This window comes from Hibiscus syriacus, unplaced genomic scaffold (genome assembly GCF_006381635.1).
Source record: "Hibiscus syriacus cultivar Baekdansim isolate YM2019G1 unplaced genomic scaffold, ASM638163v2 tig00110339_pilon, whole genome shotgun sequence".
Classification (NCBI taxonomy): domain Eukaryota; kingdom Viridiplantae; phylum Streptophyta; class Magnoliopsida; order Malvales; family Malvaceae; genus Hibiscus; species Hibiscus syriacus.
The window spans coordinates 1,024,316-1,168,494 of NW_024062692.1; the positions used below are offsets into that span (position 1 = coordinate 1,024,316).

A 144,179-nucleotide genomic window follows, 5' to 3' on the forward strand; every position below is an offset into this window, starting at 1 on the left:
TCTCAGTTAACAGATTAACGTTAAACTTAGACGATTGTTAATTTTTTAACAGAAAAAGGCGAGTTTAAAACATATAAATAGTCAAATGATTATTTTATAACTTTTAATAGTCAGAGAACTCAAAAAAATAACACATTATAGTCAAGGGACCATTTATATATTTTACCCTAAATAATTAGCACGTAAAATCATTGTTATTAACCACAAAACGTCATCAGTACAGATTCATGATCATACAGTCCTTTACCTCCAATGAGATAAATTCCAAGAATTTTTCTGGCTTAATTAGAATCCTCCAAATCACTATTGTCGTTTTACATCTAATGACTTCTTGAGATAGTTTCGTTTAACCAAATTAATAGCATGACACTTGTACCACCTTCGACCCGGTCTAGTCGAGAACCGGATCAACAATGTCACATTGACTGAAAGAAACCAATAACAATAGCTTTATTAATCCTAATTAAGTGAACCAAACAGGATTCTAAAGAACCTCGAATCTTTTAATTGCTATATCAAGGAACAGAAGGAAAATGAACAATATTCTTTTAAACCCAACCAAAAACCATCTAATCTAAATCACTTGACAATAAAGGGGAAACCCAAACTACTTAACAAATCTGAAATATAATCTATTATAGCTAAACGCAAATTTCAGACTAGTCAAAGATCATATACATGTAGCAGACTAGCACAGGGAAGTACCGTGACAGAGGATATGGTTTTAGCTCATAATCGTGTAATTTGCTGTCTTTCAATCTAAATTTATGCTGGGACTCGGTATTTAAACCCTGCTGCTTCCCCTTCTGCCGCGTCCGGAGAATCCTGATAAAGGTCCCTTCTTCTGCATAAAGAAAGAGAGGAATTAGAGGGGTTGTATTGTACAAGAGGATACAATAACTAACAGAGATTGTTTTCTTACACTGTCTCCAGTCTTTACCATGAATGCGGGTTTCGGCTTTGATTGCCTTCTCATAAAAGCTCTTTGAAACTCTTTCTTTTTCTCTTCAGCCTTCATTTTGGTGAGACTAGGCCTGTATATGATCACAGTCCGACCAATTTGACCGACGACGATTGAACCAGTTGCTTGCTCAAGTTGGCTCACCACAACCTCTAGCTCTCCGGGACAAGTCCGGTGAATTTTGATCTGTTAATGAAATTTGAAGTTGAAACACAGATATGCCAAATATTTCTCAACTCAAAAGATGAAATAAGAAAGAAATCACACTGCATCTTCACCAACAGCAGCTTCAATCTCAAACATTGGAGATTCATATAAACTTCAATTCCCAATAAACATAAAAATCAAGCTGGAATTTTCTGCTTACACACACAGATTCTCTATTCAAATGGAGATGTAACGGTGACAAGCAGTTCTAACTTCTAACCTGATAATTTTAAACCAACTTGAATATAATAGGAAAATTAACTACACTGTAATACACTACCCATAGCTGAGAATGCATCAAATTACATGAATCTATAACTTCAAAGCAAATACAACCACATATTAAATTGGACATCAAATTACAAAGAGAATTAGGAAATTTATCATGATAATTCAAAGAATATCCAGTGTCAAAAGCTAAAGGACTTAAACCCTAAACAGCATAATTAAAAAAAATGAAAGATGGTACCTTTAGAAGTTCATTGGCTTCAAGGGTCTCGAGAAAAGAGGAAATGACATTATCAGTAACACCAGATTTTCCCACCAGTTGACACTTCAATTTCTTCCCTAAACCATGTGCATACGAAGCCAGCTCTTTCTTCTCCTTAATAGTCAGATTCGGCAGTTTCACATTCTTAGCCTGGGTAATTCCTCCGACCACCTCCAAACCCAAATTTACAGGGCGACCTTCTTCGCCATCTTCAATCCTAACATCATCTTCGTCATCATTACGACCATGTTCTTCGACTTCATATTCAAAGTCTTCTTCTTCTTCTTCTTCTTCTTCTTCTTCTTCTTCTTCTTTGTGTAGCAAGGATAAAGGGTAGGTGTCATTTTGGTTTGAAATTGAGGAATAGGTGATAGAAGAAGATGAGCGGATTTGAGGGGAGAGAGGAGTATAAAGAATAAGAGCGAATGGGTTTTGAATAACAGGGATTTTATTGTGGATTCTCGAGATTGAGATGCAGAGGGGGTTCGGCATGAAACCGAGTGTTGCCGCCATTACTGGCACTGCAATGGGTCTTCTCGACACAAGATATTTTTGAATAAAGTTCGATGATGATAACATCAATCCAGAATCGGTAAACAAGCTCAATTTGAAGTGGTAGGATAAGCCTGCCTAGGTGTTTGGTTTAATGGTGTGATTCTCAATTAAGTTTTATAAGCTCCTCCCGTGTTTGATTCAGCAGTCCTCCATGACCAAAATAGAGGGGAAGTTTTATGGGTAAAGTATTAGTATGATGATTTAATTATTATTTTTATTTTGATTATATTTTTAAAATTTTATTAATTAGTTTATTTAATTATTTAAGTGTATCGATCAGCGATATGTCGTTAACATTTAATGAAACTACTGATATGATCATTAATAAAAATGATATATTTATATATTTAATCTTTAATAATTATATATTCTATTAATTTATTCTAATTTTATTTTAATTTAATAAATTAAATCTCTAATAAGATGGTAATCGCGTATCACCATTTAGTTAAGAGCAAATTATAAAGGAGGTTGGGAGGACTAAATCTGATTCTAATGAACGGAATGCAAACGTCTAGTTACTAAACCAACCTTAACATTTATGACATGTTTTACATAATAATATGTGTATGTTATATTGTAGTTAATACCATAAAATAAGAAATAAATGGTCAAGGAGAGATTTAAATATAGGCTACAAAGAGAATTTGGGAGTACCAAACTACAAAAAGAAATATTATATTTGATTAATAAAGATTTCATATATATATTTTAAGTATTAATTTATACAAGATTAAAAAACATAAATTTTATATTTGTATATTTTTAAATTAAATTAAATATTTATTTTTCATATTTATAATTCAATGATTATATAAATAATCTTAAAATGAGTCTTTCAATTTAATTAATAATTTTATTTTAAAAAATATATGAATCATTTATATTTTAATTATTTTTTTATTAAATTCTGAAAATGTATATTCTTAAAAAGTATACATTCTAATAAAATATGAATTAAAATGTATAATTATTTGTACATTCTATTATTTACTAAAAATAAAAAATAATAATAGGGTAAAGGATTAGTGATTTTGGTATTAAGGATTTATTAAAGATTAAAGTTTAAGGATATAAGGGACAATTTCGTATTACTTTTGAAAATTATAGTTTAAAATTTAACTATTTGAGATTGTCTTTAAAAATGATTTTAGAAAGATAAAACATCCACTTTAGATATTATATTATAGATTAAGAAAAAGAAGAAGAAGAAATCCCCAAAGAAAAGTCCCCGAAGAAAATGCCACGGGAGTATAACTGGAATATACCAGAATTACTTCAGATACCGGAAGAAGAGTTGGTAAAGATAGCAGTTGATTGTTACACAAAAAATTATTCGTATCAAGAAAGATGATTGTTTTGATACAAAGGAAGACTTGAAGATAGCTTTGTATACGAAATGTGTGGAATATGGCTATCAACTAAAAGTTAACAAATCAAGCAAAGATCGTTTCGAAACAAGGTGTATAATTGACAAAAACTGTATGTGGCGTATGATTGCAAAGAGGATAAAAGATTGCGAAATGTTTCAAGTTAGGACTTTTATTGATAAACATACATGTTCAAGAACTCAAGTTTTTCCTCACCATAGACAGGCAAACAAAAAGGTGTTGGGTGGTTTTCTGGCTGAGTTAATGTTTTTGAATGGAAGGGTATATCGGGGACATGAAATTATGACTGACATGAATGCTCGGTTCAAGATTAGTATCTCATATTCTCAAGCTTAGAGAGCCAAATGTTATGCCTTGGAATTGTTGAGGGGGTCGCCAGAAGCATCGTTTGCCCAACTGTCGGCTTATTGTCACAATTTAAAGCTGAAAAAGTATGGGTCGGTAACTCATATCAAAACAGATAGAGATGGACGCTTTGAGTTGCTGTTTATCGCCATTGGTGTTGCGGTTAGTAAATCAATATAATTTTGTTGACTCATTTTTGTTAGTTACATGCATTTCACATTTAAATGATTATATTTCTTGTGTATATGATTTTGTAGATTCGTTCGTTTATTAATTGCATGCGCCCAGTTATTATAGTTGACGGAGCACATTTAAAAGGTCGATACCTTGGAGTAAACTTATTAGCAGTAGCCATGGATGCTAACAATGGGATACTGCCAATAGCTTACGGGGTTGGCAAATCTGAAACCTCTGATTCATAGACATGGTTTATGGGGCATCTTAGGGATTGCATAGGTCCTATTATCAATCTGATAATCATATCCGATAGGGCAAACTCAATTGATAATGCTGTTAGAAGGTGTTTCCCATATGCTTTTCATAGACTTTGTGGTGTTCATTTGTATAGAAATCTAAAATCAAGGTCTACTGGTATAAAAATCACAAATGGACATACTGGAAGGCTGTAAAAGCTTATCGGGAAGTGAATTTTAATAAGCATATAAACTGTTTAAGACGTGTTTTACCTCAGTGTGCTCAAACACTAGAAGATGTCTGGTTTGAAAGATGGTCAAGAGTACATCAACTTGGAGCAAGATATGGTTTCATGACGTCTAATAGTGCAGAATCAATCAACGCTCTAAGTCGTCATTCCCGGAAATTACCCATTACTATGTTAATGGAGTTTTTTCGAGCATCTATTCAACAGTGGTACTACAAGAAAAGAAACCATGCAGGTATTATTTCTTTAAATTCGTAACTTATCATATATTTTACTAAGTATTATTTATTTAAATTTACAGGAACATTGGAACATCGTGTTACACCATGGACAGAAAAAAAGATAACCAAACGTGTTGTGAAGTCAACGTCATGGAGAGTTGAACCATGTTCAAACACTTTGTTTGAAGTACTGGATAATAACTTAAATGGGCTTGTCAATCTAAATGCAAAGACGTATAGTTGTATGAAATGGCAAACATCTGGTTATCCGTGTGGCCATGTTATAAAAGTTTCTCTTCATCTAAACCAAGATGATTCAAGCGCATACGCTATGGATTTCTACACTACAGAAGTATATCGACAGACTTATGGCGAGATTGTCTACCCTATTCCACATCTTTCTGAGTGGGACATACCAGATGACTTACAAACAGTTTTTCCACCAGCCATAGACAGAAGGCTACCTGGCCAACCAAAAAGTCACGATCGTATACCGTCTAAGGGTGAAGAGAAGAAGAGATCGACATGTAGTCGGTGCAAGGAAAGTGGTCATACAAGGTTGACATGTGGATCACCAGTGCCATCACAATCATCTTTTCCTCTACCAAAATATGGATCCTCATCAAAATCCCAATCACAACCGGCTTCACCTTTTGGGACTGTTAACTTAGGTGATTTTTAAATGCAAACGTTGTATTATGTGTATATTATGTGTGAACTTTTAACATTTTCAGTTAGGCATGTATTAGTAACTTGAGTTTGAACATTACTATGATAAGTTCAGTTGTTATCACTTATTAGACATTCATTTGACTATCGCAACGCGAAAATCGCAACGCGAAAATCGCAACGCGAATATGACTATCGCAACATGGAAATGACTATCGCAATGCGGAATTAACTATCGTAACGCGGAAATGACTATCACAACGAGAGAATCGCAATGCGAAATGAAAATCGCAACGCGAAATGAAAATCGTAACGAGTGAATCGCAATGCGAAAATGAAAATCGCAACGCGAAATTAGTTTCTTGTTGCGATTTTCATTTTCGCATTGCGATTCACTCGTTGTGATTTTCATTTCGCATTGCGATTGTCTCGTTGCGATAGTCATTTCCGCGTTGCGATAGTCTGTTTTGCATTCAACATAATGCAGATTGAAATCAACAAATCAACTATTACATTTCAATCAATTAAACAAGCACAAATATTATGTACACATCAATTAAACAAATCAACATTTACAAATCATCTTTTACAAATCAATTAAACAATCAAAAAATAATAATGAAATCAACTTTTGCACCCATACATCCATTTCACGCAGCTCACTTCAGGATTAACCTGCAGAAACCAAACATTGAATCAACAACACTCTCTACACATCTAAAATCTACAAACATCAAATTATTGAATTCTAGCTACTTAACCAAACATTTTCAAACCAAAAAGAGTAAATATGTTTAACAACACTTGCATTTGACTTACAAATTGTTTATGGACACTTTCATAACGCGGATGCAGGTAGGAAGCGTCTCGTATATATCGCTCTAGCCATAAAATGTCGAAACCACAAGCCTACTGCACCTCTATCTCTATCGGTGGGAGGTAGAAAATGTTTACTTCCTGTCGTCAAAGGCTCCAAGCATATGCATACGAGAGGACCACAATCCCCTCTGGCTTCCTTCATTTGTTGTGGCGTGGTCTCGTCTTTGATAACTGTAACATTGAACTTCTTTGGCTTCTTGTTTCCAGACTTAGTCCAATAATCAATTGCATCTAAGAATTTAGCCAAATGAGAGATCCATCCCTTAATCATATCTCTCAAATCAGACAATGATATGTAATTTATCATGCTGTCATATACTATTGTCTTTAGGGATGGGAGCTGAAGCTCGACGAGAAGCCAATGAGTACGGTCCAAAACAGGGATAAACACCTGCATCGAAATGTAATAATTCAAATTGCACACTTATTTATGAACACCTTTAAAATATTTAAACAAATATACTAACCTTATCGACCTCCCACCATGCAGGATAAAGTTTAGCTTGTCCATTAGCCAACACATATGATTCATGTCGTTGATTCTTCAAGTGAACTACATGAAAAGACGTCGGCATAATTGTATATCGTGTTTTTTAATATTTTTCTTCAATTTCCTTACAATTAGAAGACGTGTCACCCATGCATCAATATGCTGTTTTACAAAAAAAGACATATATTAGTGAATTACATAAATTTTAAAAAAAATTAATCAAACTTAACTATAAGAAATATAAGACTTACCCCCCATCGAAATAGCCGTTGTCTTTAACCCCTAATAATACACCCCACCAAGACCGTTGAATCAACAAATGCATATCATCGTTGAGTTTATATATGTCAGCGTAACACCCTTGGCTCCGCTCATGTAGATAAAAATCAACTGCGGTCTTAGCCCAAAGGGTATTATCCAGAATTGTTTCCGGTAGTTGTTTCCTCTCCACTTCATCTGCCGGAATGGTACTGGCCGGTAACTTATACGAAAGCCAACAGTCATCCATCATGTCCGACACATGAGGGGGCTTCTCAATAATTCAATATATTACGCCGTGTGAATCGGGCTCTAGAATGTTAGGAGGGACCTCTTCAATGATGACAGTGGCCTCTTGAACGGTGGGAGGGGACTCTTGAACGATAGGGGAGGCCTCTTGAACGATGACAGGTGAGTCGGGCTTTTTCTTACGGATTCTTCGCACTATTGGGGTGAACGGAGACGTAATGGCACGTGCACGCCGTCTGATGCGTGAACTCCGTCTTGCAAGAAAAACCCGACGTAGATCATCCACCTTAGCGGGCCGCTAAAAATAAATTAATACATAAATCAGTAAATAAACAGACATGATATTAAACGGTGAGAACAAAGACAAATATATTTCAAACTTGCACGGTATTCACCCAAGTCATTATTATATCATTGTTCACAAAATGCATCAGATAACATTCCAGAAGTAAGCACTTATATAAACATTTAAAAGGACAACATATAGGTTTAGTGCACGTTCAATGTCAACATAAAGAGTAGTAGTTTATTCTTGAAACTTAAATTTTCAACACTGTGAAGTTAGTATTTGTCTTTTGGTTGAAGTAATGCAATTCATTCAAGTTTCAATTTGCAGAAGAATAGAATCTGAAACTTAAAATCGCAACGCGAAAATGACTATCGCAATGCGAATTTGACTATCGCAACGAGAGAATCACAATGCGAAATGAAAATCGCAACGCGATTATAGTTTCGCGTTGCGATTTTGGTTTCGCGTTGCGATAGTCATTTTTCACGTTGCGATTTTAAGTTTCGTGTTGCGAAAGTAAACTATTTCTTCTTCTGCAAATTGAAACTTGAATGGATTGCATTACTTCAACCAAAAGACAAAACAAAGACAAATACTAACTTCAGAGTATTAAAGAATACACAGTTTAGCAGAATTAGTAGCAACCAAACAAATTTACTTTCAACCAAAAGACAAAACAAAGATAAATACTAACTTCACAGTGTTAAAGAATACACAGTTTAGCAGAATTGGCAGCAATCGAACAAATTTACTTTCAACTAAAAGTCAAAACAAAGACAAATACTAACTTCACAGTGTTAAAGAATACACAGTTTAGCAGAATTGATAGCAACCGAATAAATTTACTTCAACCAAAAGACAAAACAAAAGACAAATACTAACTTCACAGTGTTAAAGAATAAACAGTTTAGCAGTATTGGCAGCAACCGAATAAATTTACTAAGCAATCTAAGTGAAATTACGAGTAAATTTATCATCAAGTTAAATATGGAAAATCTTAAACTTACCTCGTTGCGTAGAGTATGAACCTCATTCTGCAACGATACTACCATCTCACGTAGAGCGGCAACCTCACCACGTAAAGTAGACACCTCCACACGCCATGCACCATCATTATCGCGTAGAGTACCGATCTCCTCACGCAAGGCATTGACCTCATCACGTAACTCCCTTGACTCATCCCGTGGAGGTGGAGAACAGGGAGATAGAAGTCGTGGCATCTTTGTCGGTCGCCTATCATGAGGTGATGGTGGAGAAGAGGCTCGATGATGTGACGGGATAGGTGATGACTCTTGTTGTAGAGGTGTATAGTCGGGTCGATCAGGTGATGGCTCTGGGTGAGGTGATGGCTCTCGAAGTGGAGGAAGTGGAGGGTGCTCATCATTCGTGCCATTAAAAAAACGCTGACTAGCTTGCCACCAATCAGTGGCAAGCTCAGCCTCCGTGGGTGTCAATCTCTGTAATGGAGTGTTGGCCTCCTAAAAATATAAAAACTCAAACAAAGTTAAACGTCTACTATTAATAACTTGTTTATATATGATAGTATTTGTGTTAACTTACATTATTTATTTTCGCATATGGTATTAAGTCTTCCCAATCCAACAGACGTTTCATCTTCCAGGAAATAGCCCTAGGAATATCATTTGAAGTTTTTAATGCATATGTCCGCATGCTGGGGAAAGCCTCGAATATCCAAATCTACAAACAATATAATAACAAACATTAGTAATTGTTAAATAATTAATTATAATTTTGAAAACATTATATAGAAATTCTTGCCTCTCTGCCTAAAAAGCCGGCATACAAAAGTACTAGAAGGCATACTCGGACACCATCGACGTCATTCATCCGAGTAAAACCATCTTTCTTATTAAACAATTTCTTCAGGTCGTCGACGTATAAGTTCAGCTTCTCTATTGACTCATCAGGAAAAACTCGGGATAACCATGATGGGCGGGTGATATGACGAGTGTACCGGCCTACATCATCGTGTCTGAATTGTAGACCAGTGATTAAGCAGAACTCCTTCCGCCCAAAACAAGTATACGTCGGTGGAAAATGAAACCATATCTCTTCCTCACCACGTTATATACTGTTGGGTAGATCGCTAGTCATGGTCTGAAGCCACAAATGGGTCAAATTAGCATCTCCACCCGGATGTTGTACTCTCAGCCATGGCCCGAAGTAGGTTTCCTCAAACAATTTTCTTTGTGCAGGTGAAAGCTTCGAAGCAATTGTAGTGTCTAGGCTAACTTTATTCCTTAAGTCAATGAAGCCGAAAAATATTTCTACAAAAACAATAAACATACCAAGTTAGATATACCAAAAACTACACTGTGAAGATATACCAAAAACAATAAACATAAAGAGTAGTAGTTTATTCTTGAAACTAAAATTTGCAACACTGTTTTGTCTTTTGGTTGAAATAAAAATCGCAACGAGAGAATGACTATCGCAATGCGGAAATGACTATCGCAACGAGAGAATCGCAACGCGAAATGAAAATCGCAATGCGATTTTGGTTTCGCGTTACGATTTTCATTTCGCGTTGCGATTCTCTCGTTGCGATAGTCATTTTCGTGTTGCGATTTTTCATTTTCATGTTGCGATTTTAAGTTTAGAAACTATTCTTCTTCTGCAAATTGAAACTTCAATGGATTGCATTACTTCAACCAAAAGACAAAACAAAGACAAATACTAACTTCACAGGGTTAAAGACTAAACAATTTAGCAGTATTGGCAACAATCGAATGAATTTAATAAGAAATCTAAGTGAAATGGTTAATCTATTATTGAAATTACCAGTAAACTTATCATCAATTTCAATATGAAAAACCTAAAATAATGCAAAAATTTCAAAATAAAAATAATTAAAAAAACTAACCCTCGGAGGTTGATTTTCCATTTCTAAATGATTGTGAGGGATTTCTGACCGTGAATGGTTGTGAGGGATTTCGCTGGAGATGGGGACGGAAATCTTCGGAGATGGGGACGAATTTCGCCGTAGAGAATGAGAGATGGAGATGGGACTGAGTTGTGATTTTAGGTTTTAGGTTATGAGTTGCGATTACGGGATATACAGTGTTCCGATAATTAATATTCGTGTTTGGAATTTGAAAATAAAATACGCGTAGCGATTCTAATGGCGCTTTAAAAATCGCGTTGCGATTTACGGATACGCGTTGCGATTTTACGTATTGTCGTTGCGATTTACAGATACGCATTACGATTTACGTATTCTCGTTGCGATTTATAGATACGCATTGCGATTTACGTATTCTCGTTGCGATTTACGGATACGCATTGTGATTTTACGTATTGTCGTTGCGATTTACGGATACTCGTTGCGATAGTCAGAATCGCGTTGCGATTTATATGTTCGCGTTGCGATTTTGGAAAATCGCAATGCGAATTTGTACTATCGCATTGCGATTCTGGGAACTGATTTGCGATTCTGGAGATCGCGTTGCGATTTTTATTTCGCATTGCGATTTTGTTGGTCATTTTGGCAAATCCAAAAAAAGTTGGTTAAAATCGTATATTATAAGGCATTTTTGGTCACTGAGGTGATTTTCTCTATTTTTAATACTATACTATAATAATATTAATATTAATATTATTATTATAATAATATATAATATTGTTATATTCTTATTTTAATAAAATAAATTATTAATAAAAGTTATAATATTATTAAATTATTAATAATGAATAATATTATTTATGCATTTAATATTAATACAATAGTCTAATAATATTTTAATAAAAATCCTTAAAATATATTTATTAATAATTTTAAAAGTATAATATTATTAATTTAATAAATATTTAATATAATTTATAATATTTTTATTTTAATAGAATATACTAATCTTAATATCTTATTTATAAATTATAGGAATAGTATTTTAATAATAATATTGGCATAAACAATATTAAATAAATATTTTCTAATATTTTCTAGAAAATGTTTTTCTAAAGGATGTAATTCATTTAACGGAAAATATTTTCCGAAAAACGTTTTCAGTAAAACAATATACCCTAAATCAATTTATGTTAGAGAGCAATATTTTCATAGAAAGGAATTCCATGTGGTGCGGGTAGTGCAACTAGCTTTACCCCTAACATTTTGGCGTCATATAACAACGAAGAAAGTGAGGAATAGAGGAGAGACGATGATGGATCATTGGTGGAGGAGAATGTGTGTGTAAAGGAAGATAGATAAATGGAATAACTGATGCAATACAACATTGGGCCATGCACCCATTGCAAGCGGGTGAAGGCTGAGTTACCCGAATTTTCTGTAACATCGTCAATACCGGGTTATTGACTAAATTATAAAACTTCAGAATTTGGTGATTAAAGTAGAATAATTGAATAGTTCAAAGACTTATTGGGAAATATTTTATGAAGAATTGTTAGTAATTATGAAATGAATTAAAGGGAAAAATGGTCAATTGACTTAGAAATGAATTAAAAATAGGATATGATAAGGATATATACACGTGAGAATTGTGGGAGAGGAAAACAAAGTTTTCTAGAGAATTCTCCATCTTTCTTTATCTCTATCGTGAACCACGGTAGCAAAGGTGAGTTTTCTGGTTAGTTGATTATTTGTTGACTTTAAGTGTGGATTTTGATCCTTAGGTGATACTTAAGCTTAAGGAAAGCTTAAGTTGTTTTAAAATCAAAAGAGGAAGAAGCTATGAAAGATTAAAGAAAAGAGGTTTTTAAATGAATTTCTAAAAAATAGTTGATAAAGGAATTTTGAGATGGAATTTGACTTGTCATCAACTTAATTAGGAGACATGAAGTGATAGGATTGAATTTAGAACATATTGAGAAATTGGTATGATTTTTTATTTTCATATGGAGAAAGGAATTTTGAGGTTAAAGATGTATTGAATGAGTAGAAATTGGTTTGAGTATGCGTACTTGAGTTAATAATATGAAAGTGAATAAAACATGAAGTATTGAAGTTGAAAATAGTGAATTTTCGTGCTTAAACAAAGATTTCTGGGCAAGTGTATTGGTACACATTCCACAGGTACCGATACACTCTCGAACGAAAAATAATTGAATGCAATAAGTGTATTGATACACATGCAGTGTATCGATACCCCCTTAAGATGAAAACTTTCGAATGTAATTTATGTACCGATACATAGGTAATGTATCGATACACATGTTAAGGAATATATCGATACACTATATGGTGTATCGATACCTACCCTAAATAAGAGATGAAAGTAGTCTTTCTCTTAGTCTAAGAAATGGAAGATTATGATATATCAATTAGAATTCTAATATGTATCAATGTATGACTATGTAGATATAGAACGTAATCATGTTCCGGAACAATCGAAGAATTAGGATTGAATCAAAGCAAGCAAGGCCAACTTGAGTGCATAATATAGGTATAATTTAATGGAAATAAGACTTACGATAAGTCTATTTCCTAGGTTAATTTCATAGTATAATAGTTATGAACATGCATACATTATAGTCTTTATTAAATATGCATAAGTCATATATGTTTACATATGATTCATTACATGTTATATGACTCATATTAATATATTCAAATACTTGCGTTATAGAATATGAGATGGATGGTTATATGCATATGTGAAATGTGATAGAAGAAAAGATATATGAGATTTCAATGGAAATGATATAAGTACATGTTTATATGAAGTAAAATATTAATGCCCATGTTATGTTATATGAGAGCTCTAGATATAGTTGGCATGCCAAGAGTTGAGGGTTTTATAGGCCCTTCGGGACATGCTCATAGGTCCTTCGGGACAAGTCTCATATGCCACTCCGTGGGACTTATACAAGCTGTGGTGACAGCAAATGTGCACAACCTCTATGTACTCGAATACCTTAAGTTCTCAGTATATACATGGGCCTATAAATAATATAAAAAGTGTGTATTGCATTATAAGTTATAGTATTGTTTATACTGAATCATACAAAAAGAGATGGAATTCTGAATATAATGTGTCATGCTTATATTCATAAGAAATGCATTATTATAAGTTTATGCCTCACTAAGTCTATGACTTAGCGTGTAAGTGGTTTATACGTAGGTACAGAAAAGCAAGAAAATCAATCTTAGGAGCAGCAGAGCACCATACCACAACTTGAAAATCAAATCAGAAGCACCTTATAAAGTATGTTGGGTTATGTGATATATGTGTTGGCATGTAAATAGAGTCATATAGTGCTTAAGCTCTGATCAAGTTTGTAATGTTTTGAACTTAACGATGTAAATATAGTTTTTGTGTTAATAATTGTTTAAATTTACTATGGTTTTTATGAATGTACGAGCTTTAAAAAGTTAATGTGACACATCGGATTCGTATTTGGGTCGAGTACATGTTGGGGGTGTTATATTTAATGGTATCAGAGCAACAGTTTAGTCGATTCTTGGCATAAACTGAAGTCCATAGTGTCTTAAAAAATGTATATATTAACATAGAAGTAAGAACTTCTAATATGATAAGAGTAATGAGTATGTTGTTTAGCTAATAGAGACATTTGGTTATATCTTATTAGATGCCCGGATAATATAGCTCCCGAAGTGAAGCGAGAGATGAGAGGCTAGCCGAAAGTAGTAATTCACATGTCCTGGCTAGGCAAGGTAAAGAGCAGACACCTTCTGAAATGTTTGTACAAGACCAAGACGTCTTCTTCAGGACGTTGGACGCAATCTTTACGCATTTCCAATCTACTGCCTCCTCAACACAGAGGATGAATGTTGCAAAGGAGCTGAAGGGATTAGGAGCTCCTGAGTTCAAAGGTGAAGCTGAGGAGGGTCCTGTTGCTGTATACCTTTGGCTCAACGATGTGAAGATCATGTTAGAGGGACTCCACTGTTCTGATATGGAGAAGTTAGACGGAGTGTACTCCTTGTTTCGTGGGCAAGCGAGAATTTGGTGGACAAATATAACTTTGAGGATGACCAATGATCAAGTGACATGGTCTCTGTTCCTCGAAGAGTTTAGGCACAAATATATATGAGATCAATTTATCAAGCAAATGAAGTAAGAATTCCTGAACTTGAAGCAAATGAATCACACGGTGTATGATTATGAGTGTGAATTTAACAAATTGAGTCGTTTTTCGTCTGAATTATTACCTACAGAGAAGGACGCGTGCGAATGGTTTGTGGAGGGCTTGTGCCGAGGTTGAAGGAAATATTGATTGTACTGAATTTGTCCTCATTCCAAGAAGTAGTAAACCGTTCCAAAGCTCTAGAAAGAGTTCATAGTGAACAGTTTGGGGAACAGAGAGCCCAACTATTTAAAAGAACCGAAACTTCATCAAGTTCTGCACCACCTAAGAGAGGAAGAGATTCTGGTTTTCAATTTCAGACGAAGTCAGATTCGGTGGCATCATCTGCTAGAGGATCAAATTAGGCAAGAGCTAGAAAGACTCAATTTGTAGGGTTTGGTGATGGGCAAGCACAGCAGAGTCAAGTTAGGCAGTGTCAGATTTGTGGAAGAAACCATAGCGGAATATGCATAGTTAAAACATGAGCTTGTTTCTGATGTGGGGAAACAAGACATTTTATGAGAAACAGTCACTTAGGGGTCAAAGCATCTATTCCACTAGAGAGATCTGCTTCAATGTCCCATAGGGGGCGAGGTAGAGGTAGAAGTCAACCTGGATCCTCTACTCAACAGGAAGTTCGCTCCACTGCTCGAGTATATAACCTCAAAATCAATGAAGACCGGGATAATCCATAGATAATAGCAGGCATTTTTCTACTGTTTGATAGACCTGTTATGGTATTGATTGATCCGGGGTCTACATATTCATACATTAGTAGCAAGTTAGTAAAAGAATTGAATATATCATTAGAAGCTACTAGCAATGAGGTGATAGTGTCGAATCCATTAGGGCATAGTGCTCATGTGAATTTGGTAAGTCAAGGGTGTCCCATATAGGTTCAGATAATTGAATTCCCTGCTAATATGATGGAATTACATTTCGACGGATTTGAAGTAATAATGGGAATTGATTGGTTATATCGTTACTATGCTAACGTTGATTGTAGACTGAAAAGAGTAACGTTGAGAAGTCCTAAAGAGGTAGAAGTCATTGTATTCAGTGAAGGATGGAATCCATTGGCAAATATAATCTCAGTGATGTCGGCAAAGAAGTTACTGCTACAGGGATGTTAGGGGTTCATTGCTAATATGCTGGATGTTAGAGTCAAAGAGAAGGGGATTGAAGAAATTCCCATAGTTAGAGAGTTTTCCGATGTATTTCCTACCGAATTGCTAGGGTTACCTCCAGACAGAGAGGTAGAATTTCAAATTGAAATAATGCCTGGAACTGCGCCTATTGCCATGACACCATATAGAATGGCTCTAAAAGAGTTACAAGAGTTGAAGATACAATTACAGGAATTGTTGGACAAAGGATTTATAAGACCAAGTGTCTCGCCATGGGGAGCTCTAGTATTATTCGTTAAAAAGAATGATGGGTTAATGCGTCTCTACATCGACTACATGCAGCTTAATAAAGTAACCATTAAAAATAAGTATTCTCTCCCTAGGATCGATATTTATTTGACCAATTGAAAGGAGCTTCGGTATTCTCTAAGATTGACTTATGATCTGGATATCATCAGTTGAAGGTTCAGGAAAAAGATATTCCAAAGACAGTATTTAGAACAAGGTATGGCCATTATGAATTTATTGTGATGCCTTTCGGAGTTACAAATACACCGGCTGCCTTTATGGATCTAATGAATAGAATATTCCAACTTTATCTGGATTCCCAGTGGTTTTCATCGATGACATATTGGTGTATTAAAAAATGAAAGAAGATCATAGTGCACACTTGAGAACAATTTTGCAAATTCTTAGAGACAAGAAGTTATATGCCAATCTATCCAAATGTGAGTTTTGGTTGAATGAAGTAATATTCCTCGGACATGTGATTTCTGAGGAAGGAATTCGAGTAGATCCTCAAAAAGTAAAAGCTATTCTTGAATGGGAGGTTCCCAAGAATGTATATGAAGTTTGAAGTTTTATGGGACTTACGTGTTATTATCGAAGGTTCGTTAAGAATTTTTCGATGATCACTTTACCCTTAACTAAGCTAATGAGAAAATGGGTGACATTTATGTGGACTCATGAATGTCAAGAAAGTTTTGACATGTTGAAAAAGATTTTGACAGAAGCTCCAGTGTTAGTCCAACCTGAGTCTGGCAAGAACTTCGTAGTGTATAATGATGCGTCCCATAATGGTTTGGGATGTGTATTAATGCAAGAAGACAAGATGATGGCCTATGCTTCAAGGAAATTAAAGTCACATGAGAAGAATTATCCGACACATGATCTGGAGATGGCGGCGGTAGTGTTCGCTCTTAAGATCTGGCGTCACTACTTATATGGTGAACGATGCTACTTGTATACGGATCATAAGAGTCTGAAGTATCTGATGACTCAGAAGGAGTTAAATTTAAGGCAAAGAAGATGGGTGGAATTTATAAAAAATTATGATGTAGTAATCGATTTCCATCCTGGAAAAGCAAATGTAGTGGCAGATGCTTTAAGCCGAAAGACGTTTGCAGCCTTACGAGCCCTGGATGCTAAGTTATCATTGAATGATGATGGTGCGTTATGTGTAGAATTATTCTTTCGACCATCATGGATAGATAGAGTCAAAGAATAACAAGCTAGAGATGAAAATTGTTCAAAGAAATTACAGCAAGTGAGAAACGAAGAGCTTACTGATTATGAGATAAAAGTTTATGGAAATTTATACTATCGATGGAGATTAGTAATTCCGGATAATGATGAATTGAAGAATCACTGTAGTCCATTAACGATGCATCCCGGAGGAAACAAAATGTATATGGATCTCAAAAGTCGATATTGGTGGCCTGGAATGAAGATGAATATTACGGAATTTGTATCCAAATGCTTAACTTGTTAGCAAGTCAAAGCTGAACACCAAGTTACATCATGATTGTTGCAACCCATATCTATTCCTCAGTGGAAATAGGAGAACGTAACAATGGATTTTGTAACGGGGTTACCTTTAACTCCGAACAAAAGAGATTCAATCTGGGTGATTATAGACAGATTGACTAAGTCAGCTCATTTCATCCCGATGCGAACTGATTTCTCCATGGATAAATATGCCGAGTTGTATATAAGAGAAATTATACGTTTACATGGTTTATGTGTTTCTATAATTTCTGATCGAGACCCTCGATTTACTTCAAGATTCTGGAAGACCTTACATGGAGCATTAGGCACTCGACTAAACTTTAGCACAACGTTTTATCCTAAGACAAATGGACAGTCTGAACGAACTATACAAATCTTAGAGGATATGTTGAGAGCATATGTTATCGAATTCAAGGGATCGTGGGAAAAGTACTTTCCACATGCTAAATTTGCGTACAACAATAGTTACCAGTCAAGTATCAAAATGGCTCCCTATGAGGCTTTATACGGGAGAAAGTGTCGTACGCCTTTGAACTGATACGAGCTCAAAGATAGAGAATTCCTCGGTCCTAAGTTGATTCAAAAAGTGGAAGAAAAGGTCCAAGTAATTCAGAGTAACCTCAAAGCTACAACAGATAGATAGAAATCATATACAGACCTGAAGAGGAAAGAAATTGAATTCCAAGTCGGAGATAAAATGTTTTTAAATGTGTCTCCATAGAAGAAGGTGTTGAGATTTGGTCGGAAAGGAAAGTTAAGTTCTCGATTTATTAGACCATATGAGATTGTAAAAAGAGTAGGACCAGTGGCATACAAATAGCTTTGCCACCGGAAATGGAGAAGATTCATAATGTTTTCCATGTTTCCATGCTCCGAAGATATAGGTCTGATCCCTCTCATATAGTTACTCCAGAGGAAATAGAGGTTCAAACTGATTTAACTTATATGGAAGAACCGGTCCAAATCTTAGCTCATGAGGTTAAGCAATTAAGGAACAAAACTATTCCATTGGTTAAAGTCTTTGCACAATGAAAATTCGAGGACGAATTTTCTTAAGGGGAGATTTGTAACATCCTCAATACCGGGTTAGTGACTAAATTGTAAAACTTCAGAATTTGGTGATTAAAGTAGAATAATTGAATAGTTCAAAGACTTATTGGGAAATATTTTATGAAGAATTGTTAGTAATTATGAAATGAATTAAAGGGAAAAATGGTCAATTGACTTAGAAATGAATTAAAAAAATGAGATATGATAAAGATATATACATGTGAGAATTGCGGGAGAGGAAAACAAAGTTTTCTAGAGAATTCTCCATCTTTCTTTCTCTCCATCGTGAACCAAGGTAGCAAATGTGAGTTTTCTGGTTAATTGATTATTTGTTGACTTTAAGTGTGGATTTTGATCCTTAGGTGATACTTAAGCTTAAAGAAAGCTTAAGTTGTCTTAAAATCAAAAAAGGAAGAAGTTATGAAAGATTAAGGATAAGAGGTTTCTAAATGAATTTTTGAAAAAGAGTTGATAAAAGAATTTTGAGATGGAATTTGACGTGTCATCAACTTAATTAGGAGACATGAAGTGATAGGATTGAATTTAGAACATATTGAGAAATTGGTATGATTTTTTATTTCCATATGGAGAAAGGAATTTTGAGGTTAAGGATGTATTGAATGAGTATAAATTGGTTTAAGTATGTGTACTTGAGTTAATAATATGAAAGTGAATGAAACATGGAGTATTGAAGTTGAAAAGAGTGAATTTTCGTGCTTAAACAAAGATTTATGGGCAAGTGTATCGGTACACATTCCACAGGTATCGATACACTCTCGAATGAAAAATCATCGAATGCAATAAGTGTATCGATACACATACAGTGTATCGATACCCCCTTAAGATAAAAACTTTCGAATGTAATTTGTGTACCGATACATAGGCAGTGTATCGATACACATGTTAAGGAATGTATTGATACGCTATATGGTGTACCGATACCTACCTTAAATAAGAGATGAAAGTAGCCTTTCTCTTAGTATAAGAAATGGAAGATTAGAATATATCAATTAGAATGTTAATATGTATCAATGTATGACTATGTAGATATAGAACATAATCCTGTTCTGGAACAATCGAAGAATTAGAATTGAATCAAGGCAAACAATACCAAGGTGAGTGCATAATATAGGTATAATTTAATGGAAATAAGACATGTGATAAGTCTATTTCCTATGTTAATTTCATAGTATAATAGTTATGAACATGCATACATTATAGTCTTTATTAAATATGCATAAGTCATATATGTTTACATATGATTCATTACATGTTATATGACTCATATGAATATATTCAAATACTTGCGTTATAGAATATGAGATGGATGGTTATATGCAGATGTGAAATGTGATAGAAGAAAGGATATATGAGATTTCAATGGAAATGACATAAGTACATGTTTATATGAAGTAAAATATTAATGCCCATGTTATGTTATATGAAAGCTCTAGGTATAGTTGGCATGCCAAGAGTCGAGGGTTTCATAGGTCCTTCAGGACATACTCATAGGTCCTTCGGGACAAATCTCATATGCCACTCAGTGTGACTTATACGAGCTATGGTGACAGCAAATGTGCACAACCTCTATGTACTCGAATACCTTAAGTTCTCAGTATATACATGGGCCTATAAATAATATAAAAAGTGTGTATTGCATTATATGTTATAATATTGTTTATACTGAATCATACAAAATGAGATGGAATTCTGAATATTATATTGCATGCTCATATTCATAAGAAATGCATTATTATAAGTTTATGTCTCACTAAGTCTATGACTTAGCGTGTAAGTCGTTTACACGTAGGTACAGAAAAGCAAGAAGATCAGTTTTAGGAGCAGCAGAACAACATACCACAACTTGAAAATCAGATCAGAAACACCTTATACAGTATGTTGGGTTATGTGATATATGTGTTGACATGTAAATAGAGTCGTATAGTACATAAGCTCTGATCTAGTTTGTAATGTTTTGAACTTGACGATGTAAATATAGTTTTTGTGTTAATAAAAGTTTAAATTTACTATGGTTTTTATGAATGTACGAGCTTTGAAAAGTCAATGTGACACCTCAGATTCGTATCCGGGTCGGGTACGGGTTGGGGGTGTTACATTTTCGATCAGATTTCAAAGCTGAAGAAGGGGAACCATTATACGATCCCCATCATTGCCATTGGAGAGAGGGCATGAAACACGAAATGCACAAAGGTCTAGAGACGAGTCAGGTAGTGAGAGCAGGATGAGTTCATTGTTAGATGAACTCAACAGACCCGACAATAGTGTTCACTGTTGGGAGTATGAAGAACATGGTCATGTTGTAGTGCATGATGCGACTAGTTTTGCAGTTTCCTTGTGACTTTCATTTTCTTTCAATACTTAGGGTTTTGCAAGCCCTACTTTCATAAGATATTTCAACAACTTTATGGTATATTATAAACAATAAATTGAAAAAAAAATTATTGGATAGACCCAGCTCATCACGTCATTCGTGGTCTCAACCAATAATATCCACCCATCTCATTTTTTCTAAGATGAATATTCACTTCTTTCTTACATGTAAATAAGGAGTGTGTAGTTATTTGAAAAATATTTTGAGATTGATGGATCATATTGGTTGGGACCACATATGACATGATGAGTCGAGTCCATGTAATAATTTCTCTATAAATCGTTACTCTATTGGGGACACTTAATTGAAAGTTTACAAAAGGCTAGTTTGACATTGTTTTTGAAAATTGCTGTAGAAAATTGATGTGAAAAAATTATTTTAAAAGTAATTTTGAGAAATTGAGTTTAAAATTTTAGTGTTTGGTATTGATGTAAAAAAAGTACTTTTGAGAAGATAAAACGTCTCTTTCATACGTGATATTATAAATTAAAAATAACTAATGTTAAAATCACTAACAATTTTTTTAATATTACAATAAAAATCACTAATGTTAGTTTAATTTTTTAATAAAATAAATAAAATAATTTTAATTAATAAATTAACATTTTTTAAAAAAGTGATTAAATTAAAATTTATTTTTGGATAGCAAACGGAAAAAAAGGTAAAAAAAAGGAATGAAAAGATATAAGTATACTACCAATAAGGGTTGGTTTAAGTTGCAAGCAGTTTGATATCGCTTACGTAAAATCTCGAATTCGAATATGTGTATACAGAAAATCTCTGTTGATAGACTCACCTATCAAAACCAGGTGTACTACGCTGGACGATCTGTATTAATCAAAGCGAAGCCTTAGAAAGAAAGGCACAAGTATACTAAAGAAAAAAAAAGATATAAGCATTCAAACGATATTATCTTTAAAAATATTGAAAAATACAAAGATATTTACTGTAAATCTGATCATCTTCATACGATTTGGACTTTAAAACCGTAATAATATTGTCACAGTCTCTATTCAGTTCACCTAATTAAAAAAAATAGATTTGATTCATTAAATTATTCAAATTTAGCATAATTTTATTGGTAACTATTAGACTTCTTACATCTTATATATCTTTTAAAATATTAATATGATTTCAATTAACTTTTAACTAAACTACATGTTTAGTACTTAAATTATTATTTTTGTTCTATTTTGATACTTAAATTTTATTTTTTAAAATCATACATGATGTTTAGTGTAGGTTTCAATTTGATATATCACCGTTAAAAAATTAATAGAACTATTGACGTGATATTTTTAATTTTTTCAATGATGACGTGACATTAGCTTATGGTGACACGTTAACATCACTGCTACGTATTTAATGGAAGGGTACCAAAATGAAACATAAACTAAACACTATATGTAACTTTGGAAAAATCAGGTACTAAAACAGAACAAAAATAATAGTTTACGAACGAGACTTATAGTTTACTCTTTAAATTTGTGTAAGATATCTATTTTCTAAAGAGAAAATAACCTCAATGACCAAAAATCCCATATAATATACGATTTTAACCAACTTTTTCCGGATTTGCCAAAATGACCAACAAAATCGCAATGCGATCGCTAATTTGCAACGCGATCTCCATTATCGCAAATCAGTTTCCAGATTCGCAACGCGATTATGACAACCGCAATGCGATACTGACTATCGCAATGCAATTTTCCTAATTCGCATTGCGATTTAACGTATTCACGTTGCGATTTTCATAATTCGCAATGCGAATACGTAAATCGCAACGCTATTAAGTAAATCGCAATGCGAATTAGGAAAATCGCAATGCGAATACGTAAATCGCAATGCGAATCTTACTATCGCAATGCGATTTACATAGCGCCATTCGTATTAACGCGTATTTTTTTTTTCAAATTCCAAACACGAATTTTTTCTTAATATATCAGAAACTGAACCGTCCACAGTAATCGCAACTCATAACCTCAAACCTAAAATCACAACACTCAGTCCCATCTCCATCTCTCACTGTCTACGGCGAAATCCGTCCCCATCTCCGAAGATTTCCGTCCCCATCGCTGGCGAAATCCATCACAACCATTCACGGTCAAAAATCCCTCACAATCATTCAGAAATGGAAAATCAACTTCTGAGGGTTAGTTTTTTTTATTTTTATTTTGAATTTTTTACATTATTTTAGGTTTTTCATATTGAGATTGATGATAAGTTTACTGGTAATTTCAATAATAGATTAACCATTTCACTTAGATTTCTTATTAAATTCATTCGATTGCTGCCAATACTGCTAAACTGTTTAGCCTGTGAAGTTATTATTTGTTTTTGTTTTGTCTTTTGGTTGAAGTAATGCAGAAGAAGAATAGTTTCAAGAATGAAAATCGCAACGCGAAAATAACTATCGCAACGAGAGAATCGCAACGCGAAACCAAAATCGCATTGCGATTTTCATTTCGCGTTGCGATTCTCTCGTTGCGATTTTCATTTCGCGTTGCGATTCTCTCGTTGCGATTTTCATTTCGCGTTGCGATTCTCTCGTTGCGATAGTCATTTCGCGTTGCGATTCTCTCGTTGCGATAGTCATTTCCGCGTTGCGATTTTCATTATCTCGTTGCGATTTTCATTTCAACCAAAAGACAAAACAGTGTTGCAAATTTTAGTTTCAAGAATAAACTACTATTTATGTTTATTGTTTTTGGTATATCTTCACAGTGTAGTTTTTGGTATATCTAACTTGGTATGTTTATTGTTTTTGTAGAAATTTTTTTCGGCTTCATTGACATTAAGGAATAAAGTTAGCCTAGCCACTACAATTGCTTCGAAGCTTTCACCTGCACAAAGAAAATTGTTTGAGGAAACCTGCTTCGGGCCATGGCTGAGAGTACAGCATCCGGGTGGAGATGCTAATTTGACCCATTTGTGGCTTCAGACCATGACTAGCGATCTACCCAACAGTATACAACGTGGTGAGGAAGAGATATGGTTTCATTTTCCACCGGCGTATACTTGTTTTGGGTGGAAGGAGTTCTGCTTAATCACTGGTCTACGATTCGGACACGATGATTTAGGCCTGTACACTCGTCATATCACCCGCCCATCATGGTTATCCAGGGTTTTTCCTGATGAGTCAATAGAGAAGCCGAACTTACACGTCGACGACATGAAGAAATTTTTTAATAAGAAAGATGGTTTTACTCGGATGAATAACGTCGATGTTGTCCGAGTATGCCTTCTACTACTTTTGTATGCCGGCTTTTTAGGCAGAGAGGCCAGACAACCTATTCCTCAGGAGCTAATATTATTGGTAGAGGACCTAAATGCATGGAATCTGTTTCCGTGGGGTATGTATATATGGAAAGCTACCTGGACTAAGTTGTCGTCTGCCTTTGATGACCGCAAAAGTTTGCGGGGCGATGGGTCGAAATACACTTTGTCAGGCTTTGTTTGGGCCTTTAAAGTAAGAATTTCTATATAATGTTTTTAAAATTATAATTAATTATTTAACAATTACTAATGTTTGTTATTAAATTGTTTGTAGATTTGGATATTCTAGGCTTTCCCTAGCATGCGGACATATGCATTAAAAACCTCAAATGATATTCCTAGGGCTATTTCCTGAAAGAGGAAACGTCTGTTGGATTGGGAAGACTTAATACCATATGCGACAATAAATAATGTAAGTTAACACAAATACTATCATATATAAACAAGTTATTAATAGTAGACGTTTAACTTTGTTTGAGTTTTTATATTTTTAGGAGGCCAACATTCCATTAATGAGACTGACACCCACGGAGGCTGAGCTTGCCACTGATTGGTGGCAAGTTAGTCAGCGTTTTCTTGATGGCACGAATGATGAGCAGCCTCCACTTCCTCCACTTCGAGAGCCATCACCTATCCCATCATATCATCGAGCTTCTTCTCCACCATCACCTCATGATAGGCGACCGAAAAATATGCCACGACTTCTATCTCCCTGTTCTCCACCTCCACGGGATGAGTCAAGGGAGTTACGTGATGAGGTCAATGCCTTGCGTGAGGAGATCGGTACTCTACGCGATAATGATGGTGCATGGCGTGTGGAGGTGTCTACTTTACGTGGTGAGGTTGTCGCTCTACGTGAGATGGTAGTATCGTTACAGAATGAGGTTCATACTCTACGCAACGAGGTAAGTTTAAGATTTTCCATATTTAACTTGATGATAAATTTACTCGTAATTTCACTTAAATTAACCATTTCACTTAGATTGCTTAGTAAATTTATTCGGTTGCTGCCAATAATGATAAACTGTTTATTAACACTGTGAAGTTAGTATTTGTCTTTTTGTTTTATCTTTTGGTTGAAGTAAATTTATTCGGTTGCTGCCAATTCTGCTAAACTGTGTATTCTTTAACACTGTGAAGTTAGTATTTGTCTTTGTTTTGTCTTTTGGTTGAAAGTTTAAAATATATTTGTCTTTGTTTTCACTGTTTAAATATCATGTCTGTTTATTTACTGATATTTGTATTTAATTATTTAGCGGACCGATAAGGTGGATGCTTTACGTCGAGTTTTTCTTGCACGATAGAGTTCACGCATCAGACGGCGTGCACGTGCTATTAAGTCTCCGTACACCCCCAATAATGCGAAGACACCGCAAGAAGAAGCCCGACTCGCCTGTCATCCCTCAAGAGTCCACTCCTATCGTTGAAGAGGCCCCTATCATTCCTCGAGAGTCCCCTCCCACCGTTCAAGAGGCCACTGTCATCGTTGAAGAGGTCCCTCCCACCATTCAAGAGCCCGATTCACATGGCGTCATATGTAGGATTCTTGAGAAACCCTCTGACGTGCCGGACATGATGGATTCAAGTTGGCTTTCGTATGATTTACTGGCCAGTACCATACCGGTATCTGAAGTGGAGAGGAAACAACTACCAGACACAATTCTGGGTAACACCCTTTGGGCTAAGACCGCAGTTGATTTTTATCTACATGAGCGGAGCCAGGGGTGTTTCACTGACATATGCAAGCTCAACGATGATATCTATTTGTTGCTTGATCGGTCTTGGTGGGGCGTATTATTAGGGGTCGAAGACAATGGCTATTTCGATGGAGGGGTAAGTCTTATATCTTTCTTATATTTTAATTTGATTATTTTTTTTAAATTTATGTAAGTTACTAATATATGTCTTTTTTGTAAAACAGCATATCGATGCGTGGGTGTCACATCTTCTAATAATTAGGAAACTTAAGGAAAATAAAAGAAATACACGATATCCAATTATGCCGACGTCTTTTAACGCCGTTCACTTGAAGAATCAACGAGATGAATCATTTGCGTTGGGCAATGGACAAGCTAAACTTTATCCTGCATGGTGGGAGGTCGATAAGGTTAGTGTTTATTTTAGATTGAGTTTAAAGGTATTCATAAATAAGTGTGCAAATGAATGAATTATTACTTATGATTGCAGGTGTTTATCCCTGTTTTGGAACGTAAACATTGGCTTCTCGTCGAGCTTCAGATCCCATCCCTTAAGGCAATAGTATATGACAGCATGATAAATTACATATCATTGGCTGATTTAAGAGATATTATTAAGGGATGGAGCTCTCATTTGGCTAAATTCTTGGATGCGATAAATTATTGGACTCGTTCTGGAAACAAGAAGCCAAAGAAGCTCAATATTACAGTTAGCAGAGACGAGACCGCACCACAACAAACGAAAGGACCCAGAGGGGATTGTGGTCCTCTCGTATGCTTGGCGTTGGACCGTTTGATCACAGGAAGTATAAAGTATCTACCTCCCATCGATAGAGATAGAGCTGCAGTAGGCTTGTGGTTTCGGCATTATATGGCTAGATCGATATATACGAGACGCTGTCTACCTGCATCCGCGTTATAAAAATGTCCATAAACAATTGGTATGTTTATAGGCTTGTGGTTTGAAAATGTTTGGTTAAGTACCTAGAATTCAATAATTTGCTGTTTGTAGGTTTTAGATGTGTAGAAAGTGTTGTTTGAGCAAATGTTTTGTTTATGCAGGTTAATCTCAGAAGTGAGCTGCGTGAAAATGATGTATGGCTGCAAAAGTTGATTCAATAGTAGATGAGGAAATAAGAATTATTGCTTATTTTTTGATTGTTTAATTGATTTGTAAAAGGTGATTTGTAAAAGTTGATTTGTTTAATTGATGTTAACATAATTCTTATTTGTGCTTGTTTAATTGATTGAAATGTAATGGTTGATTTTGCTGATTTCAATCTGCATTATGTTGAAGGCAAAAATTACTATCGCAATGCGAAATGAAAATCGCAACGATATAATCGCAATGCGAAATGAAAATCGCAACGAGAGAATCGCAATGCGAAATGAAAATCGCAACGACAAAATCGTAACGCGAAACTAAAATCGCAACACGAAACTAAATTCGCGTTGCGATTTTCATTTCGCATTGCGATTATCTCGTTGCAATTTTCATTTCGCATTGCGATAGTAATTTCCGCGTTGTGATAGACATTAAGATGATTGCGAATGTCATTTCCGTGTTGCGATAGTCAAACTCAAGTTACTAATACATGCCTAACTGAAAATGTTAAAGGTTCACACATAAAATCTACATAATACAACGTTTGCATTTAAAAATCACCTAAGTTAACAGTCCCAAAAGGTGAAGCCAGTTGTGATTGGGATTTTAAAGATGATTGCGATTTTGATTGCCTTTTTCTTGACACCATATGAGATTTGGATTTTGATGATGATCCATATTTTGGTAGAGGAAAAGATGATTGTGATGGCACTGGTGATCCACATGTCAACCTTGTATGACTACTTTCCTTGCACCGACTAAATGTCGATCTCTTCTTCTCTTCACCCTTAGACGGTATACGATCGTGACTTTTTGGTCGGCCAGGTAGCCTTCTGTCCATGGCTGGTGGAAAAACTGTTTGTAAGTCATCTGGTATGTCTCACTCAGAAGGATGTGGAATAGGGTAGACAATCTCGGCATAAGTCTGTCGATATACTTCTGTAGTGTAGCAATCCATAGCGTATGTGCTTGAATCATCTTGGTTTAGATGAAGAGCAACTTTTATAACATGGCCACACGGATAACCAGATGTTTGCCATTTCATACAACTACACGTCCTTGCATTTAGATCGACAAGCCCATTTAAGTTATTATCCAATACTTCAAACAAAGTGTTTGAACATGGTTCAACTCTCCATGACGTTGACTTCACAACACGTTTTGTTATCTTTTTTTCAGTCTATGGTGTAACACGATGTTCCAATGTTCCTGTAAATTTAAATAAATAATACTTAGTAAAATATATGATAAGTTACGAATTCAAAGAAATAATACATGTATGGTTTCTTTTCTTGTAGTACCACTGTTGAATAGAGGCTCGAAAAAACTCCATTAACATAGTAATGGGCAATTTCCGGGAATGACGACTTAGAGCGTTGATTGATTCTGCACTATTAGACGTCATGAAACCATATCTTACTCCAAGTTGATGTACTCTTGACCCTCTTTGTAATCATACTCCACGTACAGTTTTTGTCAATCATACACCTTGTTTCGAAACGATCTTTGCTTGATTTGTTAACTTTTAGTTTGATAGCCATCTTCCACATATTTCGTATACAAAACTATCTTCAAGTCTTCCTTTGTATCAAAACAATCATCTTTCTTGATACGAATAATTTTTGTGTAACAATCAACTGCTTTCTTTACCAACTCTTCTTCCGGTATATGAAGTAATTCTGGTATATTCCAGTTATACTCCCGTGACATTTTCTTTTCTTCGGGTTGCGAAAGTCAGTATCGCGAAAGTCAGTATTGAGTTGCGAAATTAAGTATCGAGTTGCGAAAGTCAGTATCGCGTTGCGATTTTGTATTATCGTGTTGCGATAGTCAGTATCGCGTTGCGATTTTCCAAATTCGCATTGCGATTTTCCAAATTCGCATTTCGAATTGGGAAAATCGCAACGCGAAATTGGAAAATCGCATTGCGATAGTCATAATCGCGTTGCGAATCTGAAAACTGATTTGCGATAATGGAGATCGCGTTGCGAATTAGCGATCACATTGCGATTTTGTTGGTCATTTTAACAAATCTGAAAAAATTTGATTAAAATCGTATATTTATATGAAATTTTTGGTTACTGAAGTTATTTTCTCTTTTCTAAAACCTAATATCAACATTTTCCAGCATGTTTCTGGGTTAACCCATTGTTTCTCCTTTGTCCGATCCAAGAAAGAAATAATGGGATGACCATGTTTCCACTTTAGCCTAAAAAGGGCCCATTTTGCCCAAACCACAGTTCGATAGCCCTTTACTGTACGTGACGTGACTTGGCGTGAATGTCACAGCCAATCCTCCGCGCTTCAATTTCATTGAACGAGAAGAAGATATGGTTGAAGGCAGCTCAAAGCTTGAACGGTCACTAGCGCCTCTGCTCTGCCACCATCTTCCTCACGCCTAAGAATGGCTTCAATAGTCACTCTTCCACGCCCAACCCCTTCTTTTTACTATCCAAAATATCATCAGGTCTCCTTTTCTTTCATTTTCCTTCTTTGAGTGCTTCAGTTTTCCTTTTAAGAGCAGTTTAGAACTTGCCCATGGTGTTAATTTTATCATTCCCCCCTAATCTAATTCTATGAAACAGGTGTTTCATGACTCTGTAATTCAAAGTTCATTTCTTAAAAGTTGGAGCCCTGTGTTTTCCAGAAAGGAGAGGTTCGAGACCTTTACTTCAACAACTTCCATAGACTGGAGGAGGAGGAGGTAAAAGAATTACCAAGTATTTGCCATTTAAAAGAAATCCAGTTTCATATTAAAATATGAAAAACAGTGTTTTTTTTTCTGGATGACTGCAATTTGCTCTAATTGCTAACGTTATAGTTTTCTTGTATATTGATGGTTAGTGTTTTGAATTCTAATAAAACAGGAGAACTTTGATCTGTGCAGTCAACCAAGATGCTGAGAAAGCTTTCAAAAAGACTGTCGAAGTGGATAGACTCATTGATATGTTGAGGGAGGCAAATCCGACCGAAGTAAGCTTTCCTTTTCTTGTAAACAATCTCTATTTTCAAGTTCATGTATGTAAGTGGAGACTCTATTATGGCTATTAAGCTAAATTCATGCATGGAGAATGAATTTTTCATATTTGATCCTTTAAGGACCAATGGTTTTTCTGGCAAGTGTGCTTATTTTCTGAAATGTTTAGGGGTTGTGAACAAAGACCGTCATGGCACGATCGGCCTAGTCTGCCTAATAAGTTTGGGTGTAATTTGAGCTGGGAATAGCTACCTATTATTAGTTATTTATTAGGAAATGGAAATGGTTGGCTTGAAGTAGTTTGGTCTTCGTATCGTATGCACTGAATTCTCACTTTGTTCTGCTTTTTGATCTATTTCACCATTGCTTATATGGAAGTACTTGTACTTGATATGCAGATTGTATGTTCTTGATTCTGCTTACTACTTTTGTTTTCTTTTAACATTGCTTTTGCTGGCTTTCTCAGCTTCAGAAACTTGTTGTTGAAAATATCCTGGCGTTCAATGAGAGCTTCTGGATACGACTTGCTGCAAGAAGCGACACCTGCAAATCCGATGATGATAAAGCACGGTTTTAGAGTTGTTTAATTCTAATGTTTCAATAGCACTTGCGTGGTTTGACCTCATTATAGTCCACAGATTTTGTAATTCTTATGTTGCTGTTGTTTTCCCCTCATGCAGAAAGATTATGAGGAATTGGCTACTGCTGTAATGAGTATAGTGGATCGCATTGTCCATAAGACCCATGTACCTCTCTCACTGATATAAATGGGAAAAAATGATTTCTGGTAACCTCTGTTCCTTTTGTCACTCTATTGCTAATTTATACGTTTTCCTTTTTTTGGCAGGAAAAGATTGATTCAGCAACTGATGTTCTCAAGGAGATCTTGAAACCTGTAGTTGACGAGGAGGAAGAAACTCCATGGCCCCCAAAGATCCTGAGGCTCTTAAACAAATGGAGAAAGTATAATAGAAAATTTCATCAATCTGTTTTTGAAGTTTTTATGGATGATTTACTTCTGTATCTAAGATGCTTAAATAATTTTCTCATGGTTTTGAAGGTTTTTACTGCTTAGATGCGAATTGTTAATCTGTTGTCATACACTCATTATAGGATCGGTCTTTTAATTGGTTCATCTAAGCATTCTTTTTCTCACTATTGTCAGAAAATAATTCAAATGGACCAAGATGGACAACTAGATGAAGGCTTCCTAGCAGAAGTCAGCGCACAATTACGACAAGTGAGTACAGTTTGCAGCTTATATCATTTCGTTTTATCGGTAGTAGAAAACCTTTCTGCTTGTAGCTTAAGATTCTTCTCGATTCTGGCCCAGTGAAAGAACTTGTCACAGATAATTACATGTCTATATTTGAACTCACACTGTTCTACTCGGAAGTTTCAATGGTACATATGGTTATAAAACTTCCATTACAATACCGTTGAGGTTCACCTGACCTCATTATGTCTACTTAAAATAGTAAGATATATTTTAGTAATTCGCAGGCAAAAGAGGATGCGGATAAGCCAGGCCTCGAGGCTATGTTGCAGAAGGTTCTGCAACTCTATGCCTCTACAGTTCTTTCCAAACGTAGTTATGCGAAGAAAGGTAATAGTCACGTATATTTTCATCAAGTTTATGTGCACCGCCCTTTTTTCACGAAACCATACATGAACTTCTAGTTTCTTGATTATGAATCATTAAGCTATATATATTTTTGGTACAGGGAATGAAGTGGTGAAAGCCGAGCATTTTCTTGAAACTGTGATAAAAGGTTTCATTATCTTCTATAGCATCGTTCAACTGATAACATGATCTTTTTCATATTTTTGGATGGACTGTTAAACTGTTATTCATTCTTTTCATATTAATCTGCAGCTCCTGAGCAAGAGTGGAACAAGCTTCTGATTGATGGATTAACTATTGGTAAAGGAGAAATTTCAACAGAAGATTTTTATGCTGTAATCAAGAAACGGATCGAGCGGACTTTAATCCGAACTGTAAGAGATACCCCTTTTCATTTTCTTTCTATTGGTTGTATATATTCACTCTTTTTGCCCTTTACATCCCATTAATCTTTCTCTCTCTTGCTCAGGAGGGAGGTTCTTACCAGCAACGGATTCTAACTGAATATTTAAAAGGCATCGAAGCGAGAACAGAGGAGATTGTCCAGTTTCTTCGGAGCAATGCAACATAGGTGTTTTTCGACATGCAAAGTTTGTCGAAAATATGCTTCGGTTAAAGAAGAAATGAAAGTTTACAGATTTGGAGACATGAAATGTACATCTTTGTGAAGTGAACAATTTTATTGTGCAACACTGGTTTCTATTCCAGAAGCTGACCTATTATGGAGTAAATGGACAGCTCCTGCCAATTTTGTTGTCCTCTATTGTTGCCCTTCCCCGATGACCCTAATTTCGTTTCAAATTCGATTTATTTATATATATATATATATATTAAGCTAAAAAAATCATGTTGCTGGCTGAATTGCTGTAATTATTGGGTAATCTGTAATGTTATGGACTGATCTATAAACACTTGATCTGATACTGACTTGTTTACACTTTTATGATGTTTTTCATATTTTCCTTTTTATAATTGCAGAATTTATTACCCAAAAACCAATGTCATTCTGTAACTAACAATTTACAAACCCCATTCCATACAGCTAGCACTGCTAAGCTGACTTATCCTGTCATCCCTCGTACCAGTCACTCTCAGCTTTATCATCTCTTTCAAGCGCCCCACAACCTCCAACTCCATCGTAGCGATCCCCTGGAAAAGGCGACGGTTCTGTTCCTTCCAAACCAAAGTAATAACAACATTCCACGCTAAACGGTAAATGAAAGCCATCATTGACTTCCCCCTGGTGTTATCGCACGCCCAACTGAGCTCTTGGCACCACCACAAGACCGGCCTAACCAAGCTGTAAGCTTGCAAAATACTGCTTCAAACACCTGTAGAATATGAACATTCAAAGAATAAACGGCCACGCATCTCAATCGCGTAACTCAAAATACAAGAAGACTCGACATTCAAACTAAACGAAAACAATCAAGATCTCGTAGGGAGCCTATCAAAGACCGTCATCCAAGAGATTACAGAGTTTTTTGGGATTTGACCCGAATGCCACACCAGTTTGTCCCTCAACACCCTCTCACCGCGTGGCCGAATGACATCCCAAATTTGTGCAACCATGACCGATGGCTCAACCAACAAGTCTACTATCGAACAGCCTTCTCTCCTAGCCGGAGCAAAGTAGCCCACACCTAACCACCTTTCGAGGAGCTCTTAACATGCCAAAAGGAACTATCCTCCTGCACATAGCAATAAAGCCACGCAATCCAAATCGAACCATCATTGATCAAGTTCCTCCTAATCAAGTGAAGGAGGCACGCTTGGTTCCAACTTCGTATGCCTTTTAACCCCAGACCCTATCCCATTTAGGTCGACAAATCGACGACCAACTCACACAGACACCCTTCATTAGATTGTCCTCACCTTTCAAAGAAAAAAAATGAACACAAAGCTGATTAATCGTATCAATAACAACATCAAATAGCACTAGTTGTCGACTTTAGAACGCCTGGATGCCAAAAAAGACAGACTGGATAAGATGGCGTCTCTCCACATAGGACATTTTCCTCGCCTTCCGCCCCTGAAATCTATGAGCAATGTTGTCAACCAAAGGGGCACATTCACGAACAAATAATTTCCTAGCCAGTAAGGGATCACCTAAATAAAGCACAGGCAGACTACCACTCCTCATGCCTGTAATCACCCGAGCTAACTCCAACTCAGCCGCATCCATACCAGAAGATAAAATCTTAGTCTTCTTTGGGTTCAATCTCAAACCCGAGAACTCGTAAAACCTTCAACAAGACACTCCACACTCCTACCATCGAATTATAATCCTCCCTCGCAAAGACAAGCGGATCATCAACGAAACAAAGATTGGTAAGCCCCAACCTGTGACATTTTGGATGAAAATGAAAGATTTCACAAGTTGCAACTTTGTCAAGCAACCACGAAAACACATTCATCGCAAGAACAGAAAGATATGACGAGGGAGAATTGCCCTATCTCACTCCTCGAGCCTCCTTAAAAACATCCTCCAAACCTTCATTTAACGCACCGAAAATCTCAAATTTTTAAACAAATATTTGGCCTGTATTTAATTTGAAAAGAATAGTATTCTACTTTCATCTTTGATATATAGTTTAGTCTTTTTTTTCTCCTCACAACATTGATAAATATGAGATTCGATTAGAATAAAAATGTAGTAGAATATTATTTTTTACTAATGGAAAAACTTATTAACACCTTATGATATACTTAAGATTCTTATGATAAGTACAAATATAACACTTATCTTCATATAGACGGTGACATCAAATTGTCAATGCAAATATTTTGGATTCAACAAAATTTAATGCACATATTTTGGTTTAAACAGATTTGACTAAACATAAAATATATTAATCTATATATAAATTCAACTTGAATCCAATTTGATCCAACATATGAACACCTCTAAATAGAACTCATTCATTAAAAAAATATAAATATCTAATAAAATTCAAAATTAATTTGTAATTATAATTATACTAGAAGAAGAATTAATTTAAACCAATCCATGCATACACATCTTGCAGACGCAGCTGCTTGAACTCGAATCCTTTAAAGAGAACAATATTCTTTTTTAACACTGAAATCACTCAAAGGGTTCTATGTATAAAAAATTTACATGCCAGATTTGGGACCGATTCTCATGTCGGGCATTTCACTTCTGCATTAGAAACTGCAGCCATAGTCTAAACTAGCATTTCGTGTTAATAATTTGATCTCTACACTGTATATATTGTGCAAGAAAGAATAAGTGAAAAAACATGGAAAAATTCAGGATAGATTCATTTAAGAATGACTTGGGATAATTGCAGTGGCACCAAATAAGAATACTTGCTTGCTCTGTACGTCGGGAAATTTACACATTAAGAGAAGCTTCAAACAAGTTCTCTTTTGTACACCACAGCAAAGTAGTTATGCAAAGTGGAAAACATGACCTAGTCATGTGCTGCTGAATGAAAAAACATTTTACAATTTCATGTTATGTGTGCATGTTTCTGAAAAGATGAGTAATCATCTTATCATCTCCTCTAAAACATCTAGGAACCTGTATCAGAAACCCGATATGTTGTAGAGCTAAGACTATCAATCTCCCTATCACTGGGACACCATTATCAAGTACAAGCACTTCAAGCTTCGAGGTTCCAACACAAGGATGTGGTTTTCAAAATCCTTGCAAGTATCCACCGGTTTTGACCGAAAGTAGGGTGAATTGTTCATAATCTTCTAGTCAGAATAATTTTTTCGAACATATCCTCTCTTTAATTAACTAAAAATCAAGAGAGCAGGGTTCAAACAAGAAATTAGGCTCAAACCCCACCAAGCAAAACCAAATCTATACATAGAATCAAACCTGGAAAGATGTTATGACAACTTTACATAAATAATATCCTCATCATGGTCATCACTATAACACCCCCAATCCGTACCCGACCCCGATACGAGTCCGAAGTGTCACATTGGCTTTTCAAATCGTTTTTCTTTACAAAATAGCTGACAATCCAAGTTTACATTAAAAACTGAATAACTTATATTGAATACAATCATATAGTTTTACAAAACTGATCAGAGTGTATTCTACTAAATCTTTTTTTACATGCCAACTAAAATCAATATTATAAAATACATATGATTCAATTCTTTTCTGATCTGATTCTTGGAAAGGAGAAGCTGACATGTCTTGCCTGTCTTCGATCCCTTTTCATCTTCTTGGAACCTACGTGTGAAACACTCACACGCTACGTCATGGACTTAGCGAGGCATAATAAAACGTATACTGGAAACTTAATTACTTAACAATACAAACATTTTATATCATCATGTCATACCACTCATATAATATTACATATAACAAAATGAATACATACACATATATTATCATTATCATCATCAATAATCTTATCATTCCTATTAATCTTATTTCTCATATAATCTTATACTTATCAAGAAACACACTTTATTTATACTATGTCTTTTAATAGCCCATGTACACTTCTGAGAACTAAAGATATATGAGTACATAGAGGTTGTGCACATATGCTGTCACCACAGCTCGTATAAATTTCTCACTAGGCGCACATAGAATTTTGTCCCGAAGGACCACATATATGTCCCGAAAGAACACTCCTTAAGGATCACATATATATTCCAAAGGACCAAATATGTGTCCCGAAAAACCACATATATGTTCCAAAGGATTACATATATATCCCGAAAGACCACATATAACCCTCGACTCTTGGCATGCCAACTATACCCCTAGCTCTCTTATCACGTAACATGGGCATTATCATTTATGATAGTTCATATCACTTATTTCACCTAAACATATTCACACACATATGTAATCACGTAGCTCATGTCACATATTCACATATTCATATCACATAGGCATGTAATCTCATACAATCACTTAGGTCATTGTTATATAACACATATCAAGTGGGTTCATATCACGTAACATGTAATACATACAAGGCATATTCACACAGTACAAATCATAATCGTTATTCTACTCATGCAATCATATATTAAAATATCGGAAACCGACTTGTCACAAGACTAATTTCCATCAAATCATATTTCATACTAGTATGCACTCACCTGGGCCTCACTAGCCAATTCGAATACTTATGACTCTTGTACATTCTTATAGCTTCGAATTCCCTTAGGTTGACTTTGATCGATATCTACACAAATATATGACTTATATGAATATCGGAGTTCGAATTGCTTATAACCAATCAATATAACTTAAGCTGAAAGAAACACTTAACATTTCATACTCAATAGTATTCATACTCCCAATACAGTACCGATACTAATCTTCTATGGTATCAATACCCCTCCTTGGTACCGATACCATTTTGACATTTTGTTTTTGTAACTTGATAATGGTATCGATACTAGACACTTGGTATTGATACCCTCTTCAACCAGTACCGATATCACACTTTAGGTATTGATACTTCCTAAAGATTTCATCCAATTTTATTATATGGTATCGATAATGTTCCTTTAGTATCGATACCCCAAGCTCAATGTCTACTCATTTTTCTTTGAAGTATTGGTACTGGATGAACAATACTGATACCACATGCCCAGAACATCCTTCTTTAACCCGAGAATTTACCAAAGCTTACTTAAACCTCTTATTTTGCACTCTTTTCATACCATTAACCATAACTATACTTACTCATACCATGTTATATCCATATAACACACCATCATCTTCAATATCTCATTATAATTCTTGAAACCAAGAATCTTACTAAATTTCAAGATGTTCTGAATTCACTTCTATTACTTATAACTTCTTAATTAGACCATTGACAAATCAAATATGACTTCTAAATTCGTTTACTCCTTCTTTTCCAACAATTCACTCAAAAACTCATTTTACTTAATCTCTCATAACTCATCCCTCTTTGAGTTTTAAGCAACCTTAATATTTCCTTAAGCTTTCTTAATACTCAAAGTATCAAAACCAACTTTAAAATGAAGGAAATAACCAACTTGAGACCAACTTACCTTTTACCAAGCACTCAAGGTGGAAGAAGAAGAAGAAGCAGAAGAAGCTAACTTCCAGAATTCTCTGATTTTTCCTTCTTCCCATCTACACGTGTAAATATATAACACCACTATAAGTTTTTAGTTATTTTATTTACAAATGACCATTACACCCTTCTATCTTTCCATCTTTACTAATCAATCCCACTTATATATTTTTTAATTAAATCCCTAAACTTTTAAATTTTTCGAAATCATACCTCAAAATTTCAAAACTTACATTTTAGTCACTAATCCATTTTTTGGGATGTTAAAAATCTCCCCCTTTAAGAGAACTTGTCCTCGAATTTTGACTGCACACATAGATGAGAATAATGTCTACACATATATTCTAGTGTTCTCATGTTGTTTCCTCTACTTTAGTCTTTCGTGATTACTGCTAATAGACTTACCTTTCTACTTCTTCAACTCTTCACCTACATTCGACCTTAATAATCCATATAATATCACTCATCATATAGATATGAACCTCAAATCTTTACCACTTAAGATCAGGAGTCGATTACTTTCTTTCGCCATTCTCTAAATGCCTTGCATCATAACCAAACCTTTACTCTTATAAAATCCTTATATAAATTACGATACACATAATCTTTTCATATTATTTTACGTATTTATCCATGTAATATTCACCTTTTTATCATAGAGGGTGCTAACTTATTCCATTTCCTCATACAAATCCAAATTTAGTCTCCAAAGAAATTCTGATACATACTTTATAACAACTCTTTCTCATTCCACTAAGAATTTAAAATTTTCCTACTTCAATATCAAACTTATCATCTACACCTCCATATATCCCTTATCATATTTGATCCTTTAAACTCCATCTTTTACTTTCCCCTATCCATTTATTTCTTCAAAATCAAAATCTTCTTGTAACGTAGGTCTTATCTTTTCCTTCTTGTTCACATACTCTTTCCATCTCACTTATACTTATCTCTGATTACCAATCTTTATCACATCTTCTTAACTTTGATAATCAACACTTCTTGCATAAAGCCATATTCGAATTACCATACACATATTATGTTTATATCATTTCAAACCTTCTACCACATCTTTAGCTTCCTTCAAATATATGAATTCTTATCTTCTTATCTACATCACATCTACATGCTCTAAATGCACAACTATACACAAATCCACACTATACTTGATTAGCTCAATCTGATATTTTCTTCAAATCTTTTAACTTTATTACACTTACTATCACATAACCTTGTTAATCAACACCAACTATTTCAATATAGGGTGCAAGTCCTCATCAAACCAATCATATACATTTTTTTCAGTCGGAATAACTCATCAACTATTTACTCAACTTATCAAACCCGTACTCTTACTCATACACGATGTAGTCCCCTTGGTTCAAATTAAAAAAATTCTCACTTCATTTGTCTTATAAACTGATCATCAATGTACTCATTCATGTACTCTTCTAAAGTAATACCCTCATCGCCTGATCTTTTAACATTCTCGTGATGACATTTATCCACTATATTCTAGCTTAACCGAGTAGCAAAGAAACTACTCCACTTCATAATAGTAGAGGTCATTTAACATTATTATAACACACTTTTAACATTCGAAAAATAATCCCTTGATTTTGTAAAGATATTCCATGAGGTGTATGCTCTTCATCCTGCCTGGCCAGGGCAAGTGAATTACTACCACCATCAGGTCTAACACCTCTCTCTTTACTTGTAACTCTCATAATCATATTTCTAATAATATATAACAATCCTATTCTATTAACAAGACAACACTCCTTACACTATCATATCATAAAATTTTCACTTTGTGTTGGCATGTACACATTTTAAATCTCATTTGACTTCGGTTTAAGCCTAGAATCGGCTAAACCTTAGCTCCGATACCATAAAATGTAACACCCTTAACCCGTACCCGACCAGGATACGAGTCCGAAGTGTGACATTAACTTTTCAAACCGTTTTCCTTTACAAAATAGCTGACAATTCAGGTTTACATTGAAAACTGAATAACTTATATTTAATACAATCATATAGTTTTACAAAACTGATCAGAGAGTAGAGTGTATTATACTAAATCTTTATTTACATTCCAACTAAAATCAATATTATAAAATACATATGATTATATTCTTTTCTGATCTGATTCTTGGAAAAGAGAAGTTGACATGTCTTGTTTGTCTTCGATCCCTTTTCATATTCTCAGAACCTATGTGTGAAACACTCACACGCTAAGTCTTTGACTTAGTGAGGCATAATAAAACGTATACTGGAAACTTAAGTACTTAACAATACAAAACATTTTTATATCATCATGTCATACCACTCATATAATATTACATATAACAAAATACATACATGCACATATTGTCGACACTGTTTTTCGCTCGGGCAAGGAAAAACTTAATACGACTTGGGGTTTTTTTTAAAAGGTTTTGAAATTTTGTTTGAGTCGCCATCGACTTTTTGGGTTAGGTAGGTCGAATACCCAAAAATTTTCTTTTAAAAGAGTTTTTAAGAAAACATCATTTTAAAAGATGCACCGATATAAGCGTAACCATAAATTCATTTTTAGTAAAAAGGATTCAGAAGTCGATTACATGTGGGGAAGGATAAACACCCCCACAACGCCCAAAATTGGCACCTATCGATTATAAATTGTCTCTAATAGTGGAAATCTAAGAACTCAAGTACACATTTAAATTACGATCCCATTATTCCAAATTCAACCATGCAATTTTTATTGAACGAAAAGGTCTAAGGAAAAATAAAAAAGATTCTCATATTTCCAATCGAAGAGAAAATAATCCCTAAAATACTTTAGGACGAATAATTCTCTTTCCGACTGAAATAAAAGGAATATAATAATTTTTCCAAAGAATTCCAAAAATAATTTTTATTCTACCAAAGAAAGAAATTAAGCCAATTTATCCAAATTATATGATTAGAAAAGATAAGGGATATTTAATTTTTTAAAAATATCGAGACTTAATCCCTAATAAAATTAGGCGAAATGTCTCGATAAGTTTAAATTAGTGAATATTTCATTTTCCCTTCAAAATTAATTAATTTTAAATGCAATCAAATTTTGTAGGTTTTTCTAATGGGGTATTTATTTATTTTAAAACATCAGAAAATGACATCTAGTTACTTTAAGACCATCTCTTCTTAATATTTTAAAATAAATATTACCCTTAATCCAATTATGTAATCGGTTGAGTTATGCTTATGAGGTTTTCAGGCGAGATAAAATGTCATGATTAAATACTAATGTCTAAATAAAATATAATTAAATTAAAATGGTAAATTAAAGCATTTAAAGGAAAATTATAAATATACTTATGGACTAAAAACAATTTTAAGGTATTTTAAATTTATTTTACTTAATAAAATTTATACATATATTTTGTAAACATGATATTTAACATAGAACATAATATTTATTATAAATGTACTGAGATGTAAAATATAACATTCATATACACAATACAATACATGTCGTATTATATAAATATATATAATAAAGTAATATATATAATAATGCACGTGAAATAAATATATAATACTTAAAACATACTTAATGGTGCAATATAACAATATACATGTGGATTCATTCGTAAATATAGTGACAAAAAATAAATGTATAGTAAAATTGAGATCATAAATATAAACAAAAGAAACATCAAGGCATGAAACAGGAAAATCAAATAATATGAGCCCCAAAATTGTAATAAAACATAAATATATAGGACTAAAATAAAAGGACATAAAAACAGTGACCAAGTTTAGTGAAATAACAAAGCAAATAATGACTAAACTGTAACAAAATGAACCATAATGTCAAATTCAGAAAAATAGTAAAATGAGGTACTGGGTGACCAAAACACTAAAACAAGGGAAAGATATAGGGAGCTAAAGGTGATTTACCCACTAACATTCGACCCAAAAGCTACATCTGCTAAAGAAAATGACCCAAGAAGGAATTTACCCATAAACTAGTGACCGAAATGACATGGAATTCCAAAGGTTATAGGTCTTATACGTAATAAACCTACTATTTAGTGACCTAAATGCAAAACACGCTAAAGGTTCAAGGACCTTAGCGTGGTTTGCCCAAAATCCAAAAATGAAAATACTTCTCCCACTTTTCTCTTCAATCTGCCCGATACTCCCCTAATCCCTAACCTTTTTTCCTCTCTTCCTCTTCACGCACATAGCGGTCAACCACTCTCAAGCCCCCATCAAACAACATCATCGACCACTGATTTAGTGGCCATTTCGCTCTAATCGCCGCCCGAAACGAAAGCGAGACTCCTTATTCCCCTCCTTCTTTACCTCCGAAAAAAAACACGAGAACCAAACAACGTCATAAATCAACGCCTTAACCACGCTCCGACCACCATCTATGGTGGTCGAGCATTCTAAATGACACTACACCAACCCTAAACTCTCTCATTATTTCATCTACTCCTAGAACTAAGCCAAACGAAAGAAAACCCTCTAAAAATGAGCCCAACAACTCGTGTTCCAGCCACCACGTCGCAAGGTAGTTTTTAACCCCTATCTCTATTTATTTTCTTTAAGCATAGAACTAGAATTGAACGAAAGAAGAAAGAAAGAAAAAAAGAAAAAACACACATTAGTACCTTAACAAAGTTTGATTGATAAAGAACTTGTAGAATTTCTTTTTGATTTCTTATAATTTTTTCTCTGTACATTATGCTTTTGTTTTTCGGGTTATACACACTGTACATCAAATCCCATAGAAAAGAAAATTTTTGGCTGATATCATTGCGTTCGGCGATGCCAGAGTAAGGTCACTGACATGGTGGCTGTCAGGGAAATGGCACATCCTTGACTGGAGCAGGGCATGGTAGGCACTGTTGGTAGCAAGGAGGTAAGGAACGGGGTATGGTGTTATCAAGAACCGGGTTTGGACCGGGTCGAGTCCTGAGTCGAATTCGGGTCTGGTCTACTGATTTTCTGGGCCTCAAGTTGGGCTGAAAATTGGTGATTACATATATATTATCATTATCATCATTAATAATCTTATCATTCCCAATAATCTCATTTATCATATAATCTTATACTTATAATTTATACAAAGCATATAATACATTGCATCAAGAAACATACATTTTATTTATATTATGTCTTTTAAAAGCCCATGTACACTTCTGAGGACTAAAGATATGTGAGAACATAGAGGATGTGCACATATGCTGTCACCACAGCTCGTATAAATTTCCCACTAGGCGCACATAGAATTTTATCCCGAAAGACCACATATATATCCCAAAGGACCACTCCTTAAGGATCACATATATATTCCAAATGACCAAATATGTGTCCCGAAGAACCTTATATATGTTCCAAAGGATTACATATATATCCCGAATGACCACATTGAACCCTCGACTCTTGGCATGCCTACTATACCCCTAGCTCTCTTATCACATAACATGGGCATTATCATTTATGATAGTTTATATCACTTATTTCACCTAAACATATTCACATGCATATGTAATCACATAGCTTATTTTCGCATAGCTCATGTCACATACTCACATATTCATATCACATAGGCATGTAATCTCATACAATCACTTAGGTTATTGTTATATAACACATATAAAGTGGGTTCATATCACGTAACATGTAATACATACAAGGCATATTCACACAGTATAAATCATAATCATTATTCTACTCATGTAGTCATATATTAAAATATCGGAAACCGACTTGTCGCAAGTCTAATTTCTATCAAATCATATTTCATACTAGTACGTACTCACCTGGGCCTCACTAGCCAATTCGAATACTTATGACTCTTGTACATTCTTATAGCTTCGAATCTTCTTGCCTTGACTTCGATCGATATCTACACGAATATACAACCTATATGAATATCGGAGTTCGAATTGCTTATAACCAATCAATATAACTTAAGCTGAAAGAAACATTTAACTTAACATTTCATACTCAATAGTATCGGTACTCCCAATACAGTACCGATACTACTCTTCTATGGTATCGATACCCCTCCTTGGTACCGATACCATTTTGACATTCTGTATTTGTAACTTGATAATGGTATCAATACTAGACACTTGGTATCGATACCCTCTTCAACCAGTACCGATACCACTCTTTAGGTATCGATATTTCCTAAAGATTTCATCTCATTTTATCATATGGTATCGATATTGTTCCTTCAATATCGATACCCCAAGCTCAATTTCTATTCATTTTGCTTTGAACGGTACTGGATGAACAGTACCGATATCCCATGCCCAGAACACCCTTCTTTAACCTGAAAATTTACCAAAACTTACTTAAACCTCTCATTTTGAACTCTTTTCATACCATTAACCTCAACTATACTTACTCATACCATGTTATATACATATAACACACCATCATCTTCAATATCTCATTATAATTCTTGAAACCAAGAATCTTACTAAATTTTCAATATTTTCTTAATTCAGTTCTATTACTTGTATCTTCTTAATTAGACCCTTGACAAGTCAAATATGACTTCTAAATTCATTTACTCCTTTTCTAATAATTCATTCAAAAACTCATTTTACTTAATCTCTCATAACTCATCCATCTTTGAGTTTTAAGCAACCTTAATCTTTCCTTATGCTTTCTTAATACTTCAAGTATCAAAACTAACTTTAAAATGAAGGAAATAACCAACTTGAAACCAACTTACCTTTTACCAAACACTCACGGTGGAAGAAGAAGAAGAAGCTAACTTCTAGAATTATCTGATTTTTCCTTCTTCCCATCTACACGTGTAAATACATAACATCAGTATAAGTTTTTAATTATTTTCTTGTCAAATGACCATTATACCCTTCTATCTTTTCATCTTTACTAATCAATCTCACTCATATAATTTTCAATTAAATCCCTGAACTTTTAAATTTTTCAAAATCAGACCTCAAAGTTTCAAACTTACATTTTAGTCACTAATCCGATTTTTAGGATGTTACAATCACCATCCCAATCTTTGTCATCTTGATCAGATGACTGAAATTCTTCTTCAAATTCATCTGCTGCAGTCTTATTCTCATCCTTTATTCTATCTAATATCGCAATTACCTATATGAATGATCAAATCAGTATGAGGACTCAACTGTGCCGATGCAATGATCAAAATTATAATGATGTAAAGCAATAGATTACAAACACTTACCCTTCTTCCTCTCTCTAGTGATTCATCTTCAATGAAGCAAATCTCAGGTGTAAGCCGCAACTTCATACTCTTTCCAAGCTCGCTTCTATCGTATTTCGCTTTTGATTTCAACCCGGAAAGCGCAATCTCTTTACCTCTCTCGTCACCGAAAACAGATACATATACTTTGACAACCTACTATCATGGAAAAAAATGGTTTGAATCATTAGATTTCAAAAATTGGTTTAAATAAATTCAAACAGCAATGAGCTGCGTATGGAGACTTCTTAGTTATACAAAATGAATCTCTAGCACTTCCTAAATGTATCCATCACGCCAATGACAATCAACCCTACAAAAATAAAGCAAAGAATAATCACTTACAACCCAAAATTGTTATTAGTTCTGCCTTCAATCCCAAGAACCATAAACTCAGCCATAAACAGGGATGCTGCTGAAAATTGTAAATTATTATATATATTAAATATTTTTTTGTGTTTTCTATTGATAATCTATTTTTATCCTAGAATTTTATAATCTCTCTTAAAGTTTTAGAAATTCATCTCTCTAACGTAAAATCCTGATTCCGTACCGGACGTAAACAAATTTAGAAACTTACAATGAAATGCCATTCAAGAGAAGAAAACCCATTTTTACCCACGGTTTGAAAAATCAAAAGCTTATATAGACCATAGATTTCTCTCTAAATGTCAGTAACATAGATATTTTTTTTCCTTTTTTACATGTATAGGCAAATGGATACCTGTAAATCAGCCGAAACTTCAACATCACTTATGGTAGTAAGAGAAGAGAGGTAGAGGTCGGCTCCCAAGGCGGTTTCAGGCAGGACAGCGTATTGCAACACTTTGCCGGTTAAGAGCATGTAGGAAAGCTCTCTCCTTATCTGTTTCGCTACCATCTTAACTTTCCTGGGATTGGCCATGCACTTTATGGTTGTGGGGTTGGTGCGGAGGTGAATATGAGCCGGTGGTTTTGGGATAGAGAAAGAACATGGTCTGAGATGGATGGTTGTGATTGGGAGGTGGAGGAGTACGTGGGGCATGGCTACTTTTGGTTACTCTTTCTTCTGGTTCTCGTAAGCACAATAGATTGGGGAAGGAAAAGAATGAAATGAAACATATCCTTTCCTTGTTGTATAAATATGATGGGTATTTTGGTTAATTTAATTGAACTTATGTTTTTTATAATATAAATGGATAAATATCTTGAAATTATTTTTTAATCTCAATTCATTTTAATATTTTTATTGCACTTACATAATTTTTTGAAATTGTATTTAGTTGAGGTGGTAGCTACCTTAACCTAATAAGTAGGGTTGTAAATAAGTGGGTCGATATTGAGTATTGTTGAGTCTAACTCGATTCGAAAGTTCATGAATTTAAAATTATAAAATTTGACACGAATTTAAAATAAAAAATTAAAACTCAACTCGAGTTTGAAATAATTTAAACTCAAAGAGCTTAAACCTTAATACATATAAATGTTTTGATTTAGTTTGATATATTGTTAATAAATTAAACATTATACTGCATTTTTTAGAAACAACAATATATAATTATTAAAATTATTTATAATTAGACTTTAAAAAATAATATCCAACAACATTTCTCTACAGAATGCCTACTCGACCACAATTCCGGCTGCTTTAGATCATCATTCCTTGGAGTGGTCCGCACGTTGGCGCAAACCATCTGCCAACTCTATTAAAGTTAATGTAGATGGAGCGTTCACCACTCTGGCTACTATTACTACCGGCCCGTTTCTGTAGATGCTAGGATTGTGGAAGCCTACGCCATCACTTCTAGTATTTTAATTGCATCGGAATTGTCTGCGTCCTCCCAGGTGGTAGTCGAAAGCGGTTCTGCGAACTTGGTTCGCCAATTAACGTCATGCTTCATCGATATTTCGGTGGAAAGCTTTTATCTTGTTGAAGCTCGTCGTCTTCCGGATGTTCATGACTATATCTCTGTTCGACATGTCCGCCGCACTGCTAATGTCGCCACCGGGCATCTTCTTCCAGATTTTCTTTCTATTTTTCTTATGATTGCCCAATTTGTATTGCGGATATTGTGACTTTTGATGCTGCTTTTAGCTACTATTATTATGCAGTAACTTTAAAAAAATAAAAGTTTAATATATTATTTAAAAATTAACATATAACTGTTTTGATTTAGTTTGATATAATAGGTGTAAATTCTTTTGTTTTCAAACGTAAATTGGGATTATTTTGATTATCTATTGAAGCGTGATCATGTTTAGTATGTAAATTAATCTTTTGGCTTCATGGTAAATACATATACGTTATAACTTTGCATGTTCATAGGTAAGTTATGTGCGTAATAAATGCAATAGTGCATGCTTTAAATGATGAATTAATAGTCAAGTTAAAAGGCCTAATGGTTATATTTGGTAAATACATAAACGAACTATAATGTTAGTTTGAATGGAAACTTTGGTATGTTTTAGGTCTAATTGGATGAACAAATCTTAATTTTCAACCCTAGCTCCGATTTTCTTGTATTTTTGCTTTCAGGCGGTATATGCTTGTACATCTGATGGGTTCTAAACAGCACTTCGCAGAAACTGGTCTTTTTCAATTAGTAAATGGGTAAACTACATAAATGGTCACCAAACTTTTAGGATGCTTGCATTTTGGTCATCCAACTTTTAAAACTTGCAATACAATCACAAAACTTTTTTTTCGTTTCCAATAAGGTCCCTTCCCATTAGTTTCACCTGATGTGGCACGTTACTGTTATTTTCCAGCTTAATAAAATAACCCTTTTAACCCATTTCAACACCCTAAAAAGTTATATTTCTCATTCTCTTATTTTCTTTGTTTGATCAACGATCGAAGCTACCAATTGAGACATCAACTGTAATCCCAACATGTTTTTGTGGAATGTCAGGTACCTTACGCACAACTTGGACGAATAATAATGTTGGAATGAGGTTCTTTGGGTGCGTTAACCATGGGCGTGTATTTATAAGAAATTGTAATTTTTTATTTGGTATGATCCCTCATTGAATCCATGCTCACGTATTGCTAAGTTGGCTTCACCAAGGAAGATGAGAGCCATGGAGAGGGGAAGAAGGTTTGAGTGAGTGATTTGGGTGGTTTTTTTGAGGGTTTTGTTGTAATTGATTATGTTGGGTTAAGAAATGAGTAATTTAGGATTTAAGGATTCTATTTTTTTTTACTAATGTTTACTGCTTCAAGTTCATTTTGGTAAGCAGAATTTTGAACATGAATTTGAAATTTGAGGATCAACATGTAATTTGAAGTATTTATGAACATGAATTATCAAACAAAAAGAATAAGATAAAGGGAAATTTGATTTTTAAGATTTTCAATCAATTTTAGATGAGGAAAAATTTTTAGGACGTTGAAATGAGTTAAAAAGATTATTTTATTGAAATAAAAAATAACAGTAATGTGCCATGTCTGATAAAACTAACAGGAGGTAACATCAAGAATCTTACTGAAAACGAACTAAAAGTTCGATGACTATATTGCAAGTTTTAAAAGTTGGGTGACCAAAATGCAAGTGCCATAAAAGTTTGGTGACCATTTATGTAAATTATCCTTAGTAAATTTACCTTCTATTAAAGAAATAAATAGCACACACTGTTCTTTTTGCCATTCATTTATTAGTACAGAGCTCAAAAGCCAAGGAAAAAAAATGAGACAACTCTGCAAAGTCTTAGAAGACGCATATCTCAGATACATTACAATGCCATCAGATGCCTTTGCCACAAAATCTATTTGAACTGGGAGTGAAAATCTCAAAATTTCCAGGACTACTGTAATTCACTGTCAGAGTGATTTGAACGGTTGATTCTGCCCATCTGTCAAGCTAATCTGTCGCCTGAGCTTAGCAATATGAGTTTGTACCTACACATTCCAGTTAAAATGTCAAAAACATTTGAATTTCTCAACATCTATACAAGATCATGGACGAAATAATTTTGAAAAGATGTTGGCGAACAAGTTTGAGGACAAACCAAATGCGATTATGGATACAATTCAAATTTCACAAATACGAAACTCATCCTAGGAAGTAAATATTATGCTTGCTTACCTGCTGACGAGCAGCTGCAAGTTGTAATAGCTCATCAGCTTCTGAGAAATTCAAGAACCACTGGCTTAGGGGATGGTCCTTAGTGTCACCTCTTTTCCTTTTACTTTCATCTTGTGGTACTGCAAGCAATTTAGAGGCACGCTAATGAAACATATGCATGACACAAAGTATTTCAAGCAAAAGGTATAGAAATAAACCTGGGGGTGGTAAAGTAAAACCAGCCGGTAATCTGGGGAAAGTTACAGCTGGATGATTCTGAACACGAGCTAGAAAACTCTCAGATGGTTCTGTGAATACGACCTCATCATAGGATTCCACGACAACTGGTTTCTTAGTTGACATGGGGCCAGATTCATCTTCTGGGTATAACTTCAAATGATGATATCTGGAGAATGCAATTTTACAATCAACATTTTGCCTTGCGGATTTGTAATTTTTGGTTTCACACCGATGGAGTAGAATATAAGTTACTTTGATCATGAGAGTTGTCAGTTAAAAACGGAATCAGTGAATCACAATCATTGTGATAAATTCCAGCAATCACAAAAAATCTTCAGAAGAGGGGATTGGGGGGAAGGTCAGAAAATCCTACATTTAATTGGTCAGAATCAGGACATTACATCTGCTGACTATTTAAGTGTTTCACTTTGAAGCCAGCAGGTTCTTTAACAGACTGAATACTGAAACAAAGAAAACAACAAATAAAGTATTTCATGAATTCATGAATCTCATGGTTAGATCTAACACAACGGAATTCGTTTATTTTCCTACAGTTGAATACCAACTAGGACACATTAATGATAGAGTGCAGTCTTTCTTGCCAACATGAAAGAAATGTGACGAGAATATGGACATTGGGAAGTACATCAAAATTAAAACAAGTAGAAGTCATTTCTTCTAGTGGGACATAATTGTAAGTTCTCAGCATCTTTAACAGTGTACTGATTGAACAATGACCTCAGTAAGACTAAACTTCTTCTAGTTCCGGAAAAAAAATTAAACTAAAAGCAGATTAACAGGAAAAGCAACTCACAGGTTCAAGGGCTTCTCACAAACATAGTTATGGAAGAAGAGTGTAATGGCAATCTCAAATTCACCCCACCCTGATTCCGTTAACTCAAATGGAGCCGACTCCACAATTCTTGTGGGGTTATTGAAACTGGAATGCAACTGAAAAACAGCCCGCTTTACCACCACACTAAGATCCTCATTTGTTGCCCCACGAACATATACAGTCCATTTATGAGATTGATACCTGAATGCATTTAAAACACAAACCAAACGTATATTGAAACCTGCAAATAACAAACCAAAGATGCAAATCGAAATTTCAGCAGTTTAAAATGCTTAGCAAATACTCACTCGCTTGCCTTTTTACCAAGCCAAAATGCAGCATTACCATATACGATAGGAACACTTATTTCAACATCTTTCATCTTCTTCTGCACAATAATCATACAAAAGAAAAACATTCCTGACAAAAGACTGCTGTTTCCCTTATAAAAACATAACTATAAAGACATAGTGTTATAGTGCAGCCAGGTTGAAAACTAAATTCCTTTTACAGGCAACATCATTTTGATTACTGAAAAAATGGGTAAATTTCCAAATTTGAAATGATGAAAAATTGCAGCTCCAAGGAACAGGTGAACACCAGTCAAATAGCTGAACACGGCAATTTGAAAAAATGGGTTCTAAAGAAACTTGTTTGAAATGAAAAAAGAATAGTTTTTTGTCTTGTTTGCAGATGTTATTTTGGTGATTCGAGGAATGGGTACAGTCCAAATTTCGATTGAGATTTCGAGGTTACCTTCTTTTCACTGTCTTCGGATTTGCCCATTTTGGAGCGCTGTTATTTGGGCGTGGGCAAGGAAATATCCGGCTGATCTGGATCTCGCTTTCCTCGATGACGAGGTATCTATCATATCATGATAGAAAATCAGGCTCAACCTTGTGGAGTGGAAGAAAATTAGGGCTTTTCTTTTCCCTTCATTACAGTGCCTGGTTTGCACACGGCACGGGACTGGAGGAATTGATCGCCTAGGAGAGGTTACAACAACACTCATGCTATAACCAATAGCAGAGCGGCGTGTAAAGGGACAAACAATGTAGAATGACCAAAAGACCCTTTTTAGTAGGGGTGTTCATAACCAGCTGAGATGTCATATATCCGGTTATTCGGATAATATATTTTTGAGAAAATAACCTAAGTGACAAAAAATGTTTTATAATATACGATTTTAACCAATTTTTTTGGGATTTGTCAAAATGACCAACAAAATCGCAATGCGATCGCTAATTCGCAACGCGATCTCAGGTATCACAAATCAGTTTCCAGATTCGCAACGAGAACTTCTACTATCACATTACGATTTACATATTCGCATTGCGATAGTCCAAGTTCGCGTTGTGATTTTCCAAATTCGTTGCGATAGTCTAAATTCGTGTTGCGATTTATTCCAAATTCATTGCGATAGTCCAAGTTCGCGTTGCGATAGTCTCCAAGTTCATTGCGATAGGCCAAAATCGCAATGACTGGTGGTATTGTATTTGTTTCTTAAGAATTTTCTTTAAAAAGATAGTATTCGTGCGGACGTGTCGAAGACACGTATTATCACGACAACGACCACGACCCAACCCGAGACGGACGGCGGCGGCGCGCGAGAGTCCCCCTTGTTCTCTATCACTCAACAAGGAAGTGGGAAAGCCAAGCCTTAAATATCATTCCCAATAGTGTTTCCAATACTATGTGAGATTGAGCATTACCAACACTTATTCTCAATACTAATGAATTAAATCTTTAATCAAATATATATCTCATAATTCATAACATTAGCATCATATATATCTATATTTGGTAACTGAAATAGTAGTAAGCATATACTAAAGAAGTTAATATTCTAATAAGAATCAAATATTACATAAATTTTATAATCACATCACGATTTCTAAAATAAGTCAAAATAATAATGTCTAAATGACACTATTAAAAAAAAAAACCTTAATATTTGACTATCTTTCAAGAATTTCTTAATTATAAATTCATCAAAATAAACTAGAACACGATACAAAAAACTAAAACCAACTACATGATTAACCAAATACTGAATTAAAATTTAATAAAATAAACAGTACATAACTGTAATAAAATTTCTTAACCGTGCAATCAATAATCAATACAAATATATATTGTATACTTTACGAAACCATAATCAATGAAACTAAATTTAATCAATAATAGAATTTTACCTTATTGTTTTACTGTTGCACTCATGAAACACCATAATAACAATTTGTACATTTATTTATCACCAAAGCACCAATAAATTATAACAACTATTATACTCATGAAACACCATAATTAACGCATAAGATAAATTCAAGTGTTGGGAACAAGTGTTGGTAATGCTCAATCCCACATAGTATTGGAAACACTATTGGGAATGGTATTTAAGGCTTGGCTTTTCCACTTCCTTGTTGAGTGATAGAGAACAAGGAGGACTCTAGTGCGCCGCCGCCGCCGTCATCCGTCTCGGGTCGGGTCGGGTCGTGGTCGTGGTCGTGGTCGTGGTAATACGTGTCTTCGACACGTCCGCGTGAATACTATCTTTTAGAGAAAATTCTTAAGAAACAAATACAATACCACCAGTCGCTGCGATTTTGGCCTATCGCAACGAACTTGGAGACTATCGCAACGAACTTGTAATAAATCGCAACGCGAACTTGGACTATCGCAACGAATTTGGAATAAATCGCAACGTGAATTTGGACTATCGCAATGAATTTGGAAAATCGCAACGCGAACTTGGACTATCGCAATGCGAATATGTAAATCGCAATGCGATAGTAGAAGTTCGTGTTGCGAATCTGGAAACTGATTTGCGATACCTGAGATCGCGTTGCGAATTAGCGATCGCATTGCGATTTTGTTGGTCATTTTGGCAAATCCCAAAAACGTTGGTTAAAATCATATATTATAAAGCATTTTTTGTCACTGAGGTTATTTTCTCTATAATTTTTAGCCGTGTCTTGACCGTGACTATTGGCTATTCGCTAATCGAGTACCTGCAAAATTTGGGTACTAATAAAATCGGATATTAGATACTCGGTTAAATATTTTTATTTTTAAAATTTATTTTTTTAGAAATAAATCACATAAGAAACAAATAAAAATTAAAAAAAAAATAGATAAAATAGATAAAAGATCATTGAAGCATTAATAAGTTTCTTGTTCCCTTACTAAAGTTTTAAAAGTAACGAAACGATCATTAATGATACAAAAACAAAAATACAACCCTCAATTGTTAAGTTCCGTCAAATGATTAACGATAGTCTAACATGACGAATGATGTGATATTTTTAATGAATTAATTTCACCAATAAAGTAATAACACGTGATATCATTTTATTAGTATGAAAAACTTAAAATAATGAAATCATCCTATACAAGCAGTGAGCTCCATAAAAAATTATAATAGTTTTCATATTTTCGTACTTTTTCACAACAAGAAGATAATATCATGTGTCATCATCTTATTGGTGAAAATTAATTCATTAAAAAAATACCACACATGTTAAACTGTCGTTAGTCATCTAATCTAACAACCTAACAACACTTAACGATTGAATGACCATTTTGTTATTTTTCGTAATATTAATGACCGTTTCATTACTTTTAAAATTTTAATAGAGAAACAACAAATTTTTTTTTTGATAAATCAAATTTTATTATCTAAAGAACAGTGTTCCGCTACAAAACAATCAATCAATTAATACAAAAGAATTATACACAGCTGTTACAATAGCAGAGATTGATTAAGTAATACCCTATGCATTACAAAGGTTAGAATTAATTCTATCAGCTCTATTAATATTTTTACCCTTAAGTTGGATTCGCACAGCTTCAATAATAACGTTGAGCAATTCATTTGTAGATCTATGACGGTATTTGAAGATTCTGTGATTCCTTTCCTCCCACAATGTGTAAATATAGGTTGTCTAAGAAAGCTTTAGAATTGTGGTGAGTAAGGATTTCCCTTTCCAAATTGAAGAAGTCCGATTAACCATTTCTTCCCAAGTTGAGGAAGTATTCTTCATACCATTAAGCGATAGGGGTGAGCTCCAAAGTCGAACAGCAAGAGTGCATTGGCAGAAAATATGGTTTCTTGATTCTTATTCTTCTCTGCAGTTAACACAGGTCCCATCTGTTGAAATTCTCATTTTGAGCAGCCGATCTCTAGTTGGTAATATGTTTAACAAAGACATCCAAGCAATCAAACTGAATTTAGGAATATGCATTGGAAACCAAATAAGATTATGCCAAGGAACTTTCTCCCTTTTGATACGGATAACCTCCCAAATATCTCTTAGTCCAAGAGAACTTGAAGAGGAGAAGATGCTGAGGGCAGTAAGACGCACAATGTTCAGTGATAATTTTTATAGTTTATCCTTAAATAAAATAGAGGCATAATGTCAAAATTAACCCACAATGTTTACTAAAATGGTCATTTTGCCCCTATACTATTTTTTGAAACATTTTGGCTCTCAACACTTCATTTTAGAACAAAAAGACCCCTAACATTTGACAGAATAATCACTTTGTCCCTTATTCTTTTTTTTGGGACATTTTAGCCCGCAACGTTTCATTTTAGGTTAAAAAAACTGCTATTTTGAAACGTTAATCGTGTGATATCTAATAGTTTTCATCTATAGAGGAAGTTTTTTATCCCAAAGTGAAACGTTGGGGGTTAAAATGCTAAAAAAAAGAAAGAACATGAGCCAAAAATACAATTTTGATAAACGTTGAGGGGCTATTTTTGGCATTATACCAATTAATTAAACAAAATTGGCTACAACAATACACATTTGGACTAGGAATTAAACGAACCACAAAAACTATGTGTTTCCTTCTCAGTTGCCTGCTCCATTCTATTACTGACTTGGATCCAACTAAACCCAGTATCTTTCTTTAATCCTCTCTGTTTCATCGTCTCTCTTAACTGCCCAATCTCATCCCACATTTCTAATCTAGCGTATAAATTTGATAGCTGAACATACACTCCAACATTCTTGGGGTCCAACTCAAGTGCCTTTCTAGCAGCAAATTGACCCAACACAACATTCCCATGATCACCGCAAGCACTAAGCAAAGCCACCCACAAGGAAATACCACAATTGTTGTGGTGCATCTCATTCACCACCTTCATCGCCTTCTCTACCTCACCAGCTCTGCATAGTAAATCAACCACACAACTGTAGTGCTCCGGACTGGGAATCAACTTATGAACGCGGCTCATGCGGTCGAAATACTCGAAACCTAGTCGTACTTGACCGGTGTGACGACAAGCTGAGATGACCGTCACAAATGCAACCTCATCTGGCTGAATCCCTCCTTCAACATCTCTTTGAATAGCGAAATCACTTCTTTGAAATGTCCATTTCTTCCATACACGCCGAGCATTGATGTCCAGAGAACAACATCCCTTCTTTTCTCCCCTCCCAATCTCATCCCTTCCAAATTGAAAATTTGGAAAGCTTTCATCACTAAACCACATTTTCCATACATCTCAACCAATGAACTTTGCAAAAACACATCGTCCACCAAGTTATAAACTTTACGGATCAAATGTCCGTGCACCTGCCTCCCCAAATCAATGGCCGAAAGACCTGTACATGCACGAAACATAGCCGATAATGTGAAATGATCATAATCCAAATTCAATCCAGGCATCTTCCTAACAAGTACAAGTCCCTCAGCCCACAACTTTGCCTCACAGAACCCCGATAACAAAGCATTCGCGCAAACAGAGTTCTTCAGAGGAATTTCATCGAACAGCACAGCTGCATCAGCAATGTGTGACGATTTTGCATATAAATCTATAAGGGCACTGCCTACAAAAACACTCGAAATCCAACCTGATTTCACCACGTGGGAATGAATTTGTTTACCAAATTCAACTTTCCTCAACGAGGACGAAGCTGTTATTGAACTACACAAAGCATAAGTATCCGTAGAAATGCCATTGAAGTGCATAAAAGAAAAGGTTTTTAGCGCCAAAAACGCAAACCCATTTTTTGAAAAATCAGATATTATCATATTAAAGGGCAATGGGTTTTGGGGGTTAATGGATTTGAGGTAATTGATCAAGATTTCAAGGCTGGATTTTCTGTCAAAACAGGTGGCATAAGTGAGAAGAAGTTGGCTTCGGATATAGGGAGAGATAAAAAGCAAGCCTTTTTTAAGCAATTCACCATGGAAAATTTTGGTGGCTACCAGATTCTTTGTTTGAGAACAATTTTGCAAGGATTTGATTATGGAGTCGAAGCTCATTATACTGGAAGAAGAAAAGCTTTTGGAGCCTTCCAAAAGCATAGTCTTCTTCCCAAAGGGTAGTTTACCCATACAATCGATTGTAACGATAACATTGTCTCTCGATAAAACATAAAAATTAATATGATTTTTGAATTATTTTTACATTTAAGGTGGATTTTAAATTTTGAAAAAAATAGTAGTATTTTTTACTAACGATTTTCGACTAACGATTTTCATCGTTAATTAGTAAAGTACTAACGTAGTGATCAACGATGACTGATGACGTGACAAATGTATTACATTAATTTTTTTTGATTTAGTTCGAAGATTAAAATTGATTTTTTAAGTTTATGATTAGTTGCAAAATCTTAAATTAGATACAAAACGCTTCTTCAATCTCTTATTTCAACATTCTATGAACATGATATCATCGTTGAGCATTTTTCTTCAATTAAGACTTTCATCATTCGATTTTGTCAGTGGTTCATCAAGAATCTCAATTTTAGATTGACCGAGAGAATCATTCTCTTCTTTTTTAATACTCTTATTCTTCATATTATTTTTGTTCTAATTCTTGCTTTGATCGCGTTCAATTTTACTTATTATTGATTGTTATGTTGTTGTGGATGTCAAGGGTGTCAGTGTTTATTTGGTTGTTGAAATATAGAGAAAAGATAATTTTTTTGAGAAATGAAGGATTTTTTTTGGCTTGTTTTGTCTCTCAAATGGTGATGAACAAAGATAAATTATAAATTTTGAATTTAATAAATTGGTAGGTATTGAAAGATTGAGGTACTAAATTATAAAATATTTAAAATTTGATATTTAATCCTACTTAAAAAAAAATCGGATGATCAAATTATATTTTTCATAACTAATGAATTCAACAACAAAAAATCCAATAATTAGAAGATTATTTCTTTATTTTAACGTTGAATTTACTAGTAGTCGAATGACTATTTGAATTGTTTCTCCTAAAAATGATAAATAATGTTGGGATTTTTGGAAGCTTGATTCGACAACCGGAACGGTTTGCAAAGAGGGAGTAAGGAGATTGAAAGATAGAAAATTGCACAACGATTTAGAGTGGTTCTACTTTCTAAACCAAAGTCTACGTCCACTACCTTAGCTCCTCATCAAAGATTTTCCAACAAATTCACTAATTTGTTCTTTCTTTTGAGGACAAACAGATAACCTTACAACTCCCTAGTTTTTCCGGGCTAAACTAGAATCTTTCCCTAGCTTTTACACAGGATAAGCTAGAACCTTTCCTCTTTACAAAATGATAAAATAAGTAAACAAGAAAACCTCTCTAAGGTAGGTGTTTACAAGATTGAGCTCACAAGAACAAAATATTTACAAGAGAAAGATGAAATAAGATTGAAAAACTCTTCTCTTGTGTTTGATTGATTGGATAGTTGTTCTCTTTATTCTTCAAGTGTCCTTAGCTTGTATTTATAGCTTGGAATGTGTTTGATGTTGTATATAGCCGTTGGGGATGTTTTGGAGCTGTTTGGGGATGATTTTTCTACTAAAAAAGGCTGCCCATAACATGGTGCATCGGTGCACTATCATGGTGCATCGATACCCCTTCATTAAATTCAAATAAACTAGTCGTTGCAGCTTTCGTGCATTGGATGCACAGCAGGATGCATCGATGCACAACCTTGATGCATCGATGCACAGAAGGATGCATCGATGCACTAATTGCATTCGGTGTTTGAGTGCATGGATGCACTGCATGGTGCATCGATGCACTAGTGCAGGTGCATGGATGCACTGCAGGGGTGCATGGATGCACTTTGACACCCTTTAGCATTTTGGTTCAAATCCAATTTAATGGACTTTGAATTATTTTTGAAACCTTTTAAAACTTTGAATAAATTCAATTAAGTCCAAAAACATTTTGTAAATTCAATTCAAGTCCAAAAACCATTTTGCCTTAAATTGTTATATCAAAACATAGTTCAACAATCTCCCCCTTTTTGATATAACAAAACATTTGAAAAATTGTTTTTGGCAAAACTCCCCCTTAATAAATTGTTTAATGAAAAAGATATCAATTTAGAAATATATGAAAATGTTAAGCTCCCCCTTTTTCATTTAGAAATTGAAATTTTCAAACCAAACTTCTCCCCCTTTTTGTTATATAAAAAATAATTCGATCTTTGAAGTTCAAAATAACTTTGGAGAGTAAGTGGTAAATTTGACATTTAAAAATCATTTGAAAAATCAAAACTCCCCCTCAATAAATGCATTCCAAACAAAATTAAGCTTTTAGGATCATGACACTTAAACAAAATTGAATTTCAACAAAGAATAACAAACATGTTAGTAATACATGAAATTCAATATATCCAAGTCTAAAATACTTTATGCAATATTAATTATTAAAATTAAGTGCATATGCATAAAGTTTTCCAAAAATGTTATGCATTTGAAAATTTTGATATCAATTGTTTAAATCACATGCATAAACATTTAAATTTAGGTCAAAAAAATTAAAATTTGTAAAATCAAAATTTTTGAAAAATTGATATCAATTGTTAGAGAGATATCATTTGCATTAAAACCAATTTTGACCAAAATTTTATTATGAGGAACTAAAATAAAAAATCATTAAAAATATAAAATGTTCATCATAACCATTTTTTTTAAACATACATGAGATTAAAAACAATGCATAATCATTTAAAATCAAAACTCATACATGCATAAATCCTATGAGCAACCAAATAACTAAAATTAAAAACATTAAGCTTAGAGGTTATCCATTCCTTTTCATGTGTGGCTAGAGCATCTTGAATATCATCATCTTCATCACCGTTGCTCCCACACACCTACAAGAGACATTCATTTCGATTTTGGTATCCAAATTGCTTTGGATCCTTGGACGTTAGTTTCAATGCCCCTTGTTCCCTTAGGAACCCATACTTGTCTAATTTTAAAATGTTTTTCTTTCTTAAAGAACAAGTATGTTCCAAATGACCATAAAAATGACAATGTGAGCATTTTGCCATTTTTAAACATAATAGGTTATTTTTAGAAATTAATTTTTTTCTTTTGTTAAGCCTTCAAGCTTAACTCCTAACTCAAAATTTTCTTTTTCTAAATAATTTATTTTGATTTTTGAAAGCTCTAAATTATTTTTCAAAATTTCATTTTGATTTTCAAAATCAAGTTTTGCTTTCAAAATCAAATTATTTTTAATTTTGAGTTTTGAAATTAATTTCTTATATTTGGAATTCATGGTCTCAAATCCCAAATACAACCTATTATAAGCATATTGTAACTCATCAAAAGTAAATGAATTAAATTCATTTGAGTTAGAAGATACCTCGAATTCTTCTTGAGTAGTCATGAGGCATAGGTTGACTACTTCATCTTCATCATTGGAATCATCTTCATCACTCCAAGATGCAACAAATGCCTTCTTCCCCTTTTTCTTTAGAAGAGGGCATTCATACTTGACATGCCACTTTCTTTGACAATTGAAACATATCGAGGGACTCTTCTTCTTGGTTGATTCATGTTTCACTTCCTTGGAAATCATGAATCTCTTGAGTTCCTTCAAGAGCTTGACCATCTCTTCTTCTTGTTCATCATTGTCTTCATCCACCTCATCACTTGAATCTTGATAGCTTTCATTGGTGGATTTGAAGGCAATGCCTACCTCATTCTTCTTCTTGTTTTTCTTTTCTTCCCTTTCTTCATCTTCCTTCATCATCATCTCATGAGTGAGAAAGGAACCAATTAGCTCATCGAGAGTGAGAGACTTTAAGTTTCTTGCTTCGATAATGGCCGTCTTCTTCGATTGCCACTCCTTTGGAAGAGAGTAGATCATCTTCCTCACAAGCTTCTCATTAGAGATTAATTCTCCATATCCCTTGAGACCGTTGACCATCACAGAAAATCTATCACTCATAGCTTTGATGTCTTCATCGAGTTTCATCTTGAAGTTCTCGTAGCTATGGTTGAGAAGACTTTTCTTTGATTCCCTTACTTCGTCGGTTCCTTCATGAGTGACTTGGAGCTTATCCCAAATCTCTTTGGCACTAGAACAAGATGAGATTCTTCCATATTCATTTGGGCCTAAAGCACATAATAGAATATGTATAGCCTTAGAGTTAAGCTGGAAATTTTTATGCTATTCTCTACTCCAATCGTTGTACTTGCCGGGTGGAGAGGAGTAATCGTCCATGATTGAGTTCCAAGCTCCTAGATTGTAGGATTGAATAAAAGTACATCATCTTATTCTTCCAATGTGCATAATTTGCTCCATTGAAGAAAGGTGACTTGTTGACCGGTTGTGAATCCATAATGGGATATTCTTCAAGATAATAAGCACCAGAGGAAAAAGTCATTTCTTTGTCGGTTGCGTCGAAAATTGGTAGAGCTTCTTCGAGGACCGTCTCAAGGTGGTTAAACCTTCTTAACATCTTAGGCTCTGATGCCAATTGTTGGGATTTTCGGAAGCTTGATTCGACAGCCGGAACGGTTTACAAAGAGGGGTCGGAATGGTTTTTGAGTTTAGGGAGTGAGGAGATTGAAAGATAGAAAATTGCACAGCGATTTAGAGTGGTTCGACTTTCTAAACCAAAGTCTACGTCCACTACCTTAGCTCCTCACCAAGGATTTTCCAACAAATTCACTAATTTGTTCTTTCTTTTGAGGACAAAGAGATAACCTTACAACTCCCTAGTTTTTCCGGGCTAAACTAGAACCTTTCCCTAGCTTTTACACGGGATAAACTAGAACCTTTCCCCTTTACAAAAGGATAAAATAAGTAAACAAGAAAACCTCTCTAAGGTGGGCGTTTACAAGATTGAGTTCACAAGAACAAAATATTTACAAGATAAAGATGAAATAAGATTGAAAAACTCTTCTCTTGTGTTTGATTGCTTGGATAGTTGTTCTCTTTATTCTTCAAGTGTCCTTAGCTTGTATTTATAGCTTGGAATGTGTTTGATGTTGTATATAGCCGTTGGGGATGTTTTTAGAGCCGTTTGGGATGATTTTTCTACTAAAAAAGGCTGCCCATAACATGGTGCATCGGTGCACTATCATGGTGCATCGATACCCCTTCATTAAATTCAAATAAACTAGCCGTTACTAGCCGTTGCAGCCTTCGTGCATGGATGCACAGCAGGATGCATCGATGCACAGCCTTGATGCATCGATGCACAGAAGGATGAATCGATGCACTAATTGCATTCGGTGTTTGAGTGCATGGATGCACTGCATGGTGCATCGATGCACTAGTGCAGGTGCATGGATGCACTGCAGGGGTACATGGATGCACTTTGACACCCTTTAACATTTTGGCTCAAATCCGAATTTAATGGACTTTGAATTATTTTTGAAACCTTTTAAAACTTTGAATAAATTCAATTAAGTCCAAAAACATTTTGTAAATTCAATTCAAGTCTAAAAACCATTTTGCCTTAAATTGTTATATCAAAACATAGTTCAACAAATAATATGTTTAATACCTAAACTATTACTTTTGTTTCATTTTTATACCCAAATTATCTTTTTAATCATACCTAACGTTTAGTTTAGGTTTCAATTTAGTATCATGCCATTAAAAATTAATAAAACAACTGATGTGATATTTTTTTAGTTTTTTCAATGATGACATAACATTATCTTATAGTGACACGTCAACATCACCATTAAGTTTTTAATTGTGGGATGCCATATGAAACTTAGACTAAACGATAAATATGATTTTAAAAATAAAATAAAATTTAAGTACCAAAATGAAATAAAAGTAATAGTTTAAGTGTGAAACGTGTAGTTTACCCCACCAAAAAAACCCTGCATGTCTTGTTTGTAAGCCATAAAAGGGACCAAATTTGTTTCAAAGGCTATTGCGTTATATTTAGTGTGTTCTAATTGCGAAATTCAGCAAAACCCGAAATCTGCCGTCTCTTGTCGATCATCTAACGCTAAATCCTTTTCCCGACAACCTCTGAAAATGACGGTGTTCCCGAACATGTCTCCGATTCAGTTTTCCCCTTATAACCTCCCACGAATTCGGAATTTCCCCACCACAACTTTCATCACCAACAAGGTCCACAGCATCTCATGCACCAAAAAGAGCCTCAGCGATTCAGCCCTGGCTTTAGATTTGTCCATAACGTGGAAAAGATTAACACCCATTTGGAACAAAAAGAGAAAGCCATGGAGAAAAGCAGAGGGTTGCTGTTTGCAGAGTTGTGCCAGTATTTGTCTTTGCAAGAAGAGGAAATGAACCAGAAATGGAGGAAGATGAAAGAAGAGGAGAAATGGGTTTTGGTTAGCAAGTTTGTTGATGATTGGGGTGTTTATTTTCATCCATTATCTGTACGATCGGTAAAGGAAATGGTAGATGAATATTTGCAGGATGGCAAGTCTCCTTCACCTAGGTTTCCTGGTTTGAAGAGAATGTTGGGGATTTCAGATGATACTTAAATTGCATATGACAATTGTAATAAGCTAGTAGTTTAAATGATAATTGCTTTTCAGTTTTAGTTACTGTGCATCCCAGATGTTGTTTATTCATTTACTGGCCTTTCATTTTCATCACATCCTTTTATGCAGACGATTAAACCTTAAAAACGTAATCCATGGATGTACACTGAATTTCTTTGTATATATATACACAATCTTTTAAAAATGCTTGAAAAGCACTAAGTTTTAATGTACACAATTTATTTGCATGTATATACACAGATGATTTGCAAAGAACATGCTGAAAAGGCATTGGCATTGGTGGATTTTGTTCTGTCTTGATCTCTACTCACAGGACATTCAACTGTTGAGTGAAACTGGAGTTCCTCTCCTACTCCCTCTAGCATTGGTAACTGTTCCATTTCTTGCCACTCCTGTCTCTTTGCAGCCACTACATTAGCCAGCTTCAGCAGTGTAGGCAACCCTTCAACACTAGCTGCTATGGAAATATTCGATGGGCTCAAGTAGGACTGTACCTCGAGACTGCAGAACTGTTTCGTGATCTCCTTCGTAAATTCTTCCCAGTGTGTTGGAGCCATTAACTGGGCATGAGGGCAGCAGTCGAGCTTTCCTACCCATATGATGCAAGCCACAAGCTTCTGAAACACATTCATGTGCAGAGAAGCAAATGGGGCAAGGTGAATTCTAGCATAAGTGCATCAGCTTTAGTTCCTTTCTTTACCATCTACACATATTGAAGCCTGTGGAGTTTAAGCTCAAGGTATGAACACAAACCATTTTGGTCGAGCTTGACGGAGATCCAGTTCAGAGCAGGCTCAAGGTCCTATTCAAGTACTTGATACATTTGTAAGAAATGAGATCTAATCACAATTGCCTTTGGTTCTCCAGCTTCATCGATGAGGAAATCTCCAAGGTCAAACAAGCCTTCCACATTCCTTCTAACTGGTTGAGTGGACCAACAGTATTGTGCTTTAGTTTTAGCTCAGAAAGAATAAATTTCAGATAAAAAGTAGACACATGATCATTAATAGCCTTGATTTTTGCCAATACCTGCTTAATTTCATGGCCGACTTGATAAACTATTTCTTGGGATTTAGAGGAGGATAAGTTCTCTCTTAACAACACGGTCAAATGCATCTCTTACTGTGTCCAGTTCCATTTCTTAATCTTAAATCGATGACAGTTTCCTGCAGAAAATACACAAAAGTGATAGAACAACTAATTGTTAGACAAAACTGTTAATTCGAAAAATAAAATAGTAAAATAATAATAAAAATAAACTAATATTACTCCATTGAGTCGAACAAAGCAGAATAAATAATGGGATTTAAATTGAAGAACAAAATTATTTACTCGTATGTAGATATAAAATCGAATGACAGAATTCATTAGAACATATTTACACAATTTTCTTAAAACAGAAAATAATGAAGCGGAAAACGACCTTTCTTAAAATAACACGATAAAATATTTGACATGATATTAGTCACCGAACTAATACAGAGTAAAGTTCCACATTAAAAATGATTTTTATATACATTTTTTCACCGAGCAAAACCTTAATGTTCATCGACAATTGAAAGGTACAGGAAATAACAAATCATATTTTCAATTAAATTTTGTGCAAACCAAGCTAAATTGTGAAGGTTAACAAAATGTTGTCATCGATAAATATGTAGAATAAAAAAGTACGTAAAAACATAATGAAAATTGAAAAACAAATGATAAATACCTTTGCTGGGCAGTTTCACCAAGTCTTTTTCTGCCTTAGAGAAAGAAATGCGATCAATCAGCCACTAGAAAATGAAAATTCAAACTAAAATAAGAGAGCACGAACTAAGCAAATTCAATGGTTAAGAAACTTTTTGTTATCATTTGAGGTTTCAGGTTCGAGTACCGCATATGCTAAGGATATGAGCGTTCATTGTCAAATGATTGAGTCTTGGCAAATTTTAAAATGTTTTATTAATTATAATAATTGTCACTTTATTGTTAGATGTATAACATAGATTAGCTTTCTAAGTATATTTTGGTCACTCGACTATGAGTAAGTTTACATTTGATCAGTTAAATATAACTAAAAAGTTAATATGCGTACCACATTTAAAGATAAAATGACCTGATTATTACGACCGATAAAAAGAGTGATCTTATTCTAACATTTTGAAATAGATGACCCAACTGTAAACCAACTTATAATATAGTGATTTTGGTGCAATTTAGTATGTTACTCCAATATCCATACTCAAACCCAAAAATGTCATGTTTGAACAATTGATTTTGGTTGTTTGAAGAACAATATCAATATTGTTCATCCAGTATCGATACTCAAACTCATAAATGTAATGTTTCTCACAAAAATGTCATTCTTACTCATCTTCAGAACCCTTCTAACGCCCTTAAACGTTATTTAAAACTTATGTAAGTTAAAGGGGGTCTTAATAGGTCATTTCTCATGCTTAATAACATCAAATCTGTCTAAAATCATTTCTAAGAAAAAAAATGCACTTGCATCCTTCATGCACCCATACAAGTAAGACAAACACATCTAATAATCTACATATGGTATAGATAAGTTAGAAGTGTGTTACCTTACTTCTAGTTGCTGATAAACAACTCCAAACTCACCTAAATACAAGCTTTTCCTTACCCTTACTTTTGGAGCTTTCCCCAATCTCTTTCCTTAATCATAAAACAAGTAAATGAGTTACTAATTCACTAGAAACTTAGAAAGAAGTTAAGAAGGCTTCCTAAGGTTCGATTCAACAAAAAGCGAGCTAGTTTAACAAGGGTTTCTAAAACCCCTCTAAACCCCCACCTATGGTCATCATGGCTAATTAAGGAGAAAGTGGACTTGAATGGAAGCTCCAGGGGAGATAATTACCCTCCTTAGCTTGGTATATTCAGACTAAGGGTGCAACACAACAAATATACTTACTTTGAGTTTTCTCTACTAAGGAGGATGAAGACAGATGTAATTCAGAAGAAGACAAGAGAGTGAAGAAAATGTGAAGAATTGCTCTATTTTGTTTCCTCTTCCCAGTTGTGACCTTATTCTAAATTAATGGGGTTCAACCTTTTAAAACCTTAATGGGATATTTACCTCATTGTTCCTGATTCCTTTGTTTCTAATTCAAAAATACCCTTTTATGACTATTTGGGCTCAACCAAAGCCCAATTCAAGCCCAACTAAACCCAAAGCTTCTTAATGGACACTTAGGCTTATCTAAACTCACTTGGGTTAACACGAAACTACTAACCCAGAAATTGGGGCGTTACTACTGTAACACCCATTCACCTTATACGTTACCACATACGAGTCTAAGATGTTACATAATTCTTTTAGTACAGTTCTTATTTGAGAATCAGTAAAATTTTGTTTCTTTCTAAATTAATTCAATTATTTTCTAAGGTCTTAAAATATTTCAATTCAATGGTAATTAAATTTACTTATCTAAATACTAATCAGCAAACCATTATTCATAATTAGTAATATTATGTACTATCCAAATAAACCGAATTAGAACAAAACTATTTTAGGGCATCATAATCATTTAGTATACATGCCAACTAGTACTACCAATGTTAAAAAAGATGCCATACTGATTCTGGAGTGGATCTGATCTTCAAAGGTTGATGCTGGGCCTAGCTCCTTACTCCAAACACGCTTCTTTTCCTACGTGTAAAAATCATCACATGTTAAATATACACTTAGTGAGGCTATAAGTTCTGTTATTAATGACATAAATAAAATAATGTTAGGATTTTTGGAATCTCGAATCGACAACCAGAACGGTTTGCAAAGAGGGGTCGGAACGGTTTTGTGTTTAGGGAGTAAGGAGATTGAAAGATAGAGAATTGCACAAAGATTTATAGTGGTTCGACTTTCTCAACCAAAGTCTACATCCACTACCTTAGCTCCTCACCATGATTTTCCAACAAATTCACTAATTTGTTCTTTCTTTTGAGGATAAAGAGTAACCTTACAAACTCCCTAGTTTTTCCGGGCTAAACTAGAACATTTCCCTAGCTTTTACATGGGCTAAGCTAGAACCTTTCCCCTTTACAAAATGATAAAAGATGTAAACAAAAAAACCTCTCTAAGGTAGGTGTTTACAAGATTGAGCTCACAAGAACAAAATATTTACAAGAGAAAGATGAAATAAGATTAAAAAACTCTTTTCTTGTGTTTGATTGCTTGGATAGTTGTTCTCTTACTTCTTCAAGTGTCCTTAACTTGTATTTATAGCTTGGAATGTGTTTGAAGTCGTATATAGCTGTTGGGGATGTTTTGGAGCCGTTTGGAGATGAGAATCCATTAATAAAACAGCTTGGAGCGTGGGGAGAATCGGTACCCCTCATAGGGAATCAGTTCCCTAAGTACAATCTGATTTCGACCGTTAGACAAGGGGAATCGGTACCCCCTAGGGGGGAATCTGTTCCCCCTTGGGGGAATCGGTACCCCCTGGACATTCTGTTTTCTCGGAGCCACCTGTAGGGGGAATCTGTACCCCCTTGGGGGGAATCTGTACCCCCTGGACAATATGATTTTTCTTGGCTTTGAAACGGTTCGAAATACTTTGTAAAATTGTTTTAAAAATAGTTTAAGTATAAAACACAATTTTACACTTTAGTAAGGATTAAAATGAACTTTGAAAGACTTGGAGTAATATTTTGATATTCGAATAATTACATCGAATATACTTAGAAAATCTTTTGTAAAATCTTAAAATTCATTTAACTTAATTTGTTATATAGAAACATCAAAATGTTTCCAACAAATAATAATAATAATAATAATAATAATAATAATAATAATAATAATAATAATAATAATAATAATAATAATAATAATAATAATAATAATAATAATAATAATAATAATAATAATATAAATATAAATAAAATTAATAACATTAATAAAACATATTTATCAAAGTATCACCTAAGTATAAAATATAAGAACATATATGATTCGAAGATTCTTCATAAAACTTTACTTTCATATCATATTGAACAAACTATTTCATTCTTATATTACTTCAACTAAACTTCTCACTTTATTCATTTGTTCCACTCGCTCCATTTATTTCGTAGCATGTATCATTTGTTTGATTCATTTATTAACATATATTATTCTTTTTTATAGACCAATGTAAACCACCGAGAATGCAAGGTATACGAGTCAAACGAGCATTCACTTATAATGCAAAAGTGTTGTAGAATAGCATCAATGTGCCACGTAGAATAGGCACACAAAGTGCCTCGTATAATTGCACACAAAGTGCCTCGTAAAATATGCATACAAAGTGCGTCGTAGAATATGCACACAAAGTGCCTCTTAGAATTGCACACAAAGTGCCTCTTAGAATTGCACACAAAGTGCCTCGTAGAATATACATGTATTGCAGAACACATCAACATCATCACTGTGTAGATCATGAATAACATAATGATTAACATTATGAGTTTCCTGAATGCACAAATAATGCTCTAACTTTGTACCTGTGATTCTCAATGCATTTATAATGAGCTTTTCTTTAAACCATTTATTTTTTACTTATCATTGTCTTTTCTAACATCATCATAATCAAATACTAATCATTATTTACTCATCATAATCTTTTTACATATTAACAAAATTAAGTATCATACAATAAAATATCTCAATACATATACAATGGGCTTTTCCATCATATTCATGTATCATTTTAACTTCAAAATAATCCTAAAGACGAATATATCAAAATATAAAATAAAAATACATTGGGCAGTTCATTCCCGAAATCATTCCAAATCATTCAAGGAAATATTAAGAAAATATCATAATATAAATCAAATCATATTTCAATATTGGCTTATACTAAGCCAAATCATTCAAAAATTATTTAACAAAACATTATAAAGGTATATCATAATACGATTTAAAAATCTTTTTCTTTCAAAAACATTTGAGGTTGACTCACCGCAAGTATTCCTCATGTCATATTATAAATAAAAGTATAATAAGAAAACATTCACCTGGAAATGCCTTCTTAGTGATTCTAGCTTCACTCTTGAACTTTTTCTTTACCTTTAACCTTTCTTTGATCTTGAACTTCACGTTCATCATTTATACACCACATATATTTCAAAGCATATATTAGTATTTTACTAACATGGACACAATCTAGTAATAAAATTCATAAAAATTTTATCGATACTTATTCGATGTTAAACCCATTTCAACATGTCAATGCTAACCATAACACTTAAAATATAACTTCAATCCTCTTAATATGCATGTCAACTCATAACTCAGTTGATTCTTTCAAACTCCACCCTCTAACCATTAAAATGAATTCTTTTAGACTTATTCTCAACATTTCCAATTTATTCAAAATGTTTCCTTGCCATTTAAATTCATTTCAAAGCATCCAAAAAAAATAATCAAACATTCTAATCAAACATTTAAACATTACCCTTCAGCTTCCAATCCATTTTCACTTTAATTTTAAAATTTTCATATTATGACAACTTGCACTACCTTTAAAGAATCATTTTTCTGTATTAATATACATACTAGAATTTAATTCCGTTTCTTGTTTTGGAAACTAGACTCAAATAAAAATCCAACCATATAAAGTAATCATTCTAATTCAACTTGTACAATTTATAGTGAATTTTCTAATCCAATTTCCAGAATATGTTTTGAGCAGAATCTGCTGCTCGATTTTATGACCTATCATCGATAAAAATTTTGTATATTTCATTATACAATTAGAAATAAATTCCCATTTAAAAAAAAAAAAAACTAGATTGACATAGAGAACTTACTTGGCAAGGCTCACGACAAAGCTTGGAGAAGACAAAGAAAATCTCTTGATTCTTCTTCATCTTTCCCTTTTAAATAAATGAATTAAAAATTCATTTAACGCAAAATTATCAATTTACCCTTAAAATTAAAATATATTTACTAATTTACCCTTGAATTTCATGATAATTACTAAATTACCATGCTTTCTTCATCCCTTACATCATCACTTCACAACAATTTCTCATCTTCCAATTTTCCCTTGAAAATTTCCAAAAATTATAATCTAGCAATTTTTCATCCAACAGTCCAAATAGAATATGGAAATTATCTTAAATCCAATGGTTCATATGAAATCCTACAAATTGAAGTCATGGAAATGATATTTTTAACCTTTCTTCATCATCCTTCAAAATTTCCTGAGAATTCTATTCGATCCAATTATCTAGATTTTTCTCGAACATTATCGCTTTATAGCTTTTAATATAAAATTCGTACGAAAAATATGATTCCCATGGAAACGTCATTCTCGGGGGTAAACAATTCATTTGCGGGGACAAATTACATACTTTTTAAATTTACACTTTGGTTCCTAAATTTTCTAAAGTTTATACTTTGACCACTAAACTTTCAAAATTTACATTTTAGTCTCTAGTCAAAATTTGGGGTATTAAAACAACTATCACATCCTAAGAGGAAATTTCCTCCTCGAAATTTACCTAGATAGAACAGATATGGGTACTAAAGTTGCATACCCTCCTTAGGCTCCCATGTCGCATCCTCAGTACCATGGTTCCTCCACAAAACCTTCACTAACGCATCATCTTCATAAGAAATGTCCTAACTTACTTCGATCTATGCTAAAGGTATGACATATGAAGGGTTAGAATAGTAGCTCCAAAGAATAGACATATGGAACACATTGTGAATGTGCTTCAATTCTAGTGGTAAAGCTAACTGGTGAGCTGCGAGTCCAACCCTCTCAAGCACCTCGTAAGGTCCTATAAAATGTAGGTTTAACTTTCCATTGCGCCCAAACCGAAGCACTTTTTTCCAAAGGGACAACTTGAGAAACACTTTGTCACCAATTGCGAACTCGATGTCTTTTCGTTTCAAGTTTGCATACAAACTCTGCCTATCGAAGGCCTCCCTCAAATGAACTTGAATCAGTCGAACCTCCTCTTCGACTTCCCTTATCAAGTCGGGACCAACTATATTTCTTTCACTAAGCTCTTTTCAACACAATAGAGTCCTACACTTACGTCCATAAAAGGCCTCATAAGGGGTTATTTGGATGCTTGAGTGAAAACTGTTGTTGTACGCTAATTTCACTAATAGAAAGTGGTCTTTCCAACTACCCTTGAGGTTTATAACGCAACACCCAAGCATATTCTCTAAGATATAAATCACCTGCTTATACTGACCATCAGTCTATTGATGAAAAATGGTATTAAAATGTAAATGTAAAACTACAATCTCTCTAAGGTAAAGTCCATTCGAATGGGAAGGAAACAAGCTATCTTCGTCAACCAGTATACCACAACCTAGACTGCATCGTGTCTCTGCCTCGTCATCGGTAACCCAACTACGAAGTCCATAGTCACTTTATCTCATTTCCAGTGAGGAATCTAGATCGATAAAAGCAACCCCGAACATACATGATGTTCTTCCTTAACCTGTTGACATGCTAAATATCTAGCGACAAACCTATATACTTCCCTTTACATACTAGGTCACTAATACAACTGTCAAAGCTCTTGGTACATCTTGTTACTACCAGGGTGGACAGAGAATGGACTATAATGTACCTCATCTGAAATCTTGTTACACAAATGCTCATCCACCGGTACACAAAGTCTTCCTCTAAAGTATAACACATGTCCTTCTCGTAGCTCAAAACCTAGCACCTCACCTTGAAGAACTCACTCTACTCGAGCTAGGGGAGCATTTGATTTAGTCGAGTCGAGTAAAAAAATTTCCAGTTATTCAAGTTGATGAGTCATATTTTGTAACTCAAACTTAACTTGAAAATTTTCAAGTTGAGTCGAGTTTAAAAAATTTGAGTCGAGTTATTTGAGTTACTATGCAAGTTTTATTATAATTATTTATAGTATTATGGTAAGGATTGATTCCAATTTTTTATTTTCTCTAACCATAAGATATATATATTTATATATTCTTTTCGATTTTAAGGAATTGATGGGAGGAAAAAAATTGCAAACAATTACAGTCAAAAGACCAAATTGAGTGAAATACAAAGTTAATGGACTAAATAAAAGATAGTATATTTTTAGTAAAAAATAGGAATTTAAGTTACATAGGTATTCTATATGGTATAGGAGCATGTGGTTCAAATTTGGTAAAATTGGACTTAAAATGAAGGATGAATTGAAGAAATAAGAAAATCATGAAAAGTTGAGGGACTAAATTGAAAAATTAAAAAATGTTATCAAAAAGAGGAATTGAAAGAACATAGGTATTCTACAATGGATTAGGAGCATATGGTTCAAATTTGGTAAAACAATTGAGTTAAAATGAAGGAAAAATTGAATGAATAAGGAAATCAAGGACTAAACCACAAATTTGTCAAAATAGTCAGTCAAATTTTTAGTTTTTTGAGTAACTCAAAATTTCCAAATTTCAACTCGATTCAAACTCGAAAATCAATTGATAATTTGAGTTTACTCTAATAACTCAAATAACTCGACTCGAATAACTTGAAATTGGAAAAAAATGAATTTTCTAGTTGAGTTGAGTTTTGCTCACCCCTAACTGGAACCATCAAACAGTCATCTACACTCTGTAACCTCTTAACCTCATCTCCCAACTCGGGCTCAACTCCTAGCTCAGCCAATAAACCACCACCACTGTTCAAGCTTAGGCGTGCAAGAATCTTGGAATTGAAATAGTGAGTGATGAGGAAGAGGTGGTGATGGAAATTGCTTTATTAGATCAGGAATAAAGGGGAACAGAAGGTAGGAGGTTAGTGTTGCAATTTTAGCTAAGAACGACATGTAGGTTTTAACTTGGAATGTTAGGCTCGGAGATAAAAGTTTTTCAATGGACGAGGTGAAGAGGATATGAATGGATGATGAGTTTGAATTTTCTTTTTCTCTCGTTGAAGAAAGGTCAGGTGGTCTAATACCGATTTGGGACAGAGGTAAATTTTTGTGATCTTTCTACTACTAACCCTTGGCGTTCTACTATGTATTTATCGTTGTTGTGTAAGATGAAGCTTCAGTCTTGGATCATTATAGGGATGGGTTCAAGTGAGTAGTTCTGGATTATTAGGGTGTCATTTGGGGTTTTGATCTTATGTCTTATTTTAGGCTAGGAGTTCCCATTGTCAACTATAGTTTGACGAATGTGGTTCTTATTGGATTTTGAAGTCTTTCAAGATAAATGTAATGTAAGAGATTCGTTTTTTGGCCGAGTAGCTTATTTTGAAACTATAATGCTTGTATATTTTGGAATATAAAGTTTCATGGGCAATGAATTTGAGCGTTCAGTGGAGTCTATCTCACTTTACGTTTCTAGGTAAATGAAAATTCATGGTAAATGGAACTCATGATGTGAAAAGGAAATGACTTGGTCGTCTCTCAAGCTTTGAAAGCCAGGGTGCTGTTTTGGAATTTACGATTATGTTTCTTATTTTATTTACATGGTTTGAGGTAGGGGTGTAAACGAGTTGAGTTGAGCTCGAGTATTGCCAAGCTCGACTCAAACTCGAAAACTTTAAATGTAAGCTCGACTCAAACTCGAAAGATAATATTGAAACTCGACTCGAACTTGAAAAGGCTCGAACTAAAAAAAATCAAAAGCTCGACTAAAACTCGCGACTCGAACTCGATCCAAGCTCGATTTGAGCTCGACTTAAGCTCGATTTGAGCTCGACAGGTTAAGTTTAATTTGCTGAAAACCCATCTCCTTTTATACACTCACTTTACCCCTTATTCTCCAAAGACCACCGATGTGGATATCAACTCACAAATGCAAAATCCATATATTCCAAGCTTCTTTTCACTCTCATCTTTGATTTCTGCTTAAAAAACAAAGCTTCCTGAAAAGTAAACCCAATGCTCAACAACACCGTTCTGCCTCCTCAACTTATAGATCTCTCCACTCCTGATCAAGGAACGAAAACTTCGATTCAACATGGCAATGGAACCATAATCAGACCTCGAGCACTTAATTATTTTTATACAAAAGAGAGTAAATATAAGTCAGGTGGAAAAGTCTGCTAGAAACAGATTTCAGTTCAAAAATATCAACCAATGACTGGCTGCAGAAAGAACATTTTTACAAACATATTCGTAATGGTACCTAATCTTTTCAGGTTGGAAAAAGGGAAAATAACAAAGTTCATGGCTTCAACTTCATTGTCAAGCCGAATACTTCTTTTCACTGGTCTTGCTTCGGAATGGTGACAACAACGAAAATGAGCGAGAAGATTTTTGTGGAGTATTACCAGTTGTCAGGGTCTCATCCTGAGAGATTAGATTATTCAACGTATGAACTTCACTAGAAGTGACAATGTTCACAACCAACTCTTCAACCTCACTGTTTGAGTCAACACTATGTTCGCTTCTAGTTGAGCTATGGTTCTTTTTTCCAAACTTCAACAGCCGTCGAAACCCTTTCGATGACTCCTTTACCTGAGGCTTATCCAGTACTTCAGGAATCTTTTCTAGTTTTAAGTCACTAGTGTCATCTACAAGAGCTCTAACATTCTCTAAGTCTATTATTGCAGGCGCCTTCATGCTAGCTGGAGATGCTCTGTCATACTCAGAAATTTTAGTACATGGATCTTCCAAAGAAGAGACCCGAGCTAAAGGGGCTTGATACTGGTTTTCAGCAACACTTGTGCATGTAAATTTTGACGATTCCTTCTCAATGTTACTTACGTTTCCCTTTTGAACCTCATAAGCTCGTGGTTTTTATTGAATCTGGTGTTCTTTATCAAGTGCTTCAAGATTCAATGAAGAAACTGGTGCATGAATAGCAGCATAATCTGATGCCATCTTAGTTTCCCTCCAAATTTTAGCGATACTATCATTTTCCTTCTGAACTACAGTAGTTCCTTCTGACGAGTTTACTACAGGAATGGATTTAAGAATCACAACAGTTTTCTCAACCACTGTACTGTCATCCTCATTACCATTAAGTGGAACTTTTTCTTTGTTCCTACTTGGTTCATTAACATCGATGGTCGAAGAAATACTTCCAGTCACCTTCTGAGTCATTGCATTTCCTTCAGATTTGCTGCTGGTAATATTAGGGACTTTAGTTGTTTTAATTTTTAGCTCGGGAAGAGACACAATCTTACTTTTATCATGGTTCACAATTGCTGATATTTTTTTGCTTTCAGGTACATCGGATACTTTTGTTTTCTTTGATGGCTCGGAGTTCCGTGACTTCACTGAAGAAACAAGTGGGCTGCTACTTGTTTTCGATTCTGATAATCTCCTAATCCTTGCCATGGATACCTTTATATCAGGAGTTACACCGCCAATGTCCTTCGTTTTAGGCAACGATGAAACTGACTGGCTTAATCTATTTTCATGGGATGGGGTTCCAGTGTTCAGTTTGTTGGGTTTAGAAGCTTTGTGAGAATCAGCTGATCCCACAGAAGCAGGCTTGATGGACCTTTGTAGTGGCGATGATGCTCCAGGCTCACCATCAGTAAACTTTGATGCCTTATAAGATGAAAAACAATAATTAACATATGCAAATTTTGTTGAAGCAGGAAAAAACCGAATTCACGATCAAACACAGCTTCAGACAAACAGGTACCAGATCTCAGAATTTCATTAAACACAAACAAGAACCAAAACAAAATAAAATAAAAAGTCAGTCATATTCAAACGAAGAGAAGAAACAAAATCTAATCAGACCTGCTTATAATTTCATCTCATTAATCATAAGATAAAAACAAAGCGGTAAATAAAATAGAAACATAAAAAAGAAAAACAACAAAAGCAAAGAAGTGATTGATAAAGAAAACGAAACAGGAATAGTAATACTAATGTTGTGAGCGACTTACTGATTGGATAAGGAGAAGTTTGGAAAGGAAAAAAATAATTTAAATGAATCTCTTTTTGCCAAACAATTAATACACTATCTCACTCTTTTTCTTTCTTTTTTCACTTGTTGTTCCTTTGATTTGCTGTTGTAGTTCTTGGCGTTCTATTATCATATCTTAATAGGATTAAAAAGTACTCGGTTTCAATTGCAGGATGTTGTTGACCCTGTAACAGTTGAAATGCTTGCACAGTTTAATTTAATGAGTAATTTCTACTTTGTATGCCTATTTTCAGTTTTATATTATTTTGGTGGCATTTTTAAAATATGAGTTTAAGTTATTAATAGTAGTTTAATCTTATATTGTTTCATCTTAATGTATGTGCATTTGCATTTCATTCGTATGCATGCATGTATCATGTAAGCACACTTTAGTTTAGGTAATAATTTAGTCCATGTTTAGGATTGTCTTCTTTAAGTAGTTGTGTATATTTGTTTTGCATGTTGATATGTTTATGTATAAGTATGTGAATGATTTATTTAGGAGTCACATAACATCATTTTGCATAATTTTTATGTTAGCTTCATGTGCATAACTTAAACCCTAAGCCCTAAATCATAAACCCTAAACCTAAACCCTAAACCCTAAACTCTAAACACTAAACCATAAACCCTATCACATAATTATAAGGGATGAGATGTCTTAGTTGTATTATAGAATTTTTAAAATATTTTTAAAATTTTATAATTATCAATAATGTATTTTTAATAATGTAATTTTAAAAAATCTAAAATTATAATATAACATTTTTTCGAGTAGCTCACGAGCTTTTCGAGTCGAATATCGAGTAGCTCGTTTTGGCTCGTTAAGAACTCGAGTCGAGCTCGAGCTAGAGTCGAATCCATTCGATCCGAGTATTTATCGAGCCTTGATCGAGTCGATCTCGAGTAGCCGCGATCTGTCTCGTCTAATTTACAACCCTAGTTTGAGGGAGAAAATCATCTTGGTTATCCTAGTCATGGCGAGTCTTGAGATAGTGACGATCCTTTGATGCTTGAGTAGCTTTGACCATGATCCATATGCGTCGATGCTAGGAGTTTGGTTGAAACCTTAATGTAAGCTGGTGGCTGATTATTTCATCTATGAGTCTCTGCAAAACATATTTTAATTGTAGATCAAAATGGATGAACTTGTTAAGTCAGGAGAATTGGTCACTTTGGAAGCTGAGATATTTAAAGGTTCCAAAGATGTAATCAGTCGTGGTTATCCATGACAAGGAGTTCAATGCTAAACAAGTCTCAATGTTGCTTTTCTCTTTTCGAATCTGCACGTGTTGTTTTGGATAAAGGCGAATAATTGCGAGTGGGTTGTTAATATGGATGCTTGGTTGGAAAATTAGAGGGCGGTGACTCAAAATCCGCTAGTGTCCGGTTGGTCTCCTCCGTTGACTGGTTTTGAAAATTTTAATGTGGATGGAGCAGCTAAAAAAGATAAAGCAGGTTGTGGTGGGGTTATGCGGACCAAAGAAGGGGTGATTAGAGTGTTGGTTTTTTGGTCCGGTTGCAGGTTTTGGGGCTGATTTTGCAGGTATATATGCTGTTAAATTGGCGTTGAAGTGTCTGTCGAGGAAAATTGGGTTGATAAGGCTCCTGTGGTTGTGGAATCTAATTCGAGATTGGTATTTTATTGTATTCAAAACGTTTGGCATAGGCCTTGGAATTGGTGGTCGATTCTTACAGATATTGATAAGTTGGTGAAGAAGATCGGCAAAGTACAATTTGCTCATGTCTCAAGAGCTAGCAATGCCCTGACAGTTGGTCTTGCTAACGATGGTTTGCTTAGAACAAACTCATTGAAAGCCTGGTGGTAATCATGGTTGATGGTGTCCTGCGCCTTGGATACTGTTGGTCTTGTGTTGATTTAGTGTTGCTTGATTTTTGTTAACTTTTATGCGTTATGTTTAGCACTGGTTAACTTCGTTATTAGGTGGGGTAAGGCTTCTGCACATTGGTGATCTTGTTTAATAGGAATTTTAAGTGCACGAGTGTGGTCTATTATGTTGGATGATTATGTATTTGGGGTGGTCCTTTTAGAATCTGTTTTCTTCGTGCCCGGTAGAATGTAAGTTTGTCCTCTATTTAGGTTTAGGCATGTTTTTAATGAGAAATTTTACTTTTCTGCTAAAGCATAAGCTTTATAATCTATTTTGCACTTCCAAGACAAGAAATTCGCGGTAGCGCAATGGTTAAAATTTTTCTTTGGATTTCCAGGTTTGATTCCCGGCTACGGAAAATTAATTTAGCAAATATAGAATTATTTTTATTATAATTAATGTTAGAGAAATATTCCGCGAGGCTCTCAAGAGAAACAAATCGGTTTTTCCATCAAAGTTAAATTAAATTCCTTGTTTTTTAAAATATTTCTATTTCTTTTCCTCAAAATAGGTAAAATAGATCCACAACAAAAAATATTTCCTTAACAAAATTTTCCCCTCAAAACAGGTAAAATACAATGACCCTAGTGTAATTTAGCATATTACTTTTCTACTAAAGCATAAGGTATATAATATACTTTGCAGTTCCAAGATAAGAGATTTGCAGTAGCACAATGGTTAAAATTCTTCTTTGAATTTGTGAGTTCGATTCTTGGTTGTGGAAAATTAATTTAACAAATATAATTTTATTTTTATTATAATTCATGTTAGAGAAATACTCGGTGAGGCTCTCAAGAGAAACAAATCGGATTTTCAAGCTAAATTGAATTCCTTATTTTCTAAAACATTTTTATATTTCTTTTCCATAAAACATGTAAAATACAGTGATCATAGTGTAATTTAGTACGTTACTTTTCTACTAAAGCATAAGGTATATAATACACATTGGACTTCCAAAAAAAGAAATTTGTAGTGGTAGAATTTTTGAAATTCTTTTTTGAATGTACTATTTCCTCCATTTTGGTTTAAGGAGTGTCATAACCATTTTTTTAAAACAATTAAATATTATTTTAAAAAAAACAACTATGACTTTAATTTAGAAAATTTGATGATTTTGGATTAATTTGGATTAAATAAATTAGGAGTCGCCATCGACCTTTGGGTTAGGTAGGTCGAATTTCTAAAAACGTCTTTTAAAAACAATTTTAAGAAAAATTGTTTTTAATACTAAAACGGTATGCCCTTACCAGAAATTCAATTTGATGGGTTTAGAAGTCGGTTACGCGTGGGAAAGGATTAGCACCCCCACAACTCCCAATATTAGTACTGTTTCGCTTACACGTTGTCATAAATGGTGGAAATTATGAATCGAATATAAATTTAAATTATGATCCGTTTATTGAAATTTAATTAATCTACTTTGAATTATTAATTTAAAAGAAAATTCTTTTACTCGATAAGAAATCTTGAAATTCGCAATCCTCCGTCGGGAAAGCTATTTCAACTATTTCTCATTAGTAAAAGAATATCCCCTCATTGATTTGAAAACATAAATCGAATATAAATTAAAATCGACGTTTACATTTGCATAAAATAAAATAAACAGTTCACATTGCAACATTTGAATAAATTAATTAGTAAACTATACTCGGCTTATTTCAAGTTCATATGTCGTTAAAATGTCGTACTGGATCGCACCACTTCGACCAAGTGGTACTTTCCACGCTCATTTTACGCATACGTATCCTTGAAAATAAAAAAATCAAATATTTCATTCATAGATAAAAATGTAATGTAAATAAATGTAATTGGAAATAAAATATTTACATTAAATGGAATTAAAAACATTATTTACATAATGCAAATAACCAAATAATATGTAAAATACATTCATACATAAATGACTAAACTAAAAATAAGTAAATATTACAAACCAAGATAAAATGATCAAAAAGTAAGTATTTGTAATTACAAGGACCAGAATGGGGAAAACATAAACTTAAAGGGGCTCAACAAATATTATGAACAAATCAGAACCACATTCAACCTTTTAAACAAATAAAGGTACTAAAAATAACATTGACCCATATAATATAAGGACTGAAATGAAAGAAACATAAAGATAAAGGGCCAAACTGTAAATATATATAAAAAAATCCACAATCAGATACAATGAGCAATATGGGTACCAGAAATGAGAATATCCCAAAAATAATATTAGGAATCAAAATAAACTCAATCATAAACATTAAAGTGAAAATAATAATTACCCCAAATGTAAGGCAATGACTAAAACAAAATATACATAAATAAAAGATCAAAATTCAAAAATCATCAAACGTAACATAATATATAAACTAGAGATTAAAATAAAAATAATTAAAACTAGAGGCTCGAAATAAAATAGCATAAATTTCATTAAGTGGCTGAAAAATAAGGTTACAAAGAATAGGGACCAAATCAGCTGTTATCCCTTTTCATATAATAAATAAAGGACGAAAATATAATAAAAGAAAAACATACAAGTTATACTCAACATGTAACCCGAAATACAGAAGTAGTGACAAAAATATAATTTTTATAAATACAAAATACAATGTCCAACTTCTCAAAATATTAACAATAAACATCAAGTGACTAAAATACAAGACTTACAAATACGGTACACAAAATACAAAATAGATAAGTTATAACGAATGACTTGAAAAGAAATTTACAAAACCAGAGACCCCATAACATGATTTACCCACACACAGAAATTACAACCCCGATCCCCCTCCAAAAGGTCTCGTTTGGGACCAAATATATAAAGTCAAACGCAAGGCTTAAGCTTGGTATGTTTCTCATTTCTCAATTTCTTCTCTCTCTCTTCGAAAACCAGATAGTAAAATACTCTTGTCTCTCTCCTCTCCCTTACCTCTCTTCCTCCTCCGAGGATAAAAACCCCAACTCCTCAACCACCGTAAATCAGTGGCCACGGGGAGCAAGACAAGTAAAAAAAACCCTTTCCCTTCTTATCTCTTTTTTATCTTAAAAAAAACCCAAAAAAATAGAACCCAAACCTGAAACTCTAGATCTAGGAGAAAGGGGAAAGTTTTTTACCTTCCGCGATAGTTTATTCAAACCCCGGGGAGGCCACAACCACATATCTAAGGTAAGTTTTCATTTTTTTTCTTCTCTCTTATTTCCGTTCTTTTTTTTTCTAGGTTTACTCTCTGTTTTTCTTTTATATCTTTCTCTCTGAAACTCTCACCGCCCCTCTATTTTTTCTTGCATGTCCCCTTTAATGGTAGGAATTGGTAGAGCTTTTTAATAGGAAATGATTTCCCTATTCTTGGGCTTGATTGACAATCTCGATTGCTTCAGGTTTTCTTATTGTTGCTTTTGATTTCTTTTATTATTTTTCTCTGTTCTTTTGGTGACTGATTTGGTGTTTGATGGATGCATGTCACTGTGGTTGTCACTGTGTGGATAGGAACGAATCGATGAGATGTTTGACTCACGTTGCTGGTGATGCACCCGATGAAGTTCAAGCGCCGACAGAGAAACTGAATGGTCAGGCGGTGGCTGAACTGGTGGCTGGCTTGATAATTAGGGTTAAAACCCTAAATGCCCACTGATCTAGACAAAACTAGTGTCTACAGTTGCCCCTCTTTGCATATTATTATGTTAACAAGAATAGGGCAAAGACGAAAAAGATAACTATTTTTTGTCGGTTCTCTTTTTTGTTTTAAATTTGATGTGTTTGTTGGTGGGGAAGACACTACTCATACGTGATGAAGAGATCTAGTCTGCTAAGCGTGACACGACTCCTACGTGATGAGGAGATTTGGTCGGTGGATGACACGACTCATACGTGATGAAGAGTTCTGTCCATCTTTAGGGAAGGTGATAACATAGTTCCTACGCTATGTGGATGGTTAGTTATCTAATGGTGACACGACTCCTACGTGATAAGGAGGTCTGGTTAGGGATGACATGGTTCCTATATGATGAGGACAACAAGCCATCTTTAGGAATGATAACACGGTTCCTACGTGATGAGGACAACTGGTTATCAGGGGTGACACAACTCCTACGTGATGAGGAGATCTGGTTGGGGGATGACACATGTCCTACGTGATGAGGATGTCATGCCTTCTTTAGGGATAATGGTTTCAAGAAAATCTGACTCAAAGATGATGCTTCAAGAGAAGCTGTCTCAAAAGAGATAAATTCGTTTCAAGGAAAATGACTCAAAGATAGGTGTTTTGTTTCAAGGGAAACAGACTCAAAGATAGGTGTTTTTAAAAGAAAATGTCTTGAGAGACAAAATTTTGTTTCAAAGGAAACAAACTCAAATATTTTTTTCTCAAAAGAAATTGTCTCAAGAGAGACAAAAATTTGTTTCCAGAGAAACATACTCAAAGATTTGTTTTTTTAAAAAGGAAACTATCTCGAGAGGCAAAATTTTGTTTCAAGAGAAACAACTCAAAGGATACTGATAATCTGCTTGTTCCTGCTGGTGTAGAAAAGGCCTTCAGAAGATCTGATCATTCAAATCAGGATGTTGAATCCCTAAAGATACCCCAACATTCGATGTTGATTGCTTCAAAGATACCCCAATATTCATTGTTGATTGCTTCAACACTGATTCTAAGCATGAGCTTTGTGTCTGAGAGTCACATGTCAACTACCAAGATCCACTCTAGAGAAATTGTCTTGTTTGAAAATCGTTTTTATCCTTCTTTTATTTTCAAAAGTATGAAAATATCAATTAAAAGAATATTGAAAAATGTTTAATCAAAAGTTTGAAAATATTGCCCCTTTTGAAGTTTCACAATTGACATATCATAAAACAAAAGTTCATTGGATATCAAAGAATTAATTACATATTAATCATTCAATAAATTATAGCTAAATTGTCAAGATCAATGCTATATTTGAGCAAGGAAATGATAAAAATGTCTCAGATTGTTATTTTTGGTCAAAGGTATAGGGTTCTTATTTATTTGTTGTTCACTGATCTGATGGAGTAGCTTCTGTACTTATTTATTGTCAGTGTTCTACGACTTCCAGCTCTCATGATCTCATTCGGGTTGCGCGATGCCTTATCAAGGAATTTGTGCGTTTGCCTCTTATGTAATAGTTGTACAATCTTCATTTTCCACAAAAGTGTACTTTTGCAAACCTCGACCTGAGACAAGTTTCTCTCTTGCCCCATCAAATTTTATCCCAAAAATTGGCTTCCCTTGCCCCAACTTCGATCTTGAGCTTCATAGAGATATTCGTTGAATTATAAGATACTTCCGGAGAACTTATCTTATTTGAAAATGTTTTTCTTCCTTTGGATTTTCAAAACTTTGAAAAATATCAAGAGAGTTTTGAAAAAAAATTACCTCCTTCTAAGTTTCATAATTGAAACAAATCATAAACACGAGTTCATTGGATATCAACAGAATCAATTGCTCTTTTAATCCTTGATAGCTGCAAATCTTTGACAAATATCAAGATCGAAAGGTTGGTTTCGAGGTTAGATACCTAAACTATAAGGTTTGTTTCATTGATTTTATCGACACTAACTTTTCGTCCCGTCTTTTAATACATTATTATTATTATTATTATTATTATTATTATTATTATTATATATTATATTTTACAGGCCCAAGACCCAATTACAAATATCAACCCAATTACAAGATGTTGGTTCAAGCCCAAGTGTGACCCGGTTTAGTCACCCGACCTAGTGAATTTAGGATTTTCTAAAATCCTAATCCTAAAGCAAACTGCCACCAACTTCAACTGTCATCCACGCATGCTTCTCACTGCAGTGCCAAGACAACATATATCTATCACCAAATACTTCTAGAAGCTTTCATCATCTGGTCATCTCAGCAAATATGACTGGATCAAAACCAAAGTGAACAAAAAATATTATAAGTTTACCTAAACCTTTGAAATAAAAAGAAAACCCCAAAAATTATGGGATTAAAGATACCTGCTTCAGCACTAATTGAAGAGAAAGGTGGATTCGAAATAACCATAAATAGGGGAAATTTCAATGGGGAATGGAGGAATTAGCAATCAAGAACAAAAAGAAAAAAAACACTCATCCGGGGATCGGGAATTTCTTAGTTAAAAGAGAGAAATTTGTAAAAGGTTTCCATATTCTCTTCGACAGAAGCAATACCAAGCAGGAAACATCTTAAGGTTTACAATTTATTTTTCTAATATATTTTATTTTCTAATTTTTTTAATTTGAAATAATTCCAATGTGAATACGTTATTGCTTCATTCCATATTTTTATGTCTTTAAAAGACAACAGTGATATATAAGCATAAGCACTGGTCAAAAGTAGTAACAGAGAACGATAAACCATTCGAAGTAAACAAAATAAGTATTAACAACTATACTATTTTTAAAGAAATTTCATTTTTTTATCTCCAAGTTTCTTTTTATTTTGTAAAGAATACAAATAATAATAAAAAAGGGATTTGGGTTAATTTACCATAGTTGTGCGAGTTGCAGTAGAGTCTCGTTGACTCCATCACCGTTCGGGTTCTGTCATTAGAGAAGAAGAATTAATTTTAGTCTTAGTAAAAAAAATTTGAATCAAAAGGGCAAAGAGTGAGATAGAAAGAATTTACCTTGGGCGTGAAACACAATGTCTGGAGATGAGCGGTTGTGGTATGGTTTCGAAATGTTTAAGGACTGGTTTTGGTCTTTTAAATGTCGATTGAGAAGGTTTTGGGGTTACTATATTGTGGGTGTCTTCGTCGGAATCAAGACCATTGGAGTAGAAGAGGTTTTTTGGCTAGGTCTAGGTTTGTTTGGTCGTTTTGATGAGTGTCAAAGGAGAATAACGCCGATAGTTTCATAGAGTGTAGGTCCTTGGGGCATGGTTTCGGGGCTTTAGATTCGGGCATGGTTTCAAGAGGTTGATTTCTCTGATTTAGGCTTTCGATCGGATGAGAGGGTTCTATTTACATGTGTTGGGTTTTTGAGAAAAGATTGGTTGGGGTTGGTTTAAAGCTTCATCAGAATGTAATGGAGGAGGCCATGATGGTTAATTTAGCCGATGGAGAAGGGTTTCAAGTAGGTAACGCCGAAGAAGGAGAAAAAAGGAGGAGGGAAATGAAGAAGAAGAACGGCGCAGATGGGGTGTTTATAAATAAAAATTAGGGCCAATTTTCATTTAAAATAATTTGCATTAAATCTTTAAAATTACATCGTATGGGTGTTAGGGAAATACTCGTTTCGCGCATGGGCTATCTGTTGTGTGAACTATTTAGGTTTTACTTGCAACTCATTTTAGTCCTAAAATCGAGTCTTTGATGTTTTAATTTGATCTCTTCATTTTATGCATATTTGATTTTAGTCCTAACTGTTTATTTATCTAATTTCGATTGTTTAGACATTTAACATCTAAATTGTTGCATGTTTTTTAGTCTAACTTATTTGTTTAGGGTTTATTTCAATACCAATCTTTTATGATGGTGATTTGTTTTATTTCAGTCACATCGTTTATTATAACATAACATTAGTATTTTTACCCTAATTGTATTTTATTTGTAATTAAGGTGCTCAAGTTTCTATCCAATATTATTTAGTCCCTATTTTAATAAGTACAATTATTTTCTAAAATTTGAAGCTTGATGTGCTTAGTTTTTATTTTTGTATTTAAGTCAAGATCGTGTTTTATATATTAGTATGCATTTAGTTTGTACATTATAGTATAAAATATATGTATATAATTTTTGTACATGTCATTTTACAATAAGAATTTCTAATATTTTCTTTGTTAATATAACAATCATTTTTTTATAATTTGTATGATATCCTCAAGAGCATTACTTGACTCAAATCGAAATAAATTGACCAAGGGTAATATTTAATCATTTTAAAATTATTGAAAGAAATTTTTTAATTTTTGAATATTTAATCCATTTTAATATATAGCATTAAGTATTAATACTAGAACCTACATTTTAGATTTGAGCCCCTAGGGTCTTTAATTTTCATAATTTGACACTTTAAGTTAGAAAAAACCTTAATTTACTTTTAGTTTAATTAGGAAAAATAAAATTGTTTGATTGCATTGTTTTTACAAATCTAAGGCATTGTTCACTTATTAAGAAATTAATAGTATATCTCCCGCGATCGTGCTCAGGGGTGACTTCTGGTAATTCCTTGAATAAGTTGACATCCTTTTCAAAAGCACATCATGTTTTCTAAAATGAGGCAATATTCGGTTATTAGGCACAATAGCTGATCTTCTACATTTACGATCGTGGGCGAATGTTATCGGTCTCGATAAATGAATACCTTTTTCAACTTTGCATCCTTATTGATTTTTTAAATTAAATAAAGATCGAACTCCAAATTTTTGATTTTAAATATAGGGTAATCAACCAGGTACCAATTTTTGGGCGCTTGTGGGGATGCTAATCTTTCCCCACGCGTAACCGACTCCCAAACCTGATTTCTGGATTTTTGCAGACCTCAAAACTCGGTAATTTGATAAAAACAAAATGTTTTATTAAAATTATCCGGTTTTTATGGTGTTCCAATCGCACCTCAAATGATTGGTGGCGACTCCTCACTTTTCGAAATGATTTTCAAAGAGAAAACGCCTGAGTCGATATCGGTCTTTCCCCTCCCGGGCGAAAAACGGTTACGACAGCTTGGCGACTCCGCTGGAGACTTTTGTTTTTCTTAAACAAATTGAGAGTCAAACCACGAGTTGGGTACCATATATTTATGGTTTTGGAAATTTTGAGTTCGATCTTAAACAAATAGATTTTCTCTCTGGTTAATGCTTACATTTTCGTGAATATTTAGGACTGTTGCATATCATAAGCTCTAACCCGAGCTCAACCCGAGTTTACCTAAGTTGAGAGAAACGTCACACCTCATGAGTAACATTGAGCTTCCTTGTGTGGGTCTGACAAAGTATCTCTGGAAAGCACCTTAAGTTGCCTATCTGGATACCAGATCTGAGGTACGCTTTAGTGGTGTGATCCCCCGAGCTGAACCCGATTCGCAAGTCTGTAATGGGCCAGAATCGGGGGGGGGGGTGCAACCTTAGCAGGTTATAAAGATGGGTTAGGAACCCTTTGCTAGAACCCAACCTCATATAAAGAATTTAGTAAGCCTACCCCGTTAAAGCCATGCGGATAACTTAGAAGAACTAGATCACATGATGTTAGGATTTTTAATTTTCTTTGATTATTTCGCATTCGATACTTTAAATTTTTATTAAGTATTCTTTGATTTTTTGAATTATTCTAATATCACTAACTTATTGTTTTGTTTCCTGAATGCATGTATCATTATCATATCACATCATTTCATAAACGGTATTGATTCCCATATCACCTAGTTATTATAAAAAAGTTTAAGGCAACAATGTCTTCCGATGGGACTGAGAATGCAATCAGTGTTCAGACCTGGTCTGAATACGGGCATACACTGTTCGGGGATAACCTTGTCATTACAGAAGATTCAATGTTTCCAGAAAAGGTAATTATCTGAGTCAGACAGGCACACTGGGCTGAGTTATCAAGAATTTGGTTCACCTGGGATGATAATGAGAAGACACTATTTAGAGGGATATACTGAGAGTACCAATAGATTCAGTGGTGGTTCGAGCCCTTGCCGAGTGTTGGAATCCAGCTTACAGCTGATTTACTTTTGGTAAAGTAGACATGACCCCTACCTTGGATGAGTATACAATTTTTTTGAACATCCCAAATGTTATAAGTCATTCTATTTACACCAAGGTAATTCGACCTAAGGGGTTCATAACCAAGATGATCACGTTGACGGGAAAGACTAAGGAATGGGTCGAAGAGTACATTCGTGATGAGGGGATCTCCTGGGCTCAGCTGAAAAGTTTAATTTACGAGCAAACTTCATCGAAAAGAAGAAGAGATCACTTCGCCCTTGCGGTATATGGTTTGGTAATTTTTCCCAGGAACGAGGATCACTTCAACATCGCCTTAATCGATTTCGTCGAAGCTATCGCTAGAAAGAATCCCGCACCTGCCATCCTTGCGGAAACATTCTTGTCACTGAACCAGTGTAGACGATTGGGGGGAGGTCAATTTACCTGATGTGCCTCACTGTTACTAGTTTGGTGGTGGTGCCACTCCTGGATAGTCGAGAAAGGTTGGGCTCGGAGACATCAATCAAATTTTTCGCCTCTAGTGATTTCCTTGACAAATTCCAAATCCCAGATCATCACAAGAGGAAAGATTGGGTTGAAGCTCTCTGTAACATGAAAGATACTGAGATAGTATGGAAGGCTTACTGGTTACCCAAAGAAGACATACTTTTCAGGTGCGGTAACGATAGTTTTGTAATACTGCACGGATTATGGGGAGCGATCGGGTATACTCCGCTAATTGTACTCAGATAGTTTGGTACTCGACAGTTCGTACCAGCTACCCATGGCCTGAAGGAGACAAAGTTTTCTTTCTCTACTCCGGGTTACCGAGAGCGAATTTCAAAGATCTACGCTGCTTGGCAGAAGCCTCAATGCATAAGCTTTAAGATGATAGAACCTGTATTCATACTGGCCTATGAGGTTTGGAGGTCGCAGAGAATTAACAACACACCTAAGCTAAATTTAGAGGACAAGTTGACTATGGAGGAGCGATTGAGGAGGCTCCCGATAGAAGCTGAGTTGTTAAAAGAGGAAATGCGACTGATGAATCTAGAGAGAGAAAAAGAACATAGAAGCTTCTCAGATTAGAAGACAATATGAGAACTCGAAATGATTAAGAAGGACGGAGTGATAAAACAATTGGCCAAAGAGAAAGAGAAGGTCCAGGAGAATTTTGATGCGCTAAACCAAGATTTTCGAGCCTTAGAGGAGAATATGAGAGCCCAGGGTCTACATCATACTGTCAAGACCCTAAAGATAAAACTCGATAGGGTAGAAAGAAGCACAAGAAAAAAAGAAATGAACCATACAACACGCTCAGAAACTGTGAGAGCAAAAATATGAGGCTAACCATAAATTAGCACAAAGTCGAGCATAGATTAAACAACTCGAAGTACAACTGCTTAGAATCGATGAGACTTTTCGAAACCCTTACAACAGACTTCAAAAAGAAAATAAGATGTTAAAGAAGAAGATAGCGGAGCTAGAAGGAGTAGGGTTGATCCACTCATCCGCAAAAAAGGTAACCATGCAAGAAAACGAGGCCTTAAAAGCGAAGATTGCTGAATTAGAAGTTATAGTGCATAGATGCCATCAGCGAATCCAACAACTAGAAGATAGCCAACCATTAACTAATCCAGAGCTTGGAATTGCTTTACGACAGGCTCAAGAAACCATTCAAAGGCAACATAAAGTAATGGAGAGAGCAATGGATTAGGCCCATGGCGTAGCTCGCCAAGTCTATGAGTTATCTAAAGAAGCGATAGCTTTAAGAATTTTTGTGATTCTAGAAACAGAGGAAGAACGGCGCATCATGGGATTGATGATAGAGATCAAAAAATTAGGGAATAGGGAAAGATTCTATGTTTAGTATTTATGTCGATATAATCTCTTTGCCTAAGTGCTTAGATGGTGTGTGTTGTTGAGAACTTTTTATATAAACTAAGTTATTTTGGAATCAATATCGGGTTACATTTGCATTTTCATATGTTTTTTTCTTCTAAATTTTTAAAATCTTAATGATTACATTATAACAATTCATTCATTAAAATTCACCAAATAATAAAATACAATTTCCAATCATTTGTAGTTATCCTGGCATATACCTCACACCCATACGGTACTCATCAGTCAACAAAGAAAATGGAAGACAAGATCTTCCAAATTGAAAAAACTCAGCTAGACATGCAGGAGAGTTTTAAGAAAGTTTAGGATGAGATGCGTGAACAAATGATAAAATCCCAGAATGATTGATGGAGAAACTTGCGAGCATGTTACGAGGATGAAATATTGAACGAGAATATACCACAACTTTCGGTGCAATTATCGAACAACCTTTCTATCCCCCGGGTTTTGCATCACAAGTGGATTGTGGAAAAACTTCAACTATTGGTGTTACAGCTCCAACTATTGGTATTACCTCTGAAGAACCCCTATACCCCCAGGCTTTACACCACCTCATGTTAAAGCACAACAAAGAGCAACTTCACAATTAGAAAGAATACAAGTGAACTTACCTGCCTCTTCTTTAAACATGCAACCAATTGAAGAAGTCCTTGATTTGGATGAGGAAGACAAAAAAAACATGATAAGGAGCTTAAGAAAGAATGAGAACAAATGAAGCATGAATTCTGAGCTATGAAAGAAGATGCTAGCTTATATGGAATCGACGCCAGAGAGCTAAGTTTGGTCCCTGATTTAGTATTGCCACCGAAGTTCAAAGTTCTATATTTTGAGAAATTTGATGGCACATTGTGTTTCTGCACATATTACCATGTTTTGCAGAAAAATGACAAGCTATGTGAGAGATGATCAATTATTAATTCATTGTTTTCAAGAAAGCCTGGCAGGCTCAGCAATCCGTTGGTACAATCAGCTAAGTCGGGCCCAAATTAAATCATGGGAGGATTTGGCTAAGGCTTTTCTAGAGCAATATAAACATGTAAAAGATGTGAGGCCAAACCGAATTTTGTTACAGAGTATGGAAGAAAGATCCAACGAGAACTTTAGGCAGTATACCCAAAGGTGGAGAGATATAGCTGTACAAGTTCATCCACCATTGGAAGAGGAAAAAACTAATATCTTTTTTGTAAATACTCTGAGGGTCCTGTTCTTTGGACATCTTATTTGAAATTCATCCAAGAATTTTGCTTATATAGTCAACGCAGGATAAATGATTGAGATGACGATCAAAAGCAGGAAGCTAGACGGGGGAGAATCTAGCCAAAATCCTCCAGCAAGAAGGAAGGATAATGAGGTCAGTAATGTGAAGAAATACGATTCTAATAACATTACAGTATCCCGACCTCAAGCCACCACGTCGTCTGTACTAAATCCTGTTAAGCAAGGGGCAAAAAAACTAAGATAAGAAAGGGAAAGGGTTCAATTTAACCCCATCCCTATGACCTACAAAGAACTATTCCATATCCTGTACGACAAACATGTGGTGTCACCTTACCACACTTCTCCAATGCAGTCTCCTTACCCAAAATGGTTTGACATCAATGCTCAATGTGAGTATTATGCGGGGGCATCAAGGCATTCAATTGAAAACTATTTGGCCTTTAAAAAGTTAGTGCAGAGATTAATACAAAGAAATGTTATCAACTTTGGTAACAGCGAGTAGCCTAATGTGGCTCAGAATCCACTGCCGAACCATGCAGGGGCAGGGGTTAATGTTGTTATTAAAGAAAGAGTGAATGAAGTTATAACCAAAGTCAATGAAGTGAAGTCACCCATAATGGTCAAAGTAGGCTGGTTGACCTTTAATGCTGATGGGAATAAGCACACTTGCCCTTACCACCATTACGAGGATCATGTCATTCAATATTGTGATGAGTTCAAGGCCTTGGTTCAAAGGCTGATGGATAGTAAAGACATGGAATTTTACAATGAAGCTAAGAAAGAGAAAGAGGTAGAGATTTGAGCTTTCGAAGGCACATCCAAGGGACTTTACAATACTAGCTGCCCTTTAGTCATCACACCTAAAGCCTGAACTATGGAAAGGTTAATCCCTAAAGTGGTAATCATGCTTCTATCGTCATTTCCTTATAAGGACAGCAAGCAGGTCCCTTAGATGTATGGATGCCAACTAGAGAATGTTGAAAGTTCAGAGGCTGCTAAGGAAGAAGTGGATGAGGTAGGCCACTTTACCAGAAGTGGGAGATGTTATTCTCCCAACTAGACCAGTGAGATCGAGGAAAGAGCGACCGTTGATAAAGGGAAAAGGGTTGAGATATTACTGAAAGATGATGAGTCAATAATTAAGGAGCTAATAACTGAGAACGAGGCTATGGAGTTTTTAAAATTTTTGAAGCATAACGAGTACAACATCGTCGAACAACTACACAAGTGGCTAGCTCGTATCTCGATCCTGGCTCTACTATTAATCTCTGAGGTACATCGAAATGCCTTGCTGAAAGTATTGAATCAGACTTTCATACCAAAAGATGTACCAGTAGAAAAGATAGATCGATAAGTTATAAATATTCAGGCGGATAACTTTATCTCTTTCTCTGATGACAAGATCCCATCTGGAATGATGGAAAACCCCAAAGCCCTGGAAATTACCATCAGGTGCAAGGGAAATGTGTTATCACGAGTACTGATCGACAACGGATCTGTCCTGAATGTGATACCATTAACAACCTTGAAGAAAATTCTGGTCGACAATACCCACATGAGAAATTGCCAAAGCATTGTTCAAGCTTTTGACGGAACAAAGAAGAAGGTACTAGGGAAGATCGATATTCCTCTAACCATAAGCCCATCAACCTACGAGGTTGAATTCCTTGTAATGAATATAATGCCCTCCTATAACTGCTTGTTAGGAAGGCCTTGGATCTACCAGGCAGGAGCCGTGCCATCCACTATGTATTAGAACCTCAAATTTGTAATTGAGGGGAGACTGGTATGCCTTAATGCCGAGGAATATATCATTGTTTCCATATCTACTACCGCCCTATATGTCGAAGTAGATGAAGATGCGGTTGAGTGCTCTTTCAGAGCCCTGGAATTCATTAATGCTACCTTTGTTGCTGAAAGAAAGAAAATTCCAAAGCCAAGGCTGTCCAATTATACCAAAATAGAACTGAAAATGACTATGGGAAGAGGAGCCAAGGTTGGGAGAGGGCTTGGAAGTCGCTTACAGGGAAATATTAGTCCATCTTTTCCTAATATTAAGCAAGATTATTTTGGTCTGGGATATCACCGACCTTAAAAGAAAAGTTGAAAAATGTTTAAAAGAGCCAGGAAAGGAGAAAAGCCAGGTTAGTCGGGGAGGATATTAAGTGGGAGCCCATGAATTTCCCATTGTTGCATGACATCTTCATATCTAGGGGCCACATGTTTCAGGATGGGTCCGGTCATCCAAAGAGCCTGCTATTGAAAATACCCTGAAAGATTTGGGTATAAATGTGATATCGGAGGAAAGAATCGAAGACGAAAGAGCTATAGGCATCTACCCCGCACCACCAGGCTTTATGCTAAATAATTGGACTGTAGAAGAATTACCTGTAGTTTACAAAACTATTTCAGAGTAATGCACAAAAACTTTCCTTATTGTCTAAACCCCAAGACAATAGGTGATCTTTGTAAGGGTTAATCTATCTGTTTTTTATTTTAATAAATGACGCATTCCTATGGCAAACATCATCCCTTGCTTTTTTTCACGTTATTTATTATATATTATTATTCTATTTTGATATGGGATAGATCCTCATGTATTTGTATATGTATATATATCCTCTCTTTCGTTATTCTTTCAGGACCTCTGGTATCAATAGTATGATTGCTGAAAACTCTGAACCGAAGATAGATTTTGAGCTGCCCATATATCAAGGGGAAATTGGAAGTTATGATAATGATGAGGGAAGTGACTTACCTTCTGAACTACTAAAAATGGTAGAGAGAGAAGATAAACAAATTCTGCCTCATAAGGAGCCTGTTGAAATCTTGAATTTGGGATCAGTGGAAGATAAGAAAGAGATAAAAATTGGTACTCCCTATCCGTAGAGGGACGACAAAGTTTGATTGAGTTACTTCATGAGTACAGAGATGTGTTTGCTTGGTCGTATGAGGACATGCCAGGTTTAGAAACTGAGTTAGTGGTACATAAGTTGCCAATAAAGGCTGAATGTAAACTGATACAACAAAAGCTCAGAAGGATGCGACTCGAAATGCTACTTAAAATTAAAGAAGAAGTAAAGAAGCAATTTGATGCTGGGTTCCTAAAAGTAGCCAAGTATCTGGAATGGGAAGCAAACATCATTCTAGTACCAAATAAAGATGGGAAACTCCGCATGTGTATCGACTACAGAGATCTTAATCGGGCCAGTCTGAAAGATAATTTTCATCTGCCACATATCGACACCCTGGTGGACAATACGGCTGTAAACTTTCTATTTTCATTTATGGATGGGTTTTTAGGTTACAATCAAATAAAGATGCATCCAGATGATATGAAAAACCTACATTTGTCACAATGTGGGAACGTTCTGTTACAAGGTGATGCCGTTTGGGCTAAAGAATGCAGGGGCAACTTATCAAAGAGCTATGGTAACACTATTCCATGACATGATGCTTAAGGAAATAGAGATATATATCGATGATATGATTGTTAAAGCTAAAACAGAGGAAGAACACATCTAGAATTTGAAGAAACTCTTCCAAAGATTAAGGAAATGCCAATTAAAACTCAATCCAAGCAAGTGTACCTTCGGGGTAACATCGGGAAAACTCTTTGGGTTTATAGTAAGCAAAAAGGGGATTGAAGTAGATCCTGACAAGGTCAAAGCTATTCAGGATTTACCATCACCACAAACACAAAAAGAAGTTCAAGGATTCCTGGGAAGATTAAACTATATTGCCCGATTTATTTCGCAATTAACTAAGAAGTGTGATCTCATTTTTCTCCTTCTCTAGAAAAATAACCTAGGGGTGTGGAACGATGATTACCAAAGAGCTTTTGAAGCAATAAAAGAATGTTTGTTGAATTCTCCAGTCTTAATGCCACTAATATCAGGCAACCCATTAATCTTCTACTTGTCAATCTTTGAGAATTCAACGGGGTACGTATTAGGGCAGCATGACCAAACTGAGAAAAGAGAATGAGCAATCTACTACCTCAGTAAAAAGTTCACTGATTGCGAGACGAGGTTCTCACCAATAGAAAAGTTGTGTTGTGTTTTAGTTTGGACTACCCGAAGGCTCAGGTAGTATATGCTGTATCACATTACTTGGCTGATATCTAAACTTGATCCTCTGAAATATCTAATGGGTGTACCTACTTTATCTGGAAGATTGGCTTGTTGGCAAATCTTATTGTCTGAATTTGGCATTCAATATGTAATCTAAATAGCAATTAAAGGAAGTGTTGTGTCCGATTTCATTGCAAGTAGGGCTTCTGAAGAGTATGAACCACTGAACTTTGATTTTTCGAACGAAGATTTAATGGCTATTTTAACTGAAGAGGAAGTTTCCTCTACTAATGAACAGTGGAAGATGAATTTCGATGGTGCCTCGAACGCCTTGGGGAATAGAATTGGGGCAATTCTGGTCTTACCTGGTGAAAAACACTATCCTTTTACTAGCCGATTGAACTTTGATTGCACGAATAACATGGTCTAGTATGAAGCATGTATCCTGGGTCTTAGACCTACCATTGAGCGTAAATTGAAAAAACTCAAAGTATACGGGGATTCAGCCATGGTAATTTATCAACTCAAAGGTGAATGAGAAACAAAGGATGCGAAGTTGGTGGAATACCGTAAGTTGGTCATAAAGCTCATTAAAGAATTTGAGAAAGTGACATTCCATTACATCCCCAGAGAAAATAATCAAATGGTGGATGCCCTAGCCACTTTGGCAGCAGCCTTCAAAGTCAATGAACATTTAAGCATGATGCCTATTACGATGCAAGCTTATGGGTATCCAACCCATTGCTATAGCATAGAAGAGGAAGAAGATAGAAATCCTTGGTATTACGACATCTTACAATACATTAGATATCAAATTTACCCCAATGCTCTATGTCTTGAGCCTTAGTGACTTCAGTATCACTAGGTAGACTGCCATATGGGCAAAAATGTAATGTCGTGGCAATTCGGCCAACTTGACCCTCCAAGGCCCTCAAAAACGAGCTGTGGCTTTGAAGTAAAGCTTCTTGGTTTTTTTATAGAGGTTGCATGGTCATGCAGCATGGTCTTCGTTGATGCGATAAAATCTTGCATCGTGGCCTCCAAAGAGCTTGTGTTAGATGAAGATTGTACTCCCTGTTAGAATCATGCCATGGCATATTCGTTTGAAAACCCTGGGAGTCACTGAAGTTCTGCTGCCTAGAGAGCTGACTAACACTGCTTGTTCCTTGATTTCCCTAATAGAAGTTTGGACGCTGACACCATCTAATATTGTTAGAATAGGGGTTATTTTTGCCTCGATTGTAGTTCTCTACATAGTTTATGGATTCCTGATTGGTCGGACACTCGCTCTCATTGTGATTGCCATGGCATAATAAACATGCTGAATTGGATGCCTTCACTTCTCTCACCTCACTTGGCCTTTGCAAATTTTCAACATATTGGTGATAGCAGCAAGTTGGGAGGACACCGTATCCATATAATCTAGCTTGAAAGCTCCATGTGATTTTTGCCCAAGTCCAAGCCTTGTAAATGGAAATTGATAATCGTTGTTGGCAATCCTATCCAGAATGTCAAATACCTCTGCTGGTGATTTGTCAAGTAATGTCCCATTTGCCGAGGCATCTAGCATCATCCTCGTGGGCGCATTAACTCCATTATAGAACATCACAACTTGAGTCTAGTCGTGGAATCCATGATTGGGGAACTTGCGAAGCAAACTTTTGTATTGATCCCAACACTCATACATAGACTCTTCATCGCCTTGGTGGAAAGATGTTATAGTATTTCTAAGATGGTTGTTCATATTGGGTTAATTATGCCGTAGTAAATTTTTTTTGCACAAGTCATCCCAAGAGCTTATCGAGCCGGAATGTAATTCATTGAGCCATGCCCTGGCGTGATCTTTCAAAGAATATGTAAATAACATCAATTTTAGCACATCTTCATGCACACCTTGTTGTCAAAAGGAGTCACAGGCCTCTAAAAATGCCCGAACATGTTGCCTTGCATCCTCCTGAGGAGTATCACAAAATTGTCCAATAAAGTCCAACATGTCGAACATAACCAGTTTGAGCTCAAAGTCGGCTGCTTGAATCATGGGTGCCACAATTCCAGGATTTAAGTCGTCCATGATAGGGTTTAAATGATCTCAAATACTATGAGTCCTAGCTGCATTCCCAGCATTCGGAATTGCCTCGACATTTTGATATTCCTCTTGATTAATTCCTTGATTTCTGATCTGATACATGTTTGCTTGAGCATGTTGAGTACGTAAAATAAAAACCTGAAAAAGACAAAGAAAATAACAACTAAAACTATACAAAAAAATTTGAACAAGTAAAATAAAAATGCTATGACAAAACCTAAGTAAAGTTAGTAATGGTATACACAAATGATAATGCAGGGGCAAAATGGAATGACTGATGTGGATGTGGAACGATGGTAATGTGGTAGCAAATGGATATGTCGTGGCAAAATAGATTGTGTTTAATGCAAACAAATGAAAATGTCAAGGCAAAATAAAATGTAAATATATGATTTGATTAATAGGACTTTGGCTTTCTCACACGACAAACAACTATGTAAGTGAGTGATAGGAGTCACTAAGGAAAATCTAAGTCTACTTCTCCGAATGGTCTTTCTTCTATACCTAGTCTACCCGACAGAGTCTACTAAGGTGCCTTATGCTATATCTAGTAAGGGACTCGACAGATTAAAGATGCCCTAACAAAACCGATTGGCGTAAACCCCTACAGTGATCCTATTGGTCCAGATAATAGGATATGTCTTGGCAATACCTTTTTGTGGCAGCATTAACATATAACCTATCGTTCATGCACAACTCCTTTTAGTCGAATGAAATCCTAGCCTTATCTCTAAGGTGGATTAGGCCTAGTTACTACCTAGAACCCCTTGTTTATGTAGTTCCTCCCTAGTTTCTCTCGAACACTAAGGATATTGTCGAAACGATTTTTAAGTGTGGGTGCGAGATTTGGAAAACCGTATCATTTTTAATTATTCTCTTAAGATTACAATTTTTAATTAAAAACAATGTGATTTTAGAAAACCTCTCGTTTTGAAAATTTGGGAATTCATTCACGATAAAAACACAGGTTCGAAGAGTCGCCACCAATCTTTGATTAGGGTGTGATTGGGCACCCAAAAACATTTTTTTCATTTTAAATAAAAATTAATTTTAATTAAAACAACAAATTTAGGTCCGAGTTACCAGAAAATGAGTTCGGGAGTCGGTTACGCGTGGGGAAGGATTAGCACCCCCACAGCGCCCTAAATCGGTACCTTGTCGATTAATTAATGTCTTTGCAATGAAATTTACAAATTCGATTTTAATTTGATTTATGATCCCGAAAAAACAATAACATACAAATTTAAAACATTCAAAAGCACCAAAATAGGTTAAATTAAAATTACCCATTCTTTAGAAAGATAAAGAATATTCGATTATTTACAAATGTCGAGACCAGATCTTAAATCAGTTATAACAACCTTTTCTCGATAGATTTAAATAGCTGAATATTTCTTTTTCTTCCATTCCCAAACTTTTAAAGTGATACATCAATTTCTTAGGTGTCACTGATGGGATACGATTTTAATTTAAAATTGTCAAAAGCGGATCTCTAATCAGTTAAGACAACCCACTTAAAAAAATTTTAAATTAAAAGGGTATTACCCTTAAATCAGTTATGTAACGATGTTGAGTTATGTACGTGAGGATGTTCTACGTAACAAATACAAGAAACGGTGTCTATATACATTTGTGCCATGTGGAAAACAATGATGATAAATGGTAAGACATTTGTACATTATAAGGCATATGCATTTGGCATGAAGTAATTATACATAGATACATTTACTTGCAATTGCACTATACGTGATTTGGAAAACAAAGCATTAAAAAATGCACATGAATTACATAACCATATTTACAAGACATTTTGATGTAAGACGAATCTACACGCTTTGATGGAAGAGAGTAGATAACCTTATTGTGTCCCGATCTAGGATTGACAAGTACTGATGTCCTTGAATTTATAAGTTTGGGCTGCAAAATAAGATAAGAAAATAATGATTAATAATGGAATTTAATAAAGGGGATAATAATATAAGTAATGAAAATAAATAATAAGAATGAAATAAATAAATAAATAAATGATAGAGATGGCTGCGGAATTGATGGTCTTGATGGATGTTGATGATAGTGTTGTTGATGAAATGGAAATAGTAGTGATTTGTATCTCAAACATCCAAAGATGAAATAGTGCTAAGGAGCAAAATCCCGGTCTTCACAAACTTGCTTGAGGGGTAGTGATAGTGTCTTCAACCCACTAGATATCAATCTAGAAATTTTGGAATCAAGATGGAAAGAATGACGCCACAAGTATATGAATTATACTTGCTTAATCGATAAAGTTCACAAAGAACTTTGAAGAGAAATAACTCACAAGAGTATGTTTTATATAAGATATGAGATGGGTACAAATGAAAGCAAGCCACTCTATTTATAGGAAATGAGAGGGCTTGGCCGAATGGTTACATGATGTTTCGGCTAGATACATGACTTTAGGAAGATACATAATGTTTTAAAATGAAAGATCAAGTCATTTGGGCTTGTGATGGTTCGGCTAACCCTTCATAAAGGGACTTGATGATTCGGCTAAGGATGGGAAGACATCTCCCTTGGCCGAATGGTGATGCTTGTTCATCTTGGCGCCATTTCTCTTCTCTTTAGCCGAATGGGTTTGTATCTCCTCAAGTTGGCGCCAAATGTTCTCATGTGCATGGCATGTGATGTGGCCGAATAGGCATGGAGCTCTATCTTATGTCTCTTGGTGATTTAAGCCTCCAATGCTAGCAAAATCTTCACCAACGTGCTCCTAAATGAAAAGGCATCTTCATGGGAAGCATCATTCATGAAAGGTCACAATGTTTGATAATGGTGTCCCTTCATGTTTGAGCTATTTATGGTGTGAATGAGCTGGTGGTGAGCTGGCCTTAGATGACTTGTAACATGATGAACGTTTGGGCAGCTCCTTGTGGAAAGGTACCTCTCGAGGTGGCAACTATTCGCGAAAAGGTATGATTTCACAAATTTTGACTTAGGACATATTTGAAGTGTCCTAAGTGGTGATGATGATGGTGCAACTCCCCAGCTTAAATAAGGTCATCTTGTAGCTCAAATCTTCAGCTCAATCTAGCTATGAGCTCACGGCCTCCGGACAGCTTTTCACCAATTGTTCCTTGTGTTCTCCTAATCGATCCCATGTAAGTTTCTTTGCTGTTACATGCTCCAGTTAGCTCCAATGCAGCTCCCAAGTGTTGGCCGAATGTGCCTACATGCGTAATATAAGAAAATAAACTAAGTATATAAACTTGTATATTATAAAAATGTGACTATAGTATATGATAATAACTTGTATTCATATATAAATGGATAACTTATTATCATAATAACTATAGGTATAATATATATATATATATGAAAATAACTATCTTATAACATATGAAATATATGAAATAAGTATCTATAGGTATAAAGATAGAAAGTTTCTTCCCTGGAGAGGTTGTAATAGCCATGGTAAATATGATGTTGAGTTGAATCACATCACATTTCCCTTCTTTTAATCGATTTGTCCTCAAATTGAATGATCATCTTTTCCTAGTGTCCTTCCATTCAATCTTTACAAAAAGGCTCATATCCGTTGAAAGACTGCTTTGGAAGTTCTTAACCTAAAAAGAAAGAAAACTTTCATTAGTATGAATGTGATCAAACAAATTTAATGTTAAGAAATACTTCCTGAAAAATGTAGGTTCAAAGTTCATGTCTATTGAAGACATTTGGTTTGAACGTTAGTGCCCTTTTGTATTCCAAAAATCATGCTCCTTTCCATAGATAGATGCATTGATTCATGAAAGGTGGTGACTCTTGGAATGGTGATGTCCTCATAAGTCACGCCCTTTGGATGAAAAATCATTTCCCTTTGGATCACGTCCTTTGGATGAAGAGTTACCATTCTTTTCTCTTCAATAGTCGCACCTCTTGGTTCTTGAAAGGTCACGTCCTTTAATTTCCCAAATTGATGGATTGTGTCACTTGGATCATCCTGCAAATCAAAGGAAATTCCTGCATTGTCAAAGTTAGGAAAATCTTCATTAACCTCGCACCTCGTCAGTAAACATCTTTGTAACAAGCACTTAGATGTATAAGCACTTGTTTTTGGAATGTTTTCTTCCTGGATTAACTTTGATTTTCCTTTCCTCATGGCCTCAACACTTTGTTTCATCTTGATTTGCTCAACTTGGACTTGTTTATACGTCAAGGGTGTTAGGATGATCTTCTTTCCTCCATGGTTGAATGAATACTGATTGGTAAAACAATCATGAATGGTCATCCTATCATATTGCCATGGTCTTCCAAGGAGTAAATGGCTAGCATGCATAGGAACAACATCGCACATAACCTCGTCCTTGTACTTACCAATTGAAAAAGGAACCATCACCTGTTTGTTGACATTAAGTTCACCTCGTTCATTGAGCCATTGTAGTTTGTAGGGATTTGGATGTTTCAACGTTTGCAATCCCAATTTCTCCACCATGATGGTACTGGCAACATTAGTACAACTCCCACTGTCTATAATCATGAAACACACCTTTTCATTTACATGGTATCAAGTATGAAAGATGTTTTCCCGTTGTGCGTCATCTTCTACTACTTGGGCATTCAGAATTCTTTTAACCACTAAGGCTTCACCTTCCACCGGAGCACTAATTTCTGTTTCTTCCTCAACTTCTGTTGGTGGTGGTGGCGCTACTTCTTCTTCATGGTCAGATTCGATCTCACCATTTCCAAGTAGTAACATGGTGCTTCTGGTGGGACATTGTATGGATATATGTCCCCTCCCAAGACATTTAAAGCAACAGATGTCTCTTGATTGTTCAGGGATCTCTTTTCCTCAATTCTCCTTACCAATTTGGGAAGCATTTGATGATTCAGCCTTCTCTTTGGTAGGAATAGGGGTAGACTTCCTCAAATTGTTGTTTGGACTCCATCTTGAAGATGTAGGCACTGAAGTACGAGAGATAGGTCTTCTCCGTAGTTGTCTTTCTATTTTCATAGCCATTTGCACCATTTCATCAAGTTCGATATAATGATACAATTCTAGTGTGTTGGCAATCTCAGGATTGAGTCCAGCTAGAAATCTAGCCATGGTTGCTTCACGATCCTCCTCAATATTGACTCGGATCATTGCCACTTCCATTTCTTTATAATAATCCTCCACACTCTGTTGGCCTTGCTTTAAATTCTGTAATTTCTGAAACATGTCTCGGTGATAATGAGTAGGAATGAAACGTTTACGCATGATACCTTTCATTTCGAGCCATGTTGAAATTGGTCTCTCTCTATTCCTCCTCCGGGTAATAGTAAGTTGATCCCACCATATCAAAGCATAATCAACAAACTACATAGCTGCCAATCTTACTTTCTTGAGTTCGGAATAGTTATGGCAACTAACACATGTTCCACCTTGCTTTCCCATTCAAGATAGGCTTCTGGATCAGTCTTCCCTTGAAATTGAGGAATTTTGATTTTGATGTTGCTCATATTATCATCAACATTGGCACGCCTAGGTCCTTGTATCAATGCTGGTTCTTCATCATCATAAGGATTTGGAACATCATCTTCGGGAAGAGGTTGTTGCCTTTGAGGAGTATCATTGTTTCTGGTTTGTGGTTGATCTTGTCTTTGGTCTAGTTTCTCATGGAGACATCAAATTCTGTTCGAAACATTCTTATCATTTCTCCAATTAGTGCTTGCATTTGCAAATTGGGTTGACCTGCATTTCCTTTAGGACTTTGAGACATGGTTAGTAAATAAAATAAAAATAAACCTTACCAGCACACTCACAAAGTCTCACAATTTCACTCCAAAGAAAAGATAAGATCACTCCACTCAACACTCGTGTTTACTCTCGGGAAAATATATATTTGGCTTTTAACAATTCCCCTTCTGATCTCACTCTCTCAATAGCCTTTTTCCACTCAATTTCTCTTACTAAGTCCTTTGAAGAACTTACTCAAGATTAGAACAAGTTAATTCCTTCCTTATGTGCGTCGGCTGCAAATATGGTTAGGGTAGAAAGAATAGAAGAAATGAAAAGGTAGAAGAAAGGATTCAAAGGTATTAAAAAAATGAAATGGTTGAAGAAAAGGAAAATGAAAGGATAGAAAAGGAAGAGGTGACTTACAATTCAAGAAACAACACTTACTGCAACCTTTCTCAAGAAAACAATAAGGTTATCTTCTCTTAGTGTAGATAGGCCTCTTTGATGTATTTGTAATGGCAGAGCACTTTCCTTGGCTTGCTTTCTCTTTTTAAACTTCTCTTTTTCTTTTCTTTTCTTCTTTTCTGATTTTTTTCTTCTTTTGTCTTTTTTTTGCACTCCAATTTTGTTGAAGGAGTATTTTTCTCTTTTGAACTTCTTTTTGCTTTGCACGCCAATGACACTTTTTTTGTCAATCCAACTATGCTCTGATTACCGCTTGATGTAAGGCGAATCTACACGCTTTGATGGAAGAGAATAGATAACCTTATTGTGTCCCGATCTAGGATTGACAAGTACTGATGTCCTTGAATTTATAAGTTTGGGCTGCAAAATAAGATAAGAAAATAATGATTAATAATGGAATTTAATAAAGGGGATAATAATATAAGTAATGAAAGTAAATAATAAGAATGAAATAAATAAATAAATAAATGATAGAGATGGCTGCGGAATTGATGGTCTTGATGGATGTTGATGATGGTGTTGTTGATGAAATGGAAATGGTAGTGATTTGTATCCCAAACACGTCAAAGATGAAATAGTGCTAAGGAGCACAATCCCGGTCTTCACAAACTTGCTTGAGGGGTAGTGATAGTGTCTTCAACCCACTAGATATCAATCTAGGAATTTTGGAATCAAGATGGAAAGAATGATGCCACAAGTATATGAATTATACTTGCTTAATCGATAAAGTTCACAAAGAACTTTGAAGAGAAATAACTCACAAGAGTATGTTTTATATAAGATATGAGATGGGTACAAATGAAAGCAAGCCACTCTATTTATAGGAAATGAGAGGGCTTGGCCGAATGGTTACATGATGTTTCGGCTAGATACATGACTTTAGGAAGATACATAATGTTTTAAAATGAAAGATCAAGTCATTTGGGCTTGTGATGGTTCGGCTAACCCTTTATAAAGGGACTTGATGATTCGGCTAAGGATGGGAAGACATCTCCCTTGGCCGAATGGTGATGCTTGTTCATCTTGGCGCCATTTCTCTTCTCTTTAGCCGAATGGGTTTGTATCTCCTCAAGTTGGCGCCAAATGTTCTCATGTACATGGCATGTAACATGATGAACGTTTGGGCAGCTCCTTGTGGAAAGGTACCTCTCGAGGTGGCAACTATTCGCGAAAAGGTATGATTTCACAAATTTTGACTTAGTACATATTTGAAGTGTCCTAAGTGGTGATGATGATGGTGCAACTCCCCAGCTGAAATAAGGTCATCTTGTAGCTCAAATCTTCAGCTCAATCTAGCTATGAGCTCACGGCCTCCGGACAGCTTTTCACCAATTGTTCCTTGTGTTCTCCTAATCGATCCCATGTAAGTTTCTTTGCTGTTACATGCTCCATTTAGCTCCAATGCAGCTCCCAAGTGTTGGCCGAATGTGCCTACATGCGTAATATAAGAAAATAAACTAAGTATATAAACTTGTATATTATAAAAATGTGACTATAGTATATGATAATAACTTGTATCTCATATATAAATGGATAACTTATTATCATAATAACTATAGGTATAATATATATATATATATATGAAAATAACTATCTTATAACATATGAAATATATGAAATAAGTATCTATAGGTATAAAGATAGAAAGTTTCTTCCCTGGAGAGGTTGGAATAGCCATGGTAAATATGATGCTGAATTGAATCACATCACATTTCATGTTAATAAATTAAAAATCTAATATGTTAAGTTTAATGTAAATGAGCTAAAGACAAAGGAATACTTGTAGAAATAAAATATTAATAACATAACTAACCCACATCATGCGTGATGAATCATACATCAAGTAACCATTTTTTTTATCAAACTATGAACTAATACACATATGAAATAAGTATATGATACAATAACTGACAAATATCATAAACAAGTCTGTCACTTTAGTTAAAAGAACCTAAAACTAAGCACACAGATTTCTAAAGCATAACAGTAGCAAAAATCATGAATCTAAACGAACAAAATCAAACACACATGGAAGGGCTTAAACGAATCGATTCATTCTATTTTTACTAAACTTAAAGAACGTCATTATTAATTCCCAAGACAACCAACAACTTAAGATATGTTTGTTTGCTTACAAAACTCTAAATATTTGCTTCGATTACACTGCCCTGGATGCCGCAACTAATAATGGAACCAAATTTTGCTCGGACGTATGCCACCCCTTCGTAGACTTCTGTTCGTGAACCCCTCCGAAAAAATGGCCTCCTCTCCTTTGAATTGCCGATCCCCTTCCTTGGTGAATGGTTCCCCCTTTTAAGTTGCAAAATTATAATTCATTAAACCAACCATTCTCCCCCGTTCATTTACTTTCCCCCCTTTTTCTTAATGCTATATCCAATACCTTATTAAATATAGGTAGTGGAGTAATATTCTCCCATTAGTTCTTCATGTGGGAATTAAAAAAAATGGCATAAGCATGGGTTTGTGCAAACTACACGCATGGGCAGCATTTGAGGGTGAGTGGAGCATGAGTGGAATGTGGTGTGTATGATTTCCCTCTAATCATGCGTGAGTGGTGGCTGGTCAACAAGTATGATCTGTTTTATGTCCAATTTCAGCTGGTTTAGACACTCCTTAGTCCTCCCAAGTTCTGTTCCAACGTGTCTATTGTGCAAGTGAACAAAGGTCTGTTGAAAATTCGTAAATCCCATATTAATTTTCCAGCTTGCACATTCTTCATTTATCTGAGCATATCTCAAGCTACCGATATCGGATTGATGCGATTAAAAGTGCGTTGGAAAGCTAAGAGATAGAGGATTAAATGTGAAGAAGATTTTCTCATACAAATATGCTTGTAACATGTTCAAAATTGGCGATCAATATGGATGACGTGCACTGTTTGTAATTTGGGGCCTGATTTGTGCTTGGTGTACCTTGGCCTGCAAAATGACAACATAAATAACGTTAATATTATTATTAATAATAAAATAATATAGTAATAATAATAATAATATCTCGGATAAAACGGGTGTCTACAGCTGCCCCTCTTTGCTCATCCTTGTGTTAACAAGAATAGAGCAAAGATAAAAAAGAGACAACACGTTTTTGTCCAGTTCCATATCTGCTTTAAAACTTGATAAGGGATCTGCTCCACTCCTCCCCCGGGATGAGACTTGAAAGATCCTCGGAAAACATGTTCACTCCCTATTCCTTCAGGGAGTATAAGACTCGAACCATCTTCAACAATCGTGTTTGCTCCCTATTTCTTCAGAGAGTATGAAACTCGAACAACTTCTTGTTACGGGTTTGCTCCCTTTTTCTCTAGGGAGTATAAAACTCGAATAATCTTCTGCAAACGGGTTTGCTCCTTCTTTCTTTAAGGAGTATGGAACTCGAACAATCTTCTGTCAACGGGCTCGCTCCCTCTTTCTTTAGGGAGTAGGAACTCGAATGATCTTCTGCTTACGGGTTCGCTCCCTCTTTCTTTAGGGAGTAGGAACTCGAACAATCTTCTGTCAACGGGTTCGCTCCCTCTTTCTTTAGGGAGTAGGAACTCGAACGATCTTCTGATTACGGGTTCGCTCTCTCTTTCTTTAGGGAGTAGGAACTCGAACGATCTTCTTCTACTTCACTACTTTCTTGTGAAGGCTTAAGTTTGATTTTCTTCGAAGGTCAAACCTGAAAATCAAACGATACAACTCATTAGTGTATTCTTCAAAATATTATACTCAACAATTAGAGTTCAAGAAATTTTTTGAAAATTTGTCTTCATCGTGAAACTTGTTTAAGAGCCCTTAGAAACGAGAATCCATTCTGGCTCAATCGTCGTCATCAATTTTTTCAAGATCACCAAACTAGTCATCCTCATCTTCATGCTTCAATATCTTCAATCTTCAACTATCATTGGGAAACCTGTAGACATTTATATCATCATGCAATGCTATGATCCTATTTATGCCTACGATGTATGCAATCATGCAATTTAATGCACTTTATTCTTCAAAGGAACACCGTCTCCTTTAATCCCGATGGACCTTGGTTTCGTCTTGGGCACAGAATCATTTGGCCAGTTCACCCCAGTTGACAATCTCAATACCATAACTTTCGGCTTGACAGGACTTTGACTTCTTTCCTTCTTAAAACCTGTCAGTATTTAGGACCACTTCTTGATAAATAACAATCTCTTTGATTCGTCTCTTAATGACTGGGATTTTCTATGAATTCCGAGGTTCTAGCTTCCCACAACCATACAAGCTTACATATCAAAACCATTATTAGCTTCAGAATACCTGCATTTTCCAAAACCTTTTGCATAATAATACAAAATGATCTCATGTACCACAAGTTAAGCTATGTGTTTTAACTTTTTCAAAATTAGATGCTTGTAAAGGGAAATTGAAAAGGAAAAAAATATCTCTTTATTGATAAAAATGCAAAGAATTTTTAGGCGACTACTTGGCAAACTTTTAATTGAAAACAAAACAAAAGGATAAGCATCTTCAAATATCAATGACATGAATGCTTTTGAACAGACACGCCGTTAGAATGACTTGAGCGTAGCTTCTGTCAAAAGGATTTCCAAAATTGTGATGATGCCTAAGAGTGTGAAACTTTTTTTGACCTCCCCAAATATCCCATTATTGGATGCCCTAAACCAGTATTGAATCTCATGTGTATTCAATTTTCCCCCTGGTTGTCTCCATCGAGACTCATTAATCTTTGGTCTCATTCCTGATTACCCACTGTCGTTGTTACTCATGTCAGGAGCTCTTTTCCACTTCCAAAAACAATTCAGAACTTCCACCATGCATGAATTCTGAATCTTAAAACTCAAGCTGCCCTTTGCGGGTTTTCAACTTGAGGCCTCCTTTGGTTTCAAGACGCTGTTCTCGAGTTTTCATCTTGAACCCTCCTTTTTCTCTTTCTTTTTTCTTTCTTTTTATTATTATTATTTTTTGTTCTCTTTTTCCCCTTTTTTGGTTCTTTTTTTTATCTTTTTCATCTTCAAGAAAAATACCTCTTAACTGCGTCAGAATTCACTGGATAGGGTAATTCTGACCCATCCATCTCAGTTAAGACTAGAGCTCCCCCAAAAAAGGCTTTCTTGACCACATAGGGTCCCTCCAATTTGGGCATCCATTTTCCCCAGAAATCCTTTTGAATGGCAATATCCTCCAGAGCACCAGATCTCCTTCGTGGGTTTCTCGAGGGCGAACTTTCTTATCATGTGCTCGTATCATCCGCTTCTGGTACATCTGACCGTGACAAATAGCTTTCAATATCTTTTCTTCAATCAGATTCAATTGGTCATATCTGGCCTATACCCATTCTGCCTCATTTAGCTTCACCTCTGATAAAACCCGGAGCGAGAGAATTTTCACTTCAATAGGGAGGACATCTTCCATGCCATAAACTAGAGAAAATGGAGTTGCCCCAGTTGACATCCGTACAGAAGTCCGATAGGCAAACAAAGCAAACAGCAACTTCTCATGCCAATCTTTATAAGTTTCAATCATATTCTCTATAAGCCTCTTAATATTCTTATTAGCCGCCTCCACTGCCCCATTCATCTTTGGGCGATAAACCGTGGAATTATGATGCTTTATTTTGAATTGCTCACATACAGATTTCATCATCTTGTTGTTCAAGTTCAATGCATTGTCAGAGATAATCCTCTCCGGTAAGCCATATCTACAGATGATTTCCTTCTTTAAAAACTTACATACCGTTGACTGGGTAACACTCGCATAGGAAGCCGCTTCTACCCACTTGGTGAAGTAATCTATTGCTACCAGAATGAAGCGATGGCCATTTGACGCTTTCTGCAAAATTTGCCTAATAAAATCCATGCCCCACATAGAAAACGGCCACGGAGCTGTCATCACATGCAACGAATGAGAAGGGGTGTGCATTCTATCCCCATAAATCTGACACTTGTGACACTTTCGGGCATAATCGATGCAATCAGTTTCCATAGTTGACCAATAATACTCAAATCTCATAATTTGTCTGGCCATTACATGCCCGTTAGCATGGGTGCCACATATTCCTTCATGCACTTCTTCAAGAATCATTTCAGCTTCTTTAGTGTCCACACACCTTAATAAGACCTGGTCTATGCTTTTCTTATATAGGGTCTCACCATTAAGCACATACCCCGCTGCCATTCTTCTAATGGTCCTTTTGTCATTCTTAGTTGCCTGTTCGGGGTAACTTTTATATCGTATATATTAGAAGATATCATAGTACCAAGGTCTTCTATCTTCTTCTTCTTCAATGTTAAAACAGTGGGCTAGATACTCATAAGCCTTCATCTCAATAAACATCATATTTGAATGCTCGTTCATCTTAAAGGCTGCTGCCAAAGTAGCCAAGGCATCTGCCATTTGATTTTCTTCCATGGTGAGGTAATTGAAAGTTACTTCTTCAAATTCTTCAATGAGTTCCAGGACTAATTTACGGTATTCCACAAGCTTAGGATCTTTTGTTTCCCATTCTCCTCTGAGTTGGTAAATTACCAAAGCTGAATCCCCGTATACTTTGAGCATTTTTATTCTGAGTTCAATTGCAGCTTTAAGACCCATAACACAGGCCTCATACTCAACCAAATTATTTGTACAATCAAAATTAAGCCGATTGGTAAACGGATAATGATCTTCATCTGGCGAAACCAAAATTACCCCAATCCCATGCCCTAAGGCGTTTGAAGCACCATCAAAGTTCATCTTCCAGTATTTACCGGTGGGTGCAATTGTTTCTTCCTCTGAGATAGCCATTAAATCCTCATCTGGAAAATCGAAGTTCACCGGTTCATATTCTTTAGAAGCCCTACTTGCAATGAATTCTGCTATGGCGCTCCCTTTAACCGCCTTCTGGCTTACATACTAGATATCAAATTCGGACAACAGGGTTTGCTAACGGGCTAATCTTCCCGACAAAGCAGGTACACCCATTAGATACTTCAAAGGGACCAGTTTGGATATGAGCCAAGTAGTATGGTACAACATATATTGTCTAAGTCTTCTGGTAGCCCATACTAAAGCGCAACACAGGTTTTCAATTGGTGAATATCTTGTCTCGCACTCAGTGAACTTCTTACTGAGATAATAGATAGTCCTCTCCCTCTTCTCAGTTTGATCATGTTACCCCAACACACATCCCATGGAATTGTCATAAACTGATAAGTAAAGAATTAAAGGTTTGCCTGAGATGGGTGGCGCTAGGATCGGAGTATTCGATAGATATCTCTTTACCGCCTTAAAAGCCTTTTGACAATCCTCACTGGATTCTCCTGAATCATTCTTTCGAAGAAGGCGAAATATAGGATCACATTTCTCTGTCAACTGTGAGATAAATCGGGCTATATAATTCAATCTTCCCAAAAATCCTCGAACCTTTTTTTGTGTTCTTGGGCTGGCAAATCTTGAATGGCTCTTACTTTATCAGGATCTATTTCAATTCCCCTTCTGCTCACTACGAATCCCAACAGTTTTCCCGAGGTCACCCCAAAAGTACACTTATTTGGGTTAAGTTTTAGTTGGCACCTCTTTAATCTTTGAAAGAGCTTCCTCAAATTCTCGATATGTTCCTCCTCCATCTTGGCCTTGACAATCATATCATCGACATAGATTTCAATTTCTTTATGCATCATGTCATGAAATAACGTCACCATGGCCCTCTGATAGGTTGCCCCTGCATTCTTCAATCCGAACGGCATGACTTTATAACAGAACGTCCCCCACATAGTGACAAACGTTGTTTTCTCCATATCTTCAGGGTGCATTTTAATTTATTGTAGCCAGAGAAACCATCCATAAATAAGAATAAGGAATTTTCGGCAGTATTGTCCACCAACGTGTCTATGTGCGGCAAAGGAAAGTTGTCTTTCGGACTAGCTCTATTAAGATCTCTATAGTCAACGCACATTCGAACTTTCCCGTCTTTCTTTGGTACCGGAACAATATTTTCTACCCACTCAGGATATTTGGCCACTGTAAGAAACCCAGCATCAAATTGTTTCTTCACTTCTTCTTTAATTTTGAGCAGCATCTCAGGTCTCATTCTTCTCAGCTTCTGTTGTACAGGCTTATAGTCAGGCTTTATTGGCAGTTTATGGACTACCAATTCTGTATCCAGACCTGGCATATCTTCATACAACCAAGCAAATACATCCTCAAATTCTTGAATTAGTTCTATCAAACTCTGTCTCCCCTCAACAGATAGGGTAGTACCAATCTTTACTTCTTTTCTATTCTCATCCGTACCAAAATTCAAAATCTCTGTAAACTCCTCGTGAGGCAGAATCTGCTTATCTTCCTGTTCCACCATCTTTAGCAATTCTGAAGGTAGCTCACATCCCTCATCATCATCACAACCTTCGACTGCCCCTTGACATATGAGCATCTTGAAATCAATCTCTGGGTTAGAGTCATTAGCATTCGTATCATTGAAATATGAGCTCTTGAAAGGATAACGGAAGAGAAGATATATATACATATATGCATATGGGAGAATATTTTCCCATATGAATAAATAGAAAGAAATAATATATACGTATACAACCAAGAATGATAAGCATGAAAAATGTTTGCCATTTGGGAATCAAAACACATCTTTTATTGAAAGCAAGTAAAAACACACAACTTAACCCTTTACATCAAATCACCTACTGTCCCAGGGTATGAACAATAGGGAAGAGTTCTAGTGTATTACTCTGCAAAAGATTTGTAAACTACAGGCAGTTCCTCCGTAGTCCAGTTGTTCAACACAAAGCCCGGTGGCACAAGGTAAATGCCCGAGCTCTCATTTCTTTGAACTCCTCATTGGTTATGACATTAATACCCATGTCCTCCAAGGCATTCTCAACTATCACTTTACTACTTCCCAAAGTCCCTTGAAACATATATCCTCCTGATACGAAAATGCTGCTTAATGGCGAGAATGTCATGGGCTCCCAGCTTGGGTCATCACCAGTCAATCTTGCCTTCCTCAATTCCTGACTCTTCTTGATGCTTCTCAGTTTTTCTTTTAGAGTTAGCTGATACCCTAAACTGAACCTGTCTCTTTTAGTTATAGGGTAGATTGGACTCACCAGTCCTTGTAATCGACGTCCAAGCCCTTTGTAAGTTCTCGTTCCTCTTCCAAGAGTTAGCTTAAGCCCCATTTTGGTACAATTTGACAATCTAGGCTTCGAGATCTTCTTTCCTTCTGCCACGAACGTGGCATTGACATACTCTAACGATCTGAAAGAACATTCAATAGCTTGTTCTTCCACTTCAACGTACGAGGCTGTAGTTGAAACCGAAGCGATAATGTCTTCTTCAGCATGAATGCATATGAGCCTCCCATCAATTGCAAATTTTATCCTCTGGTGCAAAGTTGACGGAATCGCACCGGTCTGATGAATCCAGGGCCTTCCCAACAAGCAGTTGTATGTAGGCATGATGTCCATCACTAGAAACTCCACTTCATATATCGCCGGACCAATAGTAAGAGGAATCAATCTTGCCTAGAATTTCTCTTTTAGTTCCATCAAAAGCTCAAACCACACTTTGACAGTTTCTCATCAAGGTACTATCCACTAGCAGTTGTTTAGGGTCACCAAGGGCATTACATTTAGCGCCGAACCATTATCTATCAGTACTCTGGATAAAACATGCCCTTTGCACCTAATTGTAATGTGCAGAGCCTTATGATTGCCAATCATCCCTATAGGGATCTCGTCCTCAGAAAAAGATAAAAAGTTATCGGCTTGTATGTTGGCAACTAGTCGATCTAGTTTTTCCGTGGGTATCTCTTTCAGGACAAAGGTTTGGTTCAAAACTTTTAACAAGGCGTTGCGATGAGCCTCTGAGCTCAGAATAAGTGATAGGACAGAAATACGGGCAGGCAGCCTGTGCAGTTGTTCAACGATATTGTATTCATTATGTTTCAAAAATTTTAAAAATTCCACCGCTTCATTCTCCGTCACCGGCTCATTGACGACGGGCTCATCTTCTTTTATTGCACGTCAATACTTTTTCCTTTCTCGACAGCAATCTTATTCTCAGGCTCTTTATGATAACATCTACCGCTCCTGGTCATGTGTCCTACTTCGTCTACTTCTTCTTGTTGTTTTGCCACCTCTCCTATTTGACAAGTGTATCTCCAGGGCACCTGTTTATTATCTTTGTATGGGAATGGAGATGGAGGTATAATAATCACCTTTGGAGCTACCTTCTCAACCACTCAATTCTTGGGAGTAATGACGAGGGGGCAACTAGCACTGTAGACCCCTTTGGATGACCCCTCAGAGGCGTAAAATTCTGCCTCTTCTTTCTCAGCCACTTCTTTGAAGAACTCGATTTCTTTACTATCCATCATCTATTGCACATCTCTAAGAAATCAGGACACTATTGTATATTGTGTCCTGTGCAGTTATGGTAATGGCATACCTCGTCACTGTTATATTGGTCACCTGATAGATTGGGCTTCAATAATCCCGCTTTAACCATTTGGCACCATACCCAAGACATGGGTGATACCACCTCACCAACCTTCTTTATAATCCTCCTCCCCTTTTTCTCAGTAACTGCATTGATCCCTGCCCCTACGTGGTTGGGCAATGGATTTTTGGCTACATTCGTTGTTCACTGTCACCAAAATTGATGACATTCATCCTTCTCAATGCTTGGATGACCCTTTTGAATGCAGTGCAATTTTCAATGGAATGTCTAGGATTCCTCGCATGGTATTCACATTTAACACTAGCGTCGTACCATTTGGGATATGGGGGTTGTATAGGTGGCATATGATACGGTGAGACCACACGTCGTTCGTATAATTCATGAAATAAATCCTTATATGTCATCGGAATTGGATCAAATTGAGGCCTCTCTCTTATTGGATCCCTTGCCCCTTGCTTGTTATTATTTTGTGATGGCGTTGTCGTCCCCTGAGGTCGAGAGACTGTGATATTATGGGAATCATATTGCCTTACGTTGCTAACCTCATTTTCCTTTTTCCTCATCGGAAGTTTCTTACTGGACTCTCCTCCTTCGAGCTTCCCACTTTTGATCGCCATTTCGATCATTTCTCCCGCTGTAACTATATCAACAAAACTTCGAGAAGGATTACCAATAAAGTGTGAGAAAAACGGAGCCTTCAAGGTATTAACAAAAAACAGGTTCGTCTCCTCCTCTACCAATGGTGGGTGGACTTGAACTGCTACTTCTCTCCACTGCTGAGCATATTGTCTAAAGCTTTCATTATGCCTCTTCTCCATTACTTGTAACACCATTCGGTTAGACCTGACATCCTTTACATGTTTATACTGGTCAAGAAAGGATTTGGCCAGATCTTTCCACGACTTAACATCAGCTCTTCTTAGTTTATTGTACCACCAAAGTGTTGACCCTACTAAGCTTTCTTGAAAACAGTGGATCAATAACTGGTCATCCCCTACGTACCCAGTCATCTTCCTACAAAACATCATAATATGGGCAGAAGGGCATTTGGTACCGTCATATTTCTCGAAGTCAGGAGTCTTAAACTTTGGAGGTAGAACCAGATCAGGGACTAAACTTAACTCTTTAGCATCAAGCCCGTACAAGCTGGTGTCTTCTTTCATAGCTTGGACTTCACTTGCTAGCTGCTTATACTGCTCCTGCAACTACTTGTTTTCCTTCTTCTTTGCTTCCTCATCAAGGTCCGGGACCTGGTGATATGGACTTTCTTCGGGATGTGAACAAGATCTAGGTTGCGTATTAACAACAATGCCGACGGGATCTATGTGTACTTTAGTAGGGATAGACGCTCCTTGGATATTCGAAGACTGCGCCGGGGTAAACCCTGGAGAATAAAGCGGTTCTTCAGTTATTTGCTCATGGGCCCTTCCATGTTCTGGATTTCTCCCTCCCAGCGTACTTGCCAACTTAGACAACATATCCTCTTGAGCCTTAAGCATATATTCTTGCATTTTCCTTAGATCATCTTGCAACTGTAGTTGAGTTTTTTCAGTTTGAGCGATCTTATCATCCATGGCCTTCCTTGTGTTATAGTGATGCTTGGAATTTCCCAGTATTTCTCTGTTACACAGTCTTTTTGTTAATGTTTGTATCTTATTTAATGAATATAAAGTATATGATTATGAATGAATAAAGTGCGATGTAAGAAAAATAAAGATGCATTGCGAAGAATAATAAAATGATGTATATACAAAATGCAGGGTGTTGATATTGGAGCGATTCCTTAGAACAACTCTTTATATTAGAAACAATTTTCGATTACAAGGTTAAAACATATCACAGATAAATCTGCATTGTTTCCCCTAACTGTTGCACATGGGCTAGCAATTCCAAGATCTTCTCGTTTTCTTTCGTCTCAGGATCCAGCTCTCCGCCTATAGCAGTAGCTTCTTGAGATAGATCGACCAAATACTGTGCGATCCCACGAGCATGCCCTAGGTAACAAGCGATAAGGTCTTCTCCTCGCTTGGCTCTCGCCTGGGCTTGCTCCCATCGAAAACGCTACTGAGCATCCCCCTTATAAGGAACTATTGATAACTCACTTGATTGACTCTGGAACTCCTGAACCATAGCTTCGAGTTCACTTACTCTTCTTTTTAGACTTTCGACTTCTCCACGACTCGAGCTACCTTCCTGAATCTGGTATCGTCGCACCGCAGCCTCCAAACTCGAGATCTTCCCCTTCAGCTTCTCACTATGAGCTTGACCTTCTTGTAATTGCTGCTCTAAACAACTTTTTTCTTTTGAAAAAATCTTAACCTGATGTCTGCTTTGCTTTAGCTCATCCTGACTCTCACCGGCTATTCTCTTCAAGCTTGCCACTTCATGTCTCCACTCAACAGATGACTTGCTCTAACTGGAAGCTGTCTGATCTTTCACCATTCGCTGGTAAGTTGATTGAAGGTCGTCAAAATCTAATCGAAGTTGCTTCTCTGCTTTTTCAGCTCGGTCTGTTTTACTTTTTTGAATATCGATCTCCAACCTTTTCTGAAACACCTCATCTTCTAGCTTTTGCAGAGTAGTCCTCCATTGTCTCCTTTCCGCCTCAAAATCGTGCTTAGCTAACTCTAATGGAGATGGCACTATCCTCAAATGCTCTGCCATAGATTGAATGTTTTCAGGATTCACCATTGGGATATTGTCGTTTACTCGATTGCTTCTCCACTGCTCGTACTCTGCGATAGTTCGAGATCATAGGTGAACAGATTTACACGACAAGTTTACTTCCAGGCTTCAGCAACCCCTTTGACTCTGCTCTTTATTGATCTCCCTTGAACGCAAAATCTGATCCTGACAAGTCCCGTGTACTTGGAATGAATTGCCTTTACCCATATTTTCTGGAAACTAGTACAGGTGCATATCCAACATAGCTCCATATACCTGGAAAAGGGACCCAATCCCGCTCTCCACACCTGTAAAGTATGTCTGAAGTGACATTCCAAGAAGCTCTCCATAAAACATCACTGTCTATGATATCTTTGAAGATGACCATCCACTTTTCTTTGGTAAAACCCCCAGGCCAATCTTTTGAAAAGAAATCCTTCAAAGGTGAAAACCCATCTAGAAACACTCGACCCGGTGCCCTCTCGACGTGCTTGAAATGTCTAAGGATCCACACTAGCAGCAGGGGTGCACACCCTATAAAGCGTCCTTCCCCTTCTCGCCTGCAAGAACTCAAAGAGCGAAACGTCTCCGCTAGGATAGCGGGAACATGATCCACTTGCTTGTCCAATCTTTTGAACAGCTCGACAACTGATATGTCTACGTATCCTAGCACCTTTGGGAAGTAACGAGCCCATAAATCCCTAAAGAAAATAGGTCAAGCTTCTTCCTCTTGTCAGGGTGGCAATTAATTACTTCTTTTAGAGCAATCCAGGAGATGCACTCACTGTCTCCTTTCTTCTTAATGCCCTTAACAACCAAATCCTCACTCATTCTGGTCATCAATTGTAATTTCTTCTTGAACGAAGGAGTGACTGGTGACTTAGTATAGATTCTATCCATTTGGGACCTTGGATGACGGATCAAAGCTCGATACTCTTCTATTTGGCGTCAGATCCACTCTGCCAAACGTAAAGCAACTATAAGAGGGATTCCAGAATTACGCCAGGGCCCTAAACAAATTTTTATCAATTAGAACATCCAGGAGACAAGCTATATCTCCATATAACTGATAAAACATCTCTTTATCGACCGTTTCCCATCTTCCCCATAATCTTTGAGCTCATTCAAGTCATTATGACGTACATTGATGTGAGTGTAGCTAAACAACTCCGATACGTACCCATGCATCAAACTGTCTCTGTTGGCCAACTGGAATTGCTCCGACCATCTCAAAACCTCTACTTTGTCTTCAACCTCTTTATGAACCTTTCGTTCCATATTCTGGCCTTCTAGTGGACATCGATCCCAAATCAACACCATGAAATGGATAGTGCAATGCAAAGCAAAAGGAATAAAACAAAGACAAAAGAAAATCAGTTAGTAGGGATAATAATTTGTTAAAGAATCCTACCCTCACATGCTAGCTACCCAATCATTCTTTATCGTTTCCTACCAAACATGATATCTACCCCCATGCTTTATTCACAAAACGAAAATAAATGACCCAAAAAACTTTTCCTTGTGTACACTCCTCACGGGATTCTTAAGGTTCGGGTTAGGATCGACCTAAGTTCAGGCTCTATATTCACTATATGATGGGTTTGGTTCTAAAGTAATTGGTTCTCGAATTGTCCTTGCCAGTGCCCCCTTGGGCTGCCAAATCCTTAATCCTAGCCCATCACAGCTTTAGGGGATTGAGTTCAATTCGAGGGAACACACCTCTTTATGTTCATGCGGAGGTGAATACCATCACGAGGACCATAAGGCGTGAGCTCCAGGAGTGATCCACTATCCCATGCGGAGGTGAAAACCACACGAGGGAGTAGTCTCTCACTCATACTTAAATAGGACGGAGCGGGGTTTTAGCTTATGTTATGAAAATGCAACTGTGTAGTGTGTGAGGAAAAGCGAAAATAAAACAACACATAATCACAAAACATTCCAAAATCAATCCTCTTTAAACACATAAATAATCTGAAACCAACAACAAACAGATCAGTACAACTATTTATTCGTTAGACAAAATACGAACAGAAAGATATTGAAACCATACACGGGATCAAAAACCAAATTAAAATGAATTTATAACTTTCATTTGCAAAGACAATTAATTAATCGACTATAGGCCTGACTCTCTAAAAAATGTCCCCAGCAGAGTCGCCAAGCTGTCGAAACGATTTTTAAGTGTGGGTGCGAGATTTGGAAAACCGCATCATTTTTAATTATTCTCTTAAGATTACAATTTTTAATTAAAAACAATGTGATTTTAGAAAACCTCTCGTTTCGAAAATTTGGGAATTCATTCACGATAAAAACACAGGTTCGAAGAGTCGCCACCAATCTTTGATTAGGGTGTGATTGGAAACCCAAAAACATTTTTGTCATTTTAAATAAAAATTAATTTTAATTAAAACAACAAATTTAGGTCCGCGTTACCAGAAAATGAGTTCGGGAGTCGGTTACGCGTGGGGAAGGATTAGCACCCCCACATCGCCCTAAATCGGTACCTCGTCGATTAATTAATGTCTTTGCAATGAAATTTACAAATTCGATTTTAATTTGATTTATGATTCCCGATAAAACAATAACATACAAATTTACAACATTCAAAAGCACCAAAATATGTTAAATTAAAATTACCCATTCTTTAGAAAGATAAAGAATATTCTATTATCTACAAATATCGAGACCAAATCTTAAATCAGTTATAACAACCTTTTCTCGATAGATTTAAATAGCCGAATATTTCTTTTTCTTCCATTCCCAAACTTTTAAAGTGATACATCAATTTCTTAGGTGTAACTGATGGGATACAATTTTAATTTAAAATTGTCAAAAGCGGATCTCTAATCAGTTAAGACAACCCACTTAAAACAATTTTAAATTAAAAGTGTATTACCCTTAAATCAATTATGTAACGATGTCGAGTTATGTACGTGAGGCTGTTCTACGTAACAAATACAAGAAACAGTGTCTATATACATTTGTGCCATGTGGAAAACAATGATTATAAATGGCAAGACATTTGTACTTTATAAGGCATATGCATTTGGCATGAAGTAATTATACATAGATACATTTACTTGCAATTGCACTATACGTGATTTGGAAAACAAAGCATTAAAAAATGCACATGAATTACATAACCATATTTACAAGACATTTCATGCTAATATATTAAAAATCTAATATGTTAAGTTTAATGTAAATGAGCTAAAGACAAAGGAATACTTGTAGAAACAAAATATTAATAACATAACTAACCCACATCATGCGTGATGAATCATACATCAAGTAACCATTTTTTTTTATCAAACTATGAACTAATACACATATGAAATAAGTATATGATACAATAACTGACAAAGATCATAAACAAGTCTGTCACTTTAGTTAAAAGAACCTAAAACTAAGCACACAGATTTCTAAAGCATAACAGTAGCAAAAATCATGAATCTAAACGAACAAAATCAAACACACATGGAAGGGCTTAAACGAATCGATTCATTCTATTTTTACTAAACTTAAAGAACGTCATTATTAATTCCCAAGACAACCAACAACTTAAGATATGTTTGTTTGTTACAAAACTCTAAATATTTGCTTCGATTACACTGCCCTGGATGCCGCAACTAATAATGGAACCAAATTTTGCTCGGACGTATGCCACCCCTTTGTATACTTCTGTTCGTGAACCCCTCCGAAAAAATGGCCTCCTCTCCTTTGAATTGCCGATCCCCTTCCTTGGTGAATGGTTCCCCCTTTTAAGTTGCAAAATTATAATTCATTAAACCAACCATTCTCCCCCGTTCATTTGCTTCCCCCCCTTTTTCTTAATGCTATATCCAATACCTTATTAAATATAGGTAGTGGAGTAATATTCTCCCATTAGTGCTTCATGTGGGAATTAAAAAAAATGGCATAAGCATGGGTTTGTGCAAACTACACGCATGGGCAGGATTTGAGGGTGAGTGGAGCATGAGTGAAATGTGGTGTGTATGATTTCCCTCTAATCATGCGTGAGTGGTGGCTGGTCAACAAGTATGAGCTCTTTTATGTCCAATTTCAGCTGGTTTAGACACTCCTTAGTCCTCCCAAGTGCTGTTCCAACGTGTCTATTGTGCAAGTGAACAAAGGTCTGTTGAAAATTCGTAAATCCCATATTAATTTTCCAGCTTGCACATTCTTCATTTATCTGAGCATATCTCGAGCTAACGATATCGAATTGATGCGATTCAAAGTGCGTTGGAAATATAAGAGATATAGGATTAAATGTTAAGAAGACTTCCTCATACAAATATGCTTGTAACATGTTCAAAATTGGTGATCAATATGGATGACGTGCACTGTTTGTAATTTGGGGCCTGATTTGTGCTCGGTGTACCTTGGCCTGCAAAATGACAACATAAATAACGTTAGTATTATTATTAATAATAAAATAATATAGTAATAATAATAATAATATCCCGGACAAAACGGGTGTCTACAAATATGTTATCTTGGTATTCTCTCGAACCCTAAGAATCTCCTAAGGAATGGCTACTCTCGTAGCTCCTACAACCTTAAGGCATTAAACTCCATAAACAAAACAGATTATAACATAGAAAAATCAAAAATTCATTGAAATAAAATTAAACATCCAAGTGAACTCTCACCAAATAGGATTAGTTCATGGTGGGGTTCTAAATAAGCAAGCACAAAGCAAGATTATCCGTTCTTTACAACCCAAATAACAAAATATGAAAGCAAAGAACTAAGGGACGGAGAAAAAGCCTTCGACGTGCACTGCCAGAGCTTTCCTCGGCCACCACAAACTACCCCCATCAAACTAGCTCCTCTCAGATGCCTAGAACGCCACTCCTGCAGGCTTGTCACAGAGAAATACCACGGTAAGTAGGATTACCGGAGAAAGATGAGACCTTTTCTCTCTAACTTTTTAAGCTCAAATCTGGGTGGAACCAAATTCTTCAACAATGTGGCTTTATCCTCTATGTATAGGGGAAAACTAATCCTAGGACTTGGTGTTAAATTTCCTAGGAAACCCCAAAACCATGGTTAAGTTACTTGAGAGTCGGGCTGAACAGGCTATGATACAGCCTGGGTAGCTGGCTGAGTGACCGGCATAATCCCGTTGTAGGCGCCCAAGGACAGACATGATCTGCAGGGTCAGGCGGCGTCATTAGCAGGACTGGCGGTTACAGTACTGATCCCTCCAGGCGGATCTTCGAGGTGGATTTCTCGGGAAGAGCTCTCGAAAAGTCGGAGACAGTTGGCTTCAAAAATATCTTCTCGCATTTTAAGCGTTATCGAAATACCAGTTGAACTTGGCAATTTCATTTTGCTCAGCAATCTCTTTTTGTCACGGCATTTTATTTTCTCTTTTCTTTGCTCTCAATTCCTGCACATCATTAGACAAAAACCTTCCTCATAAGGTAGCATTGATGACAAATTAAAATGCCACGGCAAACCGAATTCTACCATATGCAACTAAATACTTCTAAATGCATCTACATGGTTCTAAATGAGCTCTTAAGCATTCAATAACTTAAGTGAAAAGGTCCCAAAATGTAACCTTTTTACGGAGTTATCAGTCAAATCCTGGAAAAAGGATATGAAGTGCAGATAAAGAATCACTCGCTTGCCATCAAAAATAAAGAAGAAAAATTGATAGCCCAAGCTGATATGACTCGAAATCGTCTCTTTACAATTGATATTGAGTAGGGAGAAGTCAAGTGCACGAAGACCGCGATCAAAGATGATTCATGGCTGTGGCTTCTAAGATACGGACATCTTGGATTTTCTAGTTTGAAGCTGTTATAAAAAACAAGCATGGGGAAAGGACTACCATAGATCAACCCTCCAAATCAAATATGTGAGGCTTGTATCAAAGGAAAGCAATATAGACAAAGCTTTGAAGTTGGTAGATCCTGGCGTGCCCGGAGACCGCTGAAGATAGTACAGACATATATAGTCGGTCCTTTTGATAAACCATCGCTTGGCGGTAACAGGTACTACCTAACTTTTATTGATGATTTTAGTAGAAAATATGGATTTATATCTTGAAAGAAGAGTCATAAGCGCTGGAAAAATTGAAAGAATTCAAAGTAATGGCAGAAAAACAAAGCGATCAATATTTGAAGATACTCATATCAGATATAGGTGGCGAATATACATCAAATTTATTTGAATAATTCTGCAAAGAGCATGGCATCATCCATCAGTTGACAGTCAGATACACGCCACAACAAAATGGAGTTGCAGAAAGGAAGAACTGCACAATCCTGGACATGGCAAGAAGCATGATAAAAGGTAAGCAACTACCCAGAAATTTCTGAGCTGAAGCAGTTTAATGTACAGTTTACCTATTGAAAAGATGTCCAACAAAAAGTGTGAAGTATATGATGCCAAACGAAGCATGGAGTGATCAGAAACCAGGAGTTGGACACCTCACGATTTTTGGATGCATCACATATGCCCACGTTCCTAAACAGACCAGAAAGAAGCTTGATGACAGAGGAGAAAAATGTATTTTCATTGGCTATGATAAAATAAGCAATGCTTACAGATTATATAATCCTCTTACCAAGAAGATAATAATTTCAAGAGATGTAGAGTTCAATGAAGCAGAATATTGGAGATGGAGCAAAGAGGAAAAGAAAGTTGAAGGACTATTTTTTAATGAAGATAAAGATGATGATCTTATCAATCAAGATGAACAAGCTGATGATCAAGGTCCTCAACAAAATCTACCATCGTCGTCAAGTAGCAGCAGAGATGCCATCAACATAATAGAAGATTCTGAAGCACCTCCCACAGAAGTTCAAAGATCCACAAGAGAGAGAAGAATGTCGGAAAGGTACAACGATTATGAATTAAATAATGTTTCACTTTTTTGTTTACTTGTGAATATTGATCCAATAACATACGAATAAGCGGTTGAAGATGAAAAATGGAGGAATGCAATGGATGAAGAAATTACATCAATAGAAAGAAATGATACATGGGAGCTAACAATACAACCAGAAGGTCATAACCCAATTGGAGTAAAATGGGTTTAAAAGACTAAGACCAATAAAGAAGGAAAAGTCGAGAAGCACAAAGTGAGGCTAGTTGTCAAAGGCTATAAGCAAAGACAAGGAATAGACTATGATGAAGTATTTGCTCCAGTAGCAAGGTTCGAGACCATCAGACTTCTTACAGCAGTTGCAGCACAAAAAGGATGGAAATTTTATCAAATGGATGTGAAGTCAGCATTTCTAAATGGCTACCTAGAAGAAGAAGTTTATATTGAGCAACCACCTGGATACATTAAAAAGGGACATGAAGACAAAGTTATCGATTGAAGAAAGCTCTATATGGTCTGAAGCAAGCCCCGAGAGCATGGAACACGAGAATTTATGAATATTTCCAGAGAAATGGGTTCATGAAGAGTTTGTCCGAGCATACCTTATATAGAAAGAAAAATGAAGACAATTATATCATGATCGTGTGCTTATATGTGGATGACATGATTTTCATAGGAAATAATCCAGGTATGTTCAATGATTTTAAGAAAGCTATGACTAAAGAATTTGAAATGACAGATATTGGAGAAATGTCATACTTCCTTGGAGTTGAAGTGAAGCAAATGCAAGAAGGAATATTTAAATCACAAAAGAAGTATGTAGAAGAAATTTTAAGAAAATTCAGAATGGAAGATTGCAAGCCAGTAGCCACTCCAGCAGAACCATGCATCAAATTAAGTGTGAATTCAACAAGAGAGCAAGTGAATCCGACGTTGTTTAAAAATGTCGTTGGAAGTCTAAGGTATCTGACTATCACACGACCAGACATAACATACGCAATGGGATTGGTAAGCAGATTCATGGAGAATCTGAAACAAGATCATTGGATTGCAGTAAAAAGAATCCTCAGATATGTCAAAGGTACAACAGGTCATGGCTTATTCTACACGCATTCAGAAAATTCGAAGCTGGTTGGTTATTCTGATATTGATTATGGAGGAGACTTAGACGATCGGAAAAGCACAACTGGATATCTATTTCATATTGGTTCTACAGCATTTTCATGGTCATCAAAGAAAAAACAAACGGTAGCTCTTTCAACATGTGAAGCAGAATACATACCCGCAGCAGCGTGCACTTGCCAAGCAATGTGGTTAAAGAATATTTTGAACGAGCTAAATTTGGCACAAGAAGAACCAATTACAATCTATGTCGACAACAAGTCTACAATTTCTCTTGCTACGAATTCAGTCTCTCATAGTCGAAGCAAGCATATTGATACAAAGTATCACTTTATACGAGAGCAGGTGAAGAACAAAAATGTGGATCTAGTTTACTGCAGAACTGAAGATCAACTAGCAGACATTTTTACAAAACTATTAAAAGTAGATATATTCAACCGACTTAAAGAAAAGCTTGGAATGGAAAATCGAGTTTGAGGGGGAGTGTTAGGAATTCAAACTCAATGTCGGCAAAGATATTTTTCAATTGGTTGAAACGTGGCAGCAACAAAGCATGGCAACAATAAAAAATATTATCACATGGAAGGCAACTTGGCAGCACATGCAAAACTAGATTGCAAAATTGAATTTACACGGCATGAAGACAGGAGAAAGTGAGGCGGCAGAAAAATTGAGAAGCAACTAGAGCTTCTAATAAGTCGGTTTAGTTTTCCTATATATATGTATAATTTGTAGCAAAGGGAGTGTGAGTAAGTGAAAGAAAAATACGAGTGAGAAGTGAGGAAAAATTAGAGAAAATAAAGAGAGCTTAGCAAAACTATATTTGTGAGTTTGTAAACTAGCAACAGCTAGTATTGTAATATTGAGGTAGTGTCATTGTAACGTATTTTGTTTCATATCAATAAAAAGTTCGAGTTATAAATTATCGTGAGCCCATCTACGCTTCCAACAATTCTTTATTTTCTAAAATCTTTTTATATTTATTTTATTCAAAATAGTTCCATAACAAAAAAAATGTTTCCTCAACATAGTGATCTTGATATAATTTAGCACGTTACATTTCTACTAAAACTTAAGGTATATAATATACTTTGCACTTCCAAGATAAAAAATTCGCAGTAGCGTAATGGTTAGAATTTTTCTTTGAATTCCTGGGTTCAATTCTTAGTTGCGGAAAATTAATTTATCAAATAAAGTTTTATTTTTATTATAATTAAAGATAGATAAATACCAAGTGAGGCTCTCAACATAAGCAAATCGAATTTTGTCCAAGCTAAATTAAATACATTATTTTCTAAAATCTTTTTATATTTTGTTTCCTCAAAACAGGTAAAATTGATCTATAACAAAAAAATATTTCCTCAAAACAAGTAAAATACAGTTATTCTGGTGTAATTTAGGACGTTACTTTTCTACTAAAGCATAAGATATATAATATACTTTGCACTTTAAAGCTTAAAATCCGTAGTAGCGCAATGGATGAAATTCTTCTTTGAATACTTAGGTTCGATTCCTGGCTGCGGGAAACTAATTTAGCAATAAAATTTTATTTTTATGATAATTAATGTTAGAGAAATACTCGATGGGGCCCTCAAAAGAAACAAATCGGATTTCCATCCAATCTATATTATATAGATCCATAACAAAAAATATTTCCTCAAAACATGTATGATAGAATGATCCTGGTGTAATTTAGCACGTTACTTTTCTACTAAAGCATAATATATATAATGTACTTCGGACTTCCAAGACAAGAAATCCGCAGTAGCGCAATGGTTGAAATTCCCAGGTTTGATTTCTGGCTGCGGAAAAATAATTTAGAAAATAAAGTTGTATTTTTATTATAATTAATGTAAGAGAAATACTCGATGAGGCTCTCAGGAGAAACAAATCGAATTTTCCATCGAAGCTAAATTAAATTCCTTATTTTCTAAAACTTTTTTATATTTTTCCTTAAAACGGGTAAAATACAACGATCCTGGTGTAATTTAGCAAGTTACTTTTCTACTAAAGCATAAGGAATATAATATTTTGCACTTCAAAGACAAGAAATCCGTAAAAGTTTTTCTTTGAATTCCCAGGTTTGGTTCATGGCTGCAGAAAATTAATTTAGCAAATAAAGTTTTATTTTTATTATAATTAATGCTAGAGAAATACCCGGTGAGGCTCTTAAGCGAAATAAATCAGATTTTTATTATATTTCTTTTTCCTTAAAATATGCAAAATAGATCCATAACAAAATTTGTTTCCTCAAAACAGGTAAAATACAATGATACTGGTGTAATATAGCACGTTACTTTTCTGCTAAAACATAACGTATATGATATACATTGCACTTCTAAGACAAGAAATTCATAGTAGCTCAATTGTTGAACTTTTTCTTTAAATTGCGGAAAATTAATTTAGCAAATATAGTTTTATTTTTATTATAATTAATGTTAGAGAAAAACTCAGTGATGCTCTCCAGAGAAACAAATCAGATTTCCATCCAAGCTACATTAAATTCCTTATTTTCTAAAATGTTTTTATATTTCTTTTCCTCAAAACAGGTAAAATACAGTGATCTTGGTGTAGTTTAGCACGTTACTTTTATACTAAAGCATAATGTATATAATAAACTTTCTACTTCCAAGACAAGAAATTCGGAGTAGCGCAATTGTTGAAATTCTTCTTTGAAATCTCGGGTTCAATTATCAACTGTGGAAAATGAAATTAGCAAATAAAGATTTTTTTTTATAATAGTTAATGTTAGAGACATACTTGGCGAGTCTCTCAAGAGAAACAAATAGGATTTTCCATACAAGCAAAATTAAATTCTTTATTTTCTTAATTTTTTTTTATATTTCTTTTCCTCAAAACAAGTAAAATAGATCCATAACAAAAAAAATATTTTCTTAACAAAAAAATATTTCCTCAAAACAGGTAAAATACAATAATCCTGGTGTAATTTAGCACGTTACTTTTTTTTTCTAAAGCATAATAATATAATTTGGACTTCCAAGATAAGAAATGTGTAGTAGTGCAATGGTTGAAATTCTTCTTTGAATTCCCGGGTTTGATTCCCGACTGCAGAAAACTAATTTAGCAAATTAAATTTAATTATTATTCTATTTAATGTCAGAGAAATACTCGGTGAGGCTCTCAAGAGAAACAAATCAAGATTTTTCATCCAAGTTAAATTAAATTCCTTATCTTCTAAAATCTTTTTATGTTTCTTTTCCTCAAAACAGGTAAAAAATAGTGATCTTGGTCTAATTTAGCAAGTTACTTTTTTACTAAAGCATAAGTTAAAAAAATACACTTTACACTTCAAAGAGAAGAAATCTGCAGTAGAGCAATGATTGATATTCTTGTTCGAATTCCTTGGTTGCGGAAAATTAATTTCGCAAATAAAATTTTATTTTATTATAATTAATGTCAACGAAATACTCGGTGAGGCTTTTAAGAGAAACAACTCGGATTTTCCATCTAATCGAAATTAAATTCCTTATTTTCTAAAATCTTTTTATATTTCTTTTCCTCAAAATAGGTAAAATAGATCCATAACAAAAAATGTTTCCTCAAAATAGTGATCTTGGTGTAATTTAGCGCGTTACTTTTCTACTAAAGCATTAGGTATATAATATACTTCTCCCTTCCAAGACAAAAAATTTGCGATAGTTCAATTGTTGAAATTCTTCTTTGAATTCCCGGGTTCGATTCATGGCTGTGAAAAATTAATTTAGCAAATAAAGTTTTATGTTTATTATAATTAATGTTAGAGAAATATTCAGTGAGGCTCTTAAGAGAAACAAACCAGATTTTCCATCCCAGCTAAATTAAATTCCTCATTTTTTTAAAAAATCTTTTTATATTTCATTCCTCAAAATAGGTAAAATAGATACATAACAAAAAATGTTTCCTTTAAAAAATGTTTCCTCAAAACAGGTAAAATACAATGATCCTGGTGTAATTTAGCATGTTACTTTTCTACTAAAGCATAAGGTATATAATATATTTTGCACTTCCAAGATAAGAAATTGTAGTAGTGAATGGCTGAAATTCTTCTTTGAATTTACAGGTCTGATTCTTGGTTGTGGAAAATAATTTAGCAAATAAAGTTTTATTTTTATTATTATTATTAATGTCAGAGAAATACTCGGTGAGGCTCTCAAGAGAAACAAATCAGAATTTCTATCCAAGCTAAATTATATTCCTTATTTACTAATTTCTTTTCCTCAAAAAATGTAAAATAGATCCATAACAAAAAAAATATTTCCTTAACAAAAAAAATGTTTCCTCAAAACAGGTAAAATACAGTTATTTGGAGTAATTTAGCACGTTACTTTTCTATTAAAGCATAAGGTATACAATTGTAGACACTCGTTTTTGACCGGGATTAAAAATATTAATTATATATCATTATTAATTATTGTATTTTACATTTGCAGGTCAAGTACAATTCAAACCCAACTAGGTCCCGAATTACAACAAGCTCAAGAACTGGCCCAATTTACAAGGCCCATTACAAGCTATAATCCGATTCAAACCCGGTTACATGATCCGACCCGCCAGTCACCATAGATGCATGTTTGATTCATTGTGATCCACATCCATGCGTGAAACTTGTCACAATTACATAGCTAGATATCATCTCCAAAGTCAAAGAATCAATCCACCGAAATGCAACCAAACTAATCCTGAATTTTCGAGATTTTACTTGACCTGCTCCAATCAAAATCTCACCAAACAAAAGGAAATTAGCATGCAACGACAAAAGAGATTCGGTGAAGAATAAGAAATAAATCAAGGGATGAAGGAAACAGAAGAAGGGGGAGCATAACAGCGGTACAAGGGATCATCAACATAGGGAAAGAATTGTAACAGGTTTTCTTTTGAGAAACAAACAAACGATTGTAACAGCAAAGAATTCCCCCATTGTATTCGAGAGAACTCAACAATAAAAACAAAAGATCATTTACAGAGGCAAACATAACCGCGGTGGTCAGAGAAATGAATCGCGCCCATATAGGGCCTTTAAGGACTTGACCCTTTCTTCCCGAGGAGAAGGAACACAAGAAAAAAAGAAAGATTCAGCAAGGTTTCATTTTTCTGTTTTTTAAACGAGTCAGCTAGAAGAGTCTAGTTTCATACCTTAGGTCATTTTCGTTCTTCATCAGGTTGCTTTCACCGGGGTTGTGAAGCGGGGGTTTTGTTTTGAGCAGTCATCGGGGCGGTTTTCTCGATTGTGAAGTGGTTAGAGGTTGTTTAGCTTTCTCAGTTTGGTTTAAGATCGATTGGAGTAAAATAGGCGGCCGATTTACGGCCATAAGGCAGCCGAGAGATGAGGGTTGGATATGGTGAGGGTTCGGCGAGCTGCTATGTGAAGAAAGAGAGGAAAGAAAAGCGATTGAGGAGAGGCAAAAGAAGAGTTGCAAAATGAAATTAGGGTAAAATATTACCCTAAATGTTATTATATTATAGGGGTAAAAAAATGACTGTGTTTCGAAAGGTGGGGGAAATCAAGCGCATGGTCACTTTGGGTTTTAAGAGATTGCATTTTGGTCCTCAAGTTAATTTCTGAAGTTTCTGTTTATGGCTCCTAACTTGACGTGTATTCCATGTTAGTCCTCAAATCGAGTCTTTTAAGTTTTTAATTCAGTCCTTATATTTTATGCACATTTAATTTTAGTCATGAATGCTAATATATTTATTTTCTTTCGTTTACTCATTTGGTCTTCAAGTTTTTTCATGTTCTATTTTAGTCCATTTGGTTTGTTAAAATCAAATTTTGCACTGTTTGTGTTTCTGGCCTACTACTTTAAAAGTTTTTGCTTTGATCCCCTGCGAGTTGTTATTTTATGATTGCAATGTTTATAATTTTGTACATAAATTCATTGATGCATGTTTAAGATACAAATGAGTGTAAATATCCACACACACATATATATATATTATAATTAGGTTTAAGTTTGACTTTAATATACTTGAGTAAATATCAATTGTAACATGTTGAATATTTCTTTTTAATAATTATGTGAATTTTCATTGGAGATATTTATTACATACTATATTTATATGCTATGGTTATGTATGCTTAAACTTCACATAATCAATTTAGATGAGAAAGTATAATGCTTAATTTAAATTCCATTTTATTCATTTGCGTGCATGGAGGACTAGTCATTTATCTTGATCGAATGTTGCATGATATTTTTAATCATAATATTTATTTAATTAACTTTTTGCATGACATTCATTTCGCATAATTTGTATGTTATCTTCACATGTATAACTCGACATCATGACATAATTGGATTAAGGGTAATACCCTTTTAATTTAAGATTGTTTTAAGTGGGTTGTCTTATCTCATTAGAGGTCCGCTTTTAACGATTTTGAATCAAAAGTGTATCCCATTAGTGACACCTAAAAATTGTTTCATCACTTTAAAATTTGGGAATGGAAGAAAAAGAAATGTTCGGCTATTTAAATTTGTCGAGAAAAGGTTGTTATACCTCATCTAAGATATGGTCTCGGTATTTTTAAATAATCAAATATTCTTTATCTTTCTAAAAGGCTGGGTAATTTTAATTTAATCTATTTTTGTGTTGTATAATATTCTAATATTCGTATGTTGTTGTTTTATGAGATCAAAGCCAAATTAAGTTTGAATTTGTAAATTTCATTGCAAAGACAATTAATTAATCGACTAGGTACCGATTTAGGGCGTTGTGGGGGTGCTAATCCTTCCCCACACGTAATCGACTCCCGAACTCATTTTCTGGTAACACAGACCTCAATTTTGTTATTTTAATTAAAATTATTTTTTATTTAAAATGACAACATTTTTGGGTGCCCAATCACACCCTAATTAAGAATTGGTGGAGACTCTTCAAACCGTGTTTTTTATTCGTAAATAAAATCCCAAATTTTTGAATTGGAGGTTTTCTAAATCACATTTACCTTTTAATTAAAATTAATCAATTAAGAAGTAAATTAAAAATTGGTGTGGTTTTCAAAATCTCGCCCCTTGAGAAAAAAACCGTTTCGACAGCTTGGCGATTCCGCTGGGGACATTTTTAGAGAGCCAGGCCTATAGTCGATTAATTAATTATCTTTGTAAATGGAAGTTATAAATTTGAATTTGGTTTTTGATTCATTGTTTGGTTTTAAAAATTTTTTTTATAATCTGATTAACCAATAAATAGTTGTACTGATATGTTTGCTAATGGTTTTAGATTAATTATGTGTTTAAAGAGGATTGACCTTTTGAGTGTTTTGTGATTATGTGTTGTTTTATTTTCGCTTTTCCACACACACTGCAAAGTTGCATTTGCATAACATGAGCTAAAACCCCGCTCCATCCTATTTAAGTAGGAGTGAAAGACTACTCTCTCGTGAGGTTTTCACCTCCGCATGGGATAATGGATCGCTCCTGGAGCTCACGCCTTAAGATCCTCATGAGATTTTCACCTCCGCATGGACATAAGGAGGTTGTTTCCTCGAAATTGAACTCAGTCCCAAAAAACCTGTGATGGGCCAGGATTGACGGTTCAGTAGCCCAAGGGGGACCAGCAAGGACAATTCGAGAACATATTGCTTTAGAACCTAACCCAGAATATTGTGAACATAGAGCCCAAACTTAGGTCGAGCCTGACCCGAACCTTAGGAGTCTCGTGAGGATGGTATACAAGGAAAAGCCCTTTGAGTCATTTATTTTCTCTTTTTGAATAAATGTATGCGAATTAGAAATCATGCGGATATGTTTATTTTTCAAACCAACATGTGAATTAGATATCGTGCGGTTAGGATTTTTTTTGAATAACAAAGCATGGGGATAGATATCATGTTGGGTAGGATCTACTAGAGCATGATTGGGTAGTCAACATGTGAGGGTAGGTTTTATTTATTACGATACTATCATTTTGTTGTTTATAGTATGTGTACTAACTTATTTTGGTTTTATGTCTATGTTATTTTGGATTTATTGCATTTGCATCTTCATGTCATCCAAAGGTGTTAATTCGCAAGTGATTGACTAATAAAAAGGCTAGTCATAATGAGACAAGAAATTCTTAACCATGTAGTCAAAATCGGGAGATCCAAAGACATTCAAATGATTCACGAAGAATGACATCTATTGAATGAAGAAATCTGAAACTGATTGAAGACAGATCTATGAAGAAAGAGATCTAATAAATGAAGAAATTTGAAACTAATTGAAGACATATCCATAAAGAAAGACATCCGATGAATGAATAAGTTTGAAATTGATCGTAGACTACCTTTAAAGGCGCCAAGACAAAGATATTCCCTCATGATATAGATATAGTCATACCAAGGATGAGACGACCCTTCGTAAAGGCATAAAGACCACTTCGCATTGTAGGTAAGAGTGTAGATGTTAAGATTCTATGAAAAGACATCCGAAATCATCAAAGGTGATAAAATATGCTGAAAATTATAGACTGCAATATTAGATTCCATGAAGAGTACGTCTCGAGGAAATGAAGAAATGAAGAATCACAATTATATTTTGACTGCATGGTGTAATGAACTCTTATTGTCTAAATGAAGGTTGTTCTACAGTGGTCACTTTTGGAATTAACACCTTGTGCATTTGTTCTTGCATTTGCATTCGTATTTTGTGTTAGCTTATTAATTCATTTATTTTACTATTTTTACTTTTTTTCATTTTTGATATCTCATTTGTACTAACTAGCTTGTTATGTTGTTTTTTTTTGTCTGCATTGCATGATCATGACATAATCAAAAGGTGTTGATTTGTGAGTGGTCATCATAGTAAAAGGTTTTCATGACGGGAAAAGGGTTTCGTGATCAAGCAGCTATAACACAGCTAAGTAATGGCATCCTGAGGAAACTCCGAAAATACTAGAGAGCTATGTACTCGAGGATAGTATATCCGACGAAGAGCAAAAGGAGATAAGAGAGTTGAGAGAGAAGATTTCTAGGATGATGGATATAATAGATGTTTTTGCCAAAGGAAGAGAGACTTCTACAAAAGAAAAAAAAAGAGCTCAATGAAAACTATCTCGAGGTGTCAAATACGCAAGGGACTATAGAACCTGCTGATTCTAGCCAGTATGAGAAATCACTTACAATCATTGTTCGTATCAACAAGCTGTTTGGAAATGCCAAGGAAATAGTGAAAACTGTAGAAGTTCAGAAGGATGAAAATAATCCATACAGTCAGAACTCAGTGGTGTTTGAATAGTCTACTGTTAACATCAAGGGAGGTAAAACTGGAAACTCCAGTTCAACCCAAGTTGAGAGGTGGATCTCGTTGTGATTTCATCCCAATATCATATAAAACGTTGTATGATGCACTGTTAGAAGCCCGGGAAGTGGCCCCGTATTATGTGAAACCTCTGCAGCTTCCATATTCAAGTTGGTACGACGTCAACGTTCGTTGTGAATATCATGCTGGAATTCAAGGACATTTCATTGAGAACTATTCTACCTTCAAACATCGAGTCCAACTTATTCTAGATCATGGAGTATTGGAGTTTGAATTGAAAGGATAACCTAGTTTGGTAACGGATTATCATGTTGAGTTTAAACAAAAAATGACTAAAGGTAAGGGTATCAGTGAGGACATCCAAGAAGAAGATTGTTTACCAAAATACGAAGCTCAGATTTGCCAATTAAAGAGTGAAAATGATAAATAGATGAAATCCATGAGGAATAGTTTTCAAAGGATTAGTCAAGCTTTTAAATTTACCGGCATAGGAAATGTCCCAGAGGAGTGGATAGCAGGGGTCGTTAAACTGAAGAATGATGTTGAACAATGGAAAAAGAATCGCAAGACGCACGAAGGTCGAACCAAGAAGTTTTCTTATGATTTACAGATTGCATAAAAAGGCGCAATACATCTATCAATGATTTGAGAAAGTATCAAGTTGAAATTCAGACGTTAAATAGGTATATTGCCAATATGGAGATTTCATATCAGCGCCACAAGCATGAGAATGAAGCTGAGCTAGAAGCCACTACAACCAAGAACAAGAAGTTGATAAAGATGGTGGATGACTATAGTGATCTTATGCAAGAGTTTCATAACCACAATGATTTTCTTACAAGGAAAAATCAACAACAGTGTCTGCAGCTTCGAGAATCGGCACTCAATATAGAGAAAAGGGACAAAGTCATGAGAGAAGTTATGACCCAAGCAAGCAATGTGGCTCACAAATGGGTTGATTTAGCTGGTTTTACAAGAGAATTGAAGTAGATTGACAACTCAACACTCGAGCATGAGTGGAAGTTAAATTGGCTTTTGAAGGAGATAGAAAAACTAGAAGTGAAAACTGCCCATTATCTGTAAAAGTTTGTTTGATATACCGAAACCTTTGTGTCCAGTGAAAGTTGTTTTAAGATGGTCACTCTAGAATGAAACCTTTTGTATTTTCATTGCATGTATTTATTTAAGCATTTTATATGCATTAATTATGAAAACACAAAAATAACTTATGAAAGATTATGTGACAGTAATAACAAGATCATTCATTCATACTGATCCTCATCATCATGAAAAAACAAAAGGAAGCAATGGAGCAATCTAATAAGGAATCGTAAGATCAGTTATAAGAGTAGTTGGTCGGGTTACAATAAGATACGAGGAATCAAGCGTTGGGTTCTCTGCAAGGCGTATCGAATCAAATGATCCATGTAGGCTGCTGGTAAAGTGAAAGTGGAGGATAAAGAAAATTAATGTCATCATACTAATGCATCAAAAGTGATAATCTGCCCTAGAGCATCTAGCTCAGACCTAGGGAAAAGCCTCGTCAATTATAAGCAATTTGAAGATGAATTCAAGTGGTTGGATGAAGCCATTAAAGATATGAAGGTCGTTAATACCTCTCACAAGGAGTTAGAAGCTAGAAAACTTAGTTTGGTCCTTGATTTGGTCATCCCACATGAATTTAGGGTGCCTAATTTCGAGATATATGATGGCACCAGTTGTCCCCTAATTTATCTGAGGATGTTTTGTAGAAAGATGGAAGGGTACTTAAATAATGATAATTTGTTGATTCATTTCTTCCATGATAGTACTGCTGGTCCAGCTGTAGTATGGTATAATCATTTGAACAGAGAGCATATCAAGACATGGATCAACCTAGCTGATGCTTTTTTGGGGTAGTATCGATATGTTAAAGGCTTAGCCCCAAAACGTCATGAACTTCAAAGGATAAGGATGAAAGCTATTGAGAGCTTTAAAGAATATACCCTAAAATAGAGAGGAGTGGAAGCACAAGTTCAACCTCCTTTGTTAAATGAAGAAATATCATATATGTTTCACGATTCTCTTCTAGCTCCTTTATTTGAGTTAATGTTGGGAAAGTCGACGAATGACTTCAAGGATCTTATGGCAGTCGGGGTGTTGATTGAAGATGCAATCAGCAAAAGAATCTTGAAAGTTACTTCCAAAAGCCCAACCTATCTAAAGGAAAAATCTCATGAGGTAAATGAATGTTACGTCCAGAGCTCCCACAGCCGTAAAAGAAAAGGGGTAGCGGGTTACTAGAGTCGTCCAAAGAAAGTCCCAAGATCGAAAAATACTTTGAAAGTGTTCCAAACTTCTATCTCAGATCGGTATCCCCATTTGGTTAAAGGTCAATACCTCACACCGAGGCCAGTGAAAGTGCAACCAGACCTTTGTGCTCACAGCTATGATCAAGATAGTGTTTGTGATTTCCACTTGGGGGTATTAGGGAATTGTAGGCCACTATTTAAGGAGATAGAGACGTTTGTTGAAAATGGGACGTTGACATAAGAATAAGTGAAACAATGGATGACGAGCTCGAGTGGGGCATCAAAGCACATAATGTAGCATCCGTTTGAGTCAGTATTGATGCATTAGATGAGTAATGTGGCATCCTAATTAGGAGAAAGACATTTCATCTGTCATGAAGCTGTATTCCAATTGCAACATCTTGTTTGAATCTGTTTTTTGTCATTTCTCAGTTGTCTTTGTAAGGATATTTAAATGAACTTATGTTACTTTAAAGATGGTGAGCATTGAATCAAATTTACAATATTGAAATTCTTTGAATATCAACTGAATTAAAAACTCTTTAAATGATTAGAGTTATAAAACTTTTATAAAATAACAAGATTGAAACCTGATAAAACAAGGACCTTGACCTTACCCCCAGAAGATACAATCAAACATCATACCTTTCTATTGTAGGGATCGATATAGCCTTCTCATATCATAAGAGAATGAACAAGAGGCTTGGTATTCAGGTATGCATAGGAGCAGACAACATGGGGCATCTTTTGTGTATGATGTTACAAAATTGACTAGATCACACTTTTATTGATGACGTTCAATGATGATTATGATCTTGGAAGATGGAATAGTCGAGTACGTGAATCTAGTTTAGGTCAGTTGCCAGGAAATTGAGCTCTAAGGATGAGATTTTCTGACTTTCAATAACACCTAGGCTATAACAGGTTCTTCTTGACAAGCTTAAGAAATTGAATCCGTATACCCAGAATGTAATTATATATGTATATAATAAAACTGAGCTATTCCGATAAAGCAATTGGTTATAGAGGAAACTCAAAAGCCCTGTCTTTATGAATAAATTATATTCAAACCATGACCTTGATCGGGTACTTGGCAATTCGGTGTATACTCCACTGTGATTGTCAAGTCAAAGACTTTGTGATGACTTGAATCCTTCAGCTAGCCTGATAAAGGCAAATTACAATAAAGTTGATTTCAACTAGCCAAACTATGGCAAATTTATCTAAATAAGGAGTTTTGGTAAAGATGGACTAAGGGAGTTAAGGAACACCTGTTATAGTCAATTACACACGAGCACTCAGGAATTTCATTTTTAGATCGATATTTATGCACTACCTTTGTTAGAAGAGTCTACGAAGCTTGAAAAAATGGAAGATTTCAGAGAACTGAAATAGAAGTGTTCTAGAAAGTCTAGTAATTGATTATGCTAGTTACGTCATTTTGTCCACAACCGATTAAAATACCAAGCCAAAAAAGAAGGGCATGTTGGGATGTTCACAATGATCAAGAAAGAAATGACATTTTGGTGTTCGAAACCTTAGAAAATAGGAAGCCAACCTGAAGCCAACCCCTCAATTTTGACATTTGTCAAAGAAATATAACTCTGAAAACATTGAAGAGCTATTGATTCTTTTGATATTCTGTGAACTCATGTTTATGATTTGATTCAATTGTGAGCCTGAATTAAGGGGCAATGTTTTATAAAATTCTTTCATTATTTGATCCCTAAAATAAGAGAAATAGGAAAAATAGTTTTAAACAGGACAGTCTAAAATGTGAAATGTCCTTAAGGCTGGCGATGTTTTTTTGCCTCTATTGAAAAAGGAATAAGCAATGCCAGAACATGAATCATTCCACAGTGTTGAAAGTAAATAGTCCGAGAGATCATAATGACTTAGGAATGGAGCTTGTAACACTCCTTTGTGACATTGTCAGCAATCCATCAAGAAAATGATCACCCTATGGGAAAGGGGCATATATCTCAGTGCATAGAAAAAATGCAAGAATGCGACTAGTCAAGCAGAAGATGACCACCTTATTTAGAAGAGGCACATATTTCAGACATTTTTGTCATGAGGGTTGACCACTTCTTAAGTTTGTGACAACATGAAGATAATCTCTCGAGTTACTTGACAACATTGTTTTTTGGTAACATTAGAATGAGAGCATTCAAGATAAACAAATTTGAGTGCAAATAGAGCTACAATGATCCACAAATAGGGTATTATCAAAGTTATACCTCGTGGGAATCATGAGATTCAAATTCAGTGGACATTGAGAGTGAACCTTTTAACTTGAAGGTTGGATGTATTTTTTAAGGTCCATATTATCCATGTGGACATCTTGAAGGCTCACATCAACATGAATAGACAGAAATGATCTATGTGGGGTATTTTGAAGGCTCATATCAGCAAGAAACAATTTTGAATACATTTTGAACGTTCATATCAACAAATGTTGGGGCATGCTAAAGGCCCATATCATCATGTGTTAAGATCATTGATTTGAGCAAATATTTTCAATGAAACAAAAGGTATGAAGAATGAAAATGGTGAAACAATGATAGTGGAGCTGGCTATACATAATTGTTTTGTTCTTCAGGCAGTTATATTAATCTGGTGAATTAATGTTGGAAGATAAACATCCCACTTGTGGTCTCAACGAGATTTGTTCTTAAGTGACGTCCTACAAAAGCTCTGAACACTATGAAAAGAGCTTCACTGACAAAAAAATTTGGGCCGAAGCCATAAGATGAATGTTTGCTCAAATATTTTATGAAAATTTGGGCAGAAGTCACAGGAAAGGATAAATGTGTTGTCAAATGTTTTACGAACCAGTGATTATGGAACCAATGTTGCGATTATATGGTATTTTCATTTGATGATCCGAGATGAAGTTTTAATTCTTCAACCCCAAGGTTAGAAGTGAAATATGATGAAGATTTCTTTCCACAGAAGGGGAGTTGAAATTTTAACAACAAGAAACTATTGGAACCAAACTATGGTTGAACAATAGGTTATTGTTAAACATCTCATGGTCCAAATAGCCTTGTTCGAGATCTGATTAGATGAGGAGACATGAAAGGATTTAGGATAAATCTTCCTTGTAATGTGTTTCAAGAGTCAAATTAGAATAAACACTGTTCTCCTAATTATTCTCTGCTGAGTTTAGCATATCTACATCTAAATTTTTCAAAGATGATAGATTATCTTTTCAAAGATGAAAGCTTATTGGATTTTTACACAAGTCCAAGCAAAGAAAATTAGTGTTATCAAAGACAAAATGGGGCATCAAGGTCATAATTCTGACTATGGCAAGAGTTTCACAAATGAAACATTTCTTTTGAGGCTTTAATGAAAAAACACAAAGATGCAAGTGGATCAGATGGTTCATCAGAAATGCCAACTTGAAATGACATTTTGACTAAGTGAAAGAAGACCGAGTTCACCACTTTGTAGTCAAATGAAGATTACAACAACATTTTTACATTCATAAGAACATCATTAGCATAATGAATCATACATTACATTTAGATACATATCCATTGCATTCATGCATCAAAGCATAATTTTATAGATTTTTCAAGAAAAAGAGAGTGAAAAGATAAAATTCAAGCCTCAAATACAGGAATCACGTCCGAGTGGCAGAACCTCAAGAATTGAGGAACCCAATACAAAGAACAATCATCATTTTTGAAGCGGGGCATGTTACCCAGCTAATGTGTTTTTTAGAAGCTAAGTCCGATTTTCAAAAGTTTCTTGATGACTTTCAAATGAGTTTTCAAAGAAACTAAGTCTTATTTTAGAAACTAAACCTTCGGGGGTTTCTTGATTTGTAAGTCCTTCAAGCCATCCATAAGACCTTCAGTGCAGGCTGTTTTCAAATGAGATTTTAGAAACTAAGACTTCAGGGGTTTCTTGATTTTTAAATCCTTCGGATCATCAGTAAGTCTTTCAAGCATGATGCTTAAATCCTTCGGGTCATCTGTAAGCCTTTCGAGTAAGATGATAAGACCTTCGGGCATAATGTTTTCAACATTTCCAATGGAGAGTTCATAATGAGAAGAACTCGTATGATAGAGGGAGAAGAAGTTCATAATGAGAAGAGCTTGTTCAACCTATCACTCGATTCACGACATTTCGAATCAATGACGCCTCGTTTGAGGGATTAACATTTCCAATGGAGAGTTCATAATGAGAAGAACTCATCCGACAGAGGGAGAAGAAGTTCATAATGAGAAGAGCTTGTTCGACCTATCACTCGATTCACGGCATTTCGAATCAGTGATGCCTCACTTGATGGATCAACATTTCCAATGGAGAGTTCATAATGAGAAGAACTCATTCGACAGAGGGAGAAGAAGTTCATAATGAGCAGAGCTTGTTCGACCTATCACTCGATTCACGATATTTTGAATCAGTGATACCTCGCTTGAGGGATTGACATTTCCAATGGAGAGTTCATAATGAGAAGAACTCATCCAACAGAGAGAGAATAAGTTCATAATGAGAAGAGATTGTTTGACCTATCACTCGATTCACGGTATTTTGAATTAGTGACGCCTCGCTTGAGGGATTGAAATTTCTAATGGAGAGTTCATAATGAGAAGAACTCGTCCTAAAGGAGAAAGTTCATAATGAGAAGAACTTGTTCCTTTCAAATTCATCACAGAAGGAGGTGAAACAATATTTCCAGAAGAGTTCATAATGAGAAGAACTCATCCAATAAGAAAGAAGAAGTTCATAAAGAGAAGAACTTGTTCAACCTTGGTTTGATTCTATCACAGAAAGAGATGGATCAACATTTCCAGTGGAGAGTTCATAATGAGAAGAATTCATCCAACGAAGAAGAAAAAGTTCATAATAAGAAGAAATTATTCAATCCAATGCTTTACAACGAAAGATATCCAAATCACACGCTAAAAAAAGACCGGACAAAAACTGGTTGTCTTTTTCATCTTTGTCTTATTCTTGTTAACACAAGAATGCGCAAAGAGGGGCAGCTGTAGACACCCGTTTTTTACCGGGATTAAAAATATTAAAAATATATATTATATATTATATATTATATATCATTATTATTTTTATTATTATTAATTATTGTATTTTACATTTGAAGGCCAAGTACAATTCAAGCCCAACTAGGTCCCGAATTACAACAAGCTCAAGAACTAGCCCAATTTAAAAGACCCATTACAAACTATAATCCGGTTCAAACTCGGTTACAAGATCCGACCCGCCAGCCACCATAGATGCATGTTTGATTAGTTGCTGTCCACATCCATGCGTGAAACCTGTCACAATTACATAGCCAAATATCATCTCCAAAGTCAAAGAATTAATCCACCGAAAAGCAACCAACCTAATCCCAAAAATTTCGGGATTTTACTTGACCTGCTCCAATCAAAATCTCACCAAACATAAGGAAATTAGCATGCAACGACAAAAGAGATTCGGTGAATAAGAAGAAATAAATCAAGGGATGAAGGAAACAGAAGAAGGGGGAACATAGCAGCGATACAGGGGATCATCAATACGGGGAAATAATTATAACAGGTTTTCTTTTGAGAAAGAAACAAATGATTGTAACAGCAAAGAATTCCCCCATTGTATTCGAGAGAACTCAGCAATAAAAACAAAATATCATTTACAGAGCTAAACACCACGGTGGTGGTCAGAGAAATGAATCGCGCCCATATAGGGCCTTTAGGACTCGAGCCTGTCTTCCCTAGGAGAAGGAACACAAGAAAAAAAGAAAGATTCAGCAAGGTTTCATTTTTCTGTTTTTTAAACGAGTCAGCTAGAAGAGTCTAGTTTCATACCTTAGGTCATTTTCGTTCTTCATCAGGTTGCTTTCACCGGGGTTGTGAAGCGGGGGTTTTGTTTTGAGCGGTTATCGGGGTGGTTTTCTCGATTGTGAAGTGATTAGGGGTTGTTTAGCTTTCTCAGTTTGGTTTAAGATAGATCGAAGTAAAATAGGCGGCCAATTTATGGCCATAAGGCAGCCGAGAGATGAGGGTTGGATAGGGTGAGGGTTCGACGAGCTGCTCTGTGAAGAAAGAGAGAAAAGAGAAGAGGTTGAGGAGAGGCAAAAGAAGAGTTGCAAAATGAAATTAGGGTAAAATTTTACCCTAAATGTCATTATATTATAGGGTAAAAAAACTACTGTGTTTCGAGAGGTGGGGGAAATCAAGCGCGTGGTCCCTTTAGGTTTTAAGAGATTGCGTTTTGGTCCTCAAGTTAATTTCTGAAGTTTCTGTTTATGGCTCTTAAGTTGACGCGTATTCCATGTTAGTCCTCAAATCGAGTCTTTTAAGTTTTGAATTCAGTCCTTATAATTTATGCGCATTTGATTTTAGTCCTGAATGCTAATATATTTATTTTCTTTCGTTTACTCATTTGGTCTTCAAGTTTTTGCATGTTCTATTTTAGTCCATTTGGTTTGTTAAAATCAAATTTTGCACTGTTTGTGTTTCTGGCCTACTACTTTAAAAGTTTTTGCTTTGATCCCCTGCGAGTTGTTATTTTATGATTCCAATGTTTATAATTTTGTACACAAATTCATTGATGCATGTTTAAGATACAAATGCGTGTAAATATCCTCACACACACACATATTATAATTAGGTTTAAGTTTGACTTTAATATACTTGAGTAAATATCAATTGTAACATGTTGAATATTTCTTTTTAATAATTATGTGAATTTGCATTGGAGATATTTATTACATACTATATTTATATGCTATGGTTATGTATGCTTAAACTTCACATATTCAATTTAGATGAGAAAGTATAATGCTTAATTTAAATTCCATTTTATTCATTTGCGTGCATGTAGGACTAGTCATTTATCTTGATAGAATGTTGCATGATATTTTTAATCATAATATTTGTTTAATTAACTTTTTCCATGACATTCATTTCACATAATTTGTATGCTATCTTCACATGTATAACTCGGCATCATGACATAATTGGATTAAGGGTAATACCTTTTTAATTTAAGATTGTTTTAAGTGGGTTGTCTTATCTCATTAGAGGTCCGTTTTTAACGATTTTGAATCAAAAGTGTATCCCATTAGTGACACCTAGAAATTGTTTCATCACTTTAAAATTTGGCAATGGAAGAAAAAGAAATGTTCGGCTATTTAAATTTGTCGAGAAAAGGTTGTTATACCTCATCTAAGATCTGGTCTCGGTATTTTTAAATAATCGAATATTCTTTATCTTTCTAAAAGGTTGGGTAATTTTAATTTAATCTATTTTTGTGCTGTAGAATATTCTAATATTCGTATGTTGTTGCTTTATGAGATCAAAAGTCAAATTAAGTTCGAATTTTTTAAATTTTATTTCAAAGACAATTAATTAATCGACTAGGTATTGATTTAGGGCGTTGTTGGGGTGCTAATCATTCCCCACGCGTAATCGACTCCTGAACTCATTTTCTGGTAACGATGACCTCAATTTGTTGTTTTAATTAAAATATATTTTTATTTAAAATGACAAAATATTTTTGGGTGCCCAATCACACCCTAATTAAGGATTGGTGGCGACTCTTCGAACCGTGTTTTTTATTCGTAAATAAAATCCCAAATTTTCGAAATTGGAGGTTTTCTAAATCACATTTATCTTTTAATTAATATTAATCAATTAAGAAATAAATTAAAAATTGGTGTGGTTTTCAAAATATCGCCCCCTGAGAAAAAAACCGTTTCGACAACAATATACTTGACACTTCCAAAGCAAGAAATTCATTGTAGAGTAATGGTTGAAATTGTTCTATTTATTCTCGGTTTTGATACCCGGGTGTGGAAAATTAATTTAGCAAATAAAGTTTCAGTGAGGCTCTCAAGAGAAACGAATCAGTTTTTTCATCCAAACTAAATAAAATTATTTATTTTCAAAAAAAAATATATTTCTTTTACTCAAAACAAATAAAGTAGATCCATAACAAAAAATGTTCCCACATAACAGGTAAGTGTAATTGAGCACATTACTTTTCTACTAAAGCATAAGTTATATAATATACTTTGCACTTTCAAGGCAAGTAATTTGTAGTAGTACAATAGTTGAAATTCTTCTTTGAATTCACTAGTTTGATTCCCGGCTGCGGAAAATTAATTTAACAAATAAAGTTTTTTTTATTATAATTAATGTCAGAGAAAACCTCAGTGAGGCTCTCAAGAGAAACAAATTGGATTTTTCTATTCAAGCTAAATTAAATTCCTTATTTTAAAAATCTTTTTATATTTATTTTCTTCAAAACATGTAAAGTAGATCCATAACAAAAAAATGTTTCCTTGAACTATTTAAAATACAGTGATCTTGGTGTAATTGAGCACATTACTTTTCTACTAAAGCATAAAGGTATTTAATAGACTTTGCACTTCCAAGGCAAGTAATTCGTAGTAGTGCAATAGTTGAAATTCTTCTTTGAATTCACGAGTTCGATTCTCAGCAGTGGAAAATTAATTTAACAAATAAAGTTTTATTTTTATTATAATTAATATGAGAGAAATACCCGGAGAGGCTCTTAAGAGAAACAAATCGGATTTTCCATCCAAGCTAAATTCAATTCCTTATTTTCTAAAATCTATTTTTAATATTTCCTTTCCTCAAAACAGGTAAAATAGATACATAAGAAAAAAATATTTTCTTAACAAATATTGTTTTCTTAAAACATGTAAAATAGAATGATCCTGGTATAATTTAGCACGTTACTTTGCTTCTAAAGCATAAAGTATATAATATACTTTGCAATTCTAAGGCAAGAAATCTATAATATTGCAATGGTTGAAATTCTTCCTTCAATTCATAGGTTCGATTCCTTGTTGTGTAAAATTAATT

At 35.2% G+C, this 144,179-nt stretch overlaps 4 protein-coding genes and 3 pseudogenes across 4 annotated transcripts; 1 reads left to right on the forward strand and 6 right to left on the reverse strand.

Annotated features, from left to right (window-relative positions):
- Positions 1–750: 750 nt before the first annotated feature.
- On the reverse strand, positions 751–2,254 carry LOC120120447. The gene is made up of 3 exons (XM_039140080.1): positions 1,638–2,254; positions 969–1,147; positions 751–844 (listed from the first exon to the last, which is right to left on the reverse strand). Exons 1-3 carry the CDS (start codon positions 2,235–2,237, stop codon positions 766–768), a joined length of 858 nt encoding a protein of 285 aa, XP_038996011.1. The 5' UTR covers positions 2,238–2,254; the 3' UTR covers positions 751–765.
- Positions 2,255–29,496: 27,242 nt separating this feature from the next.
- LOC120120514 lies at positions 29,497–32,700 on the forward strand (annotated as a pseudogene).
- Positions 32,701–35,627: 2,927 nt separating this feature from the next.
- Positions 35,628–46,123, reverse strand: LOC120120547 (probable ribosome-binding factor A, chloroplastic). Its single transcript, XM_039140168.1, has 4 exons — positions 45,781–46,123; positions 45,039–45,212; positions 44,842–44,944; positions 35,628–35,671 (listed from the first exon to the last, which is right to left on the reverse strand). Exons 1-4 carry the CDS (start codon positions 46,078–46,080, stop codon positions 35,628–35,630), a joined length of 621 nt encoding a protein of 206 aa, XP_038996099.1. The 5' UTR covers positions 46,081–46,123.
- A 2,502-nt stretch (positions 46,124–48,625) lies between these two features.
- LOC120120446 (transcription initiation factor TFIID subunit 14b-like) lies at positions 48,626–51,090 on the reverse strand. The gene is made up of 6 exons (XM_039140079.1): positions 50,931–51,090; positions 50,483–50,562; positions 50,154–50,375; positions 49,318–49,505; positions 49,121–49,239; positions 48,626–48,933 (listed from the first exon to the last, which is right to left on the reverse strand). Exons 1-6 carry the CDS (start codon positions 50,958–50,960, stop codon positions 48,856–48,858), a joined length of 717 nt encoding a protein of 238 aa, XP_038996010.1. The 5' UTR covers positions 50,961–51,090; the 3' UTR covers positions 48,626–48,855.
- A 3,900-nt stretch (positions 51,091–54,990) lies between these two features.
- On the reverse strand, positions 54,991–56,483 carry LOC120120548 (annotated as a pseudogene).
- Positions 56,484–63,021: 6,538 nt separating this feature from the next.
- LOC120120549 lies at positions 63,022–64,071 on the reverse strand (annotated as a pseudogene).
- Positions 64,072–74,030: 9,959 nt separating this feature from the next.
- On the reverse strand, positions 74,031–75,877 carry LOC120120550. The gene is made up of 3 exons (XM_039140169.1): positions 75,800–75,877; positions 74,670–75,377; positions 74,031–74,525 (listed from the first exon to the last, which is right to left on the reverse strand). The coding sequence occupies exons 1-3, from the start codon at positions 75,875–75,877 to the stop codon at positions 74,064–74,066; spliced, it is 1,248 nt and encodes a 415-aa protein (XP_038996100.1). The 3' UTR covers positions 74,031–74,063.
- Positions 75,878–144,179: the final 68,302 nt, after the last annotated feature.

Bases quoted from the DNA above. Each gene is read 5' to 3' on its own strand.
- LOC120120447 (XM_039140080.1), bottom strand. From the start codon at position 2,237: ATGTTATCATCATCGAACTTTATTCAAAAATATCTTGTGTCGAGAAGA. The intron at 1,148-1,637 runs GTACCATCTTTC...TTTCATTAACAG, and splicing joins AAGCCAATGAACTTCTAAAG to ATCAAAATTCACCGGACTTG. The intron at 845-968 runs GCAATCAAAGCC...TTCTTTATGCAG, and splicing joins CAAAGAGCTTTTATGAGAAG to AAGAAGGGACCTTTATCAGG.
- LOC120120547 (XM_039140168.1), bottom strand. From the start codon at position 46,080: ATGCCCCACGTACTCCTCCACCTCCCAATCACAACCATCCATCTCAGA. The intron at 45,213-45,780 runs GTATCCATTTGC...CCATGATAGTAG, and splicing joins AAGTTTCGGCTGATTTACAG to GTTGTCAAAGTATATGTATC. The intron at 35,672-44,841 runs GTGATTGTAACA...GGGGGTGTTATA, and splicing joins AGATGACAAAGATTGGGATG to GTGATGACCATGATGAGGAT.
- LOC120120446 (XM_039140079.1), bottom strand. From the start codon at position 50,960: ATGGGCAAATCCGAAGACAGTGAAAAGAAG. The intron at 50,563-50,930 runs GTAACCTCGAAA...ATTATTGTGCAG, and splicing joins CCGAAGACAGTGAAAAGAAG to AAGAAGATGAAAGATGTTGA. The intron at 50,376-50,482 runs GTGAGTATTTGC...AAATGCATTCAG, and splicing joins CTTGGTAAAAAGGCAAGCGA to GTATCAATCTCATAAATGGA.
- LOC120120550 (XM_039140169.1), bottom strand. From the start codon at position 75,877: ATGATAATAGAACGCCAAGAACTACAACAGCAAATCAAAGGAACAACA. The intron at 75,378-75,799 runs GTGTATTAATTG...TCATCTTATAAG, and splicing joins GAAAGAAAAAGAGTGAGATA to GCATCAAAGTTTACTGATGG. The intron at 74,526-74,669 runs GTTTCTTCATTG...GCTGAAAACCAG, and splicing joins ATGCTGCTATTCATGCACCA to TATCAAGCCCCTTTAGCTCG.